The 144,179-nt window shown below is 37.2% G+C and overlaps 1 protein-coding gene across 1 annotated transcript; it reads left to right on the forward strand.

Annotated features, from left to right (window-relative positions):
* Positions 1-31,010: 31,010 nt before the first annotated feature.
* Positions 31,011-85,872, forward strand: LOC126370089 (lachesin-like). Its single transcript, XM_050014809.1, has 10 exons — positions 31,011-31,152; positions 55,684-55,787; positions 66,480-66,687; positions 68,184-68,339; positions 71,058-71,186; positions 75,626-75,763; positions 81,580-81,729; positions 84,312-84,380; positions 85,015-85,098; positions 85,374-85,872. The coding sequence occupies exons 1-10, from the start codon at positions 31,068-31,070 to the stop codon at positions 85,457-85,459; spliced, it is 1,209 nt and encodes a 402-aa protein (XP_049870766.1). The 5' UTR covers positions 31,011-31,067; the 3' UTR covers positions 85,460-85,872.
* Positions 85,873-144,179: the final 58,307 nt, after the last annotated feature.

A 144,179-nucleotide genomic window follows, 5' to 3' on the forward strand; every position in this document is an offset into this window, starting at 1 on the left:
ACACCTAACCGAGCTTGCTGTTAGACCAACGCGGTAGGTGGCGAGCCGTATTGCTGTCTATAATGGTCGAGCCAACTGCGTTAATCAAAACTGCACTTAAGATAAATTGATAACTCATTGGTGCAAGTCCGGCACGGGGCTTCGAACCGACGCTCCCCGTTTGAGAAGTAACTCGGTGTACCACAACACCATAGTGTTCAGGTGTTTATGGCAGTATATTATAATCCCATTGCTGTCACCAAGGAGCTGACCCAGGCTCTAACGGGGCACGGTGGGTTCTCTGAGTATTTGACTCGCTTCAAGTGCAAAGAGAACCCAGCGTGCGCCTGCGACCCTGGCACAGCGGAAACTGTCCTCCATCTGCTTGTAGAGTGCCCCATTTATGGTATAGACAGATTCGACCTAGAACAGCGTACTGGAGATAAGATCGAAAAGAGTAATTTAGATCAACTTATTACCAGCAAGAAAAACTGCAAAGTTTTTGTTGAGTATGTAATAAAAATTGTTAAATCAGTGAACAAAAAAAACAGCTAAAGCAACCATGATTATATAGTATATTGTTGTATACGTATAATAGTCATAATGAACCATAGACATAAGCAACTAGAATTAAGATAAAACATAGGAAGCAACTGTTAGCAAATAAGTCATAGATTAATAACTGAAACTGTAATGAAAATGTAATAAAAAAAAAGAGTAATCAACGTGAAAATAAAACAAATAAAAACCTTGTGTCCATCCCCTAGGCTTCAGAAATAGAGTAGGAAATAGGAATGCAAAGAATGAAAGACGATGAATGAAAGTGCGAGAGGCATAAAAGCGAGAACTTGTATGGTAATAGAGGCCGGAATGAATGCGTGCTGAGTGTAGGGCCCTATTGGGCAAATAGATATTTAAGACATTCTCGGAGGATGCTATGTATGTAGTCTTAACAAGGTCCCTGCCTATCCTGTGCGGCAGGGGGACGTTTAAAAAAAAAATCCCATTGCTCGTCTTGGCGGGGGCACTACCGTGCCCCCAGATAATGCCAGGTTAACCTATTACAGTCGACTATTTTTATTTGAAAAACGTTTTTTTGTTATTGCCTAAATTTACACAAAGTCGAGAAAACAGGGCAAACGGAGCGTTTTTCTTTCCTTTTTTTTATTGACGTGACTTATTCTTGGTTTGCCTCAATTAGCATTTACTACTTAGCCGGAAAACGGCCACATACTGGCCCCTTGTGTGGCAACACAGTAAAATTAGTAAGCCGATTATCGAAAACAAAAAATGTAATGTCAAAGTAAAACAAGTGAACTTCAGGACAGCCTATGTAGTATCGCATATGTTCATGAAGTATAATATAGTTTTTTACGGATTTTGTAAGTACTGAAACAAATGTGTATAATGTGTGAAAAAGCAATGATTATTACATGTCTATAGCTTCTGTTACTACCGGCCACGGTACTTTCAACAAACATTTCTGTTTACCCTACTGTTCAAGAAACTAGTCAACATATTTATAGAGTAAATACAAGCAAACCCTCAAGAAAAATCGAATAATATGTACATATTTGAAATGTGCAAATTAAGCCTTTCATTCGAAAAAAATGTTTTTTCGTACTCAATTTATGTCCCCAAGAGCGCCATATTGAATTTAGCGTGACGTCATGTAGCCTATAACCACCGAACAATTAAGACTCTTCTAGTAACACCTCATTTGCGAAATTCTAACAGGTGGTTTAATAGTTAGGTTGGAACTGATGTGCATACACATACATACATACATACGTAGCGGTCAAACACATAACCCTCCTTTTTGCTTCGCCGCAGTCGGGTAATAAAAGAATAGAAAATAAGTAAAAGTAAAAAAATATATTATACTATAAAGGTCGACTATCGGCGACAAATAGAAAGGAAAACATACTACAATATTCCTTGTAGCCTTCATCCCGCAAGTTTGTAACCTGTCGATCTACAGTTCATCGAACTACACACAGTTTCGACATTCATCAAATAGCAAATCAAGGAAGTACGACCTTAATATCGAATTTACTTCCGTGATGTCTAACTTTAGATGTCGAGATGAATTCGGGAATTTCGTAACTGTATTGTGAGTTCCTGTTCATTATTTCTATCTTCGAGCTGCCATCTCCTACCTTTTACGTATACCTAACTTTTGCGTAGTTTTGTCATTTTATATTTATCGTAAAGATGCTAATTTAAAATCCGAAACTCGGTGCTTACTAAAGTAATTCACCTAAAAGCAATATTGGTATTTGACATTTGTTTGCATTACACTTACTTTTATCCAGGGTGTTAGTGACATCGTACCGAATAGGTACTGAGGGGGATGACTCAGACCACGACTCTGAGTTAATATCAAGTGGAATTTTCCGTCGCAAAATTCATGTATGTTTTTGTGTTTTTTTAAATTATTTTCAATTCTATACTTGTACGATGGAAAATTCCACTTGATATTAACTCAGAGTCTTAGAATAATGGCCTGAATCATCCTTTAAAGTTTTCATTGCGATGTCACTAACACCCTGTATGCGCAAATGTAAAATTGCAATATTGTTTTTTAGACGAATTGGTCCGATGTGGCCTTTTTAACCCCGTCGCAAATGGTTTTTGTAACTAGATACGTCTCTCTTACCCACTGATGTATAATAATTATGTTACTATGGTTACACCAATTAGCTATGTAAGTATTGCTTTTCGATGCAATTAAATTCCTAACAATATTTCTAGTTGTGCTCAGCTCATTTAAATTAAATGACTTTGTTATAATGCTGCTGTAATATTTATTCTTCAGAATAGTTTCTGGTAACTTACATGATAATAATAAATAAACATGATAGTAAATCAGCTGATAAATGTCAAATATGATAGGGCGACAAGGTTCAAAAGTGGGTACATGATATTGCTCATGACTGTACCTATATCTACATTGTTAATTCTTAACAATCGTACCATGTCATTGCAAGTTTGCATCTAACGGCTTCCTCAATAGAGATCACCTTTAATCTATTGCAAAGTCTCTCGCTGGTACTAGCACCATACAATCTCACTGTCTATTCTAATAGAGCATAATTGCTTTACCTATTAATCCAATGTAACTATATATACCAGCAGACATTGTAAGTACTCATGTCAGGTGAAAGCAGTAACTCAGTACCAATTTTTTATAGAAATACTCACAAAGAGATAAATCGAAAAAAAAACTGACTCGGATAGGACTTGAACCTGTAGCTCTTTACAAGCCGTTGTCAAGCAGTCTAAAGTAATATTAGTACTCAATTTTCTAGATATATGGCGCCGGCGTCGGCTTAATGACGATACATAGATCGAAAGTTTCGCATGGACAGGAGGAGGACCTGATGGTGTAATGGTCATTCATAATAATATGGCACTAGAAATCGGAACATCGCCTAATAGACGCCTTCTCTCTCTCTATTTAAAAGCTGCGCTCTTGTCGGTGGAGTAATCGCCATTCCTCTCTTCTTCCCGCCAAAACCGACACGACCACCTTCACCTTCTCTTTTATTTGTTTCATAAATGTTATCCTAGGTCTACCCCTTCCTCTCTTCCCTTCAATTTTTCCTTCTATAATGTTTGTTATAAATGAATCGTGTCGTATCAGGTGGCCAATCATATTTCCTCTCTGGTTCTCTATAGTCTTCAATATGGTTCTCTTTTCTTCAACTCTTTCCAGCACTTTTTCATTTGACACCATTTCAGTCCAGCTTATACCCTTCATCGCATCGCTTCAATAGACGCCTTAAAAAGTGCTAAAAACCGAAAAACAATAGAAGCAAGCAATGCATGTCGGTTGAGCAGCTTGAATTCCCGTGGAGGACATAAGTACACTCGTTACATAGAACATAACAAACCAGACACCTCCCTTGAGTAACCGAAGAAGTTATGGGGTATTATAACACGTTGTTTCAATGTTAGTTGAGCGAGGGAACCGCACCAGCTAGTCAAAGTTTTTAAACGGCTAAGTACGTACGCTAGTAACGGAGGAGCATTAAACAAAAACTATCTATCTGTCTATTAGGTACTGTGACGGAGGTGAACTTTTAGGTCACAGAACAAAATTACACCGTGGCTTAGAATAATTAGTATTAAATACTACGTATAGAACGGAAACTCTCCGCTCCCCACCAGCGGCTGTGGTAACCCCCCCACCTCCGCCCCACGTTTTACTTTATTCTTTAATCGTATGAGCGTCGGACGTCACACACACAGATGCGCGTTTACAATAACGTCAATGTGTAGTGTCTGAGTAAAACGAGGTTCTTCTATGAAGTGTCCGAAGTGTAACCGAGACCTTCCCGTAAGTACTTACATTTATAATGCGCAAGCAATCACTGATACGCGGAAAATAAACTATTCTGGTTAGTATAAAAAGCGCAAACACATTGACACAATTTCAAAAGATTATACGAGACGGTCCAGTGTCATTACTGTTGAAATATACTTTCGCTTTAAGTATATTACATAGCTCTCTAAGTTTAATGATCGATTTATCACACTCAAAGTTAAACACACGTGTATGACTACATACATGGCCTTACTAAAAGCCATTACGAATTTAACAACTATTACAGTAATTATATGTGCACGTGTAAATCGAAAACTTTCTACAAAGTTATATTAGGCCCACTCTTCGCCAGCTATGTTTAAAGTTGTCTGGTAAAAACATACCGCTAATACATCAGCTATTTACGCTCACAGAATTTTTAAATTAAATATATCTTTATTTCAGGCTCAGACCCATAGAATTACAATTAAAATGATAAAGAAAATAAAAGATACAGTAAAATTGTAAAAATAAAATAAAATTGTTAAAACTAAAATACCTACTCAACTGTAAATTTTAAATTACAAGGTCAAAATCAGCTTCAAAATCTTAAGTTGTCATTCTGAGTGAGGTGCAACATCGTCCAGTGTCTTATAAACACGTTATCTATATCCTCTGCAATATTGCATAGGATAGAGTTTTATTTTCTGTTAACAGTCTAACATCTTTGCATGTTATTTATAAAACAAACTCAACATTTTCACGTAAACAATACCCTCTTAAGCCTTCACTTACTAATTTTCAAATAGAAAATAAAGGAGAAAGTCTACGACATCTTACTTTGTATTGTTTTTAGAACTATTAATTAGACTATATCAAATTACTTGGTAATTAACTATAGTGAGCAATTAAGTTATACTACTTTTATCGAGTCAAAGAGACTACTTAAGAGCCTATTTTCGACGAAACTATGCCAGAATAATAAAATTTAATAATTTGGAATAAGATCTTAGGAATTTCGACTACAATTTTAAATTCTAAATAGTTTATTGGATATCAACTATGCTTCGTTACAAGAACTCTGTATCCCATCAATGGACATGAGAGTTCGAGAGATAATAAGTCCACTTCTCTCTCTGCCGACAGCCAAGCATATTATCAAATAATTTGAATTAATTTTGCTTGGTTGTAAAATACTGAAACTCATGCTCACCGTGCGTTTTTTTTTATCAGTCATACCATAAGATAACATCAGCTCACGACTAAATCCCAATTGGGGTAGTCAGAATCCATCGCAAGATGAACTAAGTACCCACATCTCATCGAGCTTTCTAGACCACCTTGACAGATGGTGAGCTGTATCGCCGTCTATAATGGTCGAGCCAACTATGTCAGTAAAAAATACACTTATTTATTTATTTATTTATTTAAAAAAGTACAACCACATCACACATATTGAGCTTATTCCATAACTTAACTAGGTATTCAGACTGATATGTGTAACAATAACACTTAAGATAAATTAGTTTTTTTTTTTTGACGTGACTTGTTGTATATTTGCCGCAGATGGCATTAACTACTTGGCCGGACAAATGGGGAGCGCTGAAGGCTCTCACCCGGTACAACGTTTAAGACAACAGGCCTGAGGGTGCCCAGTTGGGCGCGAACCTCGGCTCAGGGCGTCGTCTGAGAGGAAGAATATTGAAAGGATTAATCGACCCTAGTGGGTCGATAGCGATAACCGCTGAATGAGGGAAATCGTCGACCACGCCGGCGGGGTCGGTATCGGGATTCTGAAGTGTTTGGTGTCGCGAGCTGATTGGCTGCCTCTATGGCTAGAGTAATCGGGTCGTCGGGATCGTATATTACGTCCTTCGGGCGCCGATACTTGTCAGTACCGTCCCCAAGCGGGATGTATTTAATACCGTTAGTATGAAATTCTTACTACTTACTTCATCACTCTATAGCTGCTTACTAGTAACTAAATCAGTTGTGACGATTTTCAAATAGCTCATCGAGTTTTTACTAAAATAAGCCATTACTGTAAATAGTTCAGAAGTTCGCGGCACATGTTGCGAAATCACAAATAAATCACCCGACTAAAATCTAGGGTAAAAACTTCAAACCCGATATGTGCGAATACTCTTTACTTATTTAGTAAAATGCGGTCTACGCCGCTGGTGGTACAATTACCAAGTCAAATATTGTAATATTATTATTGTTATATTATTTTTATTAAGTATTAAACCATATTGTATCATTGTTGGTTGATCCAAATAAAAAAAAATATACTATAGGTAGCGAAAATGTGTAGTTTGGACGAGGCATGACAGTGTTGTTTTTTTGATTTATTAACTATTTCGACGGCATTTACTTATTAGCTGGAAGAGCCTAAAATTATAGCACCTAACAAACATAATTTATATTTGACTAAAGATACATACTTTTCGTACTATAACATGCTTCATTCGTCGATCATTTCGAACAAACAAATCTACGAGCTTATCGTATGCTTTCAGCTATAAACTTAGAAAGTCGATACACAGAAATGCTACTAGAATGCAAATAGATATCATTTACGATCGTGTTATTCAAACCACACACGGACATCGAATATGTGCGATCACGCCCCAATATGATAAACTCACATTAACTGACGCGATACAAACGTGAGTCCAATTATAGTTTCTGGAAGTTTCCTTTAATATTATTCACGGTTTATACATATAACAGCTGTACAATCTGTGTAACGAAGTGACCTCGAGATCCGGTGAGATCTTTCAAGAGGCCATTAAGCCACACTCCACGGCGCTTCTTGAGTATCTCAACTCTTACAATAGACAGCCGAAGGCGCAAGTCTGTACTTATTTGATGTTTAAAAAAATACCCGTAGATGTATTATGGTTACATAAATAATTGACGTCATCCACGCCAGGTCATCGCGTTGATTTTCTTATTCGTTCCTTGTTAAAGGAAATCTTCAGAAAAAAATAATTGGAATTTTATGGTACGGCTCAAATTTGGTGCTTATTTGATGTCGGAAATGTGTAAATAATGACTGCTTCGGGAAAATCTTTGTTTTGCATAACAAGCAGATCGATCGTGTCTTGTATCAATACAAACAGTCAGCTACAGTGTACATGCGTCCCATTGCACAGTGTCTTGCATCCTGTCATTTACCGGAGGCGGTATGGGGCGTATTCCACAACACTGCTCTCTGCGGATTGTGGATTCTGGGTTATTAGCCCACCCAGTTCAGAGCTCTCGCACTACCCTAAAGCTTCTGCCTTGGTTTAACATCAAGCGAAATTTAGTCATCACACATTGCCCAATAGCAGGATCAGGAAGTTTATTCCTTTCAAGACCATTTCTTATTTATTATCTTCATTCATAGTGGTTCTTATCTGTGGCTAACGAAATTACTATTTGAAATAATGATCAGTTTACACATGGTTACACATTCCAAACTTCTTTTAAAAAGATCTAGCTGAATTGCAACTATGACCTGTGTAAATATATAAGTTTTTAAGGATTCACTCTGTAAAATTTGAATAATGTATATGAAACAAATATACTTAATGAAAAAAAGGAAGGAAGGGAGGAAGGATAGAAAAGATCGATGTTAGTACACACATAAAGTGAGGATTATAAACTCGGTTTTCTAATTTGGAAACAATAATACCTGATTTTTTTACTGTCAAAACCATATTTTATTATTTATTTACCTTAATTACATATACTATATTCTGATAAATTACAACAATATTGCATTGTTTTTAAATCAACAATATTTTAAATGAAAAATATATTTGTATAAAATGGAAAAATCAACGAAAGTGTGAAAGTTTGCTATCGAAATTTAATAACATCATTCGCAGCCTCAGTGGAATCGAATATCGGAATAAATGATTGATGGAAATGATTTGATGAAATGTCGCACCCGGACCACGGAATACAGACTAGTAGGTATTATTATAAACTGATAAATATTTTGTTTCTTTTTATTTTTACCCGACTACGATGAATCCAAACAGATGAAGGCGATGAAGGTTTATGATGGTAATTACGTGCTCTTTAGAGAGCATTTTTTTCCGGGCGGGATTTATTTTTTTAACTTATTTTCGCCGCGCGGCAGAAAAAAGCAGTACCAAACAGTTTTAAATTGTATTGCGCGCACTTGACGGCAGAGCCGCCGCAGCGGCGCAGTATTACAGTGCGACATTATGGCGCTGCTCTTTTCTGCTGCGCGGCGAAAAACTCGTAGTGCGCGCTTGGCCTTAGGTAGCATAAAGTCGTCTTCTCGAAGAAATTTGCTCCAGTCTTAAAATAACAAATCTCGCAAATATTTTCGCAGCCACAATACCAAACACACAGCACTATATTGTTATATAATCAAATTTGTTACTGGATTAGATAGAAGATGTGCTAATGGCGCGCTAGTAAGTAAAGAGCGAAGTGATAGGGTCCCGATATACGTGTTCAGAGTATTGACGACTGCTTTACCATTTTTGATATTCAGATCGAGCCGCCACTGGGAACAAAACCCGAGTTAAGTTCACGATATTGAAAGCTTATGGATTTTCGATGTTGTCGGCGAAAATGGTTCCGCAATCATCAATAGGTGCAATGCTTTGTCGAGACTTGATTTTTTATTTTCAACTTTTGTTGGGAGAAATTTAGACTTTTAAGTTTTTTATTTTGTGACCTTTAAGCTTACTCACTAACACTTTCGTATTTAATATGTTAAGTAATTAGGTTATCATTGAAATATTTAATGACATATTTTGGCTTTGGCAACTATTTAGTATTTAGTAGTCTGTGCTTACGAGGATCATGCCAAAGAAACTAGATACTCTAAAATTATAAAATTAATTCTGTAGTCCAGGTATCAGGCTTTTCAAAGTATTCACCTTGTACACGTATACAATTTCCCATTTGTCTAAACCACTGAAAAAATATCCATGACCATCTTTAGACACCTCAGTAATCTCACAATTATAATCAGCCCGGGCATCATCTTTGCTCTTAAACCTCTTGCCCTTTTATTTTTGGAAAGAAGGAACAATAACAACAGTCACAAGGTCAGGGAAATCTGGATCGGGTAGGATAGACAAGGTTTTTAAATTAAAATAGTAAAGTGTTCTGGCAGTGTGTGTCCTTCCAACTTATTGATCCACCTTCAGAGGAAGGAGAATGGTATTCAGAGGAGTACCTCTTGCATCATGACAGCGACTCTCGGCACGCTCTTCGCAGGTTCCTGGATTTGGCTGCTTCTTACACCAAGATGACAATATTTTGAAGCACTACCTGTCACATACCAGTCTGAGTCAACTATCCTTTGATTCTCTAGCAGTTGACAACGTGTCCAGAATGTGTATTGAAAAAAAAAATGTTTTTATGTGCTTGATTCTCGGTGACATTTCCGTGGGAGTTGTATCTTCAAAGTACCATACCGTCGACTGTCACTTTGTTTCAGGATCATTCTTGTAATATGTTTCGTCACCTGTTATTATATCAATGTTATATTTATTGTTAAGTTGACATAAGCTAGTTTTATTTTTTGTTTTTGTTTATTGACATTTGAATATTATTGTATTAGGAGATGCCTGTAATGATAATATGTTGGTCTGTGTAAGATGAAATAAATAAATAAATTTTTCGCCTGCGTTAAATATATCTATAAATTTACAAATTCCAGCCATATTGGTTCTTAAAAATTATTTCAAAAGTGTTCCATGTCCAAATTTTGCGAAGGTGTATAACTTGCCAGTGTCAAGCAAAATACTAAGAAGTATCGTATTTCTTTTGGCATAGCCCTAGTACCTCGTACGATACCTCATATTCAAAAAGATTTCACGAGTTTATGCTGAAATTACACATGGTTCTCAATGTAGTATGAAAAAAATATATAGACGTTAAGCAAACTCGCCAGAGCTAAAGTACAGGTCCAAAAGGCCCATACACAAATTAAAACCGTAATTAGAATTTCATAACGACAATATTCTACGAAAACTGTAATGTGCCTAATTAGGGAAACTTCTTAACTTGTAATAAAGAAATACGTCGCAGAACTTAAAAAGTAGGACAGACGTTATGTGGTATCTTACTTTTAATGTAGGCTACGGTACCAACAAATTGTTTTTCTTGGCTGCTTTCCAGTCATAGTCACATTTAACGGAAAATTCGAAGCGGTATCAATTTCACCAAATGTAAATGTTGTATAGAAAACTTTGAAATATAGGCTCTGAAATATCTAACCGTTTTGGTTGGAAGCCAATTTTAATTGAATGAAAAAATGATCGTCTATGCGTTTTTTCGTTTTGGATGATGGCTAATGGAAATTGGCAGTGGCGTGGGCGGTCGGCTGCCAACTTTTGCGAAGCCAGCTCTCGCTACGGTCCAGTACTGGTCGGAGATATATCGCCTCGATTGAATAATGGTCTCATGCCAATTGCTTCCCAGTGTCCGGTTCAATCGAATTCATTATGGAAATTGTTGATATCACCGCTTTTTATCCTAATCATTTTTGTCATGATCTTTACAAATTACGTACTTATAAAGTTTTTTGCTTAATTTACAGTTATTTCAGCTCTCATTACATTGAAAAATGTGTCGATTAAAAACATTATGTATAACGACAGATCTTTATTAATCATATCATTAATAATTAGATTACCATATATGGATATCTCTATAGAATGAACATGTTGCTTTTTGTGCTATCTTGAAATAAGTTTTTAACCGAATCCAAAAAATAAGGTTTTATTATTTTTATTTTATTTTTATTTTTTTCATTTGCGTACACATGTCTTCCTGATGAAGTTGTAAAAGTTCTTGGGCAGATTACTAGCTTAAATACCTTCAATAGTCTTGATTGACTTTAACCGTAGAAATGCAGTAGGAGGAGATAATTTGAGTGTCAACATTAAAGAAAATATTGATAAAAATATCCGCCACGTTTACTCCACTAGCAATCTACGGTTTTAAATTAATATTTTCACTCCAATCAATTAATTAGGGAAGAATGTAAATGACCATAAGTATATATAAATAAAATGAGAATGAATGAAAGTGGACTTACAAAAAAGATGAAGAAGATGAAGATGGGAAGACCTAGGTGAACATAGCGCGATCAAATCCTGACTTTCTTTTTTATAAAAAAAAGCGCTAGCTCATTTACTGCAATCCTATGCGATATGCGATAAGAGCTTGCACGAAGACTATGACGAGAATCGAAGAAGCGAAAATGGTGTGTCAGGCCAGCAGTAAGTGGAATTCCCTGGTCCCTGTCTACCTCTACGGGACATAGGCGTGATCTCGTGAATATATGTATGTATTATAATATTTAAATGTATATTAACCACATATATTACAGAAATAGGATAATTTTTACAGATATTTCGCGACACGGACATCGTAAAAAATATATACATTTTAAATAAACTGCATGTTTTATGAATGTTAATCGTAACCAGTACGAAAATACGACCAATAGCTGTATCTCAAAAACTAAAGCTGCAAGAGAAGAATTGCGGGTAGATTTAAAATCATCGACCTCGAATTGGTTAACAACAGTCATAAATTTCCCCTGTGTTATATTTAATATAATGCTTGTGTATAATATATGATGTATTGAATAACATCATAGTATAGAATACATCGAACGTTCATCAATTTTTCATAACCAGCTCACGTCATTTTCATTGTTGTGGTACAACGAAACAGTTTTAAGTTTATATCCATAAATCCCCATGAAGGAATGAACTGCGCATTTGAATGATTTCATTCATCTTTCAAATGGGAAGTCGATCGTATGTGCCCCAAACGGACGTATTGGCATGCAAAGCCTTGCAGTTTCTATTGAATTGGAAATTTGAGTCCTGAGAATAGAACTTTACGTTAAAAATTGATTTGTAAATAGTTTATTAGATAGGTACTTAGAAAGTTTATCATATCAAACCTAACAAATCGGTTTACAAATCAAAAGAGTCATATTTTTATTTATTTCGTCAATATATTTACATTAGTTTTTGTAAATTGAGTTACATTTTGTATCGCTTCCTATTTATTATAGAATTATAATAACACCCAACAAAATATCATTCTTGTTTATGTAAAAAAATGAGACTTAGAAATCATAATTTCGTACCATGAGGCTAAAGAGTTGTATTTACAAATTGCCAATTTGTAAATTCTGAAAGGAAACTGTCACAAAAATACATCAAAAGATCATTTTGTTGCCATTTATACTTCACATATTCCAAAAAACATTCAGTTTCTAACATCACGTGGATTACGAAAAAGCAAAGATCATTTCACTTATTCTTAGGCTCGTCTTTAATACAATTATAGCACCTACCTACCTTTAACAACAAACCTACAACGAAGTTCAAAAAGTCTTCTTCTATTCTTATCGTGTGGTGTCAGGGTTATGATTGAGCCGCCAAAGGCCCCTGACATGGCTCATGTAATGATTACTCAGTAAATAGTTACCGGGACCAACGGCTTAACGTGCCTTCCGACGCATAGATCATTTTACTTTCGGACAATCAGGTGATCAGCATGTAATGTCCTGACCAAACTTGGGATCACAAAGTGATTTTTGTGATATGTTCCCACCCGGAATCGAATCCGGGACCTCCGGATCGTGAGTCCAACGCTCAACCACTGGACCACAGAGGCCGTTTTTTCAAAAAGTGAATGATACAGAAATACCAAGGATATCCGACTGAAATACTCTTTACTCAAAAAAAAACAACTTTTTTCCAATCACTGGGATGGGAGGCGAGTGCTCGTTCAATTTGTTTCACACGTCGTTAATATCATGATTGATTTCGACGGTGGTACTAACGATACATGAAATATTCCCACTCATTAAGCCCAGAGTTGAGTATGCGAGAGAGCCCTCTTGCCTCAATAAATATGTGACGTCGAGCACTCAATTACTACGCTACGCCCTCTATAACCATATTAACTATTACACACAATCAACTCTATCTGTAAATATGTATCAGTATTGTATCGATCTTTGCGCTATGAATGCTTCTTTTTATAAGGTAATTTTACATTGTTTTAAGTTTACGCAGTTATTATCATAATTAAAACACATAATAACGGGTTCTTACCGCGTTTAAAGCATGGATATGATGTGATTTAAACGCGGAACCCGTTATTATGTGTTTTAATTAAGGTAATTTTTACTTCAATAATCATAACGCAAGAAATTGTCTAATGTGGATTAGTAGAAAAGCACTAGATCCTAGACAGCTTGAAGTTTTTTCCGAAAAAGTTATAAATTATGTATCAATGACCGATAGTCCAATGTACATTAGACAAGATGAGATTGAAGTTTCCTTACTAATCTGCTCCATTACAGGTAGTAGATTAGATAGGAGAACTTGTAGTTAGTTTGGAACGAATACCGCTTTTAGAAAAGGTGTAATATTACTATACGACAATTTACTGTACTTATTTTGGTTCTGCAGCCCACAATGTTCTTGTCCATATTTTTAGAAAAAAGTTGTACGAATTCATAATGTACACAAAAGATTTTATTTTCACAAAAGTAGGTATTAATAAAAATATTTCAATGAAAATATTACTTTAACTGCTAGTTAGTGCAACCCATTTTCTTTGAATGTAAAAGAGAAACCTTATTTTAGGCCAGTAGTAAATTCTAATTAAAAAAAGTGCCAAGTTTAATAGCAATAAACTGTTCCTGTTTAGATTAGAGACGATTTAATTCGTCGTAAAACCTTCTTGAAGCTAATAAATGGACTCAGTAGGTTGAGGTTTAAAAAAAAGACCTTTTCTTTCTCGTATTTTGCCCTCTATTGGGAATATCGAGTGCTCAGGTGAGTGTGATTGATGTTTTGTCTCGACGTTTCAAAGCCTATTCCAAATCACATATTTTATTTTTGCGACCTTTAGGTTCACCGTCTGTTTCAGTAAGAGAATTGCGATCTTTAAATGCCACTTTATTGACAGTCCGGAGGTGCTTCTGCGTAATTTATTGTCTTTACCTAATTCATTGTGGTGACGTTTTGACATAATGATTTTTTGTGTTTGCTAACCGTTTGTTGATAAGTCTTTAGATTGTCAGTGTTACATTTTAGTACTTTATAATTCAATAGTAGATATTTTATATTTATTACAGATTTTACAATAAATGAGAACCTCTGTGGTGTGATGAAGGACATACATACATACATATACTCACGCCCGTAATCCCTAATGGGGTGGACAGAGTCACAAGTAATCAAAGATAACTTGCAGCCACTGTTGAAGAAGAACTCTAATACAATGTAATCGTTTGTGATAAAAGACCCTAATACAATTCCCAAACAGGCCAGCAAAAACTTCTGAAACTGAATGCGAAAATTGTATACTAACCTTAGAGTACATTACTATACAAATGTAATAACATGTCACTATTTTGTAACGTATTATAAATTTATCAGAACAAATGGTCGGGGGCTTACCCGGTGGCGCAACATTGCACGAATATAGGTCGAAAAAGGAAATCTTGGAGTAAAACTTCTACCTAATAAATAACATTCGCTAATCTCTCTTGCAAGTTGTAAAACAGCGAGCATGTCTCGTCCATTATTTCCCAACACTCGTGAAAATGTCAGAAACACTCACTCCTCATTTTAAAAGGCGTTCTACCAATACCTATTATTTTATCACGTGCCAAACTCATATTTTTCGTTGATATTTTTGCCAAATTTTACATTCTCTAAGAGAGGAAGTCCGACATTTTTATTACTTTGAAAGTATATACTTAAAACGCAAGTATGCAAAAATTTTACATTGCATGTTATTTTTAAAGGTATATTATCAGATACTGGCCATTTTTTTTACAAAATTATAATCATCTAATTAGTAATAGGTAAACCTGCCTTTCGATAACTTATGACGCTGCTTAAATCAGTGCCTAACAACTTAATTTTTCAATAGCCCACTAATTACATACAAATACAATATTGCATTTAAGTAGATAGTTTAAATCTAGCCAATTTCTCAAATTTATCAACAATTTTGTGATCGTAAATATCTTTGTCCTACGATTTTTAAATAAAATATAAATTTAATAAAACAAAGAGGAAAAGCAAGAAACGTATCTTCATATAAATTTTATACTGTGTTCGTTCCTGTTTTTGGGAATTGCTTGATTTCTTGGAAGTTTCTAGAAGGTATACATAAATTACTAGAAGCATCCTTAAAGTATAAAGTAGTTGAAGTATAACCGTTTCAAATATCCAGATTAACTTGTTCTTCAGAATGGGGTCCCACCATTTTGCTGAACAATTATACGCATTATTTCATCACCCAAACAACGTTTCCCAGAATGATTTGATTCCCAAGCAACGTTTCGTATAAAAATGTTTGCCATCTGTTTCATTTCTCAATTATATTGACTGTCAGATAATCGGTACCTAAGCATATTTCAAGCAAGAGTGACAGTGAAAATATGTACAGTCTCCAATGTGCGCGGAAAGAGACGCGAATGTATAATATATTTGGGAAACGCAATTATGCTAATAATTGTTTGCAAAGTTATTTGCCATACTTAGATCTCTTTGAAATAATTACCATGGTACAAAAATAAGTGGTAAGTACTTATTAAATGAAGTATTCCAAGAATAAATAAAAGCTGTACCTATACTTTAAATGGCGAATAAAAAAGTTAAAGAAAGTTAACGTAAGTATCTATAAAGGGTGTTAGTGACATAGTAACGAAAGCATTGAGGGATGATTGAGACCATGATTCTGAGTAGATATATCAAGAGGAATTTTCCGTCGCAAAAGTATGAAATTGAAAATAATAAAACACTAAAATTTTCATGATTTTTCCAACAGGAAATTCCACTTGATATCAACTCAGCTCATGAGCTGAATCACCCCTAACTATTCGCTACGATGTCACTAACAGTCTGTATAAGTTTTTATTTCTACTACTTGATAATTCACAGTCGAGTTATCTTCAAAAGCCTTGCTTTTTGACTGGGAAACAAAGGGCTCTATTTGAAAAGTCCATCATGTGTTGGCCGCAACATCCGTGGCGCTGTCAGAGGCGTACAACCGCAGACTATTAGCCCGTATTCGGCTCTGGATCCAGCTATTCTCTATTCCAATTCTGATGTTGACACACTCAGTTTATCTATGGCAGTATGTAGAGCTGACAAATGCAATGAAAATATTTACAAAAAATAATTTAGATGTCGATTTTTATTTTATTTTTGTACACAGTCGACCATTTTCTCTTACAAAAACACATATAATTTACTGCCTTGTTTTTACATATGCTTTTTCATTGTTTTGTATCGTGAGGGTTATGTGAGCTGTACAAACAGGAAGAAAACATAACAAAAACAAAGTGTATTTTTGTTCTCATCGATGAGTTGTCCTATAATAACTTATATTTATATCAGCAAACTTTTTACTTAGAAATACATTAAGTAATAGTATATACGTTCAGTACGAGCCACTCAGAACCGGCGTGCACGCCCGTATGAAACGAATGATGAATGTGGACGAAGCAAGAGAAATGTATAAGGATCGAAGCAAATGGCATTCCATAGTATCTGCTTACCCCGATGGGAAATACGCGTGAGTTTGTGTATGTACATTGTTAAAAACAATAAGTTAGCCACCTAAAATAAATCATAAAATAGTACTCGAGTTGCACTCACCAACAACCTGTAAAAGACCTTCCTCACGTTGCGATCGGATATTGCAATCAATAGGCAATCACGGACTTTCCAGGCTATGTTCACCAAAAACCATATAGATGGCGCTGTTCAGTTTAAACGTGATTTCTCATTACTCGGGTACATATTTATTCCAAAATACAATGTAGGTGATGGCAGAAGCTTAAAAATATTTGTAGTTTGATATTTGGATCTTGATATCTTGATGACGTATAGAATTATGTTGCTACCGATATTGCTTATATTTATTTTGATCAGAATAATAATGGGTGAAAGATGTCTGTACAGCGCCATCTATATTGATTTTGAGGAACGTACCCTGGAAAGTCCCTCATTTTGGTGTTAGATAGCCAGTATTTCGATGACGTAATAACTCATTATTTCATACTTTCATAGACACGTTTTGACAATGTCCAAAATGTATTTTAAATTTGTCAGAGAATAAATTTAAAGTAAAAAAAAAAATTTAAATAAATTTAAGCTTACTTTATGTAAAAAAGCTTATTATAATAAACCATATGCGCGCTCATTTTGAATCCTTTTGCGGATATTTTTAGGATATTACTATTATGTATGATGTATTTTATTTATTTCAATGCTTGTCTTGTATGTGTGTGTATAGTCTATTATTTATTATTATAGTTTTCTCAGATTATGGTTAGGTATATTTTTAGTATATATGGATTACATTATATTGAGTATTTATTAATATTTGTACGTATAGTATACGTATAGAGTATTTATTATATTAACATTAGTTTTACTTTTAGGTTTTTTTTTTGTTGCACCATCCCGCATCAAAGTTATAAATGTTTGTTTCCTTTTGTTGGTTGCCTGGAAGAAATTGCTCTAGAGCAATAAGGCCGCCCAAATTGTACTGTATTCATGCGTTTTGTCTGATTGTTGAAATTTTAGTTCTGTGCAATAAAGTATATTTGATTTGATTTGATTTGATTATAAGATTAATGATTACCTAAATGATAAAAATTTCTGGTATTGAATGTGTTCCTCTAGTTATTAAATAATTTGTAATGTACCCTCATAGATTTAAAAGATGTGTTGCTGTTGTAGTTTCTTGTCATTTCTTCTCCTCAGCCATAACACCTTGCGAAATGACGTAAATTCAAAAATGTTACATTGACCTTCAACAAGTTTATCCATGATAATTACGTTGAATAAATGATTCTGATTTCTGATTTGTATACATTTACTTATACCTATCTATAGGTACCTACCTATCTAGGTTGTCTATCATCTACGCTATACTCAAATCGTCCCTTGTTTCGATATCGCACGAATAACAGATCTCGTCGTGATGAAGCTTCCTAATTGTACTTATGAAAACATCACCAAAAATAAAATTAACTCTTTAGGTTTTACCTTTTTTGGAGACATTTTCGGCTCCTCGAATAAGATCACAACGTTAAATTATTTTTTCATATCACATTTGCTTCAAAGTATTTAATATTACACGTACGTACGTACGAAGCAATTCGCAACATAAACGATGTGTGAAAAAGCATTTTCACATAACAACAATTCCATTTCATTTGAAAGGAAAAAACGATCCAATAAAACGCATATTACCTCGTCGCATTGTAAAAGAAAATTTGAAAAGTAGGGGTGTCTACGGAACGGATGATATTACAATTCGGTGCCATTTGCTCTCTGTAGCCGTTTGTGTTCAAATACGTGCCTGTGTGTGGAAACTTTTTAGGAGACTCTAAAGAAAATTCTTTCTCTTGAATTTACGATTTCCCTATCGCGCTTAAGCGGCGAATCATGCCTGCCAGTGAAATATAGCCACTCGCTTCGACACGTGTAGCTGAACTCTGTCGCCTGATGGAAAGTGCTTCGTATTTCCCGATGATTTTCATATAAAGGGATGCAATCAGTTACATCATACACTCCTACATAGGTCCGTGGAAACCATTCGAAAGAGGTCGTAAAACTGAAGTTACCATTTTATGTTCAATTGCACTTTATTCGCAGGTAAAAGTGTTATACGTACAAAATTGTGGTTGTAAACAATTTCATGTGGAATTGATCAATAAAGATAAATGATTTCCCGCTGCTAGATTACCTACCTACATATATCACACAAATATTGTACGTGTGAAATTCGGAATAATCAGTAGTTATTATCTATCACGAAACTACTGTAATGAGTGATTTACTTCAGTAGTTATCTATGTAAGTTTTTGTTGATTGGATTTGATTAGTGTCTACAGCAGGTCCATATAAATATGGGAAATTAGATTTACCTTCGTTAAATAGTTTTCAATTATGTAGGTGCAAGTGACAGCTCATTACAAATGCAAAACCAATCGACTGACTTTGGCAAAATGTTTACAGTACCTAACTAAAGTAAAGTTTACAGGTCCATGAAATAATAACTATAACAAACAATAGTTCTAAAAAATATTAATACTTTTATTTCATAGAAACGTCGAATCGGTAAAGAGTACCTACCTATACTTTACACAAATAAAGTAAGTATATTTGATTTAATATTGTACTGATTTCCTCCTTTTTATACTACATAACATAAGCTCACGACTATATCCCAATGGGGTAGTCAGAGGCACATCCGTAGTAACCACACGTCGCGTCACATGGCCTCCGTGGTCCAGTGGTTGAGCGTTGTGCTCACGACCCGCAGTCTCGGGTTCGAATCCCGGTGGGGACTAATCACAAAAATCACTTCGTGATCCCTAGTTTGGTTAGGTTAGGATCACCTGATTTTCCAAAAAGTAAGATGATCCGTGATTCGGAAGGCACGTTAAGCCGTTGGTCCCGGTTACTACTTACTGATGTGAGTCATGTCAGGGACCTATGGCAGCTCAATAATAACCCTGACACCAGGGTTGATGGGGTTAGTAATCCACCTCACAACCCACACGATAGAAGAAGAAGACACCTCGCCGAGCTTTCTCCTTTATTATGTGAATTGGATATGTATTGGAATTTATCCCATTATATTTACAGTTTTAGCATATTTTTTCTTTAGTCTTTATATGGTATTAATTAGTACATTGAATATACTAATGCTTGCTGCAAACAGAAACGGGTTTTGAATAAAACCTAAAACAAAATCCGGTAGCCTTCGCCCCAATTGTTCCGGTTTCCCAGCTCTATGTACACGAGGCTTAAAAAACTAGTTGCTTTTTCTACTATGTAGTACTATCTTTAGAGACTTCAGTATCGCACGTAAAGACAGTGTATTTAACAGTGTGTAATTACAAAAAAATATAATTGGCAGTTCTCGAAACATTTTTTACGCCACCACCATTGATTAAGGCAGTAACGTTCAATTTTTAATAGGTACCACGTAACCCAATATCGGCCTTTGAATAATTAGAGCAGCATTACTTACCCGTCAAATTATTCATCAATATCCGACGCCTCAGTTTCAACAAAGGCTGGGCGAGAACACGAAAATTCATCAAAACTTTATTGAAGCTGAAACAATACATCAAGGCGCTAAAACATCATAATAGCCTAAAGATTGATCGTTCAGGGTAGCAAGCATTATCGGACGGGCTGAGCCCCTTTGGTTGGAACAATAGCCGTCTTACCACGCTCATCTAATTACCGTATCCGACAAAAACTTGCCTACACAAACGCTTGTAAACGTTGCTCGCTAAACAATCAAGTCAATCAAACTCATTACCTATTACACGTGTTGGTTTATAAGGTAACACGTATCTAAATGACGATAAATAGATCAAAGGAATTTCACATGCAAGGTGGTGAACCCGTTGGTCTAAACGCTCGTCCCGGCTTGAGAAACTGAGGCTTCAAGTCCCGTCCGAGTCATAAACTGCCTATATACGTCCCACTGCTGGGCACAGGCCTCCCCTCAATCAACCGGAGGGGGTATGGAGCATACTCCACCACGCTGCTCCACTGCGGGTTGGTGGAGGTGTTTTTTACGGCTAATAACCGGGACCAACGGCTTAACGTGCCCTCCGAAGCACGGAATCATCTTACTTTTTCGGACAATCAGGTGATTCAAGCCTGAAAAGTCCTTACCAAACAAAGGACAGTCTCACAAAGTGATTTCGACAATGTCCCCATCGGGAATCGAACCCGGACCTCCAGATCGTGAGCCTAACGCTCTAACCACTAGACCACGGAGGCTGTTAATTAAGTAAATTATCTAAGACTTTTTTTCGATTAAATTTTCTCTTTGTGAGTTTCCCTAAGCACAGGTGAGAGTTGTAAAAAGAAAAATCATTTAAACATATCCATAGGTATTAACGACAATGACTCATTTGTATAGCTTGAAATACTTTTATCTTCACAAAGTCACGTAGCTGATCTACTGACAGAAATTTAATTTAAATACTAAATATTTTTTCGATTATAATTTTTAATACTCTGATAAAAAATAGAGTCTTCAAAATAAAATAGAGTTACAGTTAAGTATTGAGTAATTTATTAAGATGGTCATTATCATCATCTCCCTAATATTGTCCCATGTTTTTACAGGGTCCGCTTACCTAACCTCAAGATTAGACAGGTCTGGTTTTTTACAGAAGCAACTACCCGTCTGACCTTCCAACCCGCGACGGGAAAATCAGCCCAATACAGGTCACATACCTCCGAAAATGCATTTCTCGGGAATGTGGGTTTCATTACGATGATTTCCTTTACCGCTGAGCACGTGATAATCATTTATGATCCAAACATGACTTCAAAAACAACTTCGACGATCATTGGATTAGGCCTGTGCTGCTGGATTCGAACCTGCGACCTCAAAGTGAGAGGCAAGCGAATGCTAGAATTACCAATTGGGCTACCACGGCTCTTAAAAAGTAATTATTTAATTAATTAAGATGGTAATTATCGTTTATTAGTCACACAAATGAATGATCGTTTTATCATCACACTTTCTAGGAAGAAGGAATATCGGATTCTTTTTTGCGGTTTCACTCTAGCATAAAAGGTTTCTCGGGGAAGCCATTAGTGTATGAATCATTAATTTTTTTCCGAATAAATAGAGAGGCGGCTATAACTTGACTACTATAAATAAATATCAAGCAGTGTAAACACATTTTACATTGTTCTTTCAAAACATTATACCAAAAACCTTCCCAAAGTAGCTAATCTTCGAAAATGGCTCTAATTTATTTTATGTTACAGCCTAGTAAAAATTCGCGGATGAAAATTTTATTAAAGAAAGGGCAAAAAGAATTTCGCTGTCAAGATTTATTTTGTTTCAAACTTTTCGTTCGTTTTAATATTGATTCTTTAACTTTCAGAACGTTCACGTTTTTTGAAACGTAATGTATAAGTTTCAGTCCTTGATCACGAAATGGAAAGTTTTTATCGGTTTTTGAAATCTTTTAATACTTTGTCGATGAGTTTACGCCCTATATTAGCTAATTTATCGCTCCATTTTTGATAACTAAACCACAGACTAGGCAATAGTTACTACATAAATCAAAACTTATAGATAAAGATAACTTACTATCTGTTATTTATAACTTGCATCTCAAACTGTAGAGTTATGTAAACAATCTTTATGTTTAAACATTAAAATTAACATTTCAGGCATTTGCTAGGTAAGCGTGATCCACCTTAGACCACATCGTTAGTTATCATTAGGTGAGATGATGGTCAAACGCGAACCTATTTAATAAAAAAAAACTTGAAGGATTACGAAAGCAGTAAATAAAGCGAAGGTTGGTGGTAGGGCTGGCAGAGGAAGACCTAGAAGGACGTACATTGACCAAATTGGAGATGTCCTTAGAAAAGGTTCAGCACGATTTACTCTGAACCGGCGTACGAATATGAAACGATTGATGGATGTGGAGGAAGTACGAGTAGTGAGTCAGTATCGAAGCAAATAGAATTCCATGGTCTCTGCTTACCCCAGTGGGAAATAGGCGTGAGTTGATGTATGTATGTTAAACTCGAACCTTTTGAAATGATATTTCCATAGCACAACTATTTATTTTAACAGATCGTCTTTATTTAGCAATAAAAGTATATTTAGTGTTATGCTATAAAACCTATAGTGATTAGAAAGTACCTATTTTTTTTAAATCTTCTCTATAGTTTGGGTTGTAAGGTGAATGATCGACCCCAGCAACCCTGGTGTTAGGATTGTTATTGAGCCTCGAAAAGTCCTTGACATGACTGACATATCATAAAAATCACTTTCATCATATCATCAATTTAAGAGCCACGCTCTTGTCGGTGCAGCATTTTCCATGCTACTTTTTTAGGGAAAAATAGGGCAGTGGTTTCCCTCTTGCCTTGCCTTGCCTTGCCTTACTCTGTCTGATGCAAGTGGGATGGCACCGAGAGTAGTCTATTACAATGCCGTACTAGGACTCCTGTCCTCCGCCTCTGAATAGAAAAAGTCACTTTCTGATCCCTGATTAGGACATTCCAGGCTGATTACTGGAATGTTCGACAGCAAGCTGGTCCGCGCGGAGGGCACGTTTAGCAGTCAACCCTGGGTATTATTACTTAAGTAAGTATGTAGTCGTTACATGAGCATTTATCCGCTCAATAATAACCCTGAGATCAGGCTTGATGAGGTCGATTATTCATCTCACAGCTCACACAAGAGAAAACGAAGCGGTATCCCTAGTACCTCCACAAAAATAAGATCCAAACACAAAGAGAAATTAACGCGTATTGTTTTTAGGAACGAATGAGCAAAAATCAGCACATGGTCGCACAAAGGTCGGCTACCGCCGTTCGTCAGTCGCTTGAGTAGGCCCGGCACGTATCCGAACCCTATCGCGCTTCATACACTGCCTGGCGACATCTGCACATTTTCGGCGTTATCGAGGACACATTTTTATAGGAACAAATTTAATCTAAGCAGGAGGGATCAGTCTCAGGAGTGCGCGCACGTGTTCTCGAGACGTGAGCACGGACTAACGATTTTTCACCGAACATTATTATGTGCGCTATCGAAGATTTTCTAGCTTACATGCTGTGGTTCTGACTGGCTCTCTAATGGGAAAACTGATAATCTAAAAGTCACATCATTCAATACTTACTAACATAAATATACGCAATGGAGTCGGGGACGGTTATAAAACATAATGATAGTAGGTTTGTTTACTATCATTATGTTTTATATTGCACCGTCCCCGACTCCAATATATAGCAAGTTCTTTCACCCTAAGGTTGCCTGGAAGAAATTGCAATTTAGCAATAAGGCCGCTGATTGTGCTTCTCTTCCACTTTTGTAATTGTTGTGTTTATATGTGCAATACAGCGTTTTTGTATTGCATTGTATACATACGTATTAACAGTTTATAAGTGTTATACGCCACACTCTCTTCACTTTGTCACTTCTCCTCAGTCAAGTGGAGAAGGTATTCTTCACCACGCAACTGGACTGTTGGTTAGCACTTGGCAAACAAATTTCTATACAGTATTATCATTAATTATGAAAACAAAAATCTAAGCTCACTGACTAAAATATTAGGAAACTGACTGTACAAGAAACAACATATACCAAACAGTATTTCCGTCGGCAAAATGTTAGCGAAGAATACATATTATAGCAAAGACAGGATAAATGTGATTATGTGCGACTTCGCTTATTAACTACCAGGAAAAGTTACGCCACCTTTAATGAACATAACATTACGCCACACGCAAGGCAAAACCTTTCAAGGCTTCCGAACATTGAAATGAAATTGTAGGTATCCAATATCATATTTCAATCCGACAGTAAACGCAGAAATAAAAAGGGGTTACGAGTGTGATATATTCGAATATTACTTTAATAAATACTGACTTGTATAATTAAACTATGACAATAAAATAAATATAATATTAATATAATATTCACCATAAGCAGCAAAACTTTTCAGAAAATGATGAACTTTATAAAGCGAAACAGCAGTTTAAAATAAGCAAGTTTAAGTAAAACAAGCTGGTTAGCTGGTGAGATTTAAAAAATGAAGAACCTGGGGGAAAATTTTGTTTTGTAGCCCATCATAAGCTAAAAGGAAGAAAATACACAGGTTGAACAATCAAGGCACTTGTCGACGTCATTAAGTTTTTGCAACCCTTCCCGCCCGGGTACAGCGTTCTACGAAGAAAATTTTCTTAGAAAAACAATAAATTTTCCGTTCTCAATGCTCCACTGAGTTTCGGTGTCGGAGCGGGAGCACGCTCGCCATAATATATTGAATTTGAAACGAACAAACTTTTACCTTCTCCTCGCCATGTGCAAAAAGATTTCCCCCAAATGTTTACAATGCAATAATTTTTATTCGACATCAAAGTACGGGCTTTGCTACGATATCCATACGAAAATCCGGCAATCGCACATTTGTCTGATTTCTTTTCAATGTAAATAAGGAGAATGGGCTTTTTACGTAGATTGTAGGTTATGTGTCCAGACTTATAATACAAACAGTCTTAATATTTTATAACATACTTACTTGATCGATTTTAGTGAAACGCGAACATATCTACCATAAAAAAGAAAATCTGAGTAATCACCCTTATTCTATAAAAAATGACACCTTATTTACAGTCGCTTTCGTCACTACAAAAGTTGTATCTTCATTTTCCCCAAAAAAATCATGAACAGTTCAGTGTAATCGTATTTTCCTTTCATCTCAGAAATATCAATAAAAGTTCCAGAGACGGAACTTTTCAAACGTCTATTGATCGAGCATTTTGTATCATAGCTGCGGCGGTTAAGCCGAAAAAAATATTGTTGGAAAGGTGTGAGCTTTTGAGCTTAATCCCGACGATTTGCGAAGACGGAAAAAAGGGTTCTGCCAGCTTAAACGGCGGATCCCTGAATAACCAACCGCCTTGTGCCGTGCTTATCTTGCTCAGCCCTATTTATTTCCCAACATAAATAGTATTACCGGTACAAAATCGAAGAGCTATTAGGCAGGTTTGAAGTGCATTATTTATATAGATGATGTTAGGGTGTTTTAGTAGCCATGTAATAATAACCGGCATAAAATAATCGAAGTATTTGAATAAGTATTCACACACGGCTTAATAACGAAATGAAAAACTGGTTGCTTTACGCTGCGTGTTGTAAAAGTCGATAAGCGGTGGAGATTACAAAAAGTGTTTGTAATGCTGATAACTAACCTCACCCATAGTGTGTAAGTTTAATGAGCATTGGATCGATGGCACGTGTGGCATAATAGTGTTCAATTTACACGAAGCCTGATAGGTCATAGGATAGGTCGGAAGCTGTTGTCAATATTTGCAGTAAATCTTGTATGACTACCAATAATTCTGGTGATTTTATAATTTATTTTAAATTAAGTATTAATTGGTGTTGCCGAAATTTGTTATTAATTACTATAATTTCCATCTGGAAAGTTCCGCAAACTTTGAAGCGTCGGTCTATAATATTATTATGTGAGTTAATTATAATTTATTTGTAAGTAATAAAAAATCTTTATTATTATACGCTCTGTGATCGGGTATTAACCTACCAACCTACTTGCATCGATAGCTACAGACATGATTTAAAACACATGACAATACACACACACACACACACACATAATTCACACGACATAAGACATCATTTTTTTTTTCTTTTTTTTATTTGATACCTATATTACACGATTCAGCGCGCACCTCACTCTTACTTGGATTTGGTTCTTGGATTAGAGGTGTCGATAATGTTCACAGTAAATATTATTTGTCTTATTACTTGTGTCGCTTAATTAGAACTGGTTCCTGTTTGTGTATACAAAATATCTAATGACACCGTCTAATTTGACAGGATTCTCGAAACATCACTAATGGAAAACTTTGTTATTCTAATGACTAGGGGAAATCTTCAACTAGTAACAAAGTACTGTTTCATTTACTTTTGCCATCCATCCAACCATCTTTTCTTCATTCATCATTTCTTTTACCGTACGGTTGCCTAGAATAAATTGCTGTTTAGCTATAAGGCCGCCAATCGTACATGCTTCTGCTGTGATTTTGTATTTGTCCTCTATGTTGTGTTTATGTGCAATAAAGTGTTTTGAATTAAAAAGGATTACTTACATGATAACTTATACTATACATAGTCAAATGTTATACTTTTCACAAAATGTCAAAATGATTTCTATGGAATTTGTATAGAATACTTAGCTAAAGTCACCGACATAGCTCGGAGAATTGCAAAGCTGAAGTGGCAGTGGGCAGGACACATAGCGAGGAGAACTGATGGCCGCTGGGGCGGAAGGGTTCTGGAATGGTGACCACGTGTCGGACGACGCTCAGTGGGTAGGCCCGCTACAAGGTGGACCGACGATCTGGTGAAGGTCACGGGAAGCCGCTGGATGCGGGCAGCGCAGGACCGATCGTCGTGGAGATCCTTCGGGGAGGCCTATGCCCAGCAGTGGGCGTCGTACGGCTGATGATGATGACTTAGCTGTGACGTGTTAAATAAACCTGTACAGGTATTCGTACTCATTATTACGTAATTGTTGATGCATCATCTCTAGCTGTGTTTCTCTAGTGTGTGTTTTTTTGCAGAAGTGACTGCCTATCTGATCCAACCCGAAATTTCTTTCAGCACCCTATTACATATTAGGTCACATATCTCCAAATACACATTTCTCGGGTACGTATGATGTTTCCCTTCACCGATGAGCAAATCATAATCATTTAAGATCCAAACTCTTGTTTGAAACTCTAATTCATATTCAATAATCTATCATTTAATAAAAAAATCAATCTACATATCACTATGAGAGTCAAGCGTTATACCAACTATTCAACATTCGCCACCACATAGTTACCTACTACTTAGTGTAATGTTTTAATGTATGTGATGTGATTGTACTTTATAAATAAATGAATAAATAAGTGCCTATTAGACACAAAAAAAACCTAAAAATTTCAATGATTTTCCAATTCCAAATTTAGATAAAATTGAAAGCTCTCCCCGCATGTAAATTTTGGTGATTCATCTCGGCGATCCTCATTAATTACTCTTAAGTGCTTCATAAGGAAGGCAAACAATGCTTAGAATCATTAGCAACGCACTTTGAGTATTTTGATCAAGCCTCTTTATATTCAAGCACTCACTTAATCACGAAATCTACATCTCGGAAAACAACGACCAATACTTAAAGGACGGGCAGGTAAAAACATATTTTGATTCTAACCGTGCTAATGGCAACGTGATAACTGCCTCGGTGGTCCAGTAGTTGATCGTTGTACTCCCGATCTGGAGGTCCCAAGTTTGGATCCCGGTGCGGACAAATCATAAAAATCACTTTGTGATCCCTAGTTTGGCTAGATTATTGCTGATCACCTGATTACTTGCTGGTCTAAGTACGTAGTCGTTAAATGAGTCATGTCAGGGGCCTTTGGTGGCTCAATTAAATAACTCTGACACCAGGGTTGATGAGGTCGGTTATCCACCTTACAACCCACGCCATAGGAGGAGGAGAAGAATGGCAAGGATTTCCGTTTATTCTATTAAATGACGCACAAAGTATCTTCTTTATTTTTACTAACACAGTTGGCTCGACCATTAATAGATGGCGATACGGCTGCTGGTCTAACAGTAAGCTTGGTGAAGCGTTGGCCTGGGTACTCAGTTCATCTTGCAACGGATGTAGTTCCGTGAGCTTACATTGTTCTTGATCCCAGCCGATCCTATAGTTGTTATTTGCTATTCCGAGATAAACATCTCTTTATGGCCCCTAGAGGGCGCCACGTTGAAGTCAGTGAGATGACACACCATCGGATAATCAATACGCTTCTAGTGACACCTTATTTGTTAAATTCTGAAAGTTGGTGTACAACTTAGAAGGGAATAGTCGTACATACACACATACATGTACTATATGTCGTGGCCAGACCTTGACCAGAACATATATATGTGCTCAATCATTTCATGAAATGGTCATATTTCATGAGGTAGAATATCACTCGTTGGCCATATCATGATGCAGTTTGGCCAGATCAATGAACACAATGAACTGAATGCATGATTAGTTCATGATATGGCCAAACGTTGGCAATCATATCGTAAAATTAGTAACATTATCCACCTACTGGTGTCGCTTTGTTTTGATTTGGATCATGGCGGCGGACAATTATTTTGTTGTAAAGCGATTTATAATGTGTAAATTGACGACAAAAGTGAAGTGAAACAACTGTATACAGTGTTTCAACCTGTCCCCCGACTGAAACGAGCCTGCAGTTTTACCGAATAACTGATCATCAATTAATAGATTATAAAGCCCATAAATAATCTAAATAATATGATATCTAAGAAATCAATTTAAATAATAAAATTATATAATAATAATTTTAAAAAATAATATTTTTTTTCGTATTTTTATTATTCGACATATACATAGCGGTCAAACATATAACCCACCTTTTTACTTGGCCCCTGTCGGGTAAAAATTCAAACGTCATCCTATCACTTTACTATGTATCGAAAATTCAAATGTCGCCGAAACACTTACTTACTTAATAAAAAAAAATAAGAATGAAGCTGTTAAGGTTAGGTAAAATATTTATTAAAACAAGTAGGTTCATGTCTAGCGTAAAGAGGAATTTAATCTCATTATTATTATACTCCTCGTAAAGGGTAATTTAATCTCATAAGTAATTATAATACTTCGGTCATCTGTAAATAACATTTTAATTGGCGAATAATGTGATACCTTTCTCTACCCACATATTTTTTTAATAAATTCGTACATTATTCTTTATCACTCGGTCACAGAGGCCGGATTGTATTACAAGGTTTCAGAAGCAAATAAAATAAATAAAAGATAAAAGGTGTATTTATTTTTATCTGCCGTTGTTTTAGACGACTAATGATTACGTCGTGACTTACAAACGAATTAGTCGCTATTGTTCGTGGGATTTGGTATCACGTTTCATCCCTTATTTCTCTTGTGCGAAATCAATTATCAATAAGTAGCATGTTTTCACAACCATTTCGAGTACGAACATGGGTTTATAACCTAATTAGGTATGTGTGCCAATAATAAGGTAGCTACTTTTTTAATTACGTCAATCATTACGTCCGGAACAAATTATAATTAATTCACTTAATTTTTCTGCTTCTAAAAACAGCATCAAATGATGAAGCCGGCGAAACGAAGACAAACTTATACAAGTAATATTAAAAGTAATTTGAATGAAGTTGAAAAGCTCTCGGCATTCGAAACTTCGGGTTTTGGAGCTCATTATTCCACCACAATTAAGTAGTTACTAAATCAGATGTAAAATGTTCTTTTCTCGGAGACGGATAGATATTTGAAGTAATAAATCGCGGGTGGCGTTCCACTTTCAGCTCAATTTGGTTTGCGGAAATATTGTCAGAAAAATTTAAGAAAGTTATTATAACTTTTATTTTGAACTTTTAATTCTACGACAACGTAGACAAGAATGTTTATTTTCATATCAAATACCTACCTTAAAAAAATCCGTTAGGTATTTTATTTATTAATGCATTTAGTTCAGTATTCAAATTTATGCTCAATTTGACTATTAATTAATTTTAGAGTAACAGATCTTACTCCATAGCAACGTTAATTAATATTACATAGAAATTTGAGACATTTCGCGTCTAGAAGTAGAGTTAACTAGGTCGGTGTTTGGCGGCACACCTGCCTGAGACGTCTTAGCGTGGTCGAAATGAATGCGTTGCAAAGTCGGCAAAAGTCAATTACACTTTATTAAAACCGTCTCCATTTATATCAATTTGACGCAAACTGTTACAAATACTGGTAATGTTCCGTCCTTTCATCCGAGCAGGCGGGGCTACGCAAGCGCTACGCTGGGTCGTAACGCCGTAGACAAAGCGCTACGCGAACGGGCAGTACGTAGCCGGCGCGCTCGGAGCCTGCCGCTCGTTCGCTTACCTCTCGCTCGTCGTAGACGCTCACTCGACACTCGACTCCATCGCTCGATTCAACCGATGAATTTTTAATCGAGCCGATACCTAAGCGCCAATGAATGATTGAACTCCGAACTCACCCCACCGGCAGCCATGAAACCACTTTTGTTGACATATCAACAATAGTCTGAAAAGTTGATTCGATTACGATGTCAGGCTGAAAGTATTTTCCAACATGAGCTGTCAAAGATTGGCTCCGTGTTTAACGGCGACAGTTCTGTTGCTGCTAGTATGTGGCGGGTCCGCGGCTGCTTCCGACGGTAAGTTATAACGAATAACATGGGTGTATTTCTTATATTTATTTGTATATTAAGTAAATAAAAAAATAAGTTAAGTTTTTATACTCACTAATGTAAACAACTGACGTAAATGTCAGTTTTTACCAAAATATTTTTAATCTTTCTTACACAATGAAGGCAAAATAACAACCTTACGTATCACAAATCAACTCAACCTTATAACGACAAACAAAAGTTATATAAATCAAATGTCATAATACAGTCAACCGAAGTAGCACACCTATTAGTTTTATACGTACAAAAACTTTGTCACATCGCTGAAAGTTTGTGATGCGAGTTACATGTTTTATGACTTTACAACCCTATACAGATGACCGCTCACTCGTAAATCGTAAACCGCTTACAACTGGCAACACAACTATACACACTCGAGTTCCTTATTACGAAGTAGCAGAGACCACGCTTGAGGGCCGGACTGTAAAGCCGTTCCGCGCGTATGTTGACATGCAACGCTCAATGTAGTCATAAAAGTGTAGTTTTGTCAGCGAAATACTTAGAGAACGGATTTCGAAGAACTCCTTTGCATATAAAATTGGTTCGGTCATAATATAGAACTATAATAATAGGTGCAATGTCCGTTATAGATATAAAAAATAACAATACTTTGATGGTGATAGGATATTTTAAAAAACGCACGTTTCAATACTTCTTTAAAAGGCTTCTTTTAAAAAATATTAGTCACACTTTTGTTTTTTTTTCATTAATAATTAGGCTATAATTATTTTCGTCGTAGAATAAAGCATGGTTTTCGTGTTCTTCAATAATCACTTAATTAATTATTCTGGGAGCTCGGTTTTATAATAATTAAATATCGACAAAAGTAACTATAAACTTAAATGATATATGATAATTAGAGCATCATTGCGGTGAAGATAATAAAATTTATACTTTGTTTTCTCACTAATATTATACTTATAACAAATTAAGTAAACGAATGTAGTGAAACTGAATAAACTGAGGCAACTGTACTTATTTAATTTCAGTTACATACCCAGTGCCTTATAGGCATTATACACGTTATAATTATATTATAATATATACGAGTATTCTGGTAATATCTTCAATATTTTAATAATCTCTTAAGTAAGTACTTAAATATAATATTGTTTTAGATTTAATTTATAATACCTGTCTTATTCTTGATCATTATTATTACTAGCGTATTTGATCCAACTGCTGGGAAAATACCCATTTTTAAATAATAATATTTTTGTCAATTTACGACCTGTTTTGTTTCATGATCAGTCGGCATGTTTCGCGCTATCTATGTAGACGTGACAAACATTGACCAATAGAAGCAGCGCTTGCAGTTTTTGTAGCAAACATCGTATGTCTATTGGTCTAAGCCCACGTTATTTGTCGCTTGTACGTAGATAAGAGTAGACATGTTGAAGGGGCACTTTTATTTTATTATTAACGTAGGAATCGACCCGATGTCTTCAACTAGATACATTCAAATTAGTATTGCTTGGCTCCCTTTCCCGGTGTCGAAAAAAAAATAAGATCATGACTATATCTCAATAAGGGACTATCCAGGCTACATTCCTCAAAAGCAATATAGATGGCGCTGTAAAGATTTTTCTTCGTTTAACCTTATAATTTCATGGACATATGCATTTTTTTCTGCATCTGGTACGCAATAAGCCTATTTTACAAAATCTTATTTTGATTTTATAGAAATCTGTTTTGATGTGAAGATATCATTACCATGCGTTATTTTTAGGAGTCAAAATCGTCGTCGGCTACCAATCAAACAAGTAAAGCAAACTCGAATGTCAGTCATAGGATGGGTGACTGTACACTACGGCTCAGTTTGATTCAAGCGTCATGAGTAGGGGATGCAATCCCGACTCGAGATCACAAATTCGAGATCCCGCGGGATTGGAAATATCAATCCCACGAGATCTCATCTAGGTCATAATAAAATGCAAAGTTAGGGTGGCTGAAAACGATGAAAACTGCTTGTTTGTGATAGTGAGGCTAATCAAAACAATTTTTTTTTAAAGAAAACAAAAACCTTTATTCTTCAATATTACTAACTAAAGAATTATTTTTTCTTTGGAAATCAGCATAATCAAAACAAAAAGTATAATCCGCAATCCCGTCAATCTTGAATGAGATCTCATCTTTATTTTGCTTCGGAATTGATCCCGAAAAATTAGACCAGATGTTGCGAGATCGGTTTGCATTCCCTAGTTGTGAGGTCTACAGCCTGCTATGGCACAAGACACAATGTCAGCAGTCCTTAAGCCAGAGGGAAATAACTCTGATGTCGGTTCTGGATGATTACCTACTACCCCTGTCGTCTCAATCAATTGAGGAGCGTTCGGATCTTCTTCTTCTATCTTGTGGATTATGAGGTGAATTACCAACCCCATCAACCCTGGAGTCAGGGTAATTACTGAGCCGCCATAGGCCCCTGACATGACTCGTGAATGTTCGGATTTAATAAACATTTCATATTTGTTATTGTACTTCATTTCAAAATATACCTACCGTTCCCATTTCGATTAGATACATACATAAATTAGCGCTTATTCCCGTTGGAGTAAGCAGAGACCACGATCCCCACACACTAATTTCGCTTCTTTCACTCTCATCAAAGACTTCATGCTTCGATTAGATTTCTTTATAAAATTATGCTCAAAAAACAAACCATGATACCGCTTAACTCCTATGTCTATTGATATATACGTATTAATTTATTACACGCACATCGTAACAATTGATTTCGTTAATATCTAACTTAATAAAGTTTTCATGAGTATCGATTAATTTGTTCTTCAATTCCGCATAAATTTATCATTTAACCAGAACTCCATAATAACCGAGCGTAGCCTGAAAACAATATACTTACCGACTTGCTTATGTTTAGGTAGTGTAATAAATTCAATAAGTCAGCAATCATTAACATTTCATAGACGTTACCTCGACACAATAGTCAGCGGCGGCGGCGGCGAACAGCCACGGAGGCAATTAAAACATCAACAACGGGAGATTTATTATTTAAAAGCCGTTATTAATACCTACCATAAGCTCGCACTGCGCCAAACAATCGGCATATTTTTCCGCCATGCCTGCTCCGCCGTTGATATAGATAACCCCATTATTCAGAGGATTAGCTTTTTGCTGGATGAGCCGTAGAATATTCAAATGGGAATTATTGGATTTTGTTAAATCTATATGAATATTACACCGAAAGCGAACCGTCTTCCGCCATTGTCGTCTATTCATTGACGCTGAAGAAAACTTAATAATGAATCGCACGGTCAGCTAGTTGGATAGTTGGCGGTAGATTTGTGTTACGTCTTGACCGCGATAGTTTATACGGAACTGTAGGTGAACTTGCGGGAGTTGTTAAGTTACCTAGTGATGATTATTTGCGAGTTGCCGGCGCGGCTGCGCCTCAATTTGTTACTCAACTCGGGCGCGCCTTTGCCTCGCGCCGGCGTCGGCAAGTTGGCCGACAGAGCCAGTTCATTGCGACGCCAATTGCCACATAAACAAGCCTCCCGACCCCAGAATGCGGTCGCGATACCGAAACTTCCTTGTTTACTGTTCTCACTACATATCATAAAACATCTATTTCGCAACAGAACTTGAACACTCATCTCTCCAAGTTATGAAGTGCTACAAAATTTTGCCCTCGTAAAATATTAATTATTGTTGTATTCTATGGGATTACTCGATAGTTCAGAGTCTAGTGGAGAACAGGGATAGGTTGACTTCGAGATTTAGATTGACAGCCGAAACTTCAATTACAAGGGCTATATTTAACACTAAGAAATTCATACCCAGATCGGTTGCCATCTTCAAAATTGGAACCACTTTTCAATAAAGGTGTACTTTTTGTCCTCGTCAATAAATACCAATAAACTTGACGTATGTAATGCGGGAGAAAGGACGACTTTACCCAACTTATTACTCGAACAATAATGCGAAATACCCAAACGAATTGAAGGAGTTTTCCTTAGAAATAGTTATCGTGCTTGTTATGGAAAAGTGCTCTGCTAGTTTTTTGTTGAAAAACGAAATGTTTTTGCATTTTAACGAGAAAAGTTCCCAAGTTTCTGACGTGCTTTTTTATTTAACTAGTTATTTATTTTTATTTTGATGTTCTAAACAGTAACTTGTGTATAAAGTTATTTGAAGCATCTTGGATTTTTGGTTTTTCCTGTGTTTGTTTTTTGTCAGAATTATAAAAAGAATGGAGATTGTACACAGATGGAAGTAGAATAGCGTGCTGTGGTAGTGAAGGCGCGCCGGCTAAGCTGCGGACACACCGACCAAATGTTTGGCAAGCCAATCTTACCTTTTACACTGGTACCCCGCAAAAATAAACTTACATCAACAACCCATTCCAAAACTGTGTATGTGTGTTCGTAGATTATTTTGTAAAATAACATTTTCGTAATATTATATGTGACCTAACCTGTGTTGGGCTGGTTTTCCCTTCGTGGTTGAAAAGCCAGACGAACAATCGCTTCAGTTACAAAAAAACGGACTTTCCAAATCTTCAGGTTAGCTTAGCAGATCCCTTAAAAATGGAATAACTGTAGGAAGAGAGTGACATTTCAAAAAAAGAATATAAGTCAACAACATTAAATAATAAATTATATCTAATGATAGATTGAGCTCTTTCCGGACATTTTCTGTAAGTAAATGTCTAAGTAAGTAAATTAAAAAAAAATGTTTTTATTTATTCATAAAGTTTAATAATACAGACAGATTTACTTAAATTAACATTTATAGATTATAAACAAAAGGATCATACTGTAAAAGAGTTCTCCGAAGCAAATATACAATAAGTCACGTCAATAAAAAAAAATACGTCATTGACACACATAATACCGGGTTATAAGCGGATATGAGACTCCCGATATGGCACTTGCAATAGTGTTGAAATATCGGGAGTCCCATATCCCTGATTAACGCGGTTATAACCCGGTATTATGTGTTTTAATGCAACAGTGTTGAAATATAATAACCGTGTAAACCTCAAACAACGTAAAACATACGTCTCACAGCGTGTCGTGCTGGTCGGCCGTGTTTCCCGGAATTCGCGCCCTCGGTCCCTCTATCTAATGAAGCCAATCTTCTGTGCCCGCTCCACCTTGCTTTCCTTTTGAATTTTCTCGCGTATTTTCCTTGTCATCCATCTCCTTCCACATTTCCGCGCAAGCAGATTACTTTTGATTTCAAATTCCACTTCCATTGATTTAATAAACAAACTGTTTGCCCATTTTCCGACTATGATTGGCTGAGATTGTAGGAGACAAATTACGTAATCTAATTACAGTAAAGTTGGAGTTTCTGGATTTTTTTAGCAAATGGTAAGATTTCGGGTAGGATTTTCTGTATATACTTTTATTTAAAATGGATTTTGCACACATTCATTTTAAAAGTCAATATTCCTGTTATATTTTATTTGGATTTAAAGAGATATAACATTACTTACTTACACCTATTTTATTTATAAGTAAGTTTCCTAACGAAAGATTTGATGTAAATACACTATACATTTACATAAGGTCACCTTATTGCAGAGAAGATAGTGCATCAGTCACGGCGATAATCTAAAATTTTCTAGAACGATGTCGAAGCAAACACGTCTCTCCGAACTTCTCAACTAATTTTTATTAACTTCCGGCAGAGTTCGACGTGTATTTTTAAAGAAATCTCGGCACACATAAAAACTTAAATTTGCCGTTCACGGTCTTTTCGTCTGGGAAAATATTTCGAGGCAAATTCTCTATACAAGTTTACGCTAGTTGCCCGTGAGTCGGCGACGCAACTGCAGGATTTGCGAAAATCTTAGTGGAACCCAAACTTCCTTAAGATCTATTCAAAATTACCCGTCTCTGCTCTGCAATAAATATAACACTCCATAATAAATATTAGGGAATCTCTGCATCCAACTTATGAACCCGAACTAAACCAACATTGTTACTTTTATTACTTGAGAGTAGAGTTTATGAAAAGGGTTTTTACGAGAAAATTATTGTGGTAATGAATTCATAAAATACGCTCCTCGTAAAAGCTTCGCCCACCTTTTGGATAGTGAGAAGAAATGGTAGAAATCCTTATTCAGTCGACACTTTTGTGACAAAGGACGTTTCAGAAAAGTTCCCACCGGCTGTAATTCTTAGAAATAGAATGGTGTTTTATTGTTTAGGATAATTAATTTACTTGAAGTAGAATAATTAATGTAATGTATGAAAGTACATTAAATTATATTTACTTAGTGTCGATATGGAATTTGGCAAACTGCTTCGTATAAATATGACTTACCTACCTAGGAGAGTGCATTTAAGCGACAGGCGATCTATCATAATAATTACCTATGGAGGCAACTGTGGGAAAAACACAAAGAGTCGCAGAGCCCGGCACGGCTCGACACGGGCGGCGAATTGTGCCATATATTTCGTATGTGCGCGCGGTCGGCCATATTTCGCGACGTCTATACCGATCCCGCCGCCCGGTAGCATTTCACGCGACGCTCTCCGGTTTTTCGATGTGCGGTTTCCGCGCCACAATGCTATTTTATTTACAGTCGAACTGTAATGCTCTATAGGGCTCGGTCACGAAGCAAATGCGAGTTAGTGAAACCGCGAGAGCACCGACAGCTCGGCGGGTTAGAGCGCGTACAATACCATCATATGAGCTGGAAACTATCGCCGGCTGGACCCGCGGTTCGCATACGGGTTAAATCCACCCCCACTCGTTTACACTCCACTATTGTGTCCCACATCGATGTTATTCTTTTTCCGTCCTCAATAAAAACAAACTGTACCTGCAACTGACGCGAATTCGCGGTACACGTTCGTAAAGCAAAATCTATTCACAAAGGTTTTCGTCGCGGAATATTATACCTTACGTATTTGCTCTTTGTTCTGAAAACAATGGTGACCCATAAATTTTTTCGATTGAGCAAGTTCTTGACTTTGATCTGAAGTGAAAATTAAAACAATTAGGTAGGTAAATTAAGCATCATTATATTCATAGTAGAGTGAGTTTTACTACTTCCTAATAGGTATTGCTGGAAGGGACGCGGAGTTTACTTGAGAGAGCTCCATCTTGATGTTTACAGTAAATTTGATAGGGTATATGGAAAATATTGTGTAGAACGTGATTGCAGCTCACGTCTATCTGAAGGATAGGGTAGGGGGTCATAGGCGTGTTATGTATATTTATGCATCTGATTGGCGTCGGGGCGCGACACGAGGTGGCACGAGTCGCCACGTCACGCGACCACGCGCCGCGCGACGCCGCCACACGCGTCGCCGTTGTCGCCAACCACGCTCCACTGTCGCGCACCTGATTTATAACGGCAATATAACGGCAAGCTGTCATCCAGATATTTTATAACCTTCATACGGACTCCGACATTTCTTTCGAGACATTTGCTCTTTGATATTGTTTTTACTCCATTTCACTGACTCTACTAGTACTGATATACTCAGTATTGAGTTATATTATCGTATATGTTGACGTGCATCTGTACGAACAAGAAAATTGCAGAATATTTTCGCTGCTTCTCTTAAGACTAATAAGTATAAGTTTACTGAAGGATAATTTTACGCCTATACTTTCTTCTTCTAACTATTAATTTTATGGGGATAATAATTATGAATGTTGGGATGTAGAACTCAAATAAGAGATAAACACATACTACCTCTTACGGACTTATAAGTAAATGTCTTATTACTCGTATAACAGAAGGGCTGGTAACTATAATGTCAGTACACACTATATCATCATCAGAAAACACGAAAGCCAACAATGGCCGCAAATTGTGGCAAATTGACATTCAGGCTCTGCCTACGCTAATAAAGATATCGTACGACAGATTATGTACAACCACTGGCATTTTATGTATAGACTACCATGTCACATTAGCTTTTTCGACAAATTGAACTGAAAGTCTCACCAAATGTAAATATTGTGATACTACTACTGCTCTCAGGTGGGGAAGTGCTCTTCGTAATCAAACAATTCAGCAATTCTCTTGAACAATGTTATATTTTCATAAACAATGTTAACTATCCAACTCTTCATAACAGATTACCGCAACCGAACAAGATTCCCGTCGCCGCCTTTTTAAGAAGGCGGGAAAACGTTCCCGTTCGAAAAAGAAGAAATCAAAATAAAAACAAATGAAATAATATGCCAGTTCCAAATTAAAAATAATAAAGTCGTAACACAGATTCACGACTTTATCCCGTCTGTTATTAAGTTATATAATCTAATAATAATTAAATAATAAAATAAAAATTACGAACCCTAACAATATGTTAATGCGACTGAGTTCTAAAGTGGGTACATGGTATGTACTTAATAGACTAGTACCATGTCACATTAACTTTTTCGACAAATTGAACTGAAAGTCTCACCAAATGTAAATATGTTAATGCGACAGGGTCCCAAAGTGAGTACATGATATTGCTTATGAATATATCGCGTAGGTACGTTTATATCGCCGCAGTAGAACCAGAGTAACGCTTCAGCGGGTATGTTCGACGTCGAGTGAACACCACAGCTATTCTGTGGTGTAATCATGCAGTCGATGCTGGTATTTCACCTCTGTGCCAATTTAACTAACAGTCTCCTTTTAATGTAACAGTTGTGATACATAATTACATAGTTTTGCTGACTAAATAATGTTCTACCATGTTACTTTATCTTCATTCTTACTTTTTACACATTTTTGAGGTCTCTCGTGTTACCTACAATTGGCTACTGAACAATTTTCAGATAAGTATTTAAAAAATGACAGACACTTATTTTATACCTCTTAAAATATTTTATTTTCTCGAAAATAGAAAAAAACCTTATTTTTCTTCAAATGTTTTAAATTTCGCGCTAAAACGGTTGGTTACGTGACATTTCGCTCAGTGACGTCACATTTCAACAAACAAAGAAACTGTCAAACAGTGTAACATGAAACCTGACAGATAGTTTCTGTTTATTTTGTGAAATGTGACGTCACACAAAGCTCAATCATGGCCGCCCGTGTTTTGTAAAAATAAAATACTTAAAATGATCTTAATAAAAAAGTATTGGATTATTATCGTCAAATGTTAAACTACCATATCTGACATATTTCATATTTTATTATTACACTATTCAAGTAGCTAATGCGTTATTTGACCACATTAACCCATTGTCCAAAAATCTTCCCCTTAAACAACAATCACATCTAAGTCCAGGCATAACTTCAAATTGCAATTATCATCACGTGTTCAAGACCGTGTTTCTCCTCAGATTACGTCATATAAGTAAGTACCCACTCGGCCAAAGCACTCACATGTGACCAGAGTACCTCCCCAAATCCAACCCGGATACCTACTACACCCAAAATTATCATACTACGTGTTAATGGTACATTTCGCGCAAGTACAGAGATTTTGGCACTCGTAATGTGGAATAAGGCCAATTTAATTCCATTCGCGAACATTCCTACTTTAACGAACCTGAATGTTTTATAGTAATACCGTTTCTGGTAAATTAATAAGTGCTTGTGTAAGATTGTGCTTACTTAGTTCGCTAAGGAAACCTAAATGGTTTTCAGCGTTCGACACCAAAGGATTAGACTTTTATTAAATTGAATTAACATTCAAATTTTTTAAGTGACGTGAAAGAAAGTAACAATACACACTATTGTACTGTTCAATTTATCTTTTGTTTTGTAATCTTGTATTTTCGGTGTGCGCAATTAAGTTATGTTATGTTATAATTTACTACTAGAGGACACCACAGTAACAATACAATAATATAAAAAAGATGTGTGTAGAATTATTGAAGTTTTAGGCTACTTGTCCGGGGATGAGATAACCTTTAGAACATAATTAGTTTTTTTTTTTTTTTTTTTTTTCAAAATAATTATCAAATCTTTTCAAAGATATTATTTTTATTTAACGCTACGCAAAACGTTTTGTAGAATGTAGAAGGAATAATTCAAATCTCAATAGTGTTAATATGACTAACGATTTAGTCTGAAACTTATTCAAAATACAATCAGAAATCCAATCAAACATACATAATCTGATCCAACAACACACTCGTTACCTATAAATACTGCGATAAAAACAACAAAACTAATTAACTTAAGTGTAATGTAAGCAAATTAACACAAGCCACAAGTTGTAACTCATATTAATTTAAGTTATCGACACATACAAACAAAGTTTAAATTGGTTAACTAACCGAACAGATCGGTCGATATCGTGCGTAGATCGTTGGTACAAAGACCAAATTAAGCGGAATTTGTATTAGTTTGTTCGTTTACAATGGAAGGATCTTAAACTAAAATTGGAGGAAACTGATAATAAACTGTGAGTCGGGAGTGAGGGCTAAATTGGCTTTATCAACATCTTATTAGGGTGAGCCGTTGTCGGCTCATCCAAGACCTAACCACTAATTGCTTTCCATGAGTGTTACACGCTGCCAATTCTCTCTATTACGCCGGATGGGACGCACTCGCTACACTTACTTAGGTAGTTGTAGTTACTGTTATTTTAGAAAACTTTAAAATAAAAGCAATTAATTCAAGTATTTTAGAAAGTCCTTATAAATAGAAAAATAGTAAATAATATTAATATTACTCACGATGTACTTTAGACGTTAAAATCTGAATAGCAATGGCGAACCAAGCCTTTCATAGCAAGGGGTGCATATTCAAGGCTAAGAAAGTCAAAGCAATCAGAAAACGATGCATCAACACTTTCATATGGAGTATATATAGCCCTCTGTGGGTGTGAAACTTCGACACTGACACAGAAAGACAGAGAGAGACTCTAGGCCTTTGAAAAGTGGTGTTGGAGGAGAATGGAAAGAATAAGTTGGACTAAAAGGGTTACTAATGAGGAAGTGCTAGTACGAGTAAGGGAAAAGAGGTAAATATTGAGAGTTATTGAGGACAGAGGAAGCAAGATGATTGGACACTTAATGAGACACGACGAATATGTTAAAAACATCATAGAAGGGAAGCTACAAGGAAGGAGAGGAAGGGGAAGACCAAGAAGAACTTACATTGAACAGATTGAAGAGAAGGCAAACGTCGTGTCTTATAATGAAGTGTATATACACACAAACATACATAAACTCACGCCTATTTCCCACCGGGGTAAGCAGAAACTTAGGCTTGGATCCTGACACAATTACCTTGCTTCCTCCACATTCACCAATCGCTTCATACACGCACGCCAGTTGTTCAGAGTAGGTCGTACTGAACCTTTTCAAAGGACAAATAAATAGATTTAAGAAATTAGTGGAAGCGTAAAACATTGGTTTGATCAACATCTTTGTGTGTGAGTTGTTGTCAGCTTAACATACACCTAACACAATTACCTGCGACGACACGCGCTACATAGTTACAAGGGTGTCTCTGGGTACTATTATTTTAACGCGCTAATACTTTAGGAAGCTTAGTATTTCAACACGTTTCTCATATAATAATATTATATATTGTTATACTCTTACTCTCATAAGTTCTGACACAATATTGTAAAATATAAAATAAGTACAATGGTCGGTATAGGTAAGTAGGTAGGGTAGGTTTCAATTTCATTTTCATTTATTATATTTTTTCTCGCCTTATGGTTGTCTGGAAGAAAACGCTTTTAGCGACAAAGCTGCCATTTGCCATGTACCTAGTTTAGAGTCTTTTGTAATTATTTCTTTTTATTTTGCTGCAATAAAGTATATTTGTACCCATAGGGGCCTAAAAGCATTTTGTTCTAGTTCTCATTGAGTTAAATAATTCAAAAATCGATATGTGTATATTAACGATCTTTATTCATTAATACTACTCCAAATCCTTCCTCTACATCCACCTCGACTGTATCGGCCAAGTTTGTAGAAAAACACGAGTTGCATACTTACATTATAATTATACAACATAACATACAACATAAACAGCCTACATACGTCCCACTGCTGGGCACAGGCCTCCCCTCAATCAACCGGAGGGGGTATGGAGCATACTCCATCACGCTGCTCACAATGCGGGTTGGTGGAGGTGTTTTTACGGCTAATAGCCGGGACCATCGGCTTAACGTGCCCTCCGAAGCACGGAATCATCTTACTTTTTCGGACAATCAAGTTATTCAAGCCTGAAAAGTCCTTACCAAACAAAGGACAGTCTCACAAAGTGACCTCCAGATCGTGAGCCTAACGCTCTAACCACTACAGCACGGAGGCGTGTTACATTATAATATATCTTACCATATATATTATTATATATGTATACAGGGCAACCTCATGGTACGCCGTAACAAAACTGGCGGTGGTCCCTGTCCCCATGTGATCCTTTTGTTTCATATACATAAGATATGCCTATTTTCTAATCGGTTAACCAGAGACCTCGGAATTTCACTTACTACGACCCTGACAGACCATGCACGATTGCATAAATCTTTTGTTACAAGCTTGAAAAAAAATATTGTCCCTAAGTGACGGAAAATTCCACTTGATATTAACTCAGAATCATGAACAGAATCATTCCCCTCAGTATTCGGTACGATGTCACTAACACCCTGTATGAACAAAACATAACAAACGCTCACGACTATATTCCCAATTGGGCTAGTCAGAGGTACCTAAATCGCAAGATGAACTAATAACTTACTCACATAGTAAACTCATCTACAATCAACTAAAATATTGGGTGAAATGACCACTAATAATCTGAGAAGCTGGCAACTCATCCACCAGGTGAGTTTACAGTGGGTGAGTTACCACCTAAGCCACAGAAATATAATGAATCCAGTTTTTTCTTAAGTTACTTAGGTCACAGCCATCAGACGGACAGATGGTGTTGCTATAGTAACAATCAATCAAAAATACTTTATTGCACAGCGACATATTCAAAGGACATAAACATACGAATAAAAACATAAGCACAATAGGCGGCCTTATTGCTAAACAGCAACACATTAACACAACACAACACACACACAGACACACATGTAACATTAGGTATACATCCCTGGACAGTTGCGTATTGAGCACTTACTTTTTACCTACCATATAAAAGTGAATAGAGGTGATTACTAAGAGGAAAACCGAAAGCTTTTTTTGCGTACCATCATTTGACAGCCTGTGTATAAAAGCATAGTAGATTACATAAACTTGTATAAACTCTCTAGAAAAGATAAAATATGTCTTCATTCAGACAGTAAACGCCAGACGTTGCCGCTCATATCGCTCTGCGGAGCTAATGTGATATTTCGAACATTAAATTTAACATCTCCAGCACACGTAAGATGTCTATAGACAAGCTCCTCGAGTAAACAAGACAAACATTTTTACATTAATCTTACACACTCTTCTACTTCTTATTTTTTTACATGTAGATACATAATGAATATACATAATACCGGGTTCTTACCGCATTAAAATCAGATATATGGGACTGCCGAGACACACTCAATATTTGTATCACTTGTGTGTGTTAAATTATCTGGAGTCTCTTATACCTGATTTTAACGCAGTAAGAACCCGATATTATCGTGTTTTAATTATGATAATAACCGCGTAAACATGGTCATTCAGGTAGCACAAGTTTATATCTAACACATAAAATATTATATCCGTTCCAATTATATTGTCAAGAGTCCATTAGTTTCGAATGGAGTTATTTTCCAAAGTTACTGGGTGAATATTGTTTGTCTCAAATATACCTTATGGTGGCAAACGATAGTAACCACGATAGACGCCTCTATCTAAGACCTAGAAGAAACATAAAACTGTATTCAAATAATTTTACAAAGAACCGATTGTTTCTATTTCAACTATTAATAAATTTGCCCAGCACTGTAAAAGAACTGTGTTTTGTATAAGATAATACAAAATATTCAGTATATCGGATTATTTATTACCATTTCCATCGTGATCCGAGAAGACTATGGGGTAAAAATAACAAAACAATATTACCTTACCTTTCACTATTGTTATTGTTACTGGATCCTCTGGCTCTAGTCCCTTCATTATTCGCAGCCATTTACAAACGTCGATAGCGATACCAATGTAATTGTCGGCTAGATAGGCAGATAGGCACAAAACGTTCGCCGTACGGCGGTCGTGCGGCGAGGCACTACGTTCAAGTGAATCTTGTTGCATTTTGCATAAAATCGATAGTCACGAATGCCGCTGAAACTCAAACCGTTCGAATTTGGAACTTCATTTTTAGCCGTCGATGCTATTCCCTTATTGGAAACGGGTAATACATTTCTCGGAACGCTTTTAAAATTACATTATTCGAAAAAGTTTAGGTAACGTTGTAGCAAAGGTATTACGACTAGCCTGTAGTGATCAAACTACATAGTCTAACTTTTTTAAATAAATCTTAAATCTTAAAAAATAATTCAATTACCGAATACGTATTTAAAGATACACTAGTTATGAGATTCTTTTTGATATATTAACCGCAACATACCCTCTAGGTTTAACATAATTAATGTGGCTGAATGTGCATGCATGTTTTAATGTTATAGTCCGGTTTATGATACAATTACTTCTTTTCACTACTGTAACTAGTCATGGGTGCCAAATAAATAAACAAATAGATTCCGCTCTCATCTGTACAAAATAACTTTTGCCCTTAATTGTTGGTAAAGGAAAATAATGACAAAGAAAATTAACAAAGAACGTTCCAGTCAAAGAGCACGCTGATGCAGTCATAGAGAGTACAATTAACTTTCTAACAATTCTCACGTGTCTTGTAATTACTATTCCAGAACACTAACGTCGGTACGTGTATTCTGCGCTTTTCAATTATCGCAAAGTCAATTTAGGGTGAAAGAGGTAAGTAAAGCGAGTGACCGGGGAGCGTGGAGGAAATCTAATTTGCCCACTGCCCATGCGGAGTTTTGTCACAACGGACTGGCGCAATTAGGTAAATACGCGGGTTGAGTGCCAAGGACGCCACTGCTGGCGGACTCAGGTGATCCAGGGCCCAGGGGCGTTTTGGGCCCCTGCTTAACCAATATTATTCCCAAATTTGTATACAAATAAATCATTGATGGCCGTTTTGACGTTAGTCCCGCTGATTAAGTTTCGTATTCGGCCTCTGTAGTCCAGTGGTTGAGCGTTGGGCTCACGATACGGAGGTCACGGGTTCGAATCCCAGTGGGGACATATCACAGAAATCACTTTGTGATCCCTAGTTTGGTTAGGACATTACAGGCTGATCACCTAATTATCCGCAAGTAAGACGATCCGTGTTTCGGAAGGCACGTTAAGCCATTGGTCCCGGTTATTACTTACTGATGTAAGTACGTAGTCGTTACATGAGTCATGTCAGGGGCATTTGGCGGCTCAATAGTAACCCTGACACCAGGGTTGATGAGATTGATAATCCACCTCACAATCCGCACGATAGAAGTTTCGTATTAATTCATAACTACTTTAAAAAAGCAAATAGTTTATTTCATTATGTTTATCGATTTTTTATGTCAAAACTGCCATCGTAAGGTGCCGCTAATGTTGTAAGAGCGGAAGACTAATAGAGATGAGAGAGTGAGGTTCCCCTTAGCGCTCCCTATTTTTCCGGCAAAGCTACAGATTACGCATGCGCGGGAAGAAATGGATAAAGGTCCCTAATCTGGGGCCACAGAGAACCATCCCGCTTCATCCTTGGTTAGATACGCCACACTGCCCTCTCGTCCCACAACTCGCTTCGGCTCTCACGTGCTACACAACGCTCAAAACGACGTAAACACTTACCCCTGATGAACACCTCTAATCATATTTCAAGTGGCCGCATAACCTTGTTGTCTCATCAACGCCCTAACACCGACATTATTAACTCGCTACTCTAGTATTAGCGTTAATTAAAGCGATAGAACCCTTTGCATTAAAGGGATTACTAGTTGAAACCTGGTACGGCTTTGATGTACATATTGACAAGCTATACGTAAATATTCAATTAAGTACTAATATTTGGTTTCGATTCCTGTTTGGGTTTCTACTAGTTCCTCTATTTACTTGTTATTAACGTGGTAGTCGATATACCTATATTATTATCGTTTGGCAAATATGTAGGAAAGTGAGAATAGTATGGAAGGATAACGAATGGGAATTTGATTGTTTATGGTATGAAAGGAGGATGGTTAATGAAAGGGACGTAAGGCAGTTTTTTTTTAAGTAAGAGAGGTGAGTCGATGGTGCAATGGTTGGGGTAAAATATAAGGAGTGTATAAAATAAAAGGATTACTCCTTTATATATTATATGATTCAATGTCTTTACAGACATTTAAAATATATCCCGTGTTATTTCTATATCCCACAAATATATAGTTAGGTATATAAAATTTAGCTATCTGTGTTATAATTGAATGTTCCTTGATAGACCATTTAAAAATATGGATTGGTAACATATTCACTTATGACTAAAAAGCCCTCCGGACTCGTGGTCACACCAGGTTGTCACACCAGTATGACAAACAGGATTTTTTTTCTTGTTTGTCACACCGCTAACAATACAACACCTTTTTCCTGACTTGTCATTATAAGTAGTGCTGTGTTTATCGGCGTATAAATTAAAATTGATTTTATTTACGAAATTATACTTTATTTAACAGAAACTTATCGCTATCGACCCACTAGGGTCGATTAATTCTTTCAAACATTTTTCCTCTCAGACGACGCCTTGAGCCGAGTATCGCGCCCAGTTGGGCACCTTCAGGCCTGTTGTCTTAAATGTTGTACCGGGTTAGAGCCTTCAGCGCTCCTCATTTGTCCGGCCAAGTAGTTAATGCGATAATATGACTTATTATCAAATAAAAAAAATCTGGTAATTATGGAAAAATCCATTAGGTCGCCAGTGATAGAAGATAGGAATAAACAAAAAGAATGCGCTATTAAACATAATTAATCTCTTTGCACAAATATAATGCCTTATGGCAAATATCGATATATTTTTTATCATAGGGATATCCTCCGCACTAACAATGGTGTGATAAAAGTTGTTGTATTGTTAGCGGTGTGACAAATAAGAATAAAATTCCTGTCTGTCATACTGGTGTGACAACCTGGTGTGACCACGAGTCCGGAGGGGGATTATGGACATCTGTTAATTTTAAAATGAATGACTAACCCGGACTAATAAAACAGGTATCTCGGTGGTATGCAAACCGTTTGACCGGGTTATTGGCCTTTTGATGATGAGGTGCTCGGTGGCGCAGCGGTAAAAGCGCTCGGTCTGCGATTGTCGAAGTTAAGCAACTTTCGCAATGGCCGGTCATAGGATGGGTGACCACAAAAAAAAAAGTTTTTAACCATCAATCCCCACTGGGCCCGCGTGATGCTTTAAGGCCCGATCTCTCTATCCATCCATAGGGAAGGCCCGTGCCCCAGCAGTGGGGACGTTAATGGGCTGATGATGATTGGCCTTTTATTGGTTTTATAAATTTCTGCCTAAAATTGAGGTGTGTTCCATAAGTCTTATGCCTGTCGATTACCCGTCCCTTTCCTTTTTGACGGATAAGAAGATGACAGGTATTACTTAAAATAAACTTAGATGGTGTGTACCGGAATCAGCACCTCATAATCCGTCCCTTTCCTTTACGGCGAATAAGAAAATTACGGCTATAACTTAAAATAAAATTAGGAGGTTTCTGCAGGAATCGGGGCCATTCTCTACTTTATTTAATTTATGACTCCGATACAAGGTATAAAGACGACTGTGAGATAGCCATCATTTGAATTAATTAAGAAATATTAAGAATTGTCGGGAACCAAAACGTACGAGTAGATAAGAAAACCAGTATGATAAGCATAATAACAGTGGTTGGACTAGACAAAAACTATAATAAATAGTTTCCCGCCCGAGGCATTAAGCGCTAACATTAAGCTTTCCCAAGGGAGTACTACGTCTTGGATTAAATATCTGGCTGAGGAAGGCATCACGTTATAATTATACCAAGTAACGCCACATTACACAGAAACCTTCGATAATAATTATCAGGGATGTTATGTATATGAAATTTCGGATACGGATTGGATACGGATATAAGAACGATTATTATACCGGATACGGATAATACATTATTTCGGATTATCCGTTAGTTTCGGATAATTTCGGTTACGGATATTATTTTTTTAAGTAATTTCAAAAGTAAAATACAAATAGGTAATAAAGTGGTTTTATTTATAACGACAAGTTACAATGCGCGCGGATTGTGTATCGGCACTGGCAGCGGCCAGCCGATTAAAATAACGTGTCTCAATTAGACTCCGCCCCTATCTGATATTATCCGAAACTTTTATTTCGGATTCGGTTACAGTTACGGATGTTTTTTTATATCGGATATCCGATAGTTTCGGTTACGGTTACGGAGCTCCCTAACAACCCTAATAATTATGTTGAACGTTCTTTCGTTTGTTGTAAAACATACATACGTAACATTATATTATCAAATAGGTACACAAAAATTGCACGTTTTTTCTTCTACGATTGTTGGCAATTTCAAAAAAGGAACGTAACGTCACTTTTTAAGAGAAAAACGTTTTGGCGGGTGTTCCGTCTGCGACTACGAGAAAAGAAAAACAAGTGAAGACGATTATTGTCGAGAGAAGCGAAAACTGAAAGACTATTTGTTGTATTCTTTTGTATTAATATTTCTTATTATAATTTGTAGTAATAATATTTGGTTTCCGTAATAAGAGTGATATTTGAGCTACTTAACATTTACTGATTAAAACTGGGTATGTTACTAATATTTACGTTTTATTGTAGAGTTTGATAACACGATCGACTGCAAGAATCGTGTAATTGGATCGTGTACTAGGTTCAAGATAAATTATGAAATACCTACTGATTACTAAATAAAGACAGATCTAAAACTAACGAAAAACATTTCCTTTTTTCTACTAAACTTATTTATGAATTTTAATTAAGAAAAACGTAATAACATTTTGACATTTTGTCACGTTTTTTTATTGACGTAAAAGTGTGCTTTTTCATACAAATTCCATAGTAATTTCATGTTTTGACGTTTAGTAAAAAGTAACTGATTTGACTAGTTGGAAGCTAGGATATGTTTGTGCCTATTAAATAACATAATATAACGTGGTCATGTCGAAGTCACCACATTATTTACCACCTTTCTACACACCAGGCAGAGCACAACAACATTTATGTGCGACAATATATATGTATCAATGTAAAGATTTGTCTATTTATTCTAAAGTAAATGTAATTTTGTCCATATAAACGGCAATTCGAAATAAAAGATCATTTTTTTAATACCTAAGTTACGGTGCAAAGCTAGGTATGACCATTGAAACTCGCTATAGTCCGCAATTACGCAATAAAACTTACCGAAAAAAAAACAGACAAGATCCAATTTCTTCATATAATCTCAAATCAAATCAATTCAAATATACTTTATTGCACACAACATACAAAACAAATTAACACAGATGATGGTAGATACAGTACAATCTGGCGGCCTTATTGCTAAACAGCAATTTCTTCCAGGCAACCAGTGGATAGGAAACATTATTACAATTTGGTGCGGGACAGTGCAACATCTTGTATAAAATAATAAATTCTATAAATAAAAAACAAATAAAAGTAAAATAAATAAATAAAAATAAAACAGAAATATATAAATATAAATACATACATACATATACCCATTTATATCTTTTTTAAGTACATTTTATTTTCATGCCTAATCTAGTAACTAAGCGGGTACCATGGTGCTATTTTGTTTTATATTTTGTATCTCTCTTTCATATAAAAAGGGTTCGTAGTATGCCTAATTGTGTAGGATACAGCCACCATCACGTTTTTAAAAAGTCGAGAGAAAACGCTATCATGCGCCACGTATGCAGGACCAGCAGCAAAAAAATACAAAAAATGTTTATATGAATTTAAAATATTTTTGACGATATGTTTCGCTAATACCAAAAATATTTTCTGCACTTTTATTTATCTTGAAATACTTGAGTATCTTTCTATTTAAATACGAAGGTACTTTTAATTCTGTTGATTGTATATTTTTTTATTTTTCTTATCTTATCTGCCTAAGCCTATTCGATCCTTCTGCTGTTTATTTTTATTTATTTATTGTTGAAAACACGATGCCTACACAATATAACATTTAAATCTCATTGCTAAACCATGTAGCTAAGTATTAAAGCAATATTCCGTTATTAGTACAAGTTGTAATTCAAGTTATCTTAATATACACGACAAATCTTGAAGCAACTTTGTTATTTTCTTTTCTACTTCTTAAAGTAAGTATATAAGTTCTAGCGGGCGGGAGGTCGGTTGTTAATAGGAGAAGTAAGGAGTTGAGTACCTTGGGATGATGTTAAGAAAGAAACACCATACTCCGTTGATGTACCTAACTATTTACTGTTTATTTGAATAGTGGAGTCAATGAAGGGTTTCATTTCTAACTTGGCAAGGACAAATTTATAGCATAATAGAGGTACTTACGACGAAAAAGTGAATACCGCATGAAGTATGAATTTAAAATTTTACTATAATCTTCTTCTTGTCGTTTCGATGGCATTCAGATTTTTTCAGCCCAGTATTTTGCCACCCGGGCAGCATTTTCAGTGGCATTCATCAGCTCCTCTCGCGTACAGGTATCAGGGCACGCGGGGCAAGATGTCAGGTGAGCCGTAGTCTGTGGCGTAACACCACACACGCAGCTCAGGTCCGATCCGTTGAGAAAACCCCACCTGGGCAGGTTATCTTTACTTCGGCCAACCTGTGTGCGGAGTCTATTTAATCATTTCCAGGTCAGCCTAGTCAGCTCATAACCTGGTGGAAGGTTCTCCGAGAGGGGGACAAATGGAGTAGGTAGCGTCGCTGTCCTGCGCCAAAGACTGCATCTAGCTACTATTTACTATGATTTGAATTAGAGATTCACTCCAAAATGCAATCACCCAGAACGTAAATTTTGTCAATATAGGATGCCAATCAATAAGGTTCACACCATTACAATACCCCGGGAGCCCCGTACAAAAAATATTAAAAGAAAAGGTAAATAAATCTTTCAACTTTAGCGAGCTATCCCATACATACGAACAGATATATCATGACGCCTAATAAACCAGACTGAGAAACTCCTATCCTCAGGATTAACGGGGTTACGTTGAACCTTATGTAGGTTTAAAAGAAATACGTTGCTCCCATCTATCTTTCGTGGGATATTAGAAACAACATTTTCCGATTGTTTATATGTGCTGCATAAGCTCTTCTTTCATTACACGACGTCGCGTACGGCCCGCCGCGCTACAAGATTGATGGGCGCGATGGATTTGTTCTATTCCCGTTCCGACTCATCAATCATTCACGGATATTTTTCCGTGTCTCAGGTTGTTTAGCTAAATAGATTGTTGCCGAAGCATCGCTCATATCGACATGTGTATCACATTAGCATTGACGGTTCCTCACCCACGACGCACGCTCTGTTTTTTACATTTCTACATTTGCCGCTGTCAAAACGTTTTCCCTGTACGTTGTTAAGAAGTAAAGTAATGTGAATGAAAAATATACGCGCGATGAATTGTTTTGCGGTGAATGATATTTGTTTCTTCGCAAATGTATCTTTAAAGCTTTGCACCTATTATCGTTGCCGAAGATAAGAATATTATTTTTTTGTAGGCAATCCTGTCGCCTTTGGGTTTGGTTTCATACAAGACCATTAACCCGGCCCCAGGGGGGACAGAGTCATCTTCTCTGTTCGGCGCGTACTTGCCGCGGGGATGGGCGCCCCTTACTTCAGTAGGCCGGAGTGAGATGTTGGCTAAGTTCGAATAGCGACCCAGACATCGTATCCACCAAGTATATCTTTTGTTTTTTTAAAATGTTGATTTTAATAAATAAAAATATCATCACTAATTTAAGAGCCACGCTCTTGTCGGTGTAGCATTCCCCATGCTACTTTTTAGGGACAAATAGAGCAGTGGTTTACCTCTTGCCTTCCGCAAAAAAAATACAAAAAATAATTAGATATTATTTTTTCGGAGCGCAAGATAACACAAAGTCGATTTTTATTTACATTTTGCTGTCTGTCTGTCGATATATGTCAGTAAAATTGCCTAATTTAAATACTTAACTAAAAGAAATAATCACTACGAAACAAAATGTTTATTATACCTACGAGTAACGAAAACTTTTTATGAATAAAGTTTTGAGAATAAGTAGTTGTATAAAATAAATAAGTGTTGTTTGATAAACTTCTATAGTGTTATCAATATTTAAACATAGAATACGTTCAGTTGCGTGTCTTCTCGGAGGTACTTAAAAGTCGACAGGAGATTTGTGTCCTTCCTAACATGACAGACAATTGTTAAGGGCGATAGGTTGATCCTTCGTCACCTTATGGTTAATCAAATCCGTCTTAGGACTTCTATCAACTTCTACTTACCCCATTAGGGGTCGTGTTATAAATATTTAATTGTATGTACCTATATTGAGGAGCTCGATGGCGCAGCGGTAAACGCGCTCGGTCTGCGATTGTTGAAGTTAAGCAACTTTCGCAAAGGCCGGTCATAGGATGGGTGACCACAAAAATAAGTTTTCATCTCGAGCTCCTCCGTGCTTCGGATGGCACGTTAAGCCGTTGGTCCCGGCTGCATTAGCAGTCGTTAATAACCATCAATCCGCACTGGGCCCGCGTGATAGTTTAAGGCCCGATCTCCCCATCCATCCATAGGGAAGGCCCGTGCCCCAGCAGCGGGGACGTTAATGGGCTGATGATGATGATGATGTACCTATAGTATACTTACGATAATTAAAAATCATACGATAATTAATAGCAAGTGGAAATAGGTAACGTTATTTTTACAGACTTATTTTTCCAAACCACACTCGTCATGTTATAAATTATACCTATAATAATGGACAAGTAAAATAATATGTGTCTCAGTATTAAAAATACACCTTCATGAAATTACAAGACTACGATTTAGAATATATTTATTTTTGGATATGCTCGTATGAATCGAGTATCAATAACAACCTCTCGAATAGCAAATAAAATGCCGTGATTCATGACAAGCTAACGTTACTTAGAAAGATGTAAACAAATCAAAGACAATATAAGTATCGAGTACAAACGATCGAGACAGGGTAACTTTGTCTGAACGGTGACAAATCAATAAAGTTCTACTTGCAAACTTGGACGGCACTGCTCCTATAGACAAGTTGAATCTTTATTTTGATCGATTTGTTGAGTCATGCACAACATGCTGATTTTATAGTCTTTTTTTCTTAAAGAGTATAAGCAGAGCACGTCGCGACAGATAGCCTGAACTTCGACCAATCAAGCGTGCAAGTTTGTTTTTTATAGACAAAATACGCTGCGTGTATTGGTCAAAATGCACCTTTTTTTCACGTCAATATGACGCTACCCATACAGCGCAGGCTAATTAGATTCGTGTACAGTGACAGCAACACACTACTTTTCTGCACACCAGATTAGTACAATTAAAGCTAAAGGACGACAGATTAGTTTACTAGCCAAACTTCTCGAGCCGCTGAAAACCGACTTGGCTTCTAGAGTACTGGTATGTGACGGCTTTAGGGTGTCTTTCCACCAGAGATGTACTATGCTACGATGCTACGGATGCGTTTGATATCCACCATTCATATTCATTGGTGCACATAGCATAGCACCGGTGCAAACGGATTCAACTAAGATATGTTTTTTTTATATATAAAAGGATGCGTGCGTATAGATGTGTGCTATGGATGCGTGCTGTGGATGCGTACTTTAGCTATGTTCCGAGCAGAGTACCTACAGGATGCCCACACAGCTACTTTGCGGAGGCGCATCTTCCTCGCACAGCTACATAGCTTAGTATTGGTGGAAAGGATCACATAGTTTCGTAGCGCAGCTTATAAATCTTCGCAGCTTATAAATCTTTGACGACGGCTCTCACAGCGTAGATGTCCTCACGGTTTCTAACTAATCTTACCTATCATAACCCTACGATGTAAAATGTTCTTTAAATTCCACCCGGAAAAGCTGAATAACTGCATAGTACTGTTCTTTACCCAGATCAAAAATATAAGTAGCTCAATATTATACAAAGGCATTAATTAGGGATGAGATATTAATGTCATTCATGTCCTTGCCTTAATCGATCGTTTTTTGTTCTTTTTACAATGAGACACGCCCGTCTCCCCATTGTCTTAAAACAAGTTGCAGCCACTTTTGAAACGAAGTCTGACTTTAGTAGGTGCATACATAGCATAAACAGCTATATAGTACCACTGCTGGGCACAGACCTCCCCTCAATCAAGGAGAGGGTATGGAGCATACTCCACCACGCTGCTCCAGGCTGCCTGGCTTAACGTGCCTTCCGAATCACGGAATCATCTTACAAATCAATCAGATGATTCTGCCTGCAATGTCCTTGCCAGACAAAAGACCCAAATGTCCCAATCCGGATCTCCATATCGTGAGCCCAACGCTCTAAACAAAAAGTAATTAAATTTAAAATATGTGTTATTTGTTTCAGAATCCCTGTTCCCTCGGTTCGTGGAGCCGGTGCCTAATGTGACAGTGACAGTTGGCCGTGACGCGCTGCTAGCCTGTGTCGTCGAAGACTTGAGGGGATATAAGGTAAATTAATTTAAATGAAAATCAAATTTCTTCTATCATGTGGGTTGTGAGGTGAATTACCAACCCTATAAACTCTGGTTTCAGGGTGTCAGAGTAACTATTGAATTTTTACCATTAAAACTGGCCAAAGCAAGATGCTCAATTTAAAAATAAAGTTTGTTTTTTTTAAGTGTATACAATATTTTGTTTTCCCTTAGTTCGTCTATCGCTACTGTTGTATTATTTTATCGCTCTCTAGTTAGCCCGAGGCGCATTGCCGGAGACACTATCCGTTTCATAACAAAAATAAAAAGAATCCTCTATCCATTAGGAACGAATAAGCTTTCCATTTGAAGAAGTTGCTCCTTTTAGAGCAAAAAGAAGATATTGCTCATTAATTGCAAAGCTCTGAAAATAGTAAACTCAAAATGGGATTTAAACTTTACGAACTGTATGGGTAGTAAAGTGAGCGCTTTCGGTACGAAAATAAGCCTTATTTAACTTGTCTCTCAGTTGTCGTGACGGACAAGTGTTTGACAAATGGGAAGCGCTGGGCCTTTAGCCAAGTTGCAAACGATTGACAGTAATAAATATGAATTTATTAATATTTTCTTTGCATTTTCGGAGGTATGTGACCTAACCTGTATTGGGCTGGTTTTCCCTTCGCGGGTTGGAAGGTCAGACAGGCAGTCGCTTCTGTAAAAACCGGACCTGTCAAACCGTCAGGTTAGGTAAGCGGATCCTGTGAAAAACGGAATAATGCTAGATGGAGATGACGTCACTGACATTTTATGCGGTCACCTGAATCAAACACTATCTCACATAGTGAACGAGTGCCCCCGACACTGGTTCCCGGGTGGCATAGCCGAGCTGCATTGTGTGACGTAGACATATGATCCATGCAGGATCATTTTTTGCTTCAATGATACTGTCACTGTTAATTGTCATAATCGTCTGCAACTTGACTAAGCCCCTGTTCCTCACCCTGTAATAAAGTTAGGACAACATGCTAATTAATCCACACACATTGACTTTCAGGGTTATTTAAGTATTTCGAAATGGGCCCGATATGGATCGACATTATTAAGAGTTGTAGTTCACTAACACGGCATCTTTTTATAACATGTGTTTTTCGGATTGTGTTAGTCTACTTGGTGTCGAACATACATACATTATTCATTAGTGTGTCAGTTATCAGTTTACGGTTCATCACTTAAGTACTCATATTTAGAACATGAGCAACAAAGTTGTTGCTGCAGGCTACACTAATGATAATGGACTGTGAGTTATTATTATTATGTTCTATTTCACCGATTTAGTCTCTGAATACGATTCATTTCTATTTCTTCATGGAGATGTCTGTTCTACTTTCAAGTATATTATACAAGGAAAATTCGAATCTTCTATAGTGTGGGTTGTGAGGTGGATGACCAACCTCATCAAGCCTGGTGTCCGGGTTATTATTGAGCCGCCAAAGGCCCCAACGTGACTCAAGTAACGACTACGTACTTACATCAGTAAGTAGTAACCGGGACCAACGGCTTAACGTGTCTTCCGAAGCACGGAATTCAAATCTATAACCACAAACCCACCTCAAGGTATTTCCTAAACCAGATATCTGGAATAGAATCAATTAATTTAGGTTGATTCTATTTCTAAATCAAACTATGTTAATTCTATCTGCAAGCTTAAACTATTAGCTGCACTGTTAGGTACTTAATATTGTTCGTGTTTTACCTTGTAATAAAGTTATTAAATGAAAGCTCAATTTTTGCAGCTGAAAAAAGTAAATGAGTAAATTATTACTAGAATCTTTGCGTAGCATCTGCGGTGTTGAGTGATAGATTGATAACTAAGTGATAACACAGTTTGATAAGACAGAGATGTGATGTAAAAGACGATATAGTGACTAAGATGGAGACGGGAATGTTAGGTTGGTTTGGACACATAGAGCGGATGAAGGATAATAGAATTGCGAAAGCGGTGTATAAAGCGAAAGTTGATGGTAAGGCTGGCAGAGAAAGACCTAGAAGGACTTACATTGACCAAATTGGACATGTCCTTAGAAAAGGTTTAGTGCGATCTACTCTGAACCGGCGTACGTGTATGAAGCGATTAATGAATGTGGATTCCTTCACATGTACGTGTATGAAACGATTGGTGAATGTAGACGAAGCAAGAGAAGTGTGTCAGGATCGAAGCAAATGGAATTCTATAGTCTCTGCTTACCCCGGTGGGAAATAGGCGTTATGTATGTATATATGTATAACTAGAATTTGGAATTCTAGCATCAATCAGCAATTCCCAATTCTCTACTTAAGTAGCATAACATGAAAGAGTACGTTTCATTCGACCCAGGTTATAATTCCACAGTGGGAGGTTATAAACTACTAATTTTGTTTTACGTGTATGTCAGACTAGAAACGCCAGACGCCTTTAAAACTTAAAGCGTTGCAAAATATTCCCATCCAAATGAGCTATAAAAAGACCATTACTCTGAAACTTAATTAGTCATAATTTCGACACACTTTATAGACGCCTGGAATGAAAATTTTATATGTGAATTTAATTATTCGAGTTTACATTAAAATTTGAGAATTCAATCAATACAACAAAAATATAATAAAAAACAAATATGATTCGATTAAAAAACTGTCGTATATTCAATTTGGAGAGCGTTTTTTACCAGTGAAAATCCAATTTCGATAGACCCGTCTCTTTGCGTGATAGCGAATGTTCCTCTATTTTACAACGACAAAAATATGAGACTAAAATGCTTGTCATCCGTGGACGTATTACATTGTATCGTTACCTTTATTAGTGACAACTAGTACGAACGAAACGTGAAACGTGGACCAATGTTATTGAGAATTAAACATATTTATTGCTTAACCCAGATAAACAAAATTACAATAATTGGGGTCTCCTAATAGTTTTACAATGTTTATTATATTTCAACTGGTATTTTCGGTTCCAACTCAGCAAAAAAGAAAAAATAATAAGAAAATAAATTCGTTACCAATTACAGTACTAATGAGTGTGTGTGGGGGGGGTGTATATATGTGTGTGTATGCGTGTCTGAGTGTGTGTGTAAGTAAATCAATTGCAGTAATCACCCAGACCTATGATTTTTATGCTCTAGGGTTCGGATGTAAAGAGTCCACTAGGCAATCACTGTCACTACATCCTGCAGCCTCTCACTGACCTAGGTACGGTCACGAGCATTAATATGTATACACTGGTACCATGTCACATTAACTTTTTTGACAAATTGAACTGTAAGTCTCACTAAATGTCAAATATGTTAGTGCGACAGAGTCCTAAAGTGGGTACATTACATTGCTCATAACTGTACATCTATAATTTTTTTTAGATTATGTATTTTTTAAGAATAAGAATAAGAATAAGAATAAAATAAATTTATTGCCAGTAACAATTTACATTTGCTATATAAACTAAGTACTTAATTATGAATATTGCGAATACGGGCAAAAGGAAATGGCTCAGCTTGTGCTGCCATGGAGCCATGTTATGGCGCCATCCAGCGCTGGTTTTCAGTCATTTCCTCTTCCTGAGATATTGTGCGGAAGTAATTGTCAACGAGGGCTAGAGGATATTAAATAGAATTATACAGTAGCTTTAGGTAGAAAAAAGAAACAATAAAAAGACAATCAATTAAAATTATAAGTAGGTACTCTTGAGTGTGTGTGTGTATGTGTATGTGTATGCGTGCGAGTGTGTGTGTGTGTGTGTGTGTGTGCGCGTGTTTAAGCGTGTTTGTTGGGTTAGATTGTGTTTGAATGAATATATATGTCAGAAGTAAACTATTTTAACAGTAATATAATGAATGGGGTTAGTATTTTATCAAAAATGATCTTTTAACTTGAGCATTTTCCAGTAGGAATGTTTCAATTTTTCTGCAGTTAATTGTTTTTTTAGTAAAGCTGATTTATATTTAGTTTTAAAACAATTTATGCTCATTTTATTCCTCATTGGAGGGGGGAGATCATTCCAGATTTTTGCTGCATTAAATTTGAAACATCCCGTGTAGCGTGCGGATTTGTGTTTTGCGGTTTTAATGAGATTTTGTGAGACAGAACGAAGGTTTCTACGATTAATGTCTTTCACCCAAGTAATTTTTTCAAATAGATATTCCGGTTTCTTATTCCAAATAACTTTTTGCACTGTACAAGCATAATGAAGTTCCATTCTAGAGCTCATGTTAAGAATACCTTTTTTATTTAAGAATGGAGTTATATATTCCCTTTTTGGTACACTTAGAGAGAAGCGAATGCAAGCATTTTGTACTCGCTGTATGGCTCTTTCCAAGCCAGAGTTAAGTCTAGGCCCAAATACAGTACTGCAATAATTGAAAGGAGAAAGTACAAGAAGGTCAGTTAAAAGCAGACGGAGCTCCTCTTTAATATATGGTCTAATTTTATATAAGGTTTTGAGTTTATAAAAGGCGTTCCGAATCTTCCTATTAACATGGTCAGTATATTTTTGTTCCCCATCCAAAAACAAACCTAAATTACGTGCAGTTGTAACTTGCTTAACTTCGATATCATTAATTTTTATTTTTTCGTCGCATTCCATAACTTTATCGATTTGACATTTCGTTCCCAGAACTATCATTTGCGATTTGTCAGGGTTTAGGGCAAGTGAATTTTGTTGCGACCAAGTGTATATGTTGTCAAGATCTCTGTTTATCAAAGTTACAGCTTGACGTGTATTTTTCCCTTCAAATGAGTAATATATTTGTGTATCATCAGCATATAAATGATAATTACAGGTCTCTAAGTTAAAAGGTAGATCAGAAGTAAAAATCGTAAAAAGAACCGGACTTAATAAAGAGCCTTGTGGCACCCCACGTTGTATGGTCTTGAGTGTGGAATACTTCACTTCTCCATCTTTTCCCTCTGTGGCTACCATTTGCTCTCTGTCTGTAAGGAAAGATTCAAACCATTGACATGTATTTATTGAAAATCCGTAGTATTCCAGTTTGGCTAATAGCTTTTTAGGATCAAGACAGTCAAATGCACGTGAGTAATCAAGGAGTATCAAGATACTACTTAACCCCTCATCTGAAGCTTTAGTTATATCGTCTGTTATATGGAGAAGTGCAGTTTCCGTGCCATGCCCACGGCGGAACCCAGATTGAAATTTAGGTATTATTTTACTATTATCCAGATATTTAAGAACCTGAGCTAGTACAACTTTCTCTAAAACTTTAGACAATACAGGCAGAATTGAAATTGGGCGTAGGTCTTTAAAGCCTTCCACCGTGTTTTTCTTTGGAATTGGTTTAACAAGTGCACGCTTCCAAGAGGACGGGAACATTTTAGTTTCAATAGACTTATTCACTATAGCTGTTATAGTAGGAAGAGTTACATCTAGCGTTAGTTTAATCATGTCAATGTTTATCGAATCATGTCCCACTGCTTTTGTTTTAATATTGTTTATGATATTCCTTACTTCTGATTCTGTTGTATATTTAAGTTCAAATGTACCTGAGTGTTCAAATTGCGTTTTTATCATAGTACTATTTCCTATATTTTGTTGTTTACATACCGGTAAGTCTAGAAAATATTCATGTATTTTATCAGGATTGTTTAAATTATCAGGAATCGAGATTTTACATGGATCATCAAATAGAGTGGTATTCCTAATATTTTTCCATAGCAAACTTGTATTCTTTAAGTTGTTATTTATAAAATTATTAAAATAAGCTTTCCTTTCCCGTTCTGTGGTTGCCGTTACGAGATTTCTAAGGCTGCGATAGTAATTCTTCGAGCTATCTGTTTTAGTTTTTTGAGCTTTTTTTAAGGCATCATCACGAAGACTCATCATAAATTTTAATAGGTCGGTAATCCACGGTTTGGGTCTATCTTTTATTTTTATATTTTTAATTGGCGCGTGTTTTTCAAACAACATTAAGGTATAGTAATCAAAAATGTTAACCATTTCATTAACATCTTCTAAACTGTGTATCGATTGCCAAGGGATTGAACCAAGGTCTGATGTTAATTCGTCCAAGTTAATAGTGCGTAGAGATCGAAAGGACTTGATTCGTTTAAAAAATTTAGGTTTTTTGATGTCAAAATCTACTAGAATCATTGCGTGATCACTCAGAGACCTATTGTGTATAACTTTAATATCTCTACAAAGTGACGCACTGTCAGTAATTACTACATCAATAAGCGTTGCTGATTTATCAGTTATTCTAGTAGGTTCATTAACTAACTGTTCTAAACTATGCTGGTGGCAGAAAGTAAGTAGTTCTTTCGCTCGCGACGATTCTAGCTTGGTAAGATCCATATTAAGATCGCCTACAAAACAAGTATAGTTGCAGCGTGCCATAGAACTTATCGATTCGCTGAGGGAGTCCAAAGCGTCTCCTGTGCTAACCCTTTCCGTTCTATAGGCGGTGCCAAATGCTAGAGTAGCTCCTGGCAGTTGAACTTGGAGCCAAAGCTGTTCAAGGTTGGAAGGTGGATGCTGTAGGATACGAGTAGATATTCCCTGCGCAACATAGAACCCGACACCACCACCCCGCCTTTTTCGGGCCTTTTGTATAAGCCGGTAACCCTGCAAAGCTGGTGCGAGATTCTCTTCGCCTTCTTGGAGCCACGTCTCATTGATAGCTAGTATATCAGGTTTGTAATTATCAATAGTCACCGCGAGCTCGTCCTGTCCAGTGTTTAATGATTGTGCGTTTAATAACCCTAATCTCAAACATTTTCTACTAGTGTTAGCCATTTATGGTTGTTGATATGTAAATAATGACGTAAGAAAACGTATTGAAGTAATAATATGTAAGTGTGTATGAAGATGTGTATGAGGGTGTGTATAGGTGTGTGCATGTATGTGTGATTAGGGTGTATAGTGATGGTGTGTATACAAGAGTACTCTTACTAATACTAAAAAAGCAATTAAAATAAATGAAAATTGAAATGAAAGTTAAGTTAAACAGTTCAATGAAACTAAACCAAATATCACTATAACATTTGAGATCAAATTTCAAGCTTCCCAAAAACCTTTTGTAGGTCAGAATCAGTACGCAATCGGTATCGCTCTTTTCCATTCTCCTGGCGAACAAATATTTTTCCTTCACGCGTCCATACATATTTGAATTTATTCTCTGCCGCTAGCTTCCTTGCCTTTTGGAATAAAATGCGATTGTGCTTGGTAAGTCGCTCATTGATATAAAAGGTGACAGCGGGACCGGGTAGATTTAGACCTTCAGTAGTAAGATTGCGCTTCACACGTGCAACCTTCAGTATAGCGTCTCTTGGAGCACGACGCGCCAGTCGCACGGCAAGCGGCCGCGGGCGGGCAGGCGTACCATCTTGCAGTGCTGGTCTCGGTACAGCGGGTCCAGCCCGCTCCACGCTGACGATGTCCCTTTCATCAAGGTCAACTCCAATCTTTTTCGCGATAATAAGAACTAGGTGAACGCAGTTCTCGTTTCTTGTTTCTGGACAGCCAGCTATTTCTAAATCATTACACAGAAGAGCTTGGTCGCGTTCGGAAATTTCAGCTTGAAGATGTGATATAGTACTCTCAATTGCCGTAATGTTTATGGGGATGTCTTCGTTCTCCTTGTTTTCTAGTCGGCCGACTTTGGCTTCCAGTTCTTGAATACGACTATTTTGCTCTTGTATAGTATTATTGAGTGTAGAAATAGTTTGATTTAAAGTTTCCGTTTGGTTTCGAATCAGCTCCATCATGAATAGTTTTAGCTCGGCGACAATAGCATTGTCTGTATGTCCGACATCAATCAAATTTTTCGTAGCAGTGCTGGCAGGCTTGTTCATGACAGGGAGTGGTTGTATGTTTTTTGACCGGTAAGTAATGTTGCTATCGCCATCTTCATACACACTTTCCGTCATTACTGGTGGTACGGAGCTACTTTTCTTCAGACACCCTTGGCATTTCCAATTATCTTTCCGTTCCATCAAGCTGAAGAGTTTATAGCTTATACTTGCACAATCCAAGTCATATTTATCTGCGCAGACCGAGCATTGAACAAATTGTTTCTTTGGTAACTGATTTTTGCACCCAGTGCATACTTCATATTTATTTTTATCGGAGTTCGACATGTTGACCAAGCTTTATTTTACTGCCCTCTATTGTCCAGTTATTTGCAACTGTAAGTACCGGTATTTCACACTAGGGTGCGCAGGAAATATTATTTGTTACTGAATTTTAATTTTTCCACTCAACAACAGATGGCGCTGTTAGTCAAATATTATATTCGGTATTTATAATTCAGTAATATTTTAGGTTATTATCAGACACTTGCTATTTCTAAGTCAAAATGTAAATGTACTCAGTCTAATAAGATAGATATCGAAAGAATATTGATGTAAATAGTAGTTTCTTGATCAGATTCAAAGAAATATTCAAATTATTCCAGTCAACAAACCACATTAATAATTTCACTTTTTACACTGTTATTTGAGGAGAAACTTCACACCTCCACTTTCAGAGCAAGTTTGTGACACTATAAATGTAACTTCAACGAAATAACTGTACAATTAACACTTTAAACAATTTTTTAACAATATTTTGTTGTCGCTCGCTGTTTGTTTACGCTCAGTAGCGCCCTCTCTCTAGTATATCTTCTGTAGTAGAATAATAAAGATATCACTTTTTTAAATCACCAACTATATACTTCGAAGACTCGTATAGTAAGTAAGTATATCCACAAAAATAATAATATAGTTGGCGATCTAATCACATAATGTACACGTACATAAATTATCAGGAATACCTAAACTTTCTTACTAGTATAGACAAGCAATACCTCTGTCGTCGTTGTCACGAGATAAAGGCACCTTCTTTATTTCTATTAGCGGATTACTTTTAAATATAGAATGTAGAAAAAAACCTCTTCATATAAGATGCAGATTGGCGGATTCTTTTACGACATTGGCGAGTGTTTTCAAAAAGATAATTTCACAAACTTAACATGTTCAGTACAGTCATGAGCAATATCATGTACCCACTTTAGAACCCTATCGCACTATCATGTTTGACATTGAATGAGACTTACGGTTTAATTTGTCATAAACGTTAAAGTGTCATATTAGTAATCGTGGCTGTACAGTTCATTGACCTTACGCCGATTATCGATGTATAAAGATGTATAAAGATAAGTGTAAGACACTTGAGATCGGAAACCGCCTGTAGGCGTTCTGTTCTTTGAACGTGTTGAGGTAGTACTTAAAGTTTACAGACTCGTTCAAGCCATCCTAGCAATAGACTGAAAAAAGGCTCCGGAACATGAAAAAACTTCTGTCTCAACGCCGGCCCTTCCGCCGCGAGATGTTCTTCTTCTGTGGTTCTATAAACGCACACGGTGGCAGCAACTTCGTGCAACTCTATTCGTGTGGTGCACCGGCTAAAGTTTTAACAAGCCAACTTAATATCACTTTGCTCAGAATGCACGATTCGCCGGTTATTAATCATGCGGGACGGCTAGTTAGCGAAATTGGAGTGCCATGTAATGCAGCTAAATTTATACGAAACCCCGAGACACGGCGGAGTTTTAAAGCCTGATATTTATTTTCTGACAACTAGACAAATATGTAAGAGTTATTTCGTATGAAAAATTTTCTATGAAGCAGGACTTTTTATATAAACATTTCATGTAACAGAATAATTTTGAGTTCTGCACGCGACAAAGTTACAATAGAGTTTTGTATATTTAATTAGTCTTTGTCTATTACGATCTAATTATTATTCCATCTGCTCACAATTAAAAGACATTGCGTTTAATATTCTGTTCTAAGTGTAATCATCTAGTATATTCCGTCATTTTACTAGTGCTTTTAATGTAATAATTCTCACTACCATGGTATAAGAAGACCAGGTATGCTCAATCCTATGACATGCCGCCATTGCTAGCCCTTGATGATGTAAGTGTTACCTTTAAATTGGTATCTCCAACATTCCATGATCGTAAATTTTATTATTGAAAAGTGAATTACTGACTAATGTATTTGATTACTATTATTTGTCACATATACAAAAATCATGAAAACTGTACGTAAATATTTTACTAAAAGTACAAGATTTCCTTGTAAAGTAAATTAAAAACATTGGACGTGGGTAATTTATTTTTTCCGAAATGGCTACGTAGGGTAGTATGACGTCAGCTGGGCTAACCTTGAAATGCTAGCTGTCAGTTTTGAGCATATCTGGGTTTCTTTTACCATGATCACTACCAAGAAAATCGAATCCACTGCACACTTAAAATGCCTTACAGATTTTATAATTTTTACATACACAAACATACATAAACTCACGGCCCTAATCCTTTATGGGGTGGGTAGAGCCACAAGTAATCAAAAACCACCATCACCAGTCATATTAAATCCTCCTCTTTTATAAATACATAGCATAGATAGTTTACCTAATTAATGGCTTATAAGCGTCCACCTGGTGCCAGTAGCCGTAAAAGTGCTTTACCATACATGACACTCTCAACTCTCTATGTATATCTTTTTAACGATTTTCTTTGTCAAACTTGTAAAATATGCGCTAGATAGCGCTTATCCGTGACACTTATCGGTCTTGTTTCATCATTTTAATCTCTCTAGCGTTATCCCGTTATCACAGGGTCCGCTTTCCCAACCTGAAAATTAGACAGGTCCGGCTTTTTACGGTCAAAATCATCATCTTAATATTGTATGGTAATTAATCCAGGTGGCGTGGGTACGAGTGGACACGCAGACGATCCTGAGCATCCACCACAACATAATAACCCAGAACCCGCGCATCAGCCTGTCGTACAACGACCATCGCTCCTGGTACCTCCACATCAAGAACGTGCAGGAGGTGGACCGCGGCTGGTACATGTGCCAGGTCAACACTGACCCCATGCACTCCAGGAAGGGGTACCTGCAGGTCGTAGGTCAGTATTACCTGTAAATATTAGTACTTTTTTAGATGATTTATTTGTAGATCACCACAGAATGGTATCCGATGGGAGACAGACGCAGGCGTGGCAGACCGAGGCGGAGATGGCGCGACTACTTGGATGCTTTACTGGAAGGCTGGCCAGAGGAAGCACTGGAGAGAGAATCCTGGAAGAAATGGAGGGTGGCCTTTACCCAGCAATGGGACACTTTAGGCTAGATACGATAAGATAAGATTTATAAATGATAATAGACATGTTGTGAGCGCTAGGGCACTCTCCCGACAGAATATGTAAGATACAAATTCGTAGAAGAGGTACATTCACATTTTAATGATCTTGTGTTTGTGTTATCTAAATATTATTGTTTGTCACAATATGACTAATTGCGTTGATCGCTAAAAGTAATATTTCCATCTGTATACCACATTTATTTATTTTTTTCATTTCATTTCATTTCTTGCTCCGTCTCCTCTCGTGTGGGTTGTGAGGTCAAACACCGACCGATTGTGAAAAGTCCCAGTTTGTTTTTATTCCCAATCGGAACATTTTAGAAAACGAATACTTATTTTTAAACTGACCTCAGTCGGAAATATGCATTTTAAACAGTAACATAATTTAAAACTTTTTCTGGGAGAACAATATAATTATGTCAGAGAGTGAGTGAGTCAGTCAGTCAGTGGGTCAGTGACATCGTAACGAAAATTTTGAGGGATGATTCAGACGATGATTCAGAGTTGATATCAAATGGAATTTTCCGTCGCAAAAGTGAGGATAGGAAAATAATTATAAAGAAACACAAACATTTCACGATTTTTTGACAGGAAATTTCACTTGATGTTAACCCGATTCATGGTCTGAATTATCCCCCTGAGTATTCGTTACGATGTCACTAACACCCTGTATAATATACCTGATCGTTTTCTAAGGTTAATATTACCTAATGCTAGTTTTACATCAGCGGATTCCACACAAGAATGAACTTAGGTCTTTAATATGGGTCAGTGCACAACACCTTGGACTGTAAATACTGGTATCAAGAACATACTACGGCCTCTGTGGTCCAGTGGTTTGAGCGTCGAGCTCACGATTCGGATGTCCCGGGTTCAAATCCCGGTGGGGACATATCACAAAAACCACTTTGTGATCCCAAGTTTGGTTAGGACATTACAAGCTGATCACCTGATTGTCCGAAAGTAAAATGATCAGCGCTTCGGAAGGCACGTTAAGCCGCTGGTCCCGGTTACTACATACTGATGTAAGTTAGCAGTTGTTACATGAGCCATGTTAGGGACCTTTGGCAGCTCAATAGTAACCCTGACACCAGGGTTGATGATGTTGGTAATCCACCTCACAACATAGATGGCGAGCAGCGAGTGTACCCCTACCCCCTCCCCTCCCCCCGTTCCCGTCAGGGATACAGGCGTGATGCTATGTTATGTTCCTGAAAATACGTATTATACGCATTTTTTTGTTTTGTGGTGTGTCAACAGTGCCCCCGGTGATAATCGACAATATGACGTCAACGGACATGGTGGTCCGCGAGGGCACCAATGTGACGATGGTGTGTCGAGCCACAGGGTACCCCGAGCCTTACGTCATGTGGCGAAGGGAGGACGGACAGGAGTTCAACTGTAATGGAGAACAAGGTACGATATACTTTATTTTAGTTTTAAATATTATTCTTGTGACGTCAAGCGGCATGGGTCCGCAAGGGCACCAACGTGACTATGGTGTGACGAGGCACGGTGTATCCCGAGCCTTACGTCATGTGGCGACGGAAGGACGTAACTCCCCTGTTGCATAACACCCCGTCCACGCTTTTGATGTAGTTTTAAGAGATTGAGACCATTGAGGTGGAATTTTCCGACAAGAAATTCCACTTGATATCAACTCAGAATCATGGTTTAAATCGTCCCCCTCAGTATTCGTTACGGTGTCATTAACACCCATACCCACTTGTATGGCTACCGTATGTACTTGTTCGGGGTGTTAGTGGCATCATCGTAACGAAAACTGAGAGGGATGATTCAGCTCATTGTTCTGAGTTAATATCAAGTAGAATTTTCCATCGTAAAAGTATAGAATTAAAAATAATTAAATATATCTAAAACAAAAAAAAATGGAATTTTGCTACGGAAAATTCTACTTAATATTAACCCAGAATCATGGTCTGAATCATCCCCCTTAGTACTCGTTACGATGTCACTAACACCTGTATATGTGGCATTTACTTCGATAGCGAGAAAGGGCGCTGAACATAAAATACATAAAAGTTGAAATACATTATTATTACAATTAGTAAATGCAGCCTAGACACATTACACTTTCATCCAGCGTAAACCAGGAGTATACATGACCTTAGAGGCCCATGTTGCTCGACCAAATGTCAAGTTAAATAACAAGGGTACTTACACAGATTCCTTAAAAAAAATATCGTTTATTTATTCGAAAAACAAAAAGTATTCTTTCAAAACTAATTGGGAATTATTTTCATAAAACACGTAAACTCAATAAAAGGAATAAGACCTCATAACCAAGTAGGGTATTTAGAAGCAGAATGCAAAAGGAGCGAATGAAATTCTCACAGAGTACGAAACGTACGAGTAGGTAAACAATGACAAAGACAAAACCTTCATTCTGAATGTCGACTGCGCACTTGTAATCACATTTTTATTTCATGTTCTTTATGTAGTAGGTACCTGCCTACTCCACACGTACAACAGTTATTCTCTCGCAAAAAGGAAACAATGAGTACAATCGAGGCGCTCTCGTAATACAGATTTTCTCTAATAAATATCCGGTCAAAACATTCGCTCCGAAGCGGTCATTATGTCGGAGCAAAGAAACAAAACAGATGAAATAAAAGGAAAATCTGTGGAGCGCGAAAGTACAGGCACCGAGATCACGTAATGGAGCTGGGCGTAGCTACCCTGCCACTCCACGGCGAGCATTATTACCACGGTTTATCGATTGTATAATCGAAATCCCCAGAAATCGTCACTCCCTCTCGATCCCGCAATTGTTATTCTGGAAAAGGGAAACGAGATTTCAATCGAGTTTGAGCGAAAGTTGAAATCAATAGTTTGAGAGCGACCTTTCCGCAAACCAAACTGCTGCTTGAACCGATTGTTTCACACAACAACTACAACCAAAGCGAACTATAATTGAAAAGCAGAAATATTGAACTATCCGATCTAGGTACAATAGAAGCTGGAGTTAGTAGCTTAGTTTGTTCAGCTGTCATGGGCGTTTTTTACTATGAACAGATTGTATGGCCTCCATACATCCAGTGTTTGGAATTACAGTGATTGACGTGTTCATTTTCAAACGTAATTGATTCCTATTGAGCATCGTTTCGGTCGTATTCAAAAAGCAAATGACCCGTGGGATTTAAATACTTGGCTTAATGAATTTACATGTTATAGTTGCGATCCACATCAACTTGTGAATAAACCATGCAGCTACATGGCACTGCCGCACAGGTTTATCGCTTGATAGCTGTCGTCAATGTTCACAGTTTTAAACGCGTCGACACGACAACACAATCTCTCTGCGAATGGTTTAACAACTGTTACATATAAAAGTTTCACGGCATTTGACCGTTTACTGTGAACGAAGCCTTATTAACTCACTATTTTTCCGATGAAACAATGCGTTATGATTGAACACGCGAGTGGATTGTTGTTTCTAATTTAAAATATTTAAAAAGTTGGAAAAATGCTGCATATAAAACGATAGTAGTATTTTAAATCTTTCGAAATCAATCATAAGTACTTTATGTTTTGTAGACATTTTTTTGCTTTAGGCGCATCCCGGACACTTCATACAAAACACCTCAATTTACACAGACAATACACATTGACGTTATCGTACACGCGCTTGTGTGTGTGACGTCTGATGCCCATATGATTGAAGACTAAAGTAAGACCGAGAGGGATAAGGTAAACCTAACTCAGCAGCTGGTTGGGAGCGGAGAGTTGCCGTTCTACACGTAGTATTCCTTATTCTTTGCTTTAGGTATGCTTCGACGGGGACAGCACAGCTCACACCGCGAATCCCGACATTTTAAAAAGTTGATGCATCTATCATATATGTACCTATTATAGTAATATAATGAAATCATGTCTTAGGGCCATATATCACTAAGACACCATTGGTTGCGCAACCAACAAAAGTCACCAGGTGACGCATGAGGTTGCGTTTATACAACTGCATCTATTTTGCTGACGTCCTAGTGAGATAGGACCTTTAATGTTGCCTTCAAGCGTCTTAGACTTAACCTATCCCGATAAGGATTATCTGCTTAATGTTTTATATAATAATGAATAAACCTGTTAATAAATAAACTATTCCGTTTTATGCAGTAAATGTTGTGGATGGAGAAAACTTGACGATATCAAAGGTGTCTCGACTACATATGGGCGCTTACCTCTGCATCGCGTCCAACGGAGTTCCACCTTCAATCAGCAAGCGGGTCGTACTAATGGTGCAATGTAAGTACTTGCCTAAAAATACTGTTGAACTCATTCGAATGTCAAGTAATTGAATAAATAATTACACATTTGGAACAGGAAAGACTTGCATACTTACATATAATATTGGTATATATTGCTGCTTCTGTTGTACCTTCTTGGAAGTGTCATTATAAAACCAAGCGGTCTACATCGGGCGGACACTCACTCTCGTTGTATGGGCACAATACAATAACGTTAATACGTGTTGTATATATGATATCGGAACCAACTCTTTCGGGATTTGACGACGTTAAATGAATAATATTTGCACTAATATTTTGTTACAATAAATGTACAAATTAATGAATAAAAAAACAAAATAAACAGCCTATGGATGTCCCACTGCTGGGCACACGATTCCCCTCGACCTACATATGCATTATCCCGTTTTTCACAGTGTCCGCTTACCTAACCTGAAGATTACACAGGTCAGGTTTTTTTACAGAAGCGACTGCCTGTCTGACCTTCCAACCCGCTAAGGGAAAACCAACCCAATACAGGTTAGGTCACATACCTCCGAAAATGCATTTCTCGGGAATGTGGGTTTTCTCACGATGTTTTCCTTCACTGCTGAGCACGTAATCATTTATGATCCAAACACGAATTCAAAAACAAATTCGACAATCATTGGTTTAATCATCGACAAATATTGGTGTGCTGGATCTGGTTCTAACCTGTGACCTCAGAATAAGAGACAAGCGTTCTACCAACTCGGCTCATGCGTTTACAATTTAAATAAAATTTTGTAATCATTGTTTCCGATTACTATTTAGATATGAGAACTGTATCAGTAATAACTCTAAACTAGTTGGCGAGGTCGGGCATTGACCTCGCAATCCATACGAGAGCAGAAAAATAATATAGGTATGTGTTATTATAAACATTATATTTTTTACCTTGTTGATAGTTACCACATATAAATCAGCAATAATAGGTATATTTCTTCACGAAGGATTAAGTTTCCTTGTTAATTGTTCTGTTCCACGTGTACGGATCATATTATATGGAGTAAGAGGCTTATAACAGTCTTCCATTATATTATAACATTATATATGAATCTAAACATCATTTAATTTATCCAAAGTTACAAACTACAAAGTTTTAGTAAGTAAACTTTGTTTGGACTATTATTCAATTTTACTAAATACAGCAATGAAAACTTTTGAAACACGGAAAAAATTCGCCGCCAGTTTTAAAGGTAACACATGTGAATATTAAATAAGTACAGTCAGAATCTATAAATTCCTCACTGTTACTATGCAAACCAAGAGGCACACAATAGCTTGTCGTAGATCCCTACGAACAAGCTAACCTATAAATATCTATAAATATCGCAGATCGGCAATGATTTCCTTTGAATTATTGCATGATGTAGCATGAAATACGTATCGGGGCGGAACATGCAAAATTGGCTTTCATATAATGTTAGAAACTTCGCCATAACTTGGCCGCTTTCACACCGCACGCGAGACCTTGGAAATTGGTATTATTTTAATTGATAGCTGACTTGACATTTACAGGTGGCAAGTTCCCACATAAACTTTTATGACGTCCGGAATATGAATTAACATTCACAGACCATTATACGAGCCCGCAAGTTACACGCCTCGCAAATTATACCAATATCACTTTCGCAACTAGAGAAAAACTGCGGAACATTTCTCCCGGTCCGTTAACTTGGCCCGAATTCGCCGTAAGTACGTGAGCGTTTGTACGTCGTTTTCTTTCGTCGGGAGTCAGCGTTCAGAAATATTATTTTTCTCGGGCGGAGTCGTTAACGAGTATTTACGAGGACACGGCGTCTCTACCTGACGGCGCCTTCCGCCGGATCTGCCGTAATTGCGCCCAATTAGAGCATTATGCTGACGTGAATACGGCACGGACGCGATAATGGCGATACTATCTGTTCCCGCCCCGCCCGCCGCTCGCGCCCCTCACCCCGAAACCCAATGAGACGGTTTTCTTCCCCTTCATTCACATTCCGTATCTCAGCGCCTTACAGCCGCTGTGCCGTCCGTAAACTACGCCACAATTAGAATACCAGGTCCGGGCACCAGGGTCTTCGTACGACTTGACTGACAGGAGGGTCCCTCTATTACAGACCTATAAATTATTTTCAAGACAAATAACTAGTGCAAGTTTACTGTACTTCTAGTCGGTGCTTAATGTGCCTGGAAAAGTAATAGGTAGTTCCTGAAGAACCCTCATTTCCATTTCTTATGAGATACGTGAAAATGTTCACGTAACTTTCACTCGATTAACCAAAGAAGCTTCGTTGTGAATTCATTGCCAGTTTTCATTATGCTGAAGACAAATCATTATGATAATGTCTCGGGAACGTTGTAAAGCAGGTTCCTCTTTACGACTGCGCTTCAGAGTTAGACTCAGGCTTGTTTATTCTCATTGAAATGGATGTTCATGAAAACTTTGTGATTAACAACGTGGGGTTACGTGTTCCCACTGACATTTATTGCTGTTCTCTGCCAATTAAGAATACGTTTATATTGTACGCGAGTTAGCGTAACAATATTTGATATAATAGTGAACAATCTGAAGAAAATATCAAAAAGGCACAAGCTAGAAGTAGTTGAATTAGTTTAATCAGTATCCACCCACTGGTAAGTAAAGGCCTACCTTCGCCCACGGCACTCTCCCGAGCATTCCTTACAAACGCTTACAGTATCATCCAACTAACAGACTTTTCTAGCTTGCAATCACCCACTCCATTCCATCTACGGATAGAACGTCGGCGGGCATTTCATCCTTATATTGTGGATATACTTACCACCAATCCGCACTAAAGGTTTCGCCTCTTCCTTTTTCATGCAAACAGCGAAGCATTAGAACTGTCTGCCGTCGTCTGTTTTTCCAACTTGTTATATTCTTCAAGGCTAGAATGAAAATTAATGAATGATGGCATTTGCTAAGTAAGCGTGATCCACCCTAGACCACATCGTTACTTATCATCAAGGGAGATATATTATGGTCAAACGCGAGCCTATATTATTAAAAAAACAATGAGGTATCAACATAAGGATTTACCTGAGAGGGCCTTAAAGTATAATATTGTTCGACAACGAAACTGTTTCGGAATGACATTAGCTACATGAACATATTTCTTAAGCTTAATATCCTCTTCCGCTTCCATTATCTACTTTATTTATTCATTTGTAAATAAAGCTGTCATCATCATCATCAACCCATAAACGTCCCTGGGGCTGGGGCACGGGCCATCCCTATGGATGGATAGGGACATCGGGCCTTAAACCATCACGCGGGCCCAGTGCGGATTGGCCCCAAAGCTGTAAGCTCCCTCTATTCGCAGTAGTCTTACCGAGTAGGCCCAATAGTTGAACTACTGGGAATTTCCTTCCCAGTAGACTTACTGGTAAGACCACTGGAAATTTTGTACCCATCTAGACTTACCAGCTCCTTGAATATAATGAAATAAAATATAATAATTATGTCAATCCCATTTCATTTGTTCTGATCAAAAGCGAAAAGCATTTTTGAAAAGCTCTAAAGTTACTTATTTACTCTTATTTATAGAATACTTACAGCGAAACACATTAATGTAATGAGTATAAATCTGTAAGCATATTAAAACGCACAACATTCATTATAAACGGCAGTAAACACACCTTTTGAACCAAATTTCGGTTCAAGAATTAATTCACAATTAAAAAAAATATATCTAAATTACTTACATATAACATTAAATTGAATTGAATTTTAATAAAGATATAGTCAGTGGAGATCCTTGGGGGAGGCCTATGCCCAGCAGTGGGCGTCGTACGGCTGATGAAGATGATAGTCAGTTTTATTTTGAAAACTTTTTACCAAAGTTGACTTCAAACCTGGTTCACAACAACGAGAATTACGTGGAAAAAAGAGTTTTTTTTTTTCTATATATTATATTAAGCAATCTAAATCGATAATTTTAAAACTTACCTATTATTTCATATTATTATAATTAAAAGATCCGAGTTTGAACCCTAATAAGGTGGTGATAAAAATCCAACCAATGAACGGACAATCGACTTTTTCTGTTGGAATGATTTCTGCATTCTTTAATAAGTACAGTATTCGAGGAAGGCCGAAACCAAAAGTGGCTGCAATTTGTTGTGAGGTGAATATCCGAAACAAATTACTCTCTTTTGTCTTGTTTTCGAATTCATGTTTGAATCATAAATAATTATCACGTGCTCAGCGGTGAAGGAAAACATCGTGAGGAAACCCACATTCCCGAGAAATGCATTTTCGATGTAACCTAACCTGTATTGGACTGATTTTCCCTTCGCGGGTTGGAAGGTCAGACAGGCAGTCGCTTCTGTAAAAAACCCATCAAATCTGGTTAGTTAAGCGGAGAGTTAAAAACGGAATAATGCTAGGAAGATAATGATTCCTTGTTGGTGCAGTTCCCCCGATGCTGTCCATCCCCAACCAGCTGGAGGGCGCGTACATCGGGCAGGACGTGACGTTGGAGTGCCACACGGAGGCGTACCCCTCCTCCATCAACTACTGGACCACCGACCGCGGGGACATGATCATCTCTGGTGAGTCACTCAAACATAAACTGCAAATACTTACAAATACAATACAAATAGGTACACTTTATTGCACCAAAATAAAAAGAAATAATTATAAAGCTTATTATAAGATTAATGATTACCTAAATGATAAAATGTCTGGTATTGAATGTGTTCCTTTAGTTATTAAATAACTTGTAATGTACCCTCATTGATTTAAAAGATGTGTTGCTGTTGCAGTTTCTTGTCATTTCTTCTCCTCAGCCATAATAACACCTTGCAAAATGACGTAAATTCAAAAATGTTACATTGACCTTCAACAAGTTTATCCATGATAATTACGTTGAATAAATGATTCTGATTTCTGAATTACAAAAAGACTCCTAACTAAGTACATGGCAAATGGCGGCCTTATCGCTTAAAGCGATTTCTTCATAAGGTGAGGAAAAATGTGAAAATTGAAAGATTGCGGGTACAAACTATAAGTACACACTACACCACACCATACTTCTACACTTCTTCTATACTTACTTCTTATTTATTCATTTATTTTTCAATAAACCCATGGTACGCCAGTACGAAGAACGCTTAACTCTCACTATGAGGACCCTGGTTCGAATCGAGCACGGCCAAATTCATGTTTTGATCGTAATCATAAATTAATGTCACGTGCTCAACGGTGAAGGAAAACATCGTCAGGTAACTTACATTTCCGAGAAATACGGTTCGCAGGTAGTGACCAAAACTGTATTGGGCAAGTTTAAGAAATGGGATAACACGTGGAAGATGATAATGAAGTCTTTTTTTCAAATTTAATATCAATTTGTACTTGTTTATTTGTTTACGTACTTAATTGAATTGTTTAAGAGCTATTCCATTATCAATTTAACTTATGCTGAAATTATACTAACTTTAAGCAATCAAAGTATTCGGCAGAAGTTTGAATTTGAATTTGAGTGCGAAGTAGATCATAATGAAATACCTATTATAAAAATATATTTGATACTTCAATAATTTATATGCACATTTTTATCCACTTTTGTTATTTCAGTGACAAATTCATTCAAAAACCGGTACAAAAGTTAATTTTATAAAATTTTTCATAATTTAATATATTACATTTGCATGGCGTAGCATTTGTAGCAAATGCTACGCGATAGCACGCCTACATATCTTTCGTAGCACTTTTGTACTACGACCGTCTCGTGCCATTTTTTACAACGGAACTTGAATAGCGTTCATATTGATTGATGGGGCGTTTCTTGCCATATAAATTTTGTGAGATAAAATTTCGTCTAGGTGTCCGTAATAAAGTGTTTATCTAACATCGTTACGAGCGCTCATAGTGCCAAGGGTAGCCTAGAGATAAGTAGTCCTTGACAAGCTCAATATAGGGGCGGCTCACTCGGCTTAAATAGTAAGGTGTTAAGTCAAGTGAGTGTGAAGTGTGAGGGAAGTTTCATTGGAGTTCTCACTACGTAATGCTGTGTCGCGCCAGAGTTGAGCAACTACGTATTCATCATTTATGTTCTTAAGTGCAATATTGTATTATTGTACACAAGTTACTTATTATAAAAAAATGTTTTGCATAAAAACTGAAAACATAGATTTTAAAACATTTCTGTAATTTTGCATGTATATCTTCGTAAGGCCCGGATTTCCAGACACAATAGTTAAACAATGGGATTTGGATTTTAAAAGGCATCTGGGCCTTACGACCATATATAGACTTCACGCTCAAAACTTTATACACAATGAATCGACATAAGATGGCGCACAGCACACTAGAATTTCCTGTGCCGTAGTTCCAAAGACACACAAAGACGTACAGAAGTGGGGGCTCCAAACGCCTTTGAGCTACTCCAATGAACACACTAATCACCTAGTGACAAAGTGGAATATTAAGCATCTAGGGCTTGTCACCATACCTTCATCTGTGTACCATACATACATTCACATACTTACACAATAACACGAACGTTAAGGTGGGCAATCAGAAGACAATTACTAGCCAGTTTTGAACGAAGTACGAAGTCCTAAGATGGATAATATGATAAACCGTATCATGATAGATGATCACCCCTATTACATCTCACTCGGTTTTTACAACATATTCAGGAATATAAGCCCATGTGGGCGGGCGGGGGCATAAGCGAGAGGAGCCTTGGTAGCCCAGTTGGTAGACTCTCATTTTGAGGTCGCCGGTTCAAATCCAGCACAGACCAATGATTGTCGAATTTTGTTTACGAATTCATGTTTGTCATAAATGTGTATCACGTGCTCAGCGGTGAAGGAAAACAACGTGAGGAAACCCACATTCCCAAGAAATGCATTTTCGGAGGTATGTGACCTAACCTGTATTAGGCTGGTTATCCCTTTGCGGTTTGAAATCTCAGTCAGGCAGTTGCTTCTAGGAAATACTGGACCTGTCAAATTTTCAGGTTAGGTAAGCGAACCCTGTGAAAAACGGGATAATAGGGAGATGATGATGATTCGGGAATATAAGAAGAATTCGCTCGCTCCACATTTGTCCGTAACCTTCCAGTCCAATGCATTATATTCATACCTAAATCCGAAAACAAATTCAGGTATTTTGAGGCTATGCTGTACTGACGATGATACCTATTTGGAAAATATCTTCTTTCATGGAGCAGAAGCTTTATAAATGATTCAACTGAGAAAGGTACGTTTGCCGCGAATATTCACACTCCAGACAGCTCATTAAGAAAGCGAACATCCACATAATACCGGTTATTTATATCGCTTATGTCTGCTACTGGCTTATGTCTTGGTGATTCTAAACGAACAAAAAGACCAAGATCACGGGGTTATTATAATAAAGCTAAGAAGAAAACATTTTCCACAATTCATTGATTCATTTTATTCGATTGTAGTATACTCTGATAATAGATGTCATGGTTTCCAGGATTTACGCCTGGTTAATTATATGTATGTCTAGGTTAAGGTATATATTGTATGGGCCTTAGTTGAATTCCTTCACCGCTGACCACGTGATAAAAATTTACGATCCAAACATGAAATTGAAAACAAATTCGACAATCATTGGTTTAGGCCTGTATTGGAATCTCGTGTTTTCATGTCAAAAATGTTATATATATTTATATAATGTTTTATATATTCGTGTCATGTTTTCTTAACAGGAACGGAATCTGGTGTCTTAATCGTTTTAATCAATAAAAGCCATTAGGGTACAACTTCCCGTCTTTAAGCGCCCTTTGTTTATTCTTTACCATGTTCAGTTTTAAAGAAAATCACGCAGCTTTTTTATAAAAATAATACGTCATTCTATAAGGCGTTTTTCCACTTGGCTGGCCATACAGTAGTGGAAGGAAATTGTGACGTCATCGTCCCGCGCAGCGTTGTGGATTATTTTAATACTTGTTTGTTTCTTATACTAATTCTATTAGCGGTTTTGTTTTAAGCACAGATTGAAATTCAAATGTTTTATTAAGACAGCGGCGAAGTTTATGAATTAAGTAGGTACTCGTATTACGGCACAATACATTCAGGTATCATCTGAGAGGTCGTGAATAATTTAAATGACCTTTACTGTCGTAACAAATTATAACGAGGAGACAGTGCTTTAAATAATTAGATAAGATTGGATAAACACGCACGTACTGTTACATTATGTTATACAAGTTGTGTATGAAGTAACACAACCCTATTTTCTACACGTGCCTGTTCCATAAACGCACCCCTAGACATTGAAAAAGTATTTTACAAAGGATCCCCTTGGAAACAAAATGAATTGATGCAGAAAGCTGTCACCGCGGACCGTGTAGGCGTCATCCGAGCTGATTATTATTATCGCATTATACCGACAGTTATGTTTGCTGAGAAAAAAGGAATGTCCTTCCTCCAGACCTGTTACTGCTATGCCTGAGGAGTTAATTCCAACTTTAAAGGATGAGAATTTGTTTTTTTTTACGTTTCTAGAGAAATTCTCGTGGATTGTGGAATTAAGAGCAGAACAGAACTACATTAAAAATAGATACGTTGTTATAACGTTATATATATAATTGACAAAGTCCTACGCGTCCATTGCTTTTACAACATAATATAACAGAAAACACTATTTATAGCTCGCATAACCTAACATAACGTCGCGCCTGTATTCCGGAGGGGGTAGACAGAGGTGTAAAGTATACAATACAGGATATTAGTAAAATCGTAACGAATACTGAGGAGGATGATTCTGAGTTGATATCAAGTGGATTTTCTTGTGGTAAAAATTCATGAATATTTTAGTGTATTTTTAAATTATTTTCAGTTCCATACTTTTGCGACGGAAAAGTCAACTTGATATCAACTCAGAATCATAGTGTGAACTATTCCTCAAAGTTTTCGTTACGATGTCACTAACACCCTGTGTACAGTCATGAGCAATATGATGTATCCACTTTAGGACTCTGTCGCACTAACATATTTGACTTTTAGTGAGACTTACAGTTCAATTTGTCAAAAAAGTTAATGTGACATGGTACCAAAGTGTATACATATTAATGCTCGTGACCGTACACCTACTTCTCGCCAGCTACGTCTAAGTTCCATGTAATAAAGGAGCGAACCTATTGCCATTAACCAGGCATAAATCTTGGAAACCACGTGATATCAATTATCTACGATCCAAACATGAATTCAAAGTTATAAAGTCGAATTCAGTGATTTTGACCCCGAGTTGAGATTCGAACCCGTCACGTACGTAAGCGCGTTCGCACGTTCTCTGTACAAGACTATCACGGGTTGCATGGAATAGATTTAATATTCTGTTAACCTAAGATTATAAATAGGGAGACAAATAAAAGTAAAGTATAATATTAACTCACACAGCCTCCGTGGTCTAGTGGTTAGAGCGTTAGGCTCACGATCTGGAGGTCCCGATGGGGACATTATCGAAATCACTTCGTGAGACTGTCCTTTGTTTGGTAAGGACTTTTCAGGCTTGAATCACCTGATTGTCCGAAAAAGTAAGATGATTCCGTGCTTCGGAGGGCACGTTAAGCCGTTGCTCCCGGCTATTAGCCGTAAAAACACCTCCACCAATCCGCAGCGGTGCAGCGTGGTGGAGTATGCTGCATACCCCCTCCGGTTGATTGAGGGAAATGGGACGTGTCCTTGGTCTTGTGCCAGCAATGGGACGTATATAGGCTGTTTATGTTATGTATAATATCAACGAAGTGTTTGTGTTATGTTTTTTGTTCCATACTTTGATTAATATCCGTCTTTCCAAATCCATTAATTTCTTGCTATCGAATAGTTAAACTTTGTGTTGCACTGTCTGTTATTCTTATTGGTATTTGAAGAAGTATTTTTTCTTATAAATTACTACTAATTTCGTCTAAGCACGCTGTTTACCTTATCTTATTCTTAGAAAAATACAGTTCATAAGGTCGTGAATAAATTCCAATGAAATTAAGCCGTTATAGTATAAATCATGCTAAAAAGCGATTTCAGTCAAAGGTTTCAACAGCCCTAAAACATAGAATAAAAAATAGACTATAACGGTAACTCTTCGCCCCGCACCAATTCATATCAAGCGCTGAACCAATTTACCTCACCCCCTCTGGGTCTTATTTTCTAAATAGCCGTAAGCCGCTAAGGAATAAGGAGTCCCGTGTACACTGTCTCGCTTACACTTATGCGGTAAGTCGGCACATGGTAACAATGAGATTTTTCTATGAAGTGTCTGGTGTATGCCTAAGCCGTAAACAACCACCCCCCACCAATACACATAGGATACACTTGTCTTCTTTTAATACTACGTATTGGTTTTTTATCTCCTTTTTTAAATATCTTTTAATCAATCAATTTATCAACAGGCAACAAGTACGTGACGTCATTTATAGATGACGGGTACAGCAGAAAGATGAAGCTGACGATACGCAAGGTGTCTCCGAAAGACTTCTCCTCATATCGATGTGTCGCCAAGAACTCTTTGGGAGAGACCGACGGTCTTATTCGATTGGATGGTGAGTATATACCAATTAAGAATAAATGTACTATCATACATAATAAGCACTTATATGTGCACAGTTTAGAACCCTGTCGAATTGAATTTGTTGACACTTTTTTTCAATTTGTCAAATTAGTTAAGTGCGGCATGGTTTTAAACTTATTATTTTCCTTGATCAAATTTACAGTGAAAACAATAACCCTTCCACAGGGAAGCCCTTCCACAGCTCGTTTAGGCTTACTTTTGACAGCGAAAGTAAGCCTAAACGAGTTGAACATGAATACTAACTTACATAAACGCTATACCATAATCTCTACTATGATATAGCTTTATTTTATAGCGTTTTTTATGAATTTATGTAAGTAAATTGTTTCAGTAGTTTGTAACTCCATTGCTCAAGTAAATAATACGAGTGTCTACACTACTCACAACAATACAATACAACTACACGGGCCTACAAAACGAAATACTACACTTTTAAAATATGCTAATTTCCCAACTAGTAAAGTCAGTATTTTTTTTTTTGTAAACGTCAAAACACGAAATTACTATGGAATTTGTATGAAAAAGCAACCTGTTACGTCATGGAAAAAGCGACAAAATCGCGATTTTTTTTTTATTTAAATTTATTAATCTCTTCTTCTATCGTGTTCGTTGCGAGGTGGATTACCAACCTCAAAATTTTATTACAATTGAGCCGCCAAAGGCTTCTGACTATTTACTTACATCAGTAAGTAGTAACCGGGACAAACGGCTTAACGTGCCTTTCGAAACACGGATTATCTTACTTTCGAATAATCAGGTGATCAGCCTGTTATATCCTAACCAAACTAGGAACAAAGTAATTTTTGTGATATTTCCCCACCGGGATTCGAACCCAGGACATCCGGAACGTGATACTAACGCTCAACCACTGGAATTAAATAGAAAAAAGAAAACGATTAAATCTGGCTTTGTTTAGTTATCAGAATTTCATAATTTATTTTTGACCTAAGTAATTATAATACCCAATTATAAAATCTTTTCAAGTAAGTACTTACACAAGGCAATCTTTCGAAATAAAAAGGACTGATAATGTTACTAATGTTATCTATAAAACGTTTTTTATTTTAATTTTCTAACTTCTATAGTTTAGAAAATAATGAAATTTCAAAAGTGTACTATTTAGTTTTGCAGGCAGCGTATTATACCTACCTAACCATACGTAGACATTTATGCATTCCTTTTCGATAAAGCAATTGTGCCCAATTTATATATTGTTCAATAACTTTGTTATAAGTAAGTGAAATATGACTCAATCGGAAGCGACTCAAAGTTGATAATGAAGTAAAAAGTTTACACATTTTAGGGCAAGGCCCGTCCGACGTTGCACGGGATGTTTGTTTTATGTTATAGCTTAACATATACCAGATGATATACTGCCAATAAACTTCGCCTTTAGTGTGGGGTTTAAATAGTACACACGTGTTTTCATGATATATTGCAGTACAGTACTAATATTTTTTTCAAAGTTTTAATTTAACACTTTCCCCCCTATTTTCTTATAGTTACCTACTACTCGTAATGAATTAGGTACTTTATTTATGGTTTTTAAGTACTGAACACGAAAATAAGTAATTATAAGCATTTTTGTATTCAATATATGCTATCTTTATCTTTAACGAAAATAGATTTACTTGATATCAAGTGAGACTCACCAGACCTTTATTAACGGCCTCCGTGGTCCAGTGGGCGAGCGTTAGGCTCACAATCTGGAGGTCCTGAGTTCGATTCCCGGTGGGGAAATATCACAAAAATTACTTTGTGATCCCTAGTTTAGTTAGAACATCACTGGCTGATTGCCTGGTTGTAAGAAAGTAAGATGATCCGTGCTTCGGAAGGCACGTTAAGCCGTTGGTCCCAGTTACTAATTACTGATGTAAGTAATGGTCGTTACACGAGCCACGTCAGGGGCCTTTGGCGGCTCAATAGTAACCCTAACACCAGGGTTGATGAGGTGAGTACTTCACCTCACAACCCACAATGATAGAAGAAAAACCAGCACTCCCCATTTATCCGGCAAAGTTGTGATGTTTTTGTCCTTAAAAAATATTTATAACCTGCATGTAACAAACTAGATACAACCTCTCATCGATAGGTGTGGAGCATTCTTGGAGCAGTCACTCCTCGACTGCGAGTTGGTAAAGACTCTTCAACAAGTCAACCCAATTTTAGAAGCTGCAAGAGTAAAGAATCTGAAGGCTTCTAACTTGGATTCTGAACGACGCCTACGTGTGTTGATAGCTTGTTTCGAAAGTTTTACGCCCTTTACGAAGTAAAGCTTATCTCTAATTAATACAGAAAACCTACGGAACCGTCTTCCATCCACTGGCTGTACATGTTGATACCGATAAACCATTACTATAACAATATAGAGTTTATCATACCACTATCTGAAGACATAAAAACGAAAATGCAGATTTATTTTTCGACGAAATCTCAACTCTGTGCCTGGCTCGAAAAAAGTTGACATGACGTATTTTGTTTATGTATGTATGATATCAGGGTTACGAGCTCTCCGCTTGAACTTATTTAACTAATGTAAATTTTTTATTACAGAGATACCCGCTCCGTCAACAATCAGCACTACAATCAATTATTTGCCGACATTTCCTCAAAGGAAAAAAGGTGAGCACAACTGAACAAAATTAACACAATTATACTTTAAGAGCAAATTGGCAACTCTTCGATTGGTTCCTCGAAAATGATTTAGGGATCTAAATAATTAATGCCGAAACAGTCTCGAAGTTTCTAATGAAACCCTTCCAGAGACGATCAGTTCCACAATTTCTGGATTAATTTTTCATGATCAATTCTCCCGTTGGAATCGAACAGTTGAGGAAAACTCGGAAATTCAATATTGCCGCGTAAACCGCGATTAGGAAAGCAATGGCAGCCGAAAGTTGAGTCCCACGTACCTTTTATACATTCATAGCTCTTGTACTAGGCTCGATCAGGATTCCGTATTTATTGGTTTCGCCACGTCGTCGTCGACCCAATGCCTCCCTACAATTGGGTCGTTAGTAATATTATTGTGAGAAAAGCGATTTTGTTTGCGCTTTGACTTTCAATGTAACCTCTTATTGTTATAGATTTTCATTCTTTATATGCTTTATGACGCCATATATTATACTCAGACTTGAAAGCCTACTTTCATGGCTCCCTAAACAAAATGTGAAAAGTTTTACTGCGCAATCATTTTTCAAATCGCTTATCTCCTTTGAATATTTTTCTGGCTAATACCTTGGAATTTTTGTGTCAGGTAAACACAAAAATCGGTGGCGGGACAGTTCTGCGGAGAACAGAGTCATCGGGGATTATGAAGTGGAGGAGTGGAAGGACGTCGGTAAGTCTGTTAAACTGTGATTCCTCCTGTGGCCTACATTTCAAGATTCGTTAATTACACTATAGGGTTTAGCTTTTAAAAGGATTTTGGCCCTTCAAACTTGAATATTGAAATTCCGAATATTTAGTTAAAAAATAAAACCACTACCTAAGTTAAATTACTACTGTTACTATATTTAAACTATATTAAATGTTTACGGAAGTGAGTGGGACGGGTGCGACTCCGCCCACGCCAACAAATTGACACCGGCTAAAGTGACCTTTCCGTCTGTCCAGATTACGAGTCGACTCAAACTTCAGGCTCCGTCATCTACAGAAGCGGGATCCTCGTCACTTTGTTCTCAGTTCTCATCACCAGCTGACATACAACCATCACCCATATCGGTAGCATATCATAGTGCCAACGTTAGACTACTGGGCTAAACGAGATACGATAGATTTAGCAGTGATATAGCTTTCATAAGTTTACTGTGTCTATAGAATACTTATATAGTAATAAAACATTTATGTACGTATTCATTTACTATAGGTAGAATATCAGAATCAAATCAGTCGGCTATGAAATTTAATTTGATTCAAACTATGATATATTTTTATGGAAAACTAACTATTTCTTAGAGTATTGTACATAATTTAGATCTACTTCTCGATATTGAAAGACTGATAGTTTTGTATGATAAATGTGCCATATCGGAACATATTTAAATTAGAAGTAAACGGTAGCGATGATTAAAATTGTTGAAGTAAAATGTAACAGTTGAAAATTGTACATTGTTTTTTTTTTTATGGTAGAAAAATCAGGCTTGATAAAAATGTTATCAAGGGTTGCCACACATACGTTCGGGCGGAATTGTTTAATGCTGGTTTTTGTGGCAAACAACAAAATCTGACCCAAAAACATGCTATGCTCAGCTACATATAGATATGTGATTATGGGGACAACGAGACACCGCCTTTTTCTCATATTCATCTACACATATTTGGTACCCGTCGCTTGGGTGTGACAATTTATGCACGCTCCAACGTATATGTAGCGTTCCTTACTTCATGTCTGAAGAGACGATAAATTACGAAGATCCCTTTATTGGAAAGAGAGGTAAAGATCTATATGATAGCAGTCCAATGTGTTTCCGTCGCAAAAGTATGGAACTGAAAATAATTAAAAAAAACACAAAAAAATTCATGAATATTCAGACTGAAAATTCCACTTGATATCAACTCAGAATCATGGTCTGAACCATCCCCCTCAGTATTCGTTACGATGTCACTAACACCCATACCTACTTGTATGGCTACCGTATGTACTTGTGCGGGGTGTAAGTGACATCGTAACGAATACTGAGGGGGATGATTCAGCTGATTATTCTGAGTTAATGACAACTGAAATTTTCCATCGCAAAAATATAGAATTGAAAATAATTTAAAAAAACTAAAAAAAAACATGAATTTTGCGACGAAAAATTCCACCTGATATTAACTCAAAATCATGGTCTGAATCATCCCCCTGAGTATTCGTTACGATGTCACTAACACCCTGTATTGGCCAATAACCCGACAGAATTAAGTTGACAGCACACGTGCATAGCAGCGAGATGCCTATTTTATTCGCCCGGATCATTCATTCATTTTAAATTTAACAGTTGTCAATCTCCCGTCCCTTTCCTTTTCGGCGGATAAGAAAATGATGAGAATAACATAAAATTAAATTAGGAGGTGTCTGCAGGAATCGGGGCTATTATATGTTTTGTCCTACACTCTACACTTGTTAGACAATCACTCATAGATTCGTATGTGCTTATTGTGTACTTAATCCCTTTTCTATTTAGTAATTCGGAACACACGGAACAACATTACAAAATTGACCGACAAATTACGCAGTTACGATCTGAAATTATATTTCAGCTTTCGAAGTTAAAAATAACATTCACATTAACATTATGCCCACTAAACATATCTCAATTTATAGTTATTAATCCTCGAAAACGAAAAGTCCCAAAATATTTGTTGATAACATTTACAAAGTTATAAAACGTCAATTATACCTAACTTATCTTCACATTAACTATCCTATTTCTTAAAATATTTACTTATTTTTACATTTTTTGCTATTTACCTTGCCCTTTTATTTCACCAAACATAACTCAATGTATAATTTAATTTCCTAATTAATATAGCCTAAATAATAAAATAAGTGGTCTGTAAATAATAACTCATCACATCTGCAATAAGGACAATATGGCGTGCTTTGTAATATAAATAAATAGCTATACAATGTTACAATATTCTATATACTTCCAATGTTCAGCTTCTCCATAGTTTTATTATATCTCAACCATTTCCAAGTTTAAGTTTAGAATTTCATAGATATTGAACTTGGAAGCCCATCAAACTGTATTTCACTTCTGCCTAAACTAAAGTACCCTACATATCTTGGAAGTGGTCGGTTCCGCGTTAAAATGTATAAAAGTAAAATAAATGATCGTTACATTTAGCTGTTCTTGTAAAGTTATTAAAATAAATGATTTTTTCTAACCTGTTTCTCATTGCAACCCCTAATATATCATGTAGATATCTACATACGCAATCAGTACCACAATGTGTACCTTATTTTACGGTTATTATCCCCGCGAAGCCAGGTTTCTGAAATTCACGATGACGACGAGCTACATAGCTCTATTGTTTTCAAAATTATTACGAGACTAGTCGCTAGTAGAGCTTATTTTGCATAAAATAATGGCTACCTGGGTGCCTCACGCTCGCTAACTAGACACTTTAATGCACTTGAGTAAGTTACTAGTGTGATAAGTTTGATGGTTTTAAAATTCTGGTGAGTATTTGGGAATATGTTCACGTCGCGTCCGGCGGACGGGCGGTCCTCGGGCGGCCGCCGGCGGGTCGTGTCATGGGTCGTTTGTGCGAATACGGCGAGGTTTTACGCATCCTTTTACTCACGTTTTATATGCATCTCGCATGTCACTCAAGCTCCACTTCTTTGTGGTGCTGACATTTTAAATTTTGCAAATGTCGCTACAAAGGCGTACCGTCCGCAGACTTTTAATTTAATAACGATTTAAATTCAGAACCGAAGTTTTCATGACAATATTTCGTTTTTAACTTCCGTTTTTATATGTCTGCGTAAGTTAAATATGTGGAGCATTGATGGATAAGTATTGTTCGCCGACTAGGCTCTTTATATAGTTCCATGCGCCCTACACCATATCGATTTTATGCAAAATGCAACTAAGTTCCTCGCCCTGAGCACAGAGCAGCCTGCGCTATAATATTAGTCATAAACCGCGCTTATTTTACCCCGGCAACACTGCACGCTTTATTAAACCCATCAATATTAATAGCAAATGCTTATTGAACCCTCTTTACTGTTTAATTATTAAAATATGCTCAAATTCACATAACATGTAAATGAAACGTCCACGTCATATTAACCCAATAATTTCGCAATATTAATTAGGTATATTTTCACGACAATACGAAACCGGGTTACGAATATAAAGTCACATAAGTATGCAACTGCGTACGCATTAAAGAGTATAAAAAGAATGTGTCACAAAATACCGATCGAAATAAAAAACACCGTCACCCGAAGGTTCAATCAGGCAAGAAACATTTCGTTTTTATAGCCGATATCCTCCTATAAAGAAACGTATAAAAATAATAAGGAGTCGTGAGGGAGAATAAAATATAATAATAGCGTCAACGTCATTGTCCGTCGAGGCGGTTGCTTGTGAAGGATTTACGATGTGTCTTGGATTATTGGAGGTCGACTCGCCTCCTCGCGGTCCAGTACACAAATTCTATAGAAAACCCACAACAATTGACTTCGTAACTCACCTCAAATTTGCGGGTTAACACAGAGTAAATCAAATCCGACACAACAGATGAACCTTTATGTTCATAAACAGGATCTTCTGAAAGATATAAATACACGTAAATACCGTCACGTTCACCAGATCAGAAATCTTGCGAACAATACAAAACTTAGATTTCGTTTGAGAAAATATTCAACAATCTACCTACAAGTGTTTAGGTATTGGAAAAGGGTCCGCGGTCAATTTCGTGCGATTTGAATATCGCCTGGAAGGCTCCAATGTGGCTACAATCGTAAAGAATGATATCGATGACAGTTACAATTTTGTTTACAATGATTTATCCTCGGAGTTTGTCGCCGGCCAATAACACTTTCTTATTGTGTTCCCTGGCGGCCGGTGTCCTTGGGCGGGATTGCCACGTCCACCGGCTTTTAGGAATAAACGTAAAGAGATAATATAAATAAGATTGCTTCTACCCACGTCTGCTCGTGTGTCCTTTATCTTAAAGTATTAACTTAGGAGAACTTCGAGTACACTTGATTGGAATATATCTACAAAGTCCAAGACGTAGCAACGTTAGTGCTTATTTTCAAGGAATTCTTTGCGACTAATTGCTCAAATGACAATTCACACAATTTTTTATTTTATTTTATCCGGATAATCAACAGCGTTACATTAAATGCATGTGTAAAGTAAAACATTAATTAAACGTAAGGCTAATAAAATAAATAACAGATGACGCCAGATTATTATTATTTTTTGGCGTGACTTATTGTAGATTTGCCGCAGATGGCATTAACTACTTGGCCGGACAAATGGGGAGCACTGAAGGCTCTCCCGGTACAACATTTAAGACAACAGGCCTGAGGGTGCCCAGAAGGGCGCGAACCTCGGTTCAGGGCGACGTCTGAAGAATTAATCGACCCTAGTGGGTCGATAGCGGTCGATAATATTTCACAATATTTAATTAACTAAATTCTGTGATTATTTATTTCAAAAGTTAATCGAACAAACGGGAGCTAAGGGCTCTCATTGTGATGCGTTAGATGGTAAGTACACAAAATTAACGTAGTCTAGCTACAAATTCTACCAAATATACGTAAGCACTAGCCTTAAAACCTCCTAACACGCAGCTACGTGCTAAATAATATTATATGTTTACTAAGACATTTACAGGTAAGGAACAGCTAAATGCAAAAATCACATTTTGTACTTAAAGAATTTGAAACATTAACTTCATTCTGACAGAGCAAAATATCTTCCTTCTAACATGACGAGAAATCAAATAAAAATCATTCCAAATCATTTTGAGTTCACATTTTTCTCGGCGCGTAATTTCTATCAGTCTACTGCCGTCCCAGTTCGATATTATCCTCCAAGCAACTGTCCTACATTTTTCATGACTTTTTATCAGGAAAAAGTGATTTCCATGTCCATCACACTAATGACGACCAACACCGGCATATTTAAAACTTCGCAGTCCACCATTAAAATAATCACTCCCCTGATGTGCTTTTTAAAATGATTGAGATATAAAAAAAATTGTATTTGTTCCGAATTTGTCGAAATCCTCTCGCCTTTTTTAGCAAGTACAAAAGCGAAAAGAATGAACTACGCGATTTTTAAAGTCGCTGGAAATGTAAATCAAAAAATATTAAGCTTCATGCCAGTGGGATGATTTGCGTGGCAACAATTCAACTTTTCCAACCGCGTATACATTTTAAGAAGTACATTTTAGTGAATAAATGCACTAAAGACTCTTACTCTCATATATGCAGGTATGATTTTATATATAAGTAGGTAGTTGTTCGTTGGCAAGGTTGGTAGTTGGTAGGAAGTATATTGTAAAAAATATTGTGCAATTCTACTGCAGTTAAATTTAGAATGTCAATTCTATCATGCTGCAACACGACACGGCTTTTCCAAGCGAGACTACTTTCTTACCGGGCTATGGCTTACCGGCACAACGGCGGCAGACCGGCGCACGCTCGCGGTTTATTCCCATTCGCCATCTCCCTGGCTTACTCTACCGCTCTAAAACGAGGAACCCTAAGACAAAACGTGCACTCCGAAATCCTCTCCCAAATCGAACAAGCGATAATGTATTTCACCCAATTCTTTAGTCATTGAATGGGAGCTGCAATGCAGAACAATATCCATTCACAGAGCGTCCACTGTTACTCTTTTTGAAAACACCAAATTGAGTCGCCATTCGCAACGGACTAGCACAGATATCAGCTACAGTTCCATCAATATTAATCGCAATATCCAAAAGCAAGTTTATTGTGCCTCCACCTTAATAGGCTAGTTTCCAACTAGTCAAATCAGTTACTTTTTACTAAACGTCAAAACACGAAATTACTATGGAATTTGTATGAAAAAGCACTCTGTGACGTCATAGGAAAACGTGACAAAATGTCGGACTTATTATTACGTTTTTCTTGATTAAAATTCATAAATAAGTTTAATAGAAAAAAGAAAATGTTTTTCGTTAGTTTTAGATGTGTCTTTATTTAGTAATCAGAATTTCATAATTTATCTTGAACCTAGTACACGACCCTATTGCTGAATTTTATGGCATTCAAATTAAACACGTACAAAATAACGCCGATGGCAACATGCCAATGCGACCTGAAATAAAATTACTTACTCAAAAAACTTCCCATAGAGTTTTATGAGAAGTTTAATATAATAAAAGGTATAAAATGAAGTCGGCCCATAATGAAAAAGATATTAATCATATCTTACACAATTTACGAAACGAGGGTACCCTAATTGGTCGCAAATGACAGAATCTCTGGAAGATGGCTGCGCGGGTCATTAATACTTGTTACGGGGAAACATAAAGGGAATCATTCCGGGACTTTCTTCAAAAATTATGCATTTTACCTAAGTAACATTAGCGGGTCTACTCTCGGTTATTACTCGTATCATTCTCGCCAAATAGAGTGAACCTAATGGCCATGTTTTACATTTAGCGCTAAGTCCTATTATAACTCTATCATTTTGCTAAATGGACGTAGAATGGAGTATCCTCATTCAGCGGCAATTAACTAGCAGCTTTAGTGTCATTATTAGTAGACAGTTATTTCCTTGCCTATTAGATTAAGTGCTTTTTCCAGTTTACTACTACTATAAAATAACTAATATTTAACATATGACCTAAATGGCAAACCATCACATACATTGTTTCCATTTCGCGAACAACAACAACAACAAGACAAGCATAATGGGTTATCCAAAATATGATTAAAAAAACACAAAATGTCAAATATGTAGTATCATTAAATGTTTATTGCTCACATTACGAGAAAACTCATACATATCATAGCACTTATGTTAGTAAGTAGTTGTGTTTTTCATAACTTTTCTGCCGTAAAAATCTCATTTCTTAGTAAAGATATAAAAGGTAAGTCTCACTATTAATAACAACGTTTCTAAAGCTCCTGTGAACATTTTTTCATCAGTTTCTCTTACAAACAGGGTGTTTTAATAAAAGCGGATCACGCTCACCGCTGGAATATTGTCGCGGATATTTCAATATTGGTGGGATTAGCAGCCTATTTAAACATCACTCTCAATGCGTCTCCTGCCATATTGAAATACAATTCCACCCGGAGCGACCCTAGAAAATATTTGCCCACGTTTTTAATTTTGTCTCACCCTTTATCAATTTAGGATTTTTTCGCTGCAATGTCAATAGTATCTGTGGAAGTGTCGATTGCGTTTTGAATTTCATTTCGTTTCGTAAATCCTTTGGTTGTCACAACGTACACTTGTACATGTGGAACGTAGATTAACTTCACAGCTAACTCGATTACAGTTCTTAACGATTCTACGTATCCACTATTTTAAACCTACATATATAACCCTAAAGTATATAGTAACTAAAAAAACCTTAATATCAATTCCCATAGCGGCATGTGTCAATTACTTTGCCTAATATTTTTCTTCGGAATTTTCTATTTGTCAAGAGTATCTTTTGCAAGACAAAATTACGATTTTTATATTTGGAAAAACCAGTACACGTTTGAATCAGCGCACTGCACACCTGGAATATAAATATTGAATACTCCAAACGAAAAATACAAACAAGTCCAGTCTTCGCAACGCGTTATGCACTAAATTTTATTTGCGAGAGCTTTGTACTCGTGCCGATGACGGCTATGTATAATTTCACCGGATTCGAGAGCACCATTTATCAACTCCCGCGTTCCATAACCCGTCCATCGCATTGTTATCATGTCCCACGACATTTATTGTCGCTGTTACCATCTCAAACACGCCGACTAAATAATTAATTCGACCCGGATTCTAATCCATATTGAATACAACCCGGAAAAGACCCGCCCACAATCAGCTTTATTTCAACGAACCCATCACATTACCACATTCGATTGTACTAGAACAGATAAAACACATGAAACACGAACAAAATACCCAATGATCGAGCCGAAAAACCTCAAAGACCTAATGAAGTTGAGAAAGCTGTAAATCTGAAAGAACGAAGCAAAGAAAAAACAAATAAAAAAGACTGTTTAGGCAACCAAGACTCACAAAAGGTTGAACTCGGAGATAATAAGAATTTAACGTGGACGACAAAGCTATTTTCTATTCTATTTGACATACACTATTCAGCGATGTTGATATATTGTTTTCATATATATATTTATGTGATAGTGGTATTAATATTAACAATATCGCTGCCCTCTGACATGGGCCAGAATGAATAAACAAGTAAGAAGGTCCGAACAACGCTCCACTCTAACTCCATTAATCAACTGCGGGCCCATTTCATAAAGTGACATTTTCATTGTTACGCGGCCCCAAAGTTAGTATTTACTCATTTATGTTCATAACGTCACCCGGAGCTAAGCCACGCCGTCTAATAATAAAACCGCTAATTACTTACAGCGAGCAAAAAGCAAGTCGCGTCACATAGCGAATAATTCCTTTGAAACTTTGATTGTTTTTCATAAAACAGACGAGATTCTATTTGATCAAGATTTGATCTTAACTCTTGTGACAGCTGTTGTCGTGCCTGTATCAAACTCGTCACTTAATATAAAATTGAAATTGCTTAATTGGAATATTTGGCATCGCGCGGGATCTCGTAAAATGAAAACTGACAGTTGGTAACATGAACCAGTTCATTGTGCCAAATTAGACGCTCGTAACTTAAAGTTTAGGTATCTCACTGACATAACAATAGTGTAGCAAGTATAATACTTTAATATTAAAAACATGCATTACAAAAGTTGAAATGACGTAACGGAAGCGAGGAGCGTCACCTAATTCCGATACGTTGAAAGCAGTTACAACTAAAATGTGAGGGAAGCGATGACTAGAATATTTCATTCATATTATACGATGCTCCTGACAATAAGTAGGAACCAGTTTGCGATGTGAATACATCAATGCGGGACGTCGGAAGCCTTCAATGCCTTATTTATGCGTCACAAGTGAAGGCGAGAATGTGCTGCGTGATTGATGTTACAGCCAGAACAAGGATATATCAAATCTTTTTGTATGCCTGGTATTGAGTATTGGATTTGTATCCAATTCATCGTACACGAATACTGCGCTACGAAAAGAATTTCCCCGGAACAGCATCGTTGTGAATTTGCATTTAACAAAAACTATTGTAACAAGAACATTTATTGCACCCGTGAAGTTGTAAGCGGATTTAAACTCAAATAAAATAACAGTGATTCCAGTTGATTCCACTCGAAACAATGTGAGACATAAAAATACCCCGTAACCATTTCATTTGCAGCCCAAGGCACAGGAAGCGAAATGCAACATTCCATTTTCTCGCCGTAGGTATAACTGCGATGCGAACCTCGAACAATGAAATGCTTTTAAAACATGAAACAACTTGATTCGAATATATAAAAATAATTGTAGTGCAAAAAATTAAAAACTAAAGAACAAAGTCAACGCGGGGGGATGTTTTTGGGTTTGTATGTGATTTGTTTCGAATGCTGCTAAAGCCGTGAACAAAAATGTGGTTAGAGTAAAGAGCGTTCTCTTTGCATAGATAAGTGACTTTACATGTTCTCTGTGAAAACAAACAACCGGCGAGAATACATAATGTATGTTCGTTCTAAATACGGGAAAAACTCAGCCCCTCGCTTCGAAGCTTCCGATCTTATCTATTAATTACTATTCACGCTCATTAGTTTCAAATTATTATTGTTGCATGCGCCAGCGGCTTCCAAGACTTCAACGTGAATACATAAACATTCATACCTATAGGTATGTTTGCAGGTGCAACTGCAGCGACGGCAGTACAAAGTATAGTCACCAAATGGAATTGCCTGATATTCGCACTTAATAGTGAAACTACTGGAGAAGTTACGTGAACTGTGAACAAAAGCGTATCACTAATTTTGTGTAGTGAACGTCGCACGTCGGTGGCACAAGGAACACACCTCGCTCAGTTTGGGAAACAGAAAAGACGATTTGATAAATATCTAGAAACTTTGTTGTGCATTCGCGACGGAGCTTTTAGAAATGTAGGAACACAATTTGCGCGCTCGCTTTTCTCGCCCGAAGCTTCTCGGATGCATAAATTTTACCTATTGAGATATGCAAAGGATATACATTCTAATGGCATTGTTTTTACAAGTATTTTCGTTTATATCGATTAATTTCATCATAGTTAATACATAATACATGTTATCAATGCAAAATGTTGAAGAAATTGCCTTAGAATTGTACCTACTGTAAACCCGGCATGTATAAAGTGATTACTTGAGTTTTACAGATAAAAGTAAATAATAAACGAAATCCTTCGCATTGAGAGTCTAAGATTCGAAAAAAGAATCGTGTGTTTTATTTTAAAACTATTTTTCTCTTTAAACTAGCATGAAAACTCACCAGTAATAAAATCCTTAAAAATACTAGTATTGTAAACGTGTTGCAATAAAAACTTATTGTGATTCGAAGATGCGGAAATAATCAAGTAGGAAGGAATGGGAATCAGTGGACAGTAAAATAAACCTTTGCCCTGACCCTCTTGTTATCATTTCCGTGACACTAGGAACACCGTTTAAACACTTTCCAACTCTTCAAAAAACTAATTTTACCTCGTTATCGGTAGTTTTATAGAAAACAGTCTACTAAAGTCAAGTATCAAAATACGTACCTGTTAGCAAATGGGTTCGGACAATACAATCATAATCATAATCACTATCATCGCTATGTGCCACGGTCTGTCCCTAACTGTCTGATACTATGTGAAGGCTTTCGGCCTAGTTAGCACAGACATAATTTTTCTGATTATGGCTTCGTAATTCGTCCGCTTTTTAACATCAACAAAATCTGCTAGTCACTGCTCCTACCCGAACCCTTTCGAGTGGCCTGGGTTAATTGGATCTTTTGAAAAAATCTCGTTGAAATATTTTTTTCATCTATCACTTTGCCACGTAATTTGCGCTTGTTTGCTCGGCAAACACGGTTTTGATGTAGAAATGCTGATATTTTAGGCTTTCTACCTTTGCTTTGCTGTTGGTACAATTACGAGAATCAATCTTAGCTATATATTTCGAAAATGGAATCATGATAAAGAATGGAACTATGTACTTAACTGTTTCTATTTTAAAAAGAATCAGACTGATTAAATAAGATTTAGACTTTAACACAATACACATAATTATAACGTATGCTCACGACTATACACCCAGGGGCCTGTTTAATAAAACTTATAATTACAATGACAATTTGCGGAGTACATTGCGGAGTGTGTGATCACGAAAATTTTGCAGTTTCATATTAGCTACGTAATGAACACCGAACTGTCGTTGAAATTTACAATTGTAAGTTTTATGAAACAGGCCCCAGGTCTCGCCTCGACTAGTTTCGATTATTTATTTGGTAAGTAATTAGATTTCAATGATCGAATAACGGCCTCTGTGGTCCAGTGGTTGAGCGTTGGGCTCACGATCCGGAGGTCCCGGGTTCGAATCCCGGTGCGGACATATCACAAAAATCACTTTGTGCCCCTAGTTTGGTAAGGATATTACAAGCTGATCACCTGATTGTCCGAAAGTATCTTACTTTGATCCGGGCTTGGGAAGGCACATTAAGCTGTTGGTCCCGGTTACTACTTAATTATGTAAGTGAGTAATCGTTACATGAGTCATGTCAGAGGCCTCTGGAGGCTCAATAATAACCCTGACACCCGGGTTGATGAGGTTGGTAATTCACCTCACTACCCTCCCAAACACCTCTAATATGGCTCTTGTAAACACGTGCGTGCATGAGAGTCAAACCAAACAATTTCCATGGATTTGGTTTACTGTTTAAACATGCATAAACTCACATTTGTAATCCCTATTGGGGTATACTGAGCCACAAATCATCTGCCACTTTTATTATTTGCGTTTTGAGAGTTTAAATAACTATCATGATCCTGTATACCTATTAGTGTGGTATGGTAATAATGCCAGTCGTGCGACCGCTACTTCCACTCTCGCATTGAACTTTATAGACATTTTAAAAGCTGTCAAAAATGTAATGGCCTGAGATTATTAAAGCGGTATTGTTGTTTTTGAATATTACGAAATTTGCAATATGTGTGTGTGTGTGTGTGTGTGTGTGTGTGTGAGATCTTAGACCTCTGCCCGCTGTTTCCCCTGCGTTGCACCTATCGCGATCTTTTTTTTGTCTTTTTTTTTGACGTGACTTATTGTAGATTTGCCGCAGATGGCATTAACTACTTGGCCGGACACATGGGGAGCGCTGAAGGCTCTCACCCGATACAAGGTATTAGACAACAGGCCTGAGGGTGCCCAGTTGGGCGTGAACCTCGGCTCAGGACATCGCCTGAGAGGAAAAATATTTGAAAGAATTAATCGACCCTAGTGGGTCGATAGCGATAAGCGCTGATAGAGGAAAATCGTCCGGTGCGGACCTTTTAAATCTTCAGGTTAGGTAAGCGGACCCTGTGAAAAACAGGACAAATCTAGGGGAATGATGTTGTGCTGTGTGCTACAAAGTGATACTTATTGAATTGAATTGAATGTTATATTCAAATGGTAGTGCATATCTCAGTTCTACGTGAAGTGTTCACTTTACCTATAGATTACATTCTTAATATTTGATTTGTTTCCATCTTTGCGCATGCATAAAATGACTGTTTGCGCACAGCAATAATTCTCATACATTATTAGCGATAGCCCTCGAATGTCCTGGTAATGTGCAGTGACACGACCGGCCTTAACAGCTGGTTTGACTAATGTCCTGCTGCACACCTACCGACAGCTAATGCACCAACGATTAATGTGCACAAACTGCATAAATGATCGCCAATGTGCCACGCTTTGCCACATTTACATAAGTAACGTATCAATATTATAGCGGACGTGTCAATACATGGACTAATGGTTATTGCGCTTGATATTTTATTAATGCTAAGAGAAATAAAGGAAAATTAGTAAGTAAAATAAACAATGTTGTAAGTTTCACATACACACACTAATTTAAGACGCACGCTCTTGTCGGTGTAGCATTCTCCATGCTACGATTTTAGGGAAAAATAGGGCAGTGGTTTCCCTCTTGCCTTCCATTCAGTAGTACTCTGTTTGACGCGAGTGGGATGGCTGTTTCAAAGCCTTACTAGGACTCCTGTCCTGCGCCTCTAAATAGTACTGACAGTTACTGTTGCCCTCTGTCAGGTTCCAGGTTACAGTACCTGTGACTTGCCCCTTCCGTCCTGCATTACTGTACCGACGGCTCCCATCTCCGCCTCTACAACCGTTGACATCTTCATCCGTATCCCTGGTCAAGGGTTCTACGTCATACCTCGTAAGTCTGGATCCCTATCCGACCTACAGAAGTAAGAGTCGCCCACAGAAGTAACAACGCGCCGAGCAGGAATTGCCCCAGTGCAGGGAAGAGAAGGTGACTTTGTCCCTCCTGGGGCCAGGCTAATGGTCTTGTATGAAACCAAAATCAGAGGCCAAAGTTTCATATACTTAGCACATAAGCTCACGACAATATCCCTATTCGGGTAGTCATAGAATATTTACATAAATAGGTATATATAGACAACTAATTATATACTTACTTAACATTCAGAGTCATACCACATCTGGACCTTTATACAAAACATTCTGTTTTCTGTTAACTTGCCGTTCTGCCTGGTTTCTTCTCATCACTGGATTTGAATGGTAAGTATACATAATTTATTTGTTCGCAAACAAATCTGAAACTTAAAGCCATAACTTTCGTCGAAAGAGATTTCAATTCTACTCGCTACTATAAACACGGCATAGTTTGAGAGGTTACTAATAAAGTTTAAAACCGCAAGTTGTAGCAAATTGGTAAGACAGAACAGGTCGTGATAACAGTTCATACAACAGAGTTAACTTGGGGTGTAGTTAGTACCAAATGTATTTACCCAACTATGACGAAGCAAAAAAGAGGGGTGTTTACCGCTATGTACGTAAGTACGTATAATATATGTAAATGAGATCCATGGACTCATTACGTTCTCTATGGTATTAATAATCTTTGTCTTATAAAATGTCAAAAATATAATTTTATTTTCTGAAGAAGAGGTAATGTAAAAATGTGAATTATTTGCTTCGAATGTTGTTTCTTTATTTCAGGTGAATTTAGTTATTTAGTATAGAATAATGTAATTACTTACTTACAAAACAAGTGTATTAATAAAAATACTTTATTTCAGAGAAACGCAACGTAGTTTTTATTCACAAGAATATTTCATTGTCTTTAAGAAGACATTATATATATATACACTTCTCGTATATATATATAATCTTATAGGATCTCTTGCTCGAATTCGTCTCTTTAATTCATCCCACAGATGTTCAATGGGATTCATGTCCGGGCTTCTTGCTGGCCATTCCATAATAGAGATATCGACTTCGTTAAGATAATCTCGTACGACGCCCGCGGTTTGAGCCCTAGCATTGTCGTGCATGAATATGAAGCCGTTGCCAATAAAATGTGCATAGGGCATCACATGAGGCTCGAGACACTCTTCGACGTACCGATGACAGTTTAGTGCAGACAGACGTGGCCCAGACACGAAAGCAAGCTCTGTCTTACCGTCGGCGCTGATTCCTCCCCAAACCGTCCACGAACCGCCACCATAGCTGACCTTTTCTTCAATGCAGCATTGTGCATAGCGTTCTCCGTCTCTTCTGTAGACCTTGTTCCTTCCGTCGTTACCATACAGCATAATTTTACACTCATCAGAAAAGAGAACTTTGCTCCACTGTAGGTATGACCAATTTAGGTGCTCACGTGCAAAGTTAAGGCGCGCTCTTCGATGGTCTGCAGTTAATGTCGGCCCATTTGCTGGCTTATGCGGTACCAGTCCACGATCCTTCAACCTTCTTCTAATTGTAGAGTCACTTACAGCCACCCTTCGTACAACACGAAGCCGCTGCTGCAGTTGAAAAGCGTTAAGGCGTCGATTTCTTAAAGAAGTTGTTACAATAAATCGATCATCTCGCTCAGAAGTGACCCGATTCCTGCCAGATCCTGAACGGCGCGTGAACAAACCAGTCTCCCGATAACGTTTATAGACTCTATGAACAGATGACAGGCTTAGATGCAGTCTTGCAGCCACAACACGCTGACTAAGGCCAGAATCCAACAATGCCACAACTTGGGCGGCTTCTGTGGGCGAAGTATCCATACGTTTTAGAAAAAAAACCTTTTTTCAGACGTCCCAAAGTCACAGTATTGAAATAAAAAACAAAAAGTTTAAGGATAGGCGCCAATTTTTAGTTTTTAAACGCTAAATGTACTCCAACCCTAAACACACATTTGTCTCAAAACAGTGATTCATTTCGTTTATAAGATAAACAAATGAAATTCTAATTTTGAATTTAGAATTTTCGCTTATTACTGTAATGGCCAAACTGCCAGCTATACATTTATGTATTTTTTTTCATCGTATGAATTCTTTTTTGTGTTAAATTCGGACAGAAACAATGAAAACGGAAGTGTTTCGATTTTTTTGATGAGAAGTGTATATATGTGTGAACACGTTTGCTCCAACCTAACTTCTAAACCACCTGTCAGAATTTAACAAATAAGGTGTCACTACGAGTAGAAGGGTCTTCATTGTAATGCCAATCTGTCCTAAGAGTTTGCTCACCACGGCACACGACCACGGATATCTTCTGAACATCACTACACGGAAGAATTTCAGAGAAAAATAAAATTTTTCTTGTTTCATACTTTTTTGAGCGTGATTTCTCCGTAGTCGAGTTTTTTAGTTAACTTATATTTTTAATGTACGTTGCCTCAGATGGCAATAACTACTTACTGGAGAAGCTACTCACAGAAAAGCGACTTTAACAAAATTTTAGTAAAGCGTAATTAGAACGAGTGCACTCATGAACGAATGAATGAAGCATGAATGAAGATAGACGCAAGACTCGGTAAAATAAATGGGACTATACTGAGCAGTGGAATGGGGATATTTAGACTAAATAGAAGACAGAACTATACATACAAAAAGATGATGGATAATAGATACTTAGTTGGAACTAAACCTCAACCTGAATCGTCTAGACCAGTCCGAACTGTATCACGAGATAATCAAATAAAGGCTATCAAATTACCATCAGATTAAGGCGAATTCACTAATAATATTTCTATTAGTTAGTAGTATTCCACCACAAAATAGTAAACTTAGTCCCTCCATGGCTCTCAATCCCGTGCCAGTTCCGCACAACCGCGCTTAGACAGATGCAATTAAATATTCCGGCACCGTCGAAGACATAATTGAATATTGATCCTGTCTGAGAAGCCAAGATTGTCCAAACCAAAGTAGTGCAAAGCCTCATCGAATGAGCTTAAACATGTTTTGTAAAGAAGCTGAATAAATCAGCTTTGGAACTTTGCTAACAAAATGACACTTTACGTTATCCCATAAGCCACCGGGGCACCTGTAAAGATTTCCTTCACAAAAGTTAGTCGCGTCACCGTACTCGTATCACTTCCCAAATAATGTTTACACGAGGTTGACGCGAATCTGAGACTCACCCCGACTTCCTATAATCCATTTGGGCGAACAACTGTAGTCATGTCAGGTTGATTGATGTAGGTACCTATACTGTGATCCGGTGGTTTATCTACGCCCCTGTGACGCAAGCCCAAAATGTTCCTTTTCGATTTGCTAATGTGTAAGTACACAGTGTTCCACGCTTGTCGTCAGATTATCGTGAACGTTCGCTTAGGAACGGATAGATTTTTTAACATTTCGGACTTGTAGACTTATTATTGTTTTTTGTATACTTTATTGCACAAAAATAAATAAAATAGTTTCAAAAGAGACTTAACTAGGTACATGGCATCTCTTTTACTGTTTCAATCGAGTTTAGGTAAAAACGAACAACAACTCAAGCAAAAACATTTGTCACTGATGCCGTAAAAACCGCGAATCGCCGTAAAGACGCATCAGAAACAGCCAGTTAATACCCCATCCAACGAGATATTTAAATTTATGCGAAAACAATAAAACGAATCATTTAACTGATCAGCGGAACGTTCCGCGACGTCGGAATTAACGAAGCGTACTACGCAATGAATGCCCGTGACAGGGAAGACATGGATATTTACAGTCCGGCACAGCAGCCATTTGAAGTTTATTGCGCCATTTGCAGGGCATTATCACAGTGTACCTACATACATATTCGCGCAGAAACGCAACTCCAAATGATGATATCGGCACACGCTCACACCTGATGTAGTGCGGTGCATTGCTATGTCAACGAAGGTTCGCAAGAATAAAAATAATGTTAGGTCTTATTCTACAAAGTTTAAAGGCGCATCATTAAAATATCAACAAGCCCATGAAGATGAACAAATCAAAAAGGACAGGACACATTTTATGCGATATTACCCCCAGTAAAGGTTCAGGTAACTCTCCAGTTATTTCCAATTTTGCAGTGTCATATTAAAGCAAAATAAAGCAATGTCCTCAAAATGAAACGCCAACAAAGTTGTATCATTGGGAATATTTGGAAAGACGCCAGAGCACCACTTTTTCTATTTGTCTGCCTCAAATTCTCTGGGAGAATTTCCATGCGGCTCTGTATGGACGCAACTACGTACCGCTAATTAAAGTTCCCACTGAATGTTCTACTGATTTGATGTTTGCTCTACCAAACAGTTGTTTTGCTTTCGGTATTTTTGGGGAAAGAATCCCGCGGTTGAAAGAGTTAGTGTTTGTGATGAAAGAAAATTATGATTATTGGGAATTGGTGGTTGATACGTTGTATGAAAGCTTAGATAATCTGCTGCTGACCGATCTTAAGACTCGGATACGAAACCGTCAAAACCTGCTTTCTCACTATTTGTAGCTCTTCCCGCAAGGATTACCAACGTTAGTTTATGATAAGAAAAAGATTGTCGTAATTCACAAGATATTGTCCGCTTGTTTGTTAGTTCTGGGAGCGGGTAAGCCCCGCTTGCGGTGCCTAAATCTCCAATATAAGTGTTATTTACTTTTATATTTCTCCCTCGGAGGCTTACTGATTTTATGATGCTCTTTATGGCGCATCCGGTACAAGTCATAAAAATAGTCTCCCAACTGATTGCCATCGCTCGAGTCAAACAGTCCGGAGGAATAACCATTAAAACGCGCAATTTATAGAGCACGTAGTTTCGTTTTAGTGATTTTCACGGATTCAAACGCTCGTGATTCCTAACCATATGGGGCCGTTACATAGAATTAGCCCCTTTTATATTTTAAAAAGAGGAGCTCGGTGGCGCAGCGGTAAATGCGCTCGGTCTACGATTGTTGAAGTTAAGCAACTTTCGCAAAGGCCGGCCATAGGATGGGTGACCACAAAAAAAGTTTTCATCTCGAGCTCCTCCATGCTTCGGAAGGCACGTTAAGCCGTTGGTCCCGGCTGCATTAGCAGTTAAAAACCATCAATCCGCACTGGGCCCGCGTGATGGTTTAAGGCCCGATCACCCTATCCATCCATAGGGAAGGCCCGTGCCCCAGCAGCAGCAACATGGGGACGTTAATGGGCTGATGATGATGATATTTTAAAAAGCGCCAGTTCATTGATTGTCTCGAACAACCTGTATCACTGTACTGACAATTTGTTTTACAATAAAACTGGCGGAGGGATAGAAAAACAAAATCCGTTGACGTCGGGTGGACAGAGCCGCGTGCACAAAATACTAGGGCACGAAGTAAGTTAAACAAAATTCTCTCTCTCACCATACTCGTGCTTCGTATGTAAAAAAGGATAAAAGTGAAATGAAAACACAAATGAACATTGGACAAACAGACACATAACATGCACGTATCTGTAATATTCATTCTCTCGAAATATAGCTCCTGTTAGACTTCTCTTCTATCGTGTGGGTTGTGAGGTGGATCATCAACCCCATCAACCCTGGTGTCAGGGTTATTATAGAGCCGCCAAAAACCCCTGACATGACTCATGTAACGACTACGTACTTACATTTGTAAGTAATAACCGGGACCAGCGCCTTAACGTGCCTTCCGAAGCACGTATCATCTTACTTTTGGACAATCAGGTGAACAGCCTGTAATGTCCTAACCAAACTAGGGATCACAAAGTGATTTTTGTGATTTGTCCCTACCGGGATTCGAATCCGGGACCTTCGGATCGTGAGCACAACGCTCAACCACTGCACCACAGAGGTCGTTTGGAGGCTATTAGACTGAATACGTGTTTCTTGTAAGTATGATAAGTAGGTAGATACTTATTTCCATTTAATATTCGTACACTATATGGTTGAGGGATGGACTTTTTTGTGTAATACAATTTTGTACCACTCTTAAGCGAATAAATTTATTTCATTTCATTTCAAATTCTGAGTGACTACTTATAATGTTGTAGAAGATTGACCGAGTTTCTGAGTTCGATTAATCAGAATATTAGGTACTTATAGTAATAGGAAAGTATAACTTATTGATGGTAGTTAAATGTGGCAAACCTCACTTACGATAAACTACGGAGATGTAGTTTAACCCTTTCACGGACAGACAGACACCTAATAGGTAGTATGAGAGTATGACAACTTGGAATCGTAACGTCCTTAGACGTTCTGTCCTTGAAAGTGTTAAAAAAGAAGATGTGTGGTTGAAGAGGTTAATTACGTGGTTCAATCAAGCTGCCATAAAAACCTGTAATAAAACACTATAATACTGAAATTTACAACTAAAATCTATACAATACAATCTATTTTGAAAAATTACCCCTATAATTAAAGTATTTGTAAGTAAATGAGGCTTTTCAAAGTCAATTTATATTTTTTATTAAATAATATTAACGTCTGTATGATTATAAAAGATCTCGTAAACCTAATGCACCTGTATATCATGTGAGGCTCTTTATGAACGCTAACATGGCTCTAACGCGGCTTCATACCTGCAAATCAGGGTTAATGTGGCCAGTAGCGTAACTAGTTGTTTAGGGCCTTGGGGCCACAAAAATTTCGGCCACATTTGACTAGGTAACTGTATTCATGAATATAAATCGTAAAGACAAGTCCATGTTTGGACAAACACATCAGTTCCCTGATTTTACCTTGTTTCCCTCCCTTTTTCATCTGAAAACGATGATCGAGCTCATCTGACCAGGCGTAATCTAAAAAAAGATAGAGTAATAAATAAAAATAACATATTTATATATTTTTTTTATTCCTTTTTTATTTTTTATACAATACAATACAAAAACTCTTTATTGCACTTGAATAACATGGGTTTATTATATTTTTTTCATATTTTTATTATTTAAGTATATTGTTTTTTTTTTATTTTCATATGATTTTAGTTTTTATAGCACTCACTTGTGCTTAGAGAAACTCACATAAAGTAATATTAGTACTCGATATTCTAGATAGATGGCGCCGGCATCGGCTTAATGATGACTGATGACACACATACATCGAAAGAATTTTGCATGGACAGGACCCGGTGGTGTAATGGTTAACACGCTCGTCCCGGCTTGACAAGAGCTGAATCAGATTTTTTATAATCTGAACTTGGTAGCAACTTGAAAAAATGTTAGTGGGAAGAGGGCCATAATATAGTTGACCGACTTGGAGGTTATGGGCATAAGGGCTTGGGGCCCCCTGGTCAACTATATTGTGGCCCTCTTCTCATCCCTGCTTCTATCATCCCCGTTCCTCCCTGCTCAGCTACAGTACTGAATCCAGCATTACACGAGTTTATGTTACCAACTACGCGCATTCAGTATTAAATATTAATAGGAATGACGCCGGGAGGCGATATAAGAAAGTGCAAGCGCATACCGGTCACTGGCTCAATACAGTTTACTTATTCAATGGGTACAGTTCGTTCCATTGACGCAGGGACAAACAATGAGATCAAAATGCTCTTTGTGACATATTAAAACACACACACACACACATACACAAATTTTACTTTTATTGTTTATGTTCTTTTATTTTTATTATTTTGTTTAAATTTCTATGGCGTTAAAATGTTTCATTATAAATAATCACAAACACTAGAAGAGTGGAGTTTTTCCTGACACAGGCAATTTTTTGCTTACAAGGAAACTCCAATGAACTAATGTATGACTGAATTTATAAATATACATTTTGTTTGTTTGTCGTCGATTCTAATATTATTATAATTCAATAGTGGAGTCAATACAACCGGAGCTTACTAACAAAAGTCTAATCTAATTTGCCAGGGATAGGTCCGATTTTGATGTTTTTTTCTTTTGTATGAGTAGTCTTTTATAAAATCAGAAACATCTTGCGTTGGGCAAATAAATATTTCGATCATAATAAGTAAAAAAAGGTATGGAGATGAATAATTGTTACAAACAGGCGATCAGCCCATCGTTAGAAACAGCACAATTCTTTTTTGTGTACTTATTTATTTGTGAAATAAAATACTTAAGATAAAAATGGGTACTACCTATATTTTACATTTATTTGTTTTCAAGTATTCATAAATATTTATTACTGGCATTATAGCAGGAAATATAAAGCAAACATCAAAAACGGATCCAATAGGAAAAATATTACCATTTTCTTTATTCGATTATGCTATCAAAAGTACAATAATATAATAAATAAGCCTGTTGACAAAATAGATGAAATTAATTATTCTCAATGGCTTACTCATCATCATCAGCCGTACGACGCCCACTGCTGGGCATAGGCCTCCCCCAAGGATCTCCACGACGACCGGTCCCGCGCTGTCCGCATCCAACGGCTTCCCGCGACCTTCACCAGATCGTCGGTCCACCTTGTAGCGGGCCTACCCACTGAGCGTCGTCCGACACGTGGTCGCCATTCCAGAACCCTTCCGCCCCAGCGGCCATCGGTTCTCCTCGCTATGTGTCCTGCCCACTGCCACTTCAGCTTTGCAATTCTCCGAGCTATGTCGGTGACTTTAGTTCTCCTGCGGATCTCCTCATTTCTGATTCGATCCAGCAGGGAAATACCGAGCATAGCTCTCTCCATTGCCCGTTGAGCGACACCGAGCCTCCTCACGAGACCCATAGTAAGCTTACTACTAAATAATGGCTTACTACCTAGAAATAAATAATAAAAGGAGAAAGCACGTACTTATACATATTTATATTACTTCTGGGTCTATACCTACAGTAACGAAAACTTTGAGGGATGATTTAAACCATAGATTCTGAGTTCATATCAAGTGGAATTTTCCGTCGCAAAAGCATGAACTGAAAATAATTAAACAAACACTAAAATTTTCATGATTTTCCGACAAGAAATTCCACTTGTTATCAACGTGGAATTTAAAATAATTTAAAAAAAGCAATGAATCATGAATTTTGCGACTGATAATTCCATTTGATATTAATTTATCAAGGGATGTAAGGGGCTCCAAACGACACCTTTCGGAGCCCAAGCCAACCTCGCCTGCACGCGGTACATCCTGCTATTCAACGAAAGAGGCTCTGGCGACCCACCAACACGCACTGGACCAGCGCGGTGGGCTTATGGTCCAAACCCCCCCCCCCCCCCCCCAATATGACCTCAACACATAAAAACGGCCCCCAGTCCCCGGCAGCCCCGCTGTCCGTGGCTACGGTAGCGGCTACGGTAACGGCGGGGCAGGGGGTGCGAAGAATCTCCGGGCTGGATTCGGCTACCACCAACGACGACTGTACCTGGCAACATATAACACGTGCACACTGAGGACCGACGAGAAGCTTACCGAGTTGGAAGAATCTATCAGCAAGTTACACTGGGATGTCATGGGGTTGTCTGAAGTCCGAAGAAAGGGCGAGGACACGATAACTCTGGGCTCCGGTAACTTGCTGTACTTCCGGGAGGGCGAGCAACTGTCCATGGGTGGTGTCGGGTTTATCGTCCACAAGTCCCTAGTCAACAATATTTCCTGCTATAATAGTCTCCTGAAAAATCTTGAAAAAACGAATGATCTTGGACATAAAAGGCTAATTGTAAAAAAGTCGTAAACTGTAAACGCTGCGATAATTCCTATATTATAGGTTTCATGCCTCCAATATTTAAATATTTTATGATCATTTTAATGAAGTCTTGTACAAGCATAATATACGAGGCAATGAGCTTTAGATCTGAAGACGCAAGACGATAAAATACATAAAAAAAAAACAAAATAAGGAAACGTCGCATCGTCGATGTAAAATGGTTTTCGTGGTCATAAATCGATGATTGTTGAGTTGGAATCAAACATCTCAGATTACATATATCCGAGGAAAACGGTTGACACAAGACACGTGAATGGCCTTATAAAGGTACCGTCCAATATCCTAAAAACATTTTATATTATTTATCTCATAACATAATATGAGCTCTCGATTATATCCTAATGGGGTAGCGGGGAGCACATCCATCGCAAGATGAACTAAGTACCCGTACCTCACCGAGCTTTCTGTTAGACCAATATAATAGTAAGTATATTTATAAAGTCTTTGACCAGTGCGTGTTGCCAGTGATGACCTACGGCAGTGAGACGTGGCCGCTTACTATGGGTCTCGTGAGGAGGCTCGGTGTCGCTCAGCGGGCAATGGAGAGAGCTATGCTCGGTATTTCCCTGCTGGATCGAATCAGAAACGAGGAGATCCGCAGGAGAACTAAACTCACCGACATAGCTCGGAGAATTGCAAAGCTGAAGTGGCAGTGGGCAGGACACATAGCGAGGAGAACGGATGGCCGCTGGGGCGGAAGGGCTCTGGAATGGCGACCACGTGTCGGACGACGCTCAGTGGGTAGGCCCGCTACAAGGTCGACCGACGATCTGGTGAAGGTCGCGGGAAGCCGTTGGATGCGGGCAGCGCGGGACCGATCGTCGTGGAGATCCTTGGGGGAGGCCTATGCCCAGCAGTGGGCGTCGTACGGCTGATGATGATGATATTTATAACAGCAATACAAAATATAAATATCATTGACTCATAATATGATCGCCAAGTTGTTTTGAACTAAATGCCAGTACGGAGCCATAATTTCAATTCCACCTTTCAATTTACTGCACAGCTTTTACACACGTTAAATTAATTTAATTAAATGTGACTGCATTCAAAACATCGCAAGCAAGAGGTTATATAACTACAGTAATGAAAGTTGCCTGTTGTATTGGTAAAATTGACGCTATTCCGGAACTCGCTTATAATAAAAGTCTCATTCATAATTTTGCCGCCTAACCGCGTCTGTGACCGCATGAGCGTGACAGACAACCCCTCTTCTCCCGCTTACTCCTTAGCAGCTTACAGCCATTTATGAATCATAGATTATAATACTACGTACAGAACGGCCTCCGTGGTCCAGTGGTTGAGCATCCCGGGTTCGAATCCCGGTGGGGACATATCCCAAAAATCACTTTGTGTTCCTTAGTTTGGTTAGGACATTACAGGCTGATCACCTGATTGTCCAAAAAGTAAGACGATCCGTGCTTCGGAAGGCACGTTAAGCCGTTGGTCCCGGTTACTACTTACTGATGCAAGTTAGTAGTCATTAGATGAGCAATGTCAGGGGCCTTTGGCGGTTCAATAGTAACCCTGACACTAGGGTTGATGGGGTTGGTAATCCACATATATCACATATGTCCCCACCGGGATTTGAACCCGGGACCCCCGGATTGTGAGCCGAACGCTCAAATCACTGGACCACGGAGGCCGTTAACAGTGTAAGTAATATACTCGTACTTAAGCTGTTTATGTATGTATATGTTATTTTTTACATTTCGTAAAGCCCTAAAATCGCCTTCTCATATAACATGGCATTTATATTACTTACTTTAATATTAGAAATCTGATAAATCGTTTTCGTTGAAGGAATATCATTTTGGATAACGTTATCCTTTGATACCTCACTTTTAATATTAAATGTCTTATTAATTGTAAGAACATTACAGTAAAATGGACAAGATGGGAGATATTTTATTTGCAATATATGTATGTATTACTCTTAATATTACTTACATGACTACAGTGTATGACGTATTACGATTTCCTTGTTTTTTTTTTAATAAAAAATGGTTTTGTGCTTTATAAACTGGAATAGTAAACACTATTTTTCATCAAAAGTGAAGACCAATTCCTAGTCAACATAGAAAGAAACACTTTTCTTTTGCGTTCTATTCTCCTGATGGTTTTCCTGATGGGATGTCTAACCGATATCGTCCATCGATGCAATTATATATCGAATCACCCTGAGAGGAAGATCACTTAGAACATAGAATGGGCACATATTTAAACAAACAACAAGCAGTAACAAGCTCCGGTGCATTAATAGAGAACAATTATTATGAAAGAAAGAATGTTTAAAGTATATATATAGGGACACCAGAGTAACAAATGTAAAACAAGTGTAGCCAGTCTATGATAATCAAAAATTAATCTTATTTCACTTTCGACTTATTTTAGAATTTTAAATGAGTACGATGTTTACCCGCTTTAATTGATGACGTCATAGGACAGTATTTCCATACACTCTCCAAGGAAAACTTTCGTTTTGACGTTACGTTAAAAGTATCTCATTTGACTAGGTTGTCAAGTAGCCTATTCTAGTATAGAGGTGATCGAAATTTTATTTTTGTCACATATAAACTAACCTAAATGAACCTAAATGAACGAGAACCTACAAACAATAAAAAGTTTACTCTGGGTCTGAAGTTACGTCCTCTTTTGGTTACAAATAAACCTTTAAGTACAAAACTTTTTTATAATAGATGTAGTTTCTAATTATACAGGGTGTTAGTGACATCGTAACAAATACTCAGGGGGATGATTCAGACCATGATTCTGAGTTAATATCAAGTGGAATTTTCCGTCGCAATATACATTCATTTTTTTTATTATTATTATTTTCAATTCTATACTTTTGCGATGGGAAATCCACTTGATATTGACTCAGAATAATCAGCTGGATCATCCCCCTCAGTATTCGTTACGATGTTACTTACACCCCGTACAAGTACATGCGGTAGCCATACAAGTAGGTATGGGTGTTAGTGATACCGTAACGAATACTCAAGGGGATGATTCAGAACATGATACTGAGTTGATATCAAATGGAATTTCCTGTCGGAGAATTCATGAAAATTTTAGTGTTTTTTTTAAATTATTGTCTGTTCCATACTTTTGCGACGGAAAATTCCACTTGATATCAACTCAGAATCATGGCCTGAATCATCCCTCAAAGTTTTCGTTACGATGTCACTAACACCCTGTATATGCAAGTATTAATAAAAATAACATTAAAATTTAAGTTGACAATAACTTCAGACCCAGAGTAAACCTAAAACCAATAGGCAGGATTTATTATTGTTTGTAGGTTCTCTAAACCTTCAAGTAGTGGCAAAAAGGTGTAGAGCTCATTCAGCTTAGTTTATCTATGACAAAAATAATAATTGAATCGAATGTTATGACTACACTTACGCCGTCTATTGTCGCCGAGCTAGGGTCCCAACACCCGTAAGACGTGAGTTATTGTAGATTTTCCGCAAATGGCATTAATTTATTGGCCAGAATTCAAATTTCCAGATTGTGCCTTTCGTATCAGATTAGAATGCCCGGGTTACTAAACGAATGGAGTAAAATGAATTCATACAGCCAGACAACGGTTCTCCTATTCACTGTCATCATGAATAATGATAAATGTGTATAGTACAACACAACCCCAACCCGTACAATACGATGAAGCATATCTGCACTTTACTTGAATCACTTTAATCATCAGTCATTAGTAGTTCATAATAAAATAGGTGAAGATATTTTATCCGGAATTTTTAGGTCATTTCTCTTTGCAATCTGAATCGTCAAAATATGTTAACGAATATTAATAAACCCTAGGAGCCTAGGACCTACTTAGTTCAGTAAAAACTAGTATAAAAAATGTGTTGACCATAGAGCAACACGGACCTCTGTGGGTGTTGACAACAACAACTTGAACCTGACAACAACACCAACTTGGGTGTTGAAACTTGACAATAACTTTATTTGGATTAGATCTAGGTGATGACCTCATCACCTGTCACCAAAAAAACGACTGAAGTAGTTTCTTGAGTGTGTGAAATGTATTTTTAATGAGTTTTGGTTCTACCACGTGCGTATGAGCACCTAAACATTATTCTTAATTCTATATCGTAAGCAGCTTATTTGTGTCCCACAGTAGGTACGCTAAAGTTGGACCGCCGTCCCGAATAAAAATAGATTTCCAAGAACAATACTGTTTTTTAAAAACCTATTTTATTTTATTCTCGTGCATCAAACAATTAAAAGGACTTAATATAAAAGGAAAACTTTCCATTGGATTACATTTTTTGACAGAAAAAGCTTGTTATAAATTGTTAGGAAATATTTTAGGAATATGAAAAATTTTTGGAGTTTCGCAATATCTCAAACTCTATAACGATTTATTAAAACTCTTTTTAACGTTATCTCTGTATCCTGAACTTAAACATAGCTATAGCCTACATCCCCGAAGGGGTGGCAGAGGTGTAGCTCTATGCTGTGCAATTCTTCATCATCATCATCATCAGCCGTACGACGCCCACTGCTGGGCATAGGCCTCCCCCAAGGATCTCCACGACGATCGGCAATTCTTTACGTTGTGTTATTATTTTGGATACCTTCACACGTACGCACGTAAATTAGACTCACACCTCTAATCCCAACTAGTACGGTTTTCTTCTTCTACTATCGTGTGGGTTGTGAGGTGAAGTACCAACCTCATCAACCCTGGTGTCAGGGTTACTATTGAGCCGCCAAAGGCCCCTGACATGGCCCATACAACGACTACTTACTTACATCAGTAAGTAGTAACCAGGACCAACGGCTTAACGTGCCTTCTGAAGCACGGATCATCTTACTTCGAGAATCAGGTGATCAGCCTGTAATGTCCTAACCAAAATAGGGACCACAAAGTAATTTTTGTGATATGTGACGATTCTCACCGGGAATGGAACCCAGAACCTCCGGGTCGTGAGCCCAACGCTCAACCACTGGACTATGGAGGTCGTTCGGTACAGTCAACCTCCTAAATGAAGTAAATTGAGTTTCTACAAGCACTTTTCATGCTGAAAGTCATGTAATTGTAATGTACGAGTGTAATGAACAATAATACGGCCATTATATTAATATAATCCTTTAAAGTCAAAACATGTAATGCCATATCAGCTTTATTTTACTCGACTTATTGTAGATTTTCCGCGAATGGTATTAATTACTTGGGCGGGAAACCAGATCAGCGAAGCTTTATTAGGCTAATTAGTAGTAAAATAATTTTAGTATCGACGATAAGTTCGCGTTTGATCACAATCTCATCTGATGGTAAATAACGACGCAAATATAGTCTAACATTATTTACTTACTTAATCTTATTTAAGTACTCTAGTATTGAATTACATCAACATACACCTTCTATTGTTGAGGAGCTCGGTGGCGCAGCGGTTAACGCGCTCGGTCTGCGATTGTTGAAGTAAAGCAACTTTCGCAAAGGCCGGTCATAGGATGGGTGACCACAAAAAAAAGTTTTCATCTCGAGCTCCTCCGTGCTTCGGAAGGCACGTTAAGCCATTGGTCCCGGCTGCATTAGCAGTCGTTAATAACTATCAATCCGCACTGGGCCCGCGTGATAGTTTAAGGCCCGATCTCCTTATCCATCCATATGGAAGGCCCGTGCCCCAGCAGTGGGGACATTAATGGGCTGATGATGATGATGATGACACTTTCTATTCATTTGATATAAAAAGAGAACTGCTTTGTGTTTTATAATATAAGTACTATATATATGGCCTCAGTTTACATAATAACTTGAGATCAATTAGGTAGTTTCCTAGGTCAAAGATAAATTGTGTATACTAAATAAAGACAGTTGTTAAGGTGACAAAAAACGTTTTCTTATTTCTCTTTAACTTATTTATGAATTTTAATAAATAATAATAAGTGCGACATTTTGTCACGTTTTTCTATGACGTCACAGGTTTTTTTTCATGCAAATTCAACAGTAATTTCATGTTTTGACGTTTAGTGAAAAGTAACTGATTTGACTAGTTAGAAACTACCCAATTGCTGTATCTTCATGAAAATAATTGGTTATTTCGGTTACCAATCCAGATATAAATAAAATAATAAATAGCAAATCTAAAATATGGCATTAAACATAAATCAACAAGTCAAAAATGTTACATTGAAGATAAAACCTGGATACAAGACAACCATTTATCACCACGAGATTATTCTTTAAACAACATGACGTGTAAATATAGTTCACTCTAGTAATATAATGCAAGCATAAATCAGCGGATCATTGATTTGAAATGCTCTTGTACCTAATCTTCACTCAATAATTCTTAGAAACCTTGAGTATTATACAATACTGAAGCTTAGGCATTATAGGCACCTTGGAAAATCTCACGGGTTCCTATAACGGCTGCGGAGGGTAAGAGCATATTCAATTTCGCAAAGAAACATTTGTCAGTGAAAATGAACTTCGATTTTTCGCGTTGCTCTTACATTTTCACAATATTGAAAAAACGGCAACCGGCGACCGTCTATCGCAATTTTCCGGCACGTTCACGAACAAAGCAAGATTAACACAATTCTCGGAGAAATGCGGCGTCCTAAAAAACCGGGCAGACCAAGCCACTGCCATGGGTGTAAATTCGACGCCGCAAGCCCTATCTCCGAACGGCCAGCGACACAGCCACTTTTAACCACCCGTTTTTGTTGCAAAGGAAAATAGAGCAAGCCGTTATGTCGTGTACGATAATAACGGAGCAAGACAAACAAAGATGGGAAACTCAAATATTTGTCGAGTCATTTCATGTAACAAACGTAAGCCCTAGTTGTTGAATAGCACATTCTGATTTACCACAACTATAATGCTCAGTTACATTTGTGTAAACTTGCGAACTACCTACTGTATTTTACGTGGCTTTCTATTCAACAAACACGTACTGGTTGTTATACTGAGTAATGTATTCCATCACTGTATGACATGCAACGGTCTATGGTGCTGCACCAGCGCCAATCTAAGTTTTACCTTTTATCGCTGTGTTCTGTCCACAAACTTTATTGTGGATTACTTGCCATAAAAGCGAGGCCTTTTGCTCACGGGGTATACAATAAAGGCTCTTTAAAAAATGACTCATAAACAAGGATTAATACCGCGGCGGCACTGCGTATACATACATCAAGAGTTTAAATGAGGCTGTTGCCTGTATGCCGGGCTTGTAGTTTTAACAATGCACTGAACCGAGGTAAGTGGTGCATACTCGGCGTAACTTGCTGACGCGCGATTAATAACAACGGCTGCGAAACTGAGCAAGTTGGCTTGTTAGACCTTTCTGCTGAGCGACCATCTACTGCTTCGCAGTCATAACGCCCTGGTACAATACACAATGCATACACTCACTACTTTAATGTAGTATAAACATCAACAACTTATTTAAAGACGACCTTTGAGATAAACACCGTACGATACCGTAACTAAAAAAACCCTATTAAAATAATAAATCTTGTTGGACCGTAATTTACTTACCTAACAACTTTACGCAACTAAATAGGATGCTCAAAACTATTTGTTCCAAAGACGGAAGTTCGTTTCGATTTGCATAAGTTACGCGTTTCATTTCCCTAATTACCATTTCATTCATTACCATTAATCTCCCTAAGAAATCCCAAAGAGACGTCAATCGTTTGACTCTAATCACGGGATTTGTTCAAACCCGGCGTTCCTCGACCCCTCAGCGAATCCTTTTGAGAAAAAAAGTTGTTAAAAAAGCGAGATAGAAACAAAAGGAAATAGTAGGGGCGGCCCCTTGGGAGACATCACTGGCCCTGGGACGGTACTTAAATCAAATGTTCACCATTCAAGGAAATTATAAGAACGGGGCAAGGATTCCATGCCCTCTCACGGAATCCCCCGGATATAAAGGCTTACATAGGAACAGTGTGGAAAGTAGTTTCATTGTTCCTGCAATATCCCCATGGCAACATGAATCTATCTGTTCATACAAACAACTGTACTCAATGTCCATCAAAATGCACATATCATTTTAAGACATTTAATTTAATTTATAGGTACAAATGAATTGAATCAATAAAATAGGTGATATAACTCAAACGAATTAATTTAATTATAGTAAAGAGCAAAACATTTTGAACTCGTCGCCTCAACCTTCATCTGATAAATTCAACGCTTATTGCTATTTGATGAAATGATTACTGAAATATTGAAATATTTTTAATATGCCAGCAGTCTCTACAAATTACTAATTCCATTTACGTTGAACAAGTAGGTATGCAGAGTGCAGGGTAGTAATTATACGAAAGAAACTTAATTATAAGTATTGGCGAGTGTTTTAATATTCAGAGGCAGGTGCACGGCGGATTCCCTTTTTGTTGTCTTCGAGAATATTGCTTTACCTCGCAACAAACTTAAGGGGCCTAATCCGCTTTTCAACTCGAGCTTTTACTTGCCTTATGACAGCGAGCTTAAGGCTCCGAAAGACGTTGTGGAGAAAGTTTTTAATCTTTTCACATATAGGTAGATGTATCGGGTATGTATAGGCGAGCATTCTTCTTAAACCTTAGTAAAGTTCGTTTTGACACGCGAGGCGAAACAAAAAGACGTTACGCAACAATTCGTTTGAAGACGTATAAAATACGTAAAAGGAGAGAAAAAATAATAAGTGAAGCTTATGCGCGTTGAACATGTGTCCATATGTTGAGATCCTCTGAAGCCGTCCCCTCTCGCCGGATATGAATAAAATTTTCTTATATAAATTGAGAGTTCGCGAAAACGTGTCGATTTCTTTATTTATTCAATACTTTTCTCCTTTGAAGCGCTCCTTTCGGATTCGTCCGCGCTTATCTTATATTTATGAATTCTTGTGCGTTATTGATGTAAAACCACTTGGTTCTTTTAGCGACAGCAATAGAAAAGTTGCTGTCAATTTATTTTGTTGGGAATAAACAAAGCTTCGCTTAGCGGATTAGTTAGTTGCACTTTATTTTCTCACCGAAGTCATCTTTGGTGGCATGATTTTTATTAATTATGTGAATATTTAAATATAGGTACACGTTTATGCATAGGAGATACACGTAAGATATAAAAAATATATATATTACAATAACATTCCCACTTTATGTTATGAGTTTCTTAATAATTGATAAGACAGGTAGAATCAAGATTTGCAAGCACATCTAGAGATTCGTAATAAGGAAATATATAAGTTACTAACTTATACAGGAATTTATATTCCTAGTACATATTTCCAACTAAGCATATCTTCTATGTAATTTTCTAAGCTGAATGGGATAAAATACAAATTCTCTGAATTTAATTTCTCTCGTGTGGGTTGTATGAGATCAATGATTGATCTCAGCAACCTTGGTGTCCGGGTTATTATTAAGCTGCCAAAGGCCCATGATATGGCTCATGTTAAGACTACGTTCTTACATCAGTAAGTCGTAACCATGCGGTTGGTCCCAACAGCTTAACGTGCCCTCCAAAGGATCATCTTCCTTTCGGACAATAGGGTGAACAGCCTGCAATGTCCTAATCAAACTGGGGATCACAAAGTGTTTTTTTGTGATGTGTCCCCACCGGTATTCGAACCTGCGACCAACCTTTAACTACTAGACCACAGAGGCCGTCTGAATTTAGTGCAAAAAAATACACAGTGCAAGATAAAGTCACAGTAAATATCGTAGTAATTACTGTGATAAATTGAAGAAAAGATGAACAGCAATATTAGGATGTCGACAGCTTAAGGTGATGCGTTTCAGTCAGCTAGGTAACGCTGCGTCAGCAGATGGCGTTACTTCTGCAGTTTTCGCATTTTTTTCCATTTATTCGTTTAGTGTTGATTTCTGACCCGGTGAAATGTTAGTTGGCGAAATCTCACATACATTATCTTTAACTTAAGCCACAATTTTGAAGTATTTACTGCAGATATCATATTGAAACATTGCATCAAAAGTTGGTGTCATTTCAATTTGTGTACAAACACGAAGCTGTCACACACACATGCGAACTAGGTTAGCTATTAAAAGAGATGCATAATTTGAAGTCTGCTTGTAACTTCTAAACGGCGCATTTGGTAAAGCAGTCGCCACCATTCTTAAGTTTCACGGTTCAAACCCAACTGTATGTTTTTAATTGTTTTTACTTTTTGTATTTTTTTACAATTGAATTTGGCGAACCCGTCTATTTGTTACGGAATTTTCAAAAAGTATCACTTTTACCAATAATATTATAATTATACAATAATGTACTTTGCACTAAAGTACCTTCCGTAATTTCCGTATTTTTTATTTTGTAAAATTCTAACAGGCATTAGTCGCATCAGTGAACATGCGGCTAACTCAAAAACTACTGAACGGATTTTCATACGGTTTTCACCAATGAGTAGAGTGATTCATGGGCGTGCTTTAGGGTATATAATTTATACAAGTATTTTTTTTGTATAAAATGGTTCAAAAATGATGATGAATGTCAAACATAATTATCGTTACAAATATAGCCGACTGGGAGCTTTCGGCGAAAACGCTGCCTGAGCCCATTGAGATATAACAAAACAACGTATGGTTGAATTGTTCCTCTTTTGTAGGTCTACCGAAAAGCCCACAATATGTCATAATAATTATTTTGTGTATAAAGAATTGTGTATATGTATTGTATGACTTTACAAATAACGATCACAGTACAATAATAAGGTAGATTTTTCCTAAATTGCGTCGGTTCAAACTTTGTCGCATCGCGTTTGAAAGATGTAATAGCGCTTCAGGACGTCCCGCAAGCACGGCGCTGATGTCGCAGTATCCGCATATAATTATTATGACTTGTCATTTAGTTCCAATAAAATCCGCGGGACTTCATACGTGGGCCGGACTCGTCGAAATACTTGGATACGTATGTCAGTGACAGCTGGTGATAGCATGCGGGACACTTAGCAGCTAATCGAATTCTATGTTGTTTTCGCGCCCAGTCCAGACGACTTGCAGCGCATTTCTGGATTTATATTTACGCGTGGTGTTTATTGTTAGGTTAGTTAGTTCAGGTTAGGACGTCTTTTTTTAACGAGGACGTTAGGCTGGGACGTATTGAAGTAGTATTTCGATATAAGTATACGCGGCCTGAAATGAGCTGTTTCGGGGACCTGAACTGGTTGCTGTCGAACTTATTATTACGTTTTCTTGATTAAAATTCATAAATAAGTCAAATAGAAAAAAGAAAAAGATTTTCGTTAGTTTTAGATCTGTCATTTATTTTATTATTATTATTATTATTATTATATTATATATAGCTACAAACCCACTGACTGACTGACTGACTCACTCACTGACTCACTGACAGGGTTGTTCTCCCAGAAGGAGCGTCGGGGGGTAAAAATAATGTATGAGAAAAGTGATCGGGACCTCCCGGTGAGTATAGGAAAACTTCCAGATCTTGGAAAACTGCTCCGCATCAGGGAGAGACCCTACGGCCTGGCGCAACTATCGCACCTAGAACGATTATTTTTTCGCAAAACCTAATTAAATCTTAGTCAAATTCTATTGTGGGTGAAAAAAAATCAAAATGGCGGAAAAACAAGATGGCCGCCATACAAAATTTTGTTTTTCCAGAAAATGTCTCAGAGGTAAAATTGATGTATAGGGGTGTGATCGGAACGTCATCTTGGAAAACTGCTCCGCATCAGGGGTCACCCTACGGCCTGGCAAAACTATAGCACCTAGAACTTTTTTGATTTTTCGAGACCTATTCAAGTCTTGGTCAAATTCTATCGCGGTAAAAAAATGGCGGAAAAACAAGATGGCCGCCATACAAAGCTTCGAACTAATACAGAACACGCGAGCAGCTTGCTGCGAGCGAACCACGCGACATCTAGTACCTAATATAAGGCTCTTACATCTTCATTCCCATCACGATGGAGGTGAGTGATATGGTGCGCTGAAGCCAGGAGCTTTGTGCGCGAGTTGAGGCGGCGCCTCGGGAATAGTGGAGCGGATCCCCGCGCAGAATCGTACCTGGTGCAACGCATGTCGCTGGCTGTTCAACGCGGAAACGCAGCCAACATTATGGGTACATTTGCGCCTGCTGCGATTGGATGCGGGCTTTTTAATCCTTTCACGGACAGAGACCATGGGTCATTGATGGTTCATAATAGGTAGTGTGAGAGTATGACAACTTGGAATCGGAACGTCATTAGACGTTCTGTCCTTGAAAGTATTAAGCAAGCTTTAGTTTAATAGTTAATTGGTTTTATTTTTAGTTTCGTTTAATCTTCTTTTTATCGTATGGGTAGTGAGGTGTATTACCATCCTCATCAACCCTGGTGTCAGGGCTATTATTGAGCCGCTAAAGGCCCCTGACGTTACTCATGGAAAAGTATAAGGTTATGTTGGAATCTTTCCAAATTCGCAGGTTTTGTAATCAAGTTTAACCTTTCCTTTATATGAAATTCGTGATAAGTTGAAGTTTTTTTGGTTTCGAAACAGTTTATTTTTATCGTTTTTCCAGTAAACATTTACGTTGCGAAAGCCGGCTTGAAATAAAGATTTTGTACGGCTTTAAAAAGGGAGTGTTCACAAATAAATTACAATTTCTTTCCACATTTCACTTTTTCTTATTCATGTGTTTGTAAAGCTTCTAACGAAGTTTCGAAATCACATGAAACTTTCGTCTGTTATTATTATTGTAAACTAGTGAGTCGACCTGTCTTCGCCTGGCCACAATTTTTATCCTACGTGATTTTCTTGGAGAAATACCGCAGCCCGCACAGCACAACGTGGCTTGCATTATATCGTAGGTTTTGACCAATAGCTGCACGAGCTTTATCTTTGCGTAAATACCATTCGCTGCGTCTATTGGCTGAAGCGTTCGATAAAATGTCGCGACGCGGCGCGGTTGCTGTGCGCGGGCCGGGCAGTTCTTATTTTTTTATCTAACTGTCAAATAGGGTTATATTTTAACGTATATCTGGGTATATGGATGTTTTTTTCTCTACTATTGTGTCCTCGGATGTTATTCGCTACTAGCGGCCTTAGCCAAGTTGCAACAGTGAGGATAAAAACTGCCTATTTCTCCCGTCAGGTGTCGCTACTGTTGAGTGTTCTAAAATTTTGATACTTTCCAATAGTATTTGGGTAAAAACAAATGTCAAATAGCAATATTCCTTTTTTAAATGAATTGCTTCGATTTTGGCCTTTTTAAACCTCCTTATTCAGCGTTGAGGACAAACAAATTTCCTCAAAGTATACGACTCAAAGACGATGTTTTGTTTAAAAATTGTGATGTTATACAGAGAAATAAAAGCCATTACGTGGGCAGTCTGCGGAAACGCTGAGGACAAAAAAAATGTTATAAACTTATTTTGTAGTGATTCAGGGGTGGCGCTTGTGACTTTCTGTGGGTGTAGTGACGCAAACGTGGTCAGGCTTGCACGTTGAGTGTGCGCGCGTTGACTATACCATAACTTATTTTAATGTTTCTTAATATTTCACTACGACGACCTCCGTGATCCAGTGGTTGAGCGTTGGGCTCACGATCCGGAGGTCCTGGGGTCGATTCCCGGTAGGGACACATCACAAAAATCACTTTGTGATCCCTAGTGTTTATTATACATAAGAATTTCAAAATTTATCTTATTTTTTTTCCCAAAGGGCAAGGCAAAGGGAACTATGCCCATACAGCCATGTCTTGTGTTTTTTTTTCTTGATGATGATTAATGAAATGATGAAACCTAAGCCCTCGGAGCAGACTCCTACTCCGAACCCCAAACGAAGTAAGTAAGCGGCTTGTTGGCGCAAAGCGACAATAGATAGGTACACTTTGTTTATTGAATATTCCGATTTAATAATACTATCGGGAATGTTTTCCGACTAACTAAATGTGATCATTAACCACAAAACACCACTTCGTATTGATTATTTAGATTATTCAATGAAGAAACAACTTTTTTTTGGTTTGGTTTTCCCCGAAGGGTAAGGCAAAGGGAACTATGCCCATACAGCCATTTCATTTTATGTATTGATTTTTTATTATAATATATGTATGTCCTCTTTTAAAACACGGTACTTACCCATTATATAAAATGTTTAAATAATATGCGTTTAAACAAAAATATTTTTCCAATATTCCATTTCTCAGATTGTAGTATTTTTAGTTTTTTATTTATATTTATTCTCTTCATACAAAATCTCTTTATAAATTGTCACTGACATTCTATTAACTTGTCAAGCAGTCAAAGCCTTTAGAGAAAAAAAACTATCACGCACACAAACTAACATTGACACCTCTACACGCTCAGCAAATACACTGTAATCTGCACCACTACAAATGTAGAATTGATCAAAATTGAGGGTCTGAAATATGGTACTTCTCGTATTCGGACCCAAAATTTTTGTTAATTAGCGAAAATAATACACCAAAATATTACTATTTATTGGTTTTAAAACAATATTCCTCTATCCGCTATCCTGTAGCAGTGCATCAACTTTTGTATGGAAAACGAATCACCTTAACAGCAGAATCTAGGCGGCCGATCTTTCTTATTAGGCGAGGGTATATCCGGGTTTTGGTGAAAAATGCCTTTCGGAGCTCTGCGACCGCCAATTTCTCCGGCAACCAGCTTAAAAACGTTCCACTAAATTTGGGTTTGAAACCTTCGATTTTTTCAAAGATTTTTAGGAGTACACAGCCGTAAACGCTAAGAGAAATTGGTATTTTAGGTACCTACCTCTTTTTACGGTTTTTCTTTCATTCACTGGTTTGGGTTGAAAAAACTTCCGGAATTGACTGTTTTTAATGTTGAAGGTTTGAGTGTTCCAGTGTCTACGCTCGTAACACGAGATTTTGAATAACATAACATCATCATCACTAATTTAAGATCCACGCTCTTGTTCGTGTAGCATTCTCCATTCCTGCCTATCGAAGGCCAATTCCTTCACTTCCTTATAAGACAGATCACCTTCTCTTTAATCTGTCGCATGTAAGTTCTTCTAGGGCTTCCCTTTCCTCTTTTTCCTTGTAGCTGGGTAGCTACGAATATATAAATAGAAGGGTTTCTATGATGTTTTTAATAAATTCATAGCATATGCCTGTGCTGGCCACAAGCCTCCTCTCAATCAACTGGAGGGGATTTTAATACATCACATAGTTATTGAAAATGTTTATCTGGGAGCACGGAAATTCCCCGGCTAGTTTAGCAAAAACAACGGGATGCCGTACCCTCCTTTTCTTGAAGCCATTGATGGCATTTTCAAAACCGTGTAATTTCATTTTGGATAATGCTAGAGGATTTTTATTTTAAATTAACACTGGGCACGGTATGTCCAAAATGTATGCCATATTACACTCAATTTAAACTATTAGTTAAACTAGTATTTTTTTGTACCGAAAATAGCTACACAGGGTGTTAGTGACATCGCAACGAGAACTTTGAGGGATTTCTTCTGAGATTCTGAGTTGATATCAAGTTGGAACTGAAAATAATTTCAAAAAACTAAAATTTTCATGAATTTTCCGACAGGAAATTCCACTTGATATCAACACAGAATCATGGTCTGAATCATCTCCCTCAGTATTAATTACGATGTCACTAACATATTAATACCATCCCCTAATTATTAATTGATACCCTGTATATTAATACTATCGGTAATCAGTGACCTTGTTATTCATGACTTTCTTATTCGTTTTAGCGGTAAGTTCTTATATTTCTTTTTCAATCTGGTAACAGTTCTACAGTCACTTTTGTGGTAGTTTTTATCTTTAGTATTTAAACTCATTAGTTGAAGAGCAAGATTATCGGGCACCATTCTAAAGACAATTCCATTCCGGTAACGACATAGTGCGGTATACTTCGCAAAGTGACATAAGAAACAAAGTTCATAAGAGGATTAAACCGGTTAGCAACTTGTGGTCGGCGGGGTTGATGGAATTAAATAACCGCTTGAACTAGAATCGAACTTTGGTCAGTAGAATTTCAGCATTTATTATTATAAATGGTAGGTAGTTATTATTAATTATTATCATTTTGAAGATCCCGAGCCCTTGTATTGTAAAAATCCACTTTTAAAGCATTTTTTTTTCTTCTGGTCTGTCTTGATTCGGGATATAAATTGTTCTAGAAAGTTTAGCCATCTTTAGCCTAACAATACAGTACAGTCCCGTCGATATTTTGTGAAGAAAACTTTTCATAAAATAGATGTATTTCATTTAAGTACCCACGTTTTGAACATAGAAAAGAAAAAGCCAAGTCAACATAAGCGCTAATACTGGATACTTTCTAGGTCTTGTTGTATATGGAGTGCATCCACCAAACGGCTTCGTAAGTAGCCACTGTCAGCTATCCAAAGACCTCTAAGTGAGTTAGATAAAATGTGTTAAGAGCGGAATACGATAATTTTCCCAGATTTTCCCAAAAACTTCTAAGTAAATAATAACATCACACCCTTCCATTAATGACCTCAACGTAAATTGATTAATGGTTTTGCCATAGGACCAAGGTTAAAAGCCACCTTTTTAATCAAATCAGATCTTTCAAAAGACGTCTAAATTAAGTAAATTTCGTAACCATCCCTTATACCCGTGAGTGACTTATGACGTGAGTCTACGGGTGTAAACTCACGTCTAAGACCCGTAATAAGGCAAGTAGAGCCTCATAATCAAAAGACAACCTGTTACAACTTTTTATTTTACTCCTAAGATGGATATTGTGATGACTCATAAGATGACAAGTGATCAGCCCATCGGCTACATACCAGCATAATCCCTCAGTCGGTAATTCTACATTGAAAATAAAAGATTTTGAGAAAAACGAAGACGTCCTAGAAACAGACATCGAGGCGCATGAAACCAAAAAGTCGTTAAGTTTTTGCGTTCACGTTCGCCTCTCAAATTGGCCCCAGATCCATTCCTGTTGACAAGTTTATCGAGCGGTTTTCGATAAATTGCGGCGAGGGAAAACTAAATAAATCCGAGAGGGACTTTAGATAAGGTAATGGCTTCAGTAATGTCTAGCGACTTCGCCGTAATGCAATCGGAAAGCCGGCGAACCGCGCTCTACACAGTCCCAATAAGACCACTTACAGCTATTTCTGGACATTAAGTGTATATACTCTTTATTTTCAGAATGCCAGAGGCAAAATTGTACGGCTATGTCGTTGAAAACCTTTTTCATTATCTTTCTCTCTCTCTCACCCACACACACTACTTAATTAACTAAAACACGTCATTTAGATAAATCACAATTCCTTTTTTAAACAGTTGACCGGAATATGATTTACATCAAGCTCTGCATGAGCTCTGAAATAGTAACATATATTATACATATTAAATAGGTACACACATTTTCCATCTGCAATTATGTAGAACAAATTAAAACTATCTGTATAGAAAAGGAACAACTCCAATCTCCCCGAAGACGTGACAAAACTACTCGTACTTGTTCTACGTAATGATCGCGGGACTTGGTAATTAATAATAAACGTGTGACTTGTTATTGAAACGTGTAGTACGTGTTAGTGAATAAAATAAAAACTTTTTTCTATATAATAAAGTAAGGTTGTGCGTTCGGGACGACTACAGAAAACAGCCGACTTTACAGACCACAAGTTATTAGTCCGCCGCTGTCATTTCTACGCCCAAAAGGGACGTAGCGTGAAGGATAAAAATCGTTTGATAGACGAGATTCTCTATAACAGATGGCTTGCCGGACTCTCATAACAAAACTCAAGCTTCTAACATTTTGCATTTAAAATGTCTTTGTCGGGAACTTTTTTCATTAAAAATCCAGTCGCTTATGAAGGTGCCGTGATGCATAAAAGATGCTTTAGGTAAGTTCTTCCTCAAATATTTAAATGTAACGTAGATATATCGATGTTTCATTTGCTTGTAAATCGCCAAACAGGTGTATAATTACGGCTGGCCATTATTTTACTTCGTTTCTATAGTTCCATATTTGGAAGACAAGCCAATGTACAGTTTCGTTTGCATAATACTTTTTTTATTTATTTATTTTACATACCTATAGTGGTGTAAACTTAGTAGTCTAAACATACTTATACATATACTTTGTAAGTACACTATAATTATGTTATTAAAGCTACTTTACAACTAAACATTGCTTATTATTTGTAATATCTCATCATCATCAGCCCATTAACGTCCCCACTGCTGGGGCACGGCCTTCCCTATGGATGGATAGGGAGATCGTGCCTTAAACCATCACGCGATCCCAATGCGGATTGATGGTTATTAACGACTGCTAATGCAGCCGGAACCAACGGCTTAACGTGCCTTCCGAAGCACGGAGGAGCTTAAGATGAAAACTTTTTTTTGTGGTCACCCATCCTATGACCGGCCTTTGCGAAGTTGGTTAACTTCAACAATCGCAGACTGAGCGCATTGACCACTGCGCCACCGAGCTCCTCATTTGTAATATCTAGATAGATTATATTACTTCATCTAAAGTATCATTCTCCTTAATTTTTTTCGTCATGTTTTGAGTATGTTTTAACTGTACTGAAGTCGTATTCTAATAATAGGTAGGTAGTACTAAGTTACTAATTCGTGTGAGAACAATTCATACTTAATTTTTTTACAAAATAAATCTCATATTTTAGTTTGTATGTACATAAGCTCACGCCTATTTCCCGGGTAAGCAGAGACTATGGAATTCCATTTGTTTCTGAACCAGCGTGCGTGTATCAAACCATTGATGAATGTGGAGGAAGCTGGAGAAGTGTGTTAGGATATTAGTTTGCATTTCCTTGAAACTCTTCACTTTGATAATCATGTACTTACAACAAATTGTTTTCATTTTATAAAGCTTCATACTGCTTACTAGAAGAATTGACTCTAATACATCACCTGAATGAGGTGGGGTGAGGTGGAGTGATCCTTATGAAGGACCTATCCAGATTTCATACAAATGATGACAACAAATATTTTTTTTTCCTTTATTACTTACAATATTAATTCTTGAGATACATACGAGTGTGAGAGAAAGCATCATCGTCGCTTTTCACTCGCTCTAATATCTTCACCGTCTGATGCAATAATTTGAGACTGCATATACCTACGCCTAAGCTGTAATTACGCCCAGGAAATTAATAACCGATTTATAGATAGTCGAACTTTAGGGTCACCATCGTTCTTATTATTAGTTATTTATTATTATTATTATTATATAGATTATTATAATATCCTAAACTAACCTAATGCACGGCAAAGGACCCTGTCCCTTTCTTCCTTTCCGCCCGATCTTGATTATTATATATGAACCTTAAATGTAAAGCTGTAAAATAAGTACACTAAAACCATTTTCATAACGTTATACAACCAAATATTTACCTTAAACCCATATTACAAAATGGCGAAAGCAATAAAAAAGTTTCAGCTTTAGCTCAGCACGCGATTTACATTAAAAAGTATCAGTTGAGAGAGTGCAGTCGCATAATGTCGAAGTTGAAAGACAAACTCATTGTCCCGGCAGACATCACAATGCAACTTCTCAATGGCGCAAAGATAAACTTTGCGATGCCTCATCGCCCAAGTTGAACACTCCAACTAAGAATCACCTGTAAGGGCGCCAGAAACAATGCTCCAAACTTCACAACAAACAAACTTTCTTACACACAACAAAAAACCGAATAACCCTTCACACCTTCAAAACTTCCCGAATGTGGAAACAAAAATTGTTCACGAATTGTTCTACACTGGCCGCCAAAACATACCGGTTATAATATCGTTCAATTCAAGAAGATTAAATTACCTAACTTGATTATGAAAATTGCACAGAACCAATCTTCATAATGTACGCAGAAAATATGCAACATTTATTGGAATACCCTTTTAGTATTAACTACCCAAAAATGCACTTTGAATATCAGACCCGAGCCCGTGCATCAAAATTAAGACCACTTTGTTCATGTCCAACCGTAACGTAATATTTCTCAATCCGTGCTCTGAAACTGGAACCAAGATAAACTGGCTCGAAGGCGCGGAATAACAAAATACAAGACTTAAGCTCGGTAAAACAATAACAGCAGTAAAATGAATAATCCCGCAGCCGTTTTAGCCAGCTAATTCAACGGCAATGCACCAGTTTGCAACGGATGAAGGTATATGGACTCGCGGTGAGCCGGATTTAACTTGTTTTTAAGTTTATCGCAGCTTTAATATTGTTCGCGAGGACTTAGACACAACTTATAAGCCTCACTTGGTAGAAGTTACGCTATACTATAATAATAGCTCAATTAAATGTACTGATAAAAGAGCTATGGTAGATCCAAGTTTGCGGTTAATTGTAACTCGAGACCGTATAGACATAAACAGTTACCATAACTTATTAAATTCTTAGTTATCAAAATATTGACACATTTTATGATATAAATTCTGATGAAAAGAGCTAAACAAATTCGGTACAAATTTAATAAAAATGAAAAGAAATATTTGCTCATTGGCTATTTACATTCAGTAGCGTTATTTAATTTCGTAGCGAGTGGCGGACTCCGTCGACAGATTTCCTAAATTCCATTTGAATCCACTTTCCACCCGTTTACATTTCCGCGCATCAAGTCCGTGGAATGTACAAAAACATGAACCGTAATTTGCTAAGACGAATAACGTTTGATTTAATCCGGCACGTAGCGGCGGCGGGCCGCTCCGTCGATTTACTTTTATTGCTATTTCGTTTTATTCCGACGGTCGCTACGTCTGATGTAGGCCTGTTTTCAGGATCGTTAACGGCAAATGTGCTAATCTTTTTTACACGGCCGTGGTGGAACAATAAGCGACTTTGATGGTCTCGGCTGCGAACGTCGTTACTCTTGCTAATGCGCCGCGATTAACGTTTCACATTTTTTAGATGTTTGCGGCGGGATTTGCTTTATAAATGCTCGTGACGTGGAAAAATATGTTGGATGGCAAATAAATCGTTTCAACACTTCGTAGTTGTCTGTCTAGACTAGCTTTACTAGCGAAAGGTGGATCGATTACTGAATGTTAATATGCGCACTGAAATAAACTCATATCTGAACTAATAATATATGTTGTTTTGTAAGTAAGTACTTACTTAAAACACTACTCTTGACTTATTAATGACTTACATCCAGCAATGAATAAAAATAGGCTGTTAATAATAAGGTACTTACAAAGAATTACAGGAAACGCCTACGTCAAAGTGGGTTGATTAATTACAGAAATTAATCTGAATGTAAAAGTTGATTTGTTTATTTTTATGCGCGAACGGTTCTAACGTTTATATTCTGTTTGGCGTAGCTTTGATTAAATTTGTATGTGGTTTTGTATGAAGGGAATACGGTTTGTGATTAAAAGCCTCTGCAAATACTCAGACAGATTTCTGAGAGAATGATAAAATAACGGATTATTAATTTCAATTACGACTAGAAAAATCAATAAAAATATAAGTTTAAAATCTAAAACTCGACTACTGACAAATCACGCTCTAAAAAGTTTGAAACAAGAAGATAAGTAAAAATCTTTGAAATTCTTCCGTAGGAATCATCACATTATTCGAGTTTTAGTTTTTTTTTTTTTTTTTTTTTTTTTTTTTTTTTTTTTTTTTTTTTTTTTTTTTTTTTTAAATTACAATGGTTGTACTTAAAATACAAGGATGTGATTCGCTGTCCCCTAAACTAGGTAAAAACCTGTATCTTAGGGGTCAGTGAGTCTGGCAAAGCGTTGGAGTAATGTACAGACCAGAGTTATGTTAATCCATATGCGCAGTGGAAAACAGTGAATAATAATAATAAAAAAGAAATAATAAAAGAAAATGTGTGTGTGTGTGTGTGTGTATCTGTGTGTGTGTGTGTGTGTGTGTGTGTGTGTGTGTGTGTGTGTGTGTGTGTGTGTGTGTGTGTGCGTTGGGTGGGTGTATGTGCACGTGTGTGTGAGAGTTACTGTGTGTGTTTGTGGGTATGTGTATGAGGGTGTATGTATAAGAGTGTGATGCAATTGACAGCAATCGCCTAGCCCTACGATTGAAAAAATCTTGGGTTCGGGTGTATAAAGTCCACTAGAGATTACTGACATTTACACCAAAAGGACAGGTTCTCACACTAACGTAACTAGTGGTAGGCTCAGTTGTTCAGAATAATCTTTTCTGTATCTTCATAGTTTAACTTTAATAGCCAACTTTTTAATTTAGTTTTCACCTCAAATTTATTTAGATGCACAATGTCCAGTAGGTTATTAACATTGTTGTAGATAATAGAACTAGATATAATGAAGTGACGCGATGAGAAAGATGTTTTATGACGTGGGACACGGCAGACTTGTTTTGTTCTTCTTTTTGAAGGGTCCGGTAGTGGAACCTCAGAATGTTTACGTAAGACTGTTCTGAGCACAAAGAGCTGTCTCACAGTTAGGACTTTAGAAATAGAATATAGATTTTCAGTGGGAAATCTGAAGTGTTTAAAATTAATGACTTTAAGCACAGCTCTCTGTGCTCTTTCAATCTTGAGGAAGGAGGTTTTTGCAGCGCATCCCCATGCCGGAACACAGTAAGTAAGGATTGATTCGCAGAGAGCGGAGTATACTATTTTTAATGTTTGCGGATCAGCAGATTGTCTTAAAGTTTTGAATACATGAATGAGTCGCCTAACTCTAGTAACTAGTTTTTCAACTTGGAGGGCCCAATTTAGATTTTTATCAATAAAGACACCTAAATATTTAGTGTTTGGGGTTTGAGTTAAACACATACAGTTGCAGTTAATATTGGGGTCGCAGTTTGTATGAACATACAATTTGTAATTTGGAGGAGGTTGGGTGTTATTTTTAATAGAAAAGGGTATGAAGTTAGTCTTAGAGAGATTTAAAGATAATAAATTAAGTTTGAGCCAATTATTTATTATTGTCATATTTTCCTCAGCAGTTGATTTTACTTCAGCCCAGTTAGAACCATGAATGATAACTGCAGTGTCATCAGCATAAGTGAAAAATTTACATTTAGGTATGTTCAAATCACAGAGTTGGTTGATGTATAACAAGAATAGTGTTGGTCCGAGAATAGACCCCTGCGGGACTCCGTATTTATTGCTGGCTTCGTCACTCAAGAGTCCATTGATTGTGACTCTCTGAAATCGATCAGTGAGGTAATCACTGAAAATGTCGTGAACAGTGCCTCTGATGCCGACGTTTTCCATTTTTGTTAGAAGGATAGGAATGACGACGGTGTCAAAAGCCTTTTGTAAATCGAGGAAGATACCAATACATTTTTGTCCCTGATCTAACTTCATGGCTATATGGTCGACTAAATCAACGACGGCATCTTCAGTGCTGATACCAGCTCGGAAGCCATATTGGTGTTTGGAGAGAATATTATTCTTGTTTAAAAAAAGTATAAGGCGCTTATTGAGAAGCTTCTCGAGAACTTTAGACAAAGAAGTCAGTATGGATATAGGCCTATAGTTAGCAATAATATTTTTATCACCACTTTTATAGATCGGATGAATTACGGCTTTTTTAAAGGCTTTAGGGAATGCACCAGTGTGAAAAGCAGTGTTGCAAATATGTGTTATTATAGGGAGTAGAAGATCTTTATTACATTTTAATAATGATGTGGATATTCCGTCGTAACCGGCAGCAGAGTCTGATCGCAAATTCATAATAGCAGATTCAACTTCTGTGTCATCCGTGTCAAGAATTACCATAGAGTTAGGATTGTATGAGTCGCGAAGATACTGTGAGATATTCTGTGTGTTGTGAGGATTAATTTCCGCGGCAAGGTGTTCGCCTATCTCTACAAAGTACTTATTGACTGAATTTAACGAGGATTGGAAAGACTCTGTCAGCTTAAGTAGTTCTTGCGGTGGATGTTGGGGTTTTACCGTATTAGTGATTGTTTTCAAAGTTTTCCATAAAGCTTTTGGGTTATTTTTAGTTTTTAGGAGCTCATTTTTCTCATATGAAATTTTTAGCCTACGTAAGAGGACGTTACAAAAATTACGATAGCGTGTGTATGTAGTTTTAATAATTATATTGTTGGGAGATTTTCTATAATTTTGATGGAGTCGGTCTCTGTTTCTTATGCAGCGAAGCAGTCCTGTGGTAATCCAGGGTTTAAGGATTTTCTTCTTTCTAGGAATTGGAATAAGTTTAGTATATTTAGCAATCACAGATGATAGGATCGATACAAAAGCATCTGCAGCTATATTTGCATCCCTGATTAATAGGATATGGTTCAGCTTAGTGTTCTCTAATTCAAGTCGTACAGATTCTAAGTCTATTACAGGTTTATATTTGATTCTGTGAGAGGCATTGTGTTTGAGTTGAAGACAGAGTAACGTAGGTAAGTGGTCAGTAATATGAGAATTTAGAATAAGGGTTGTTGAGAAAAATTTAGATTTTAGAAAAACATGGTCGTAGCATTTATCTAGTCTTGTAGTGATAACGTGAGTGGGCGACATAGCATGAGTAGCGTTAAGTATTAGATACTCGTTAGACAGATTCGATGTATTTTGGGGTTTTATATCAATGTTGAGGTCTCCCACAAGTGTTATATTATTATACTGTTTGAGGTTCGAAAGGACATTATCGAGACTCTCAAGGAAATTCTCAAACTGATCCCGACGAGTGAAGGATGGAGATCGGTAGATTCCAATAATGGCAGTTTTGTTATCAATTACACAGGTGAGGCAGTCTGCACATTTGAATTCTGGCTCAGTAATGCTATGAGATATAATGGATTTAATGTAAATAACTACACCTGCGGATTTATTACGAGGATTTGTAGTAGCGTATAAAGAGTAGCCTTCAAGTTGCGGTAAATTAGGGCATTTAGAGAGCCAACATTCAGTCAGAACAATGACATGGCAGGTAACTTTAATTTGCAGCAGTAGTATCCTGAGTTGGTCCATATTTTTGCCTATAGAACAAATGTTGAGTTGTAAGATTATAAGTGAATCATGTTGTGAAGGTCCTAGTAGAAGACTGCAGTTTTGCGGATCGCATATGTATGAGTTACTGCTGTCAAGAGACTCGAGCTCGGAGTTAATTTCTATTATGGAAGCCATCTATAAATGTAAGAATAGATTGAGTATTTGATACATACATAAGGCGAAAGATTAGTAACAACCTCTAGTGGGGCATTGGAATGCATGTGGGATAAGTATGTACTAGTGTTATGATAAACCATGGAGTAGTCTGTATAAAAAAGTCCGTTGCCAAGTGTGTAGGTATTATGTGTGAGGAAATATGTGAGTATAGTAAATGTGTATATGTGTTTGAATGACAAATGAGCAGAAAGGTGTGTAAAGTGTATTTTACATAGTATGTGATGAGTGTAACATACATAACAAAAAGTGCATAAATACAGTTTAGCAATCCTATAGACATTAATTTTCATAAGAACTAGAAATAGTCAGATCATCTTGCGTTTTAATTCTAACAAACATTTTTCACTGGTAATTAGCACTTGTTTGTCGCCTTCATTCTTGCGTAAACTTAAACTTATATTTTTAAACTTATATTTTTATTGTTACCCACGACGGAACGGAGCAGGTATATGCGTTTAGGGTGAGAGATGTTTGGGTGTACGTTTGTGCAAAGAAATGTTATTAATTATCTTCTAAACTAATAATCCGATTTTGATGCGGTTTTCAATAACGGGTTTGTGTTTGATGAGTTCATGTTATTAGACAAGTGTCATGTCTGTAACTCACTAGGGGGCGCCACAATATTAGTGTTTAGAATAAATATTATTCGAAACGCCTCTTCAATTTATAATAGCAATTTATTTGCAATAGTTTTTATTAGTTAATTGTTTTTGACAGGCGTTTTTTTTTTCGGTTCCATTGATTACACGTAATTACGTCGAAAACGGTGCTGTTTCATTGCTACCTAAATCCCTTAAAAATCAGTAAAACGGCATTGATGTACCTTTTTGCCTGATGGCATATTCATGGTCCTTCGAGCCAGATTTCAGAGAAGATCCCAGATCACAATCAATAAATTGTAGATAAATTAATATGAAGTGATTGGCGAAGATTAAAGAAAAATCAAGATCGACTATAAGTGGCACGTGGATTGTGTGGTCAAGTGAATCAAATTCATCCAATTAATCCTCATTTAATTCATAAAGTTGAACCCATCACTCAATAATCAGGTAGTATTAAGTAAACAGCCTCCGTGGTCTAGTGGTTAGAGCGTTAGGCTCACGATCTGGTGTTCCGGGTCCGATTCCCGATGGGGACATTGTCGAAATCACTTTGTGAGACTGTCCTTTGTTTGGTAAGGACTTTCAGGCTTGAATCACCTGATTGTCCGAAAAAGTAAGATGATTCTGTGCCTCGGAGGGCACGTTAAGCCGGTGGTCCCGGCTATTAGCCGTAAAAACACCTCCACCAACCCGCAGTGGAGCAGCGTGATGGAGTATGCTCCATACCCCCTCCGGTTGATTGAGGGGAGGCCTGTGCCCAGCAGTGGGACGTATATAGGCAGTTTATGTATGTTATGTATTAAGTAAAGCAAAGTGTTGTTAATTACGGTTAGTATAATTTTAATTACATTTATTACCCACGACGGAACGGAGCATTTATATGCGTTTAGGGTGAGAGATGTTTGTGTGTGCGTTTGTGCAAAGTAATGTTACCACCTATCATTTAAACTAATGATCCGATTTTGAGGCGGTTTTCAATAGCGTATTTGTGTTTGATGAATTCATGTTCTTAGACAGGTGTCATGGCTGTAACTCACTAGGGGCGCCACAATATTAGTGCAAAACAATGTTGCAATATAATCAAAACGAAATGTCCGATTACAATTCTGTTTTCGGCAATGTGTACGTGGTAGCTTATTGCATGTTCCCAAATAATAAAAATTACGTCTTTAACTCACTAGATGGTGCTACAATATTAGTGAAAAATAGTATTGCAATAATATTAAAACGAATTGTCCGATTTCAATGCGGTTTTCAGCAATGGGTTCGTAGTTGAATGGTGCATGGTCCAAGATAAGTCTTATGATATTAACTCACTAGGAGGCGCTGCTATATTAGTGTGAAACGTTTATATTGCAATATTATTAAAATTAAAACGTATTGTCTAATTTCAATGCGGATTTCAGGAATGAGTTCGTGGGTGATTGGTGCATGTTCTCAGATGAGTGTTATAGAGGTAACTTTAAACAAAAAGCAACTGTATAATATATAATAAGGGACTTAATATTATGTGGTAGGATGAATCACACTTATTGTTTTGCGAGATCTTACCTACATATTATATACACTTCTCATCAAAAAAATCGAAACACTTCCGTTTTCATTGTTTCTGTCCGAATTTAACACAAAACAGAATTCATACGATGAAAAAAAAATACATAAATGTATAGCTGGTAGTTTAGCCATTACAGTAATAAGCGAAAATTCTAAATTCAAAATTAGAATTTCATTTGTTTATCTTATAAACGAAATGAATCACTGTTTTGAGACAAATGTGTGTTTAGGGTTGGAGTACATTTAGCGTTTAAAAACTAAAAATTGGCGCCTATCCTTAAACTTTTTGTTTTTTATTTCAATACTGTGACTTTGGGACGTCTGAAAAAAGGTTTTTTTTCTAAAACGTATGGATACTTCGCCCACAGAAGCCGCCCAAGTTGTGGCATTGCTGGATTCTGGCCTTAGTCAGCGTGTTGTGGCTGCAAGACTGCATCTAAGCCTGTCATCTGTTCATAGAGTCTATAAACGTTATCGGGAGACTGGTTTGTTCACGCGCCGTTCAGGATCTGGCAGGAATCGGGTCACTTCTGAGCGAGATGATCGATTTATTGTAACAACTTCTTTAAGAAATCGACGCCTTAACGCTTTTCAACTGCAGCAGCGGCTTCGTGTTGTACGAAGGGTGGCTGTAAGTGACTCTACAATTAGAAGAAGGTTGAAGGATCGTGGACTGGTACCGCATAAGCCAGCAAATGGGCCGAAATTAACTGCAGACCATCGAAGAGCGCGCCTTAACTTTGCACGTGAGCACCTAAATTGGTCATACCTACAGTGGAGCAAAGTTCTCTTTTCTGATGAGTGTAAAATTATGCTGTATGGTAACGACGGAAGGAACAAGGTCTAGAACGCTATGCACAATGCTGCATTGAAGAAAAGGTCAGCTATGGTGGCGGTTCGTGGACGGTTTGGGGAGGAATCAGCGCCGACGGTAAGACAGAGCTTGCTTTCGTGTCTGGGCCACGTCTGCCTGCACTAAACTGTCATCGGTACGTCGAAGAGTGTCTCGAGCCTCATGTGATGCCCTATGCACATTTTATTGGCAACGGCTTCATATTCATGCACGACAATGCTAGGGCTCACACCGCGGGCGTCGTACGAGATTATCTTAACGAAGTCGATATCTCTATTATGGAATGGCCAGCAAGAAGCCCGGACATGAATCCCATTGAACATCTGTGGGATGAATTAAAGAGACGAATTCGAGCAAGAGATCCTGCCCCAGAAACACTTAGCCAGCTGCAAGATGCAATCCAAGAGGAATGGGACAATATACCACAGCATGTGATCGTGACTCTCATCCGATCGATGAAGAACCGTATGGAAGCAGTAATTAGAGCTCGGGGAGGGACTACAAGTTATTAAATAAACGTTTTTTAGCTTTTTTTTTCATTTACGTGTGTTATTTTATCCATTTCCTTTATACTCCATACGGAATAAAAATGACTCATTTAACAAAATACGAAACCTATGAAAAATTCATTTAAATTTAGAACATTAACATTAAGATTTGATAAGCTCATATTACTCACTATTAAACGACATTTAACATTTATTCCTAAATGTACACATTTTTCTGATAATCCTGACAAAACGTAAACTTGCAAGGTGTTTCGATTTTTTTGATGAGAAGTGTAGATTATGATTCGTATATGCTCTCTAAAAAGTCTGAAATAAAATTAAGCAAAATTAAAAATTTTGAAAAAACCCACGACGGTAAAAATCTCATCGAAAAAGAATAAAATAACTCAAAACCCCCGACTTAACCCAATTATTATGTAACGAAATATTATATTAGACTTAAAAATACTTTCTAAAAAGAGTTGATATCTCGAGACATCGGTAATAGATATACTTAAGTACCTAAACAATGAATATGGATGTTTACAGTTTTTTCCTAACGTGTCTGTTTCTCGAAGATATACTTAAATGTAGCGATAATAATTTTACCATAATACATAACCGAGGAATATCCGTCGGGGGCTGCCTTTTCTATATGAAATTTCAACAAAAATTTAATCATACTCATAAGTGTATTTTATGTCGTCGTTAAACATCTACACTACAATTCTTCAATAATTGTATTCACGTCACTAGAAAAACTTTAGCTGGGTTAATGGCAGCCCCCGACGGATATTCCTCGGTTATGTATTATGGTAAAATTATTATCGCTACATTTAAGTATATCTTCGAGAAACAGACATGTTAGGAAAAAACTGTAAACATCCATATTCATTGTTTAGGTACTTAAGTATATCTATTACCGATGTCTCGAGATATCAACTCTTTTTAGAAAGTATTTTTAAGTCTAATATAATATTTCGTTACATAATAATTGGGTTAAGTCGGGGGTTTTGAGTTATTTTATACTTTTTCGATGAGATTTTTACCGTCGTGGGTTTTTTCAAAATTTTTAATTTTGCTTAATTTTTTATATTACTTTGGGGTCTTATTTATTAAGATAACGTGCTTCTGATACGTGTTTTATGCGAGATTTGAAGATAGAGCCTATCCGGAACATGTCTGAGCAGTCATGTTATCAATTCAAGTCCATTCATTTGATACCCAAAACAAAGCCATTAGAAAAAAAATTTTCGTCGTCAGTTTATGTCCTCTAGAGAGCGCCACATTGAATTTAGAGTAACGTCTCATAGCTTATAACCACCGGACAATCAAGACGCCTCATTTGTTTAATTCTGATAGGTGTATAGAAGTTAAGTTGGAACAGCTTGCATACACACATATATAGGTATACATACATAGCGGTCAAACACATAACTCTCTCTTTTGCTTCGCTGCAGTCGGGTAAAAATAACAGCAAAGCTATAGAGCTACGTGTCTAAGCCTAACTGCCATGTAAGTATGTAACAAGACTGTATGTATGTATGTGGAAACAATTCTTAGCTAAAATACCTTTAAAGATAAGTTTATCTGTAATATTGATTCAGACCACACAGAAAGAAGCTCGTAAAGTCATTAGTTTAAAACCCAGACGTTATTCAGCAAAAATGTCTGGCTAAGTAAAGTCGGTAAATTTTACGTAGTACCTAGGTACCTAGTAAAGGTATATTTAGCTCAAGCCTTCAGTGTACTTAGAAGTTAGCAATGTGGGAATTTCCAGGGTATGTTCCCCGAAAAAATATAGATCTTCTTCTTCTTATCGTGTGGGTTGTGAGGTAGAATACCAACCTCATCAACCCTGGTAACAGGGTTATTACTGAGCCGCCAAAGGTCCCTGACATGGCTCACGTAACGATTACTCACTTACATCAGTAAATAGTAACCGGGACCAACGGCTTAACGTGCCTGCCGAAGCACGGATCATCTTACTTTCGGACAATCAGGTGATCAGCCTGAAATGTCCTAACCATACTAGGGATCACAAAGTGATTTTTGTGATATGCCCCCACCGGGATTCGAACCCGGGGCCTCCGGATCGTGAGTCCAACGCTCAACCACTGGACCACAGAGGCCGCAAAATATAGATGGCCCTGTAAAACAAATATTTCTTTTGACCTGCTAATTTCATGGATAACAGACATATGCATCTTTATCTTTTTTTGGGTATAAACGATGACCCTTTTTATTGCACCCAGGCACAAATACATCTTGCACCCATTATTATTCTGATCAAAATAAAGATAAGCAATATTGGCAAACACAATTCTATACATAATCTGATCCAAATATCAATTATTTTATAAATGCTTCTGCCACACTATATTTTTGAATAATTATGTATCCGAGAAAGGCAAGAGGGAAACCACTGCCCTATATTTCCCTAAAAAAGTACCAATCATGCTACACCGACAAGAGCGTGGCTCTTAAATTAGTGATGATGTATCCGAGTAATGAGAAAATAAGTAATCATCACGTTTAATCTTGACAGCGCCCTCTTTAGACATTATTCTGATTCTAATTAAGTGCAACATGAAAAGGACATTGTAAGAACACGCATTTGGATTATCATTTGTTTAACTTACGCATGAACCAATTATATTTTGGTTTTCTATTGACAAATTGTATAGATTGTTCTATTTCGGTTCAATATAATAACGCCTAAGTGTCTATTAATATCCAGCTTACCTACGCCCAGTCACAATATCAGCCTTCAAACAATACGTTTCCAATAAACGTGTCGTTACATACCGCAAAGCGACTGTTTCATTTTGAAGATGGAAGCAATTTCGCTCTTTTGTGAGACAGCGTTGGATGTAAGTAGGCGGGATATGACGGCAGAACCCGGAAATACCTCGTATCCAACCACGTGTAGCTCTTTATAGATTGTAACTATGCACCTGTCAAAGTCTACGGAGACATCCATAGTTGCCTTGAATCATTAACCAATATGCCTTCATATCAAAGCTCTAGATTTGCGTCTTCGTGAAGTCAAACATCAACAATGCAGGCTGATATCTAAATAGCGTACTTGATTACCACGTGTGCAAATCTAAACGGTGCCAGCTCTAACACTGTGCGCGTTCAAAACACGTTCGACTGATTAAATACAACACAAACATTAAGCAATCAGTTGACACCGCATTCAAATTCAAACTAACGTGAATAAACTAGAGTGGTTCGATTGAATCGCACAATAGGGCTCATCACCGCTGCGTGACAGCAAACTGCGCTGTGTTTCGAGTTTATGCGATAGGAATTTATATTAATTTCCTGTTTCGGGCAGTCGGAGCCAGTTGGCTGCAGTCGGAGCGGCGAGCAAACTGCGGTCGCCCGCCTGTCCTGACCTGCTCCAACATTGCAATGGACACGCCTGTATAAACTCACACGCTAATTTTACCACGGAATTTCTATTCGCACTCTAAACTGGACGCCACAGGAATACTCACGCCGGAATACAAAACAATTGTGACAGACAGACCTTTTGGAGACAGGAATATAATTTAATCCACCAAGTCACAGTTCATTATGAACCCTAAAGCTTAGAAAGTTACCTATCAGCGTCATAGCTAATACGTATTGGTCAGGCGAACGCAATCAAACTTTCTATAACAATTTTCAAGAAATAATCCACCAAGTATCCAGGACAGGAAAGTTTTGATCGTCCTTGGAATAAGTCTCGGACATGTTCACGTGTACGTACTTGAAGTCCCGATTCTTCTATGATCTGATAAGCCGCGTGCAAACTCCGTTTAATACGGGACGTAAACTAACAAACAAGTTTTATCTCGGGAAGTTGGTGTCTCACCTTCATCCGAGCTGATCCCCAACAATAAAGTAACGCTAACTCCGCAACACGGATTACTCTTATAACAGTATCGACGAGACGGCTAAAATTTAAATTGACTTCAGGATTGCCGTAGAAATTGGTGCTCGGAAAAGTATCGAGGTGATCTTTGTCAAAAATTTGACAAAAAAATCGAAATCAGAAGCAGCAGCTGCCTAGGAAATTGATACCAAAAGTGGTTAGAACGCCAGACTAGTCAAATCAGTTACTTTTTACCAAACATCAAAACACGAAATTACTACGAAAAAGCAAAAGCAAAGTAGTGACGTCATGGAAAAACGTGACAAAATGTCGCACATATTATTTCATTTTTGTTTATCTAATATGAATTTTAATTCATAAATAAGTTAAATTTTATAGAAAAAAGAAAACGTTATTGTCACTTTTAGACCTGTCTTTGTTTAGTTCTTCATAAGATTTTTTTTAGAATTTCATAATTTATCTTTGACCTAGGAAACTACCCAAATAGTAGGTGTATGTAGTTACACCCACATGTTTCAAATTTGGAATAAATCATAATAGAGGTATTATTTTGCGTTCATTTTCTGTTTTTATACGTATTGTTCAGAATTTAGTGGTATTTAAGAAATTTGTGAGAGCTGACTACCGGAATATTTCTTCAAAATAGCCAACATCGCTATCATTATAGTTAACACATTTATCTTAAATAAATAAAAACAAATACTTTGTTACTTTAGTCAGACCATTACAATTAGACGAAAATAATACACAAAGTATCTTAAAATAAGTACATAGGAAAAAATAATATATATTTAGGGAATTTTGTTACAATTTGTCTGATTGAATCTTCCTCTAAAAGGAGAGCAGAATTCCGATTTTATTTCACCGACGACGTGTTGTTTATTTTGACAAAAATAAGACAAAAAATAATAATAGGTACCTAAGTAAGTACGTAAAAAAATCTAACAAATAACATACATGTATCAACTCACGCCCATTTCCCACTGGTGTAAGCATAGACCATGGAATTCCGTTTGCTTCGATCCTGACGCACTTCACTTGCTTCGTCTACATTCACACCAATCGTTCCATACACGCACGCCTTTTTTCACGTGATTTATTGTAGCTTCGCCGCAGATGGCAAAAACTACTTGGCCGGACAAATGGGGAGCGCTGAAGGCTCTCACCCGGTATAATGTTTAAGACAACAGGCCTGAAAGTGCCCAATTGGGCGCGAACCTCGGTTCAGGGCGTCGTCTGAGAGGAACACGCACGCCGGTTCTGAGTACTAAACAAATAACTTTGTTTTATTGAAATTAAAACTTAGCTATAACTATCATCATCATCATCAGCTGGAAATCGTCTACTGCTGGACATAGTCCTCCCCCAGGGCTCGCCACAATGACCGATCCTCTGCTGCCCGCATCCAGAATTTTCCCGCTACCTTCAGAAGGTCATCGGTCAACCTTCTGGGAGCCTGTCCAAGGTTCACTTTCCGGACCGTAGTCGCCATTCAAAAACCCCTTCGGCCCCATCGGCCGTCTGTGGATAGGTCTAAACATTCACATTTATTAGGTACTTATATTTTTAACATTTTAACATGAAATTATGAACTTCAGTAAGTTTTAAAATTATTCTCAACTTTGTTAAACTTTCTGTAACAAATAACAATACGTACAAATATGACGGACCTACACCGTATAACATTTCGTTCGCGTGTTAAACCCAACAGATTACATTTAATTGTTTATTATCTTAGCGCAGGTTAACGGCTTCTATAAAAGTCCATCATTGTGTTTGGCCGTCCAGCATTATAGGCGCCTAAATCTAGCCAGGCAAGTGTAGTAATCCCTATTAGCCGACACTTTATAGTGCAATACAGCCCTCTGTATCCAGCGCCATTCTGCTTTACGGGCAATGAAACGGAGCCTCTCCACTGAGGTAATTATAGGATTACATCCAGCACACGTGCCCGAGGCGACGCCAGCGACATCTAGCGACGACACTAAACTTACCAAATAATAGAATTTGTCGACATTTTACCTACCTCATTTGACAGAACCGTGGCTTGGAATTTATGGCGGAAGACAATAAGTATATCTGCAATATAAAGTTGACAATACTTTATTACATTTACACACGTGACTGAACACTAGGTACGTGGCTACGTACACAATACAATGAGAACAATGCTGATTGACAAAAAAAAAACATAATATAGGTACTTACCAACTTGCAAGAATGCTATTTATTCTATACGTTCCTTTACTACACAAAGCAAATTACAGCAATAAGGTCCATTTATTATGTAACCTACGGCTATTTCTACAAATAAGATGCTTTTCGGATATTTATATTTACCAAAATCTACAGTATATTGCAGATAGTCATCGAAATATATCTAAGTATAATTCCGTGGTTATCTGAAATCACACATCTACGAATAGCTGAATAATATATGGAATTGCAAATACACATTCTGGATAATATGTAAATGTAACTCAGAAACATGACATTGCATCAAAATTCGTGAAGCACTTGCTTACAGTATGCATTACATTTATGTGTTACCCGCGTTTCATTCCTGAGATCTTAGAAGACATAACGATATTTGGCCCCTTTAAAGTTCAGAGGGATTTTCTTTAAGGGGTGACGTAAAGGCAGGAATAAATCTTATGGGAGTGTCGTTCCATTCCCCTCTTCAAAAAGAATAACAAAAGATTATATTTTTTACCCTAAACTAGGTAGAAAACAGGATAAAAGCGCTATTGAACATTCGGTAGAAATACCTTAAGCATTTTGTTCCAAGCTTATTTTAACGGTACGATAAAATGGGCAATTAGAACCGTAAACATGAAAGCAGGTTAACCAGTATCAATGATAATACTTTCGGAAATCCAGATCGATTTATCAAATTTAGTGTGTGCATGGTATTGTCCCCTGGCAATACATTAATTAGGTCAAAACATCGGTGTGGCGGAAACGGTCCGTCTTCGGTACATTGTAACGCAATATCACCACCTAATTAAACTTCCTCCGGGAACACGATAATACCTTCAGCCACGAACAGTCAAATCAGGTTTCCCAACCACACTTATCTAAGAAACTCGTACATTTCTCACATATTTTTTCCACCAACGCTTCAGTCCAAACCACACGCTTCAGGCCAAAAATTCAAACTCAAAGTATTAACCTAATTGCTTCCACTTAATGAATGAATGTTACGGGAAAAGATATTATATTAGCAGAACATAAAAATGAGAGATTCTTTCGAGTATTTCAACGCCAAGCAAACTTTTAAATATCAAATTCCAAATAAAATATCTATAGTGCTCGCC

Source organism: Pectinophora gossypiella, chromosome 10, assembly GCF_024362695.1.
Source record: "Pectinophora gossypiella chromosome 10, ilPecGoss1.1, whole genome shotgun sequence".
Classification (NCBI taxonomy): domain Eukaryota; kingdom Metazoa; phylum Arthropoda; class Insecta; order Lepidoptera; family Gelechiidae; genus Pectinophora; species Pectinophora gossypiella.

Bases quoted from the DNA above. Each gene is read 5' to 3' on its own strand.
- LOC126370089 (XM_050014809.1), top strand. From the start codon at position 31,068: ATGAGCTGTCAAAGATTGGCTCCGTGTTTAACGGCGACAGTTCTGTTG. The intron at 68,340-71,057 runs GTACGATATACT...CGTTTTATGCAG, and splicing joins CAACTGTAATGGAGAACAAG to TAAATGTTGTGGATGGAGAA. The intron at 81,730-84,311 runs GTGAGTATATAC...TTTTTATTACAG, and splicing joins CGGTCTTATTCGATTGGATG to AGATACCCGCTCCGTCAACA.